Source organism: Anopheles cruzii, chromosome 3 (assembly GCF_943734635.1).
Source record: "Anopheles cruzii chromosome 3, idAnoCruzAS_RS32_06, whole genome shotgun sequence".
NCBI classification, from domain to species: Eukaryota; Metazoa; Arthropoda; class Insecta; order Diptera; family Culicidae; genus Anopheles; species Anopheles cruzii.
In genome coordinates, this window is record NC_069145.1 from 32,444,241 (window position 1) to 32,545,220 (window position 100,980).

General features: G+C 49.9%; 16 protein-coding genes across 19 annotated transcripts; 7 read left to right on the forward strand and 9 right to left on the reverse strand.

Annotated features, from left to right (window-relative positions):
- The first annotated feature begins 7,509 nt into the window (after nt 1-7,509).
- LOC128270240 (matrix metalloproteinase-2-like) lies at nt 7,510-11,446 on the forward strand. Its single transcript, XM_053007641.1, has 8 exons — nt 7,510-7,653; nt 7,726-7,878; nt 8,217-8,332; nt 9,622-9,783; nt 9,866-10,152; nt 10,219-10,818; nt 10,894-11,043; nt 11,179-11,446. Exons 1-8 carry the CDS (start codon nt 7,510-7,512, stop codon nt 11,289-11,291), a joined length of 1,725 nt encoding a protein of 574 aa, XP_052863601.1. The 3' UTR covers nt 11,292-11,446.
- Nucleotides 11,447-12,158: 712 nt separating this feature from the next.
- On the forward strand, nt 12,159-13,836 carry LOC128270241 (probable dolichyl pyrophosphate Glc1Man9GlcNAc2 alpha-1,3-glucosyltransferase). The gene is made up of 3 exons (XM_053007642.1): nt 12,159-12,217; nt 12,290-12,953; nt 13,045-13,836. The coding sequence occupies exons 1-3, from the start codon at nt 12,159-12,161 to the stop codon at nt 13,834-13,836; spliced, it is 1,515 nt and encodes a 504-aa protein (XP_052863602.1).
- Nucleotides 13,837-14,176: 340 nt separating this feature from the next.
- On the reverse strand, nt 14,177-14,918 carry LOC128273108 (probable insulin-like peptide 7). The gene has a single exon (XM_053011025.1). It carries the CDS (start codon nt 14,816-14,818, stop codon nt 14,321-14,323), a length of 498 nt encoding a protein of 165 aa, XP_052866985.1. The 5' UTR covers nt 14,819-14,918; the 3' UTR covers nt 14,177-14,320.
- A 1,066-nt stretch (nt 14,919-15,984) lies between these two features.
- On the reverse strand, nt 15,985-18,606 carry LOC128270242 (glutamyl aminopeptidase-like). The gene has a single exon (XM_053007643.1). The coding sequence runs from the start codon at nt 18,604-18,606 to the stop codon at nt 15,985-15,987; it is 2,622 nt and encodes an 873-aa protein (XP_052863603.1).
- Nucleotides 18,607-18,862: 256 nt separating this feature from the next.
- Nucleotides 18,863-21,552, reverse strand: LOC128270243 (probable serine/threonine-protein kinase kinX). Its single transcript, XM_053007645.1, has 5 exons — nt 21,443-21,552; nt 21,150-21,375; nt 20,442-21,087; nt 20,366-20,370; nt 18,863-19,684 (listed from the first exon to the last, which is right to left on the reverse strand). Exons 1-5 carry the CDS (start codon nt 21,550-21,552, stop codon nt 18,863-18,865), a joined length of 1,809 nt encoding a protein of 602 aa, XP_052863605.1.
- A 1,694-nt stretch (nt 21,553-23,246) lies between these two features.
- LOC128275744 (kinesin-like protein Klp98A) lies at nt 23,247-37,431 on the reverse strand. The gene is made up of 8 exons (XM_053014354.1): nt 37,385-37,431; nt 27,889-29,971; nt 27,572-27,694; nt 27,263-27,385; nt 27,017-27,195; nt 25,738-26,945; nt 25,493-25,665; nt 23,247-25,432 (listed from the first exon to the last, which is right to left on the reverse strand). The coding sequence occupies exons 1-8, from the start codon at nt 37,429-37,431 to the stop codon at nt 25,190-25,192; spliced, it is 4,179 nt and encodes a 1,392-aa protein (XP_052870314.1). The 3' UTR covers nt 23,247-25,189.
- Nucleotides 37,432-39,510: 2,079 nt separating this feature from the next.
- Nucleotides 39,511-40,321, forward strand: LOC128272522 (uncharacterized). The gene is made up of 3 exons (XM_053010347.1): nt 39,511-39,593; nt 39,676-39,868; nt 39,942-40,321. Exons 2-3 carry the CDS (start codon nt 39,706-39,708, stop codon nt 40,007-40,009), a joined length of 231 nt encoding a protein of 76 aa, XP_052866307.1. The 5' UTR covers nt 39,511-39,593; nt 39,676-39,705; the 3' UTR covers nt 40,010-40,321.
- Nucleotides 40,322-42,335: 2,014 nt separating this feature from the next.
- On the forward strand, nt 42,336-43,283 carry LOC128274776 (glutathione S-transferase 1-like). The gene is made up of 2 exons (XM_053013081.1): nt 42,336-42,530; nt 42,599-43,283. The coding sequence occupies exons 1-2, from the start codon at nt 42,399-42,401 to the stop codon at nt 43,097-43,099; spliced, it is 633 nt and encodes a 210-aa protein (XP_052869041.1). The 5' UTR covers nt 42,336-42,398; the 3' UTR covers nt 43,100-43,283.
- Nucleotides 43,284-43,880: 597 nt separating this feature from the next.
- Nucleotides 43,881-44,679, forward strand: LOC128272380 (glutathione S-transferase 1-like). Its single transcript, XM_053010180.1, has 2 exons — nt 43,881-44,012; nt 44,090-44,679. The coding sequence occupies exons 1-2, from the start codon at nt 43,881-43,883 to the stop codon at nt 44,636-44,638; spliced, it is 681 nt and encodes a 226-aa protein (XP_052866140.1). The 3' UTR covers nt 44,639-44,679.
- Nucleotides 44,680-45,105: 426 nt separating this feature from the next.
- LOC128270244 (glutathione S-transferase 1-like) lies at nt 45,106-45,962 on the reverse strand. The gene is made up of 2 exons (XM_053007646.1): nt 45,822-45,962; nt 45,106-45,750 (listed from the first exon to the last, which is right to left on the reverse strand). The coding sequence occupies exons 1-2, from the start codon at nt 45,960-45,962 to the stop codon at nt 45,106-45,108; spliced, it is 786 nt and encodes a 261-aa protein (XP_052863606.1).
- A 273-nt stretch (nt 45,963-46,235) lies between these two features.
- On the reverse strand, nt 46,236-47,258 carry LOC128275284 (glutathione S-transferase 1-1-like). The gene is made up of 3 exons (XM_053013736.1): nt 47,218-47,258; nt 46,846-47,118; nt 46,236-46,786 (listed from the first exon to the last, which is right to left on the reverse strand). Exons 2-3 carry the CDS (start codon nt 46,978-46,980, stop codon nt 46,277-46,279), a joined length of 645 nt encoding a protein of 214 aa, XP_052869696.1. The 5' UTR covers nt 46,981-47,118; nt 47,218-47,258; the 3' UTR covers nt 46,236-46,276.
- Nucleotides 47,259-47,415: 157 nt separating this feature from the next.
- LOC128274481 (uncharacterized) lies at nt 47,416-48,926 on the forward strand. The gene is made up of 2 exons (XM_053012698.1): nt 47,416-47,897; nt 47,964-48,926. Exons 1-2 carry the CDS (start codon nt 47,499-47,501, stop codon nt 48,795-48,797), a joined length of 1,233 nt encoding a protein of 410 aa, XP_052868658.1. The 5' UTR covers nt 47,416-47,498; the 3' UTR covers nt 48,798-48,926.
- A 3-nt stretch (nt 48,927-48,929) lies between these two features.
- Nucleotides 48,930-50,371, reverse strand: LOC128274480 (galactose mutarotase). Of its 3 annotated transcripts, none has more exons than XM_053012695.1 (3): nt 49,694-50,371; nt 49,301-49,636; nt 48,930-49,225 (listed from the first exon to the last, which is right to left on the reverse strand). In XM_053012695.1, the coding sequence occupies exons 1-3, from the start codon at nt 50,369-50,371 to the stop codon at nt 48,938-48,940; spliced, it is 1,302 nt and encodes a 433-aa protein (XP_052868655.1). In that variant the 3' UTR covers nt 48,930-48,937. The 3 variants fall into 3 exon arrangements, with proteins under 3 accessions (XP_052868655.1, XP_052868657.1, XP_052868656.1); XM_053012697.1 differs by having other exon boundaries at nt 48,930-49,140; nt 49,315-49,636; nt 49,694-50,316; XM_053012696.1 differs by having other exon boundaries at nt 48,930-49,144; nt 49,694-50,316.
- A 2,852-nt stretch (nt 50,372-53,223) lies between these two features.
- LOC128274478 (polypeptide N-acetylgalactosaminyltransferase 16-like) lies at nt 53,224-58,215 on the forward strand. The gene is made up of 4 exons (XM_053012693.1): nt 53,224-54,620; nt 56,582-56,862; nt 56,941-57,472; nt 57,554-58,215. The coding sequence occupies exons 1-4, from the start codon at nt 54,319-54,321 to the stop codon at nt 58,191-58,193; spliced, it is 1,755 nt and encodes a 584-aa protein (XP_052868653.1). The 5' UTR covers nt 53,224-54,318; the 3' UTR covers nt 58,194-58,215.
- A 121-nt stretch (nt 58,216-58,336) lies between these two features.
- On the reverse strand, nt 58,337-61,331 carry LOC128274479 (WD repeat-containing protein 37). Its single transcript, XM_053012694.1, has 3 exons — nt 60,950-61,331; nt 60,004-60,865; nt 58,337-59,858 (listed from the first exon to the last, which is right to left on the reverse strand). The coding sequence occupies exons 1-3, from the start codon at nt 61,329-61,331 to the stop codon at nt 59,483-59,485; spliced, it is 1,620 nt and encodes a 539-aa protein (XP_052868654.1). The 3' UTR covers nt 58,337-59,482.
- Nucleotides 61,332-64,485: 3,154 nt separating this feature from the next.
- On the reverse strand, nt 64,486-99,898 carry LOC128272229 (elongation of very long chain fatty acids protein AAEL008004). 2 transcript variants are annotated; one of them, XM_053009997.1, is made up of 11 exons: nt 99,385-99,898; nt 91,874-91,941; nt 77,578-77,786; nt 75,107-75,189; nt 72,803-72,910; nt 70,411-70,494; nt 69,633-69,689; nt 67,179-67,284; nt 66,909-67,045; nt 66,683-66,835; nt 64,486-65,925 (listed from the first exon to the last, which is right to left on the reverse strand). In XM_053009997.1, the coding sequence occupies exons 3-11, from the start codon at nt 77,633-77,635 to the stop codon at nt 65,674-65,676; spliced, it is 1,038 nt and encodes a 345-aa protein (XP_052865957.1). In that variant the 5' UTR covers nt 77,636-77,786; nt 91,874-91,941; nt 99,385-99,898; the 3' UTR covers nt 64,486-65,673. The 2 variants fall into 2 exon arrangements, with proteins under 2 accessions (XP_052865957.1, XP_052865958.1); XM_053009998.1 differs by lacking the exon at nt 70,411-70,494 and adding an exon at nt 71,801-71,881.
- Nucleotides 99,899-100,980: the final 1,082 nt, after the last annotated feature.

Sequence of the window (100,980 nt, forward strand, 5' to 3'; positions counted from 1 at the left end):
TCGGCATGCCGTGTCATTATCGGGTGCAGCGGAACGGAACGGCTGCCAATGGTTGCCCCGGGAACCGCGAAGTGGAGATGATACTGCTGCCTCGCCCGAACCCGAACGTTGTGCAAAGTAATGGGTGCTCCCCGCTGGCCCCGACAGGAGGCTTTTGAAGACTTCCGTCAGTCCAGTCCCGAGCGATGCTCTTCCGATGCACTCCGCTCAATAATTATCACACATACCAAGCAACCTGGGCACAATGGGCACACAACCCATCGAGGCGGCGTGGTTCTCGGTGTGGCACTTTACCCTTTCGGCGTCAGCACGCCGCGGCCGCGGTAATGGTACACGCATCGAAGATTCCCCCCGGCCCTGGCGGCGGCGGTGGCCACCGCCAAACGAGGCCAGACGTAGGGCGCGCGCGTATATCATCATCCATCGACATCGACTCGCCGGCCGGTCGGCCGGCCCGGTTCTGCGAATGGTACGGGCGCCATTATAACGTTCCGTGAGCAATTACCACCGACAGAACTTTCGAATTTCGAGGCTCACCAGACTGCTCCGCTTCGTCCGAAGTCCGAAGAACTGGGCCAGGCCGCGGAATGCAACACTGGTCAGTGGTACTTCCCGCTTCATCCGGGAAGTAACGTTGAGTAAGACCGCCGAAAACTACGCCGAAATGCTGCAATTCGCTGCCGCCAGGCATCTGGTTCGTTGGTAAACATATTAATTATACTTCATTTATTTACTGGCCTGTGACCGGTTTTTATGGTCCAAACGGTGCTGTGCCATTGTGGCCGGCTTATGATTCGGCGATCGCGATTGTACCGCAGGTGACAGTTTTTGTTGGCTTCTGGTTGACAACGGAAATAATTACGGTCGTCGCTGCTTTCGCACGAGCACGAGTGGCAGCTGCCGGTCTGCTCGAGATGTATTCGTAATTTTAATGGCTCGGAGGTAACTGGGAGCCAGCAGCTTGGACCTGAAGTGTCATAGCAAGTGGCAGTCCTTCCGGGTGATCGCTGCTACATTAAAGCCTGGCCCACTTCGGGCCAGGGAAAAGTTGTATGTCTTCTAACAACAGGTCGGAATTCAAATGTTTTGACAGCTATGTCTGTATATGCTGTGCTCCGCCGTTTCCGGTTCCGCAATACCGTAGACCGAAAGATTCAGAGTAGGTGTCGTAGTGGAACATACGGCCGGCAGCTGAACTGGAAGGTTTTGAGATCAATCAAGGCAAATATTGGACTTTCGGTTCGGGATATTGCACAAAAAATTGGTTCCAGAAGACGTACTGTCCAGAGGATCTGTGTACGAAGAGGCTTTTGTGCTTTCCTTGTATGTAGGCATCCAAACAGGACACTTAAGCAAAACATAGCCGCTAAAACCCGCGCTAGAAAGTTGTACGAGAAGGTTCTGACGAGGTAAAAAGGATGCTTGCTTATGGACGACGAAACATACATGAAAATGGATTTTGGACAGCTTGAATGACTACCGCTGCTAGTTAGACTTGACAATTTATCATAATTACGATACTTGTTAATTAATTTTAACTGTCGGTAAATGTTTGTGCATGTTATTGTTAGAGCTCGAGCTCGAGTTGAAGAACTGATCGTAATTAACGTAGTATTTCAACCCATTATTCGATCGACCTACCCCGACGTGTGATCAACCATTGTGATCAAACGGGCATTCGGCCGAGCTAATGGTATCAATGTGGCCAACATTCAGTCCGTTTGAATGCACTCCGAAGGATTAAATCATCAACTGGAAGCCCACGGAGCAGCACGGTGGGCGTAAAATTGGATCCGGCTGCCTTCGGAAGGGTTTATTACGTGATGACTGGCGCTCGGGCCGCTTTCGCTGATGGCAATCGCTCCCCAGAACGAATTTCGGCCCGACCACCGGGAGGAGGTCGGGAGGCGCAAATAGAATACTGGCCGACCCCATCTTGGCCGCCCTAACCGACCGACCACAAAGCAAGAAGACCCCATGAACCGTCAGAATGGGCCGGGACCCCGGGTAAGCCAGCCCGATCCCCGGCCAGCCCGGGCTTCAGCGTTCGTTCGCCGTAATGACCGGGCAGAATGTGGTCCACCGCAAGGCTCCGGGCCGCCTCGAAGTAATCCAATGCGAGGGGCGCTCGTGAGGTCGACCGGCCGGGCCCCGGCCCCCGAAGCATCTCGGTATCATCATCGGCATGTTACATGGTGAATTAAAAGGTAATTCATCTTAACATCCTGACATGCGGCCACGGCCACATACGAGTGGTCCTGCTGCGTGAGAAACGCTCCCTAGGTGCCTATCCGCACACCCCCACCCCCTTGGGCAGAACCGGTTCCTGGGGCTGCGTTGAAGAACTATTTCTTGGAATTCATTTAAATGGCTTCACCGGCTCCGACGGTGCTTGGGTTACGTTCTCGGCCGCGACCTGCCAAGAGGAGGATGGTCTAGCGAATGAAGAATGCGCCCGACGAGCCACTTCACGCTAATGAATTACACAAAAATTTAATACTTTTTCTCGTTGGCCCCTAGGCCAATCGGCTGGATGAGAGAGGCTGGCGGGCAGCCACTGGGCAGCCACGGGCGGATGTCGAAAAAGCGATTGAAAGCGCCTGAAACGATTTTCGTGTCCTGGCGTGGGCCGGGAATGCGCGAATGGTGCGTACCTAGAACCGCACGATGGACCTCCCGCTGTCCCGTCGGCTCCCCGCTGGAACTGCCCCCGCTGGGGACTGGAGAGTTCCTGACCCCCGCAAATCGTAATCGCCGCGCTGAGGGCTTTTAATCGATGGCCTAATCCTTTGATTGCGTTGACTCGGTCGGGCCCCGGCGTCGGTTGGGTCCGAAGAAAGCCAGCATGCTCCGCCTTTGAAGGCGTAATTTCCATTCTGCCGGGCCGCTTCAAATCCAGCCTTCAGCCGGCGTTCCGTTTGGCGGGCGGACGGAGAAATGATAATCTGTTCGGCCTTCGCTTGTTCCTGGAAATGTTTACAGGTTACCGGAGATCAGACGAAACACCCAGCCCAGCACAGCACGGGGCTTGCGTTCTTCACTCTCGAGAGCGCGTCCTCCATCGGCCGTTCAGTTCTTGGCGTAGAAATTGCAAATATTTCATAACCATAATTGGAAACAACGCAGCGGAGGGCACGACGTTTATTCGTTCTCTCGCGGACCAACACAAGGGCGAGTCATGCTCCGGCATTCCTATGTTGCGCCCGGTGCTCGCTGTTAGTTTTGTGGTTGTTTCTCGCTAAGCGGACATTACTCAGTATAACTTTATTTCGTTTCGGGAAACAAAGCAGAAAGTAAGAGATTCTCATTTCGTTTCGCAATTTGCAACCAAAGTTCCAACAGCAATATCTGGCGGTACGGGATTCAAAGTAGGCGGCTGATAGCAGGGATCTGCACACGTTTGTGGGTCGGACATAGTTTGCTATTTGGTATTTCTGTTGAATTTTTGATGTTTTTACTTGATTTCTGGTGATGATTGGAGTCTTACATAAGGAAGTATCTTCCAGGACTCAATCTTCGTTGGTTATGCTTTAAAAGCCATTTTATGTTCACCTTTTACACCTAATTAATCCATCCTTCAAATGAAAATGAATTCTAATGCAAGTGGCTTTTGTGAATATTGTTTCTTCTGCGTTTTATTGTTTATCCGTTGATCAATTTCCATCCATTTTTCATCTTGATCTCAGTGTTTTCCAAGCGCTCACCGTTTCCGTTCTGTAGTCGTAAATAGGCCGATACTTCACGTGGGTTTAGTTCTAAATTCTTCCTGTAAATAATCAATCTGCGATTCGGTCGATTACGAATTACGAATTTCTTTTTCCTATTGTGCCATAATGTCCCTACACTCTGGTTTCACAAGCAGCAGAGCTTTTGGGACACCGAACGGCAAACGATAACCGCAAAGGATTCGTTGCTTCGCAATGTTGCCGTTCGCTTTGCCGACATTAATCACGAACGAGCGCGTATTAACCAGGGCCAGGTAAAGTTTTACTGTGCCACGCTACCATTTCTTGGCACACCTTATCCCGTCGTCGGCAACACCGGGAGGTCGCACCTAAAGGGCACACCTTTGTGCCAGCCCCAGTTTTCCTGTTCCTTTTCTTGTTCTGTCGCGGCTGTTTCAAGCGAATAATTTTAATACGCACTCGCCAGCCGGGCGGAAAATGTAAATGTCAAAGCCATGGCCAAAGTACGAGCTAAGACCCGGAATGAATAAACTCTCTCCCGTTCGGAACTCCCACCAGCGGTGGGAGTGAGCAAAGTGAGCACACAACAAGGAGGGGGAGAAAATGGAGCCTTCCCAATGCCACGCACAGCGCCGGAGCCGGTTAAAGTTTGATGTGCGATTGGCGGCCCCAAAGTTGCAAAGTGCCTGTCGTCCCGGAACCGGAACACCGACCCACAAGCGTCCCAGTTGCGTGCTCCTTGGAAGAAGCGAAAAAACATCCGATTCCGAGGGACCAAATGGCACCCCCCGAAGGCCGGAGTAAGTTCCGTTCGGGGAGTTTGGCTGGAAATTGAATGCAAATGCGCGCGGTCGGTAGAGATGGCTCCGAGTATTTTCTTTTCACTTGCCGGTTGCTGTCTTCCTCCTTCCCCAAATGCCTTCTCCGTTGTAAGCAGGGTGCGCTAAACAACCGACGCCACGGCTCCATCCGCTGCGGCCTCCGGGAGGGCTCGGGTTGTAGTCCGTAGCCAGCCGCCGCCGCCGGCAGGAGCAATGAGAAAAGTTTTCGACTCAATTTCGAATTCCACTTGCGCACGCCGTCGTGGGCCCCGAAAAATTCGCCGGCCAGGATTCGTGCTAGGACGTGGGGAAAGGATTCCAGCCCGGGGCACCCCGGGCTGGAGGCAGTGATAGCGTTATTGCCGGGGTGCTGATTGGAAAGTAGCTCGGTGTCGCCCGGGGCCGTGTGAAGTCAGTAACTGGAGTCGGTTGCCTTTGTTGCCATTTTTCTTTGGTTTCGTTTTTTTTTCGCCTGTCGGGAAGTGCATTTTCTTTGCAATTGTGTTCCGCCGGCCGTCAATTGTGCTGTCGAAGTCGCGCATTGTGCGATGTGCCTGAGGTCCCCGAGGAACAATCGAGCTGTTTCTTCGAGCTTTACCCCTGAATGACTCACTCGGAAGGTGCATCATTTCGGAACACCGTTTTCGGGTGGGAAAAGAATAATTAAACGATGGAACAGTGTGTAGCTTCTCAAGGTATTACTGCTTGCCACTCGAAGGCCGGCAACCGGCGGTCGTTACCTAATCTCGAAGCGTTCTCACGACATGGCCACACGGCTTTCGTAACGATAGCCCCGCATCCGAAAGGCCAGGCCGAGCATTGCAAATTGAATGACCGGCTGGTCGGTCATCCCTAGGAACTACTAAAACATGCTTTTTTGGGGTCTTTTTTTGTGGTTCTGTCACACAACAAAAAAACGTCTTAATGCAGCAGCGATCTGTCGCGCGCGAAGCAGACGATTTCCACCGGCGAAACCGAAAGCGTGGAAAATCGTGCCCGACACTCGGCCCAATTGTTGTCCGACGGTCCGTGATTAGCTTGCGTATAATTTGGGGTTTCTCCGGACGAAAGTCGACAAAACAGACGCCGGGTCATCGCTTGTTTTTTGCCTTCCCTTTCGCGGCCTTGTTACATTCGTGGTGTTCGGTGTGCGTTCGAAAGATGGCAAGAAAACGAGCCCGTTTCCTCCCGAGCCGCCGGGAAACTCGTGGGAAATTGCGTCGGAAAGCTTTCCACCTTTTTTCCACCCGTTTTCTTTTTACTTTACTGCTGCTGCTGCTGCTGCTTGGCAACGGCTATTTGTCGGTCGGTCGGTTTGTTGGTAAATCTGTGTCGAATGTGGTAAACGTCGGCCAGCACGTCATCCGGGCCGGGAGAGCGAATTTAATGAAAAAGGCATGCCAGCGACAAGAATGTAAGAGTAATGAGACTACTGTATTACCACTACTCGGTTGCAACACCGTTTGAATGGTGGAAAGTGGCGTAGGTACAGTTAGGAACCGTTGAAAAACGTAGCACCTCAGTCGACTTTTTAAAAAGATATTGGACCAAAAATGATCCCTACTCTTTCTTTATGAAAATCTTATTACATTAAGGCTGCTAAGGCTGGGCGTAAGGGATTGGGTTCAGTTTTGAATACTTTTGTTTGATAAACCAACTCATGTTTAATAAATATTACATTAATCTGCCCAGCAACATGATTTCCTAACCCGTGTCTTGTAGTTGCCATGTGGTATATATAGTTGTCTTCCTTCCCAGTGGGCGATCCCAACGGTTGTTAAATTTGATTCCTCATTCGTTAAGGTTTAGATAGCACTTTCTTGGCTAAAATCGTTGGGTTTCACATCGTTTTTGCATAAGCACAAACATACCACATCGATTGTTTCAACTGTTTCAATCAAGTCCGTTAAATGTGGATTTTTCAAACACTTTCATAAGTATCCGCTCCATTCGGGGCGAAAACTATGGTCTAACAGCAGCAGTCTGTCCTCAACAAGCATTAACAGCTTGGTAACGGTGAGAAACTTTCGCTGAATTACTTTTTTCCCCTTTTATGATATCTAATCCAAAGTGTTCCTGAAGTTTTAGAAATCGTGTTTGTTTTTCTTTGAGAAAGTTATTTGTTTCCATCGTCATTTTCCTGCTCTCATTTTTTGCCTCTTTTTTAGATAAATTTTGTTTATTTCGAGTTTGTTTAAAAGAGTTTGGTTTACTTCGAGTTGATAGCTTTAAATTTATTTTGTCGTACGGGAACATCCACTGCCTGACGTAACACTCGGTCTTTCGGGGCTCGGAAAAGGAATGCCACAGCGAATTCGGCGAACCATTAGCCCCACAACAGATGACGGATAATATACATAACGGCATAATGACCATAAAGAAACGCATCAAAATGTGAGTTTCCCTTTCTTTTCTAATCGCTGACCAGACGCTGACTACGCATCAACCGCGAGCCGCGATCCTCGAGCGAATGGCGTCGCAATCTCCATCTAGCGACAAGACATTCGCAGACTGCCCGCCTTGACCTCGCCTCGTGGCGGAAACTTCGCATCGGGACGAGCGTTGGGCGGAGCTGCACGCATTAATTGTCCACACTAATTGGAACAAATCAAGGAACGATCGCTTAATGCAGGGCGGGAGCGAAGAGAAAAATTAAAACCCGCACCAAACCCCGGACGGTTCTGGCTGCGGATGACACTCTTCGGCGATCAGGCGGCGACGCACCAGCAGAACCACATCTCCGCTTCCAAGTGCTACACTTTCGATTGGCTTTCTCTCTCTTCCGGGGGGAGCGAGCGAGAGTTCCAGCATGTTTGATAATTAGCATTAACGCGGGCAGCCGCTGTCAGAGCCGCAGTCTAATTATGTGTCTCGCAAGAGGAGGATCACCCACCAGTGGTTGTCAGCTCGGTCCGCGTCGATCAACGGGAACCGGTCCACTCGTGATTTGCATGCGTGAGAGTGTGTGTGTGCCCTAAGCCAGTGATCGATCACCGTACAAAATGCTGGTAGGAACGGATTATGACGACCGCTGGACTCGTGGGGCGATTCCCACACTTTGCGTGTTTGCGGTTCCTTTTTGCCTTATCGCCTGCTCGATTATGCTGCCAGCCAACGGTGCGCCCGCGGTGCCGGCGAAAGAAATGGTCTGTGTGTGAAGTGACTAACACCGACGGCAATCGGATTCACTCACGGTCCCTTAAATCTTGGTGTTGTAGCTCGATTTTATGCGCCGCTTCGGGTATCTAGAGAAAGGGCCGACGCAAGCCGAAGCCCTGTACAGCGCAGAGGCGATCGTGGACGCCATCCGGCACGTGCAGAAGTTCGGGAACTTGCCCCAAACCGGCGTCCTGGATCGTCGCACTCTACAGGTAAGGGTTCTCAAGGAAGCGCCTTACCTGTGGTCATGGAGCACTAGTGAGCCCAAGCAATATGACTCAGGTAGGCAACTAGTACTCTAGAAATTGAAACGACACCTGCGACACCTCTCGAAGAAAGGTCCTTAGAAGAACGCGTGGAATGATCTCGATCATCCCTCGGAACAGGGGCCACACTGAATCGATTGAGTGATTGTGTAATGTTGGAATCAATAGTGATTGGTGGCTGAAAGTTCCACAGACTGATCCCGCTTCCCTTTCGAATTCGTTGGGCGATCGAAAACCCCGAAAGAAAAGCTTCCCCAAAACCCAACACATCTTCATCCTTTCAGCTAATGTCCGCGCCACGGTGCGGCGTGGTCGACGTGATGCAGCACGATCAATCATTGCGCCATCGGCGATACGTGATCGGTTCGGAGAGCTGGCGGAAGCGGCGCATAACGTACTTGTAAGTGGCCACTTTACCTTCCCCCCAAACGACACACCAGAGGTCGGGTATGTTTTATGTATGTTATGGGCTCCCTTACCTTTCCCCAAGTTCCCTCTCCGACGGTGAGGGAAGAAACGAGCGAAAGTAGACGGGCTCGACCAAACACAGCCCAATCGAACTTCCCCAATTGGACCTCCCCCGTCCTTTTATGGCGCAGCGCTATCGATGGGCAATTTTTTATTCGATCCCGCGCGGGGATTGGCGGCACCTGTCAGACTCCGGGCTTGCCGCTCCGCTCGATGCTGTACGGAACGATCGACGATAATCTATGATCGATCATCGAATAAACGAACCAGTTGACCGGCATTAACCCTTTCGGGACCAGCACGTCGGGTGTCGGTTTGCTTAACTTTTATTAAATTTAAACCCCGTTTAAGCACACGGGTCAAGCGCTCGGCAAAATTAGTAAACCACACCCAGTGCGATCGTAATTGTTTGCGGTCGCACCAAATGGTTCGTTGGGTCCTTCGGTGAAACATAAGGTAAAATTGCGCACTAATTATCAATTGCAGCGACCCTAAACGTCGGCCCGGCGGTGGCCGCCGCCGCATCCGAGGGTTGCGCACGAAAGGCCCCATTTTTTGCTGACGACAACCCAAACAGTCGATGAAAAAAAGTAATCCACGTCTCCACCTTCACGGCGGCCATTAGCTTTCGCTGCGATACCCATTTTCGTTTAATTGGTACGGCCATTCATTATCCAGCCAACGGGTGGGTCAACTTGCCCGTGGCCAGCATTAGCAACCAGAGATAGAAGGAGTGTGTGTCAGAGAGACCGAGAAAGAGAGAGAGAAAAAGAGAGGTAAAAAATACCACCCTGTAAATGGAAAGGAATAAACTTTCACTTTAATTGAAAACGATCATGAGTGCATAGGTGCGTGCGTGCGTGCATTCCGAGGCCTGTGTGCGCGCGTGTGTGTCTCGCTGCGAATGATTCGGGGCGGTCACCGTTCAACCATTCGGACAGGTGCCATTTAGACATTAGCATTTTCATCGATTTCCAGCCTACAACTGGAAAGGAATATTGAATTCCTCGCATTCACGGCGAGCGAGGGTCATTTGATTGGCAATTTGCAATTAACCGGCAATCACGGTTGGGTTGGCCAGAGATCCTCCCAGAACATGTACAACGTTATAACACTGACAAGCTGAACTTGGGCCACCGCTTCCGTAGACCTTCCGTCGGGGAATTCGGGTTTCACGTTGTCTTGCCACTTCTAATTTCGATCCGGAAACGGTTAAAACAGCATAGCGAATTGGTCGAGCAAGGTCGGCGAAGAGTCGGTGGCCAGGTTTATGGCCAAAGCGTTCGGCGAGTGGAGCAAGTACAGCAATCTGCGTTTCGTGCGAGTTTACGACCCATCGGCGGACATCATAGTCGGTTTTGGTAGCGGTCATCATGGCGACAAGTGAGTAGCGTGCTCGATCGTCCTAAAAGGTGTAACCAGAACTAAATCAATCTTGCCCAAAACCAATGCACACCAACAATAGTTACCCGTTCGATGGTCCGGGCAATATACTGGCCCACGCCTTCTATCCGTACGAGATGAACGCTTACGGCGGTGACATCCACTTTGACGAAGACGAGAATTGGAAGGAAAACTCGACGCACCTTAGTGAGGGGGTTGATTTCTACTCGGTGGCCATTCACGAGCTGGGTCATTCGCTGGGTCTTGCGCATTCGCCCGTCTACTCGTCGCTAATGTTCCCGTACTACAAAGGCATCACGCAAGGGACGCTCGACTATGACGACATTCTGGCCATGTACCAACTGTACAGTGAGTGGATTTGCCGTAAGGTTTTGCACCAGGACAGCCTTAATCGGTGAATCTTCGTCTTCGCAGTACAAAACCGACACATAACGGAGGATCCTGACTGGCTGTACACCACGGAAATGACTCCGGAGATCACGGAGGGAATCACTGTAACGCCTGCCCCTCGACTGCCAGATCTGGAGGTCGAGGCCGATGGACACGTCCCATCCAGTAGCACCACCGAGGTGTACAACGTTCCGATCACATACGTCGGGGACTACGAGACGGTTGACGATCACATTATTCGCCATCATTCGCCGCCACCGATTACGCAGGCACCGGAACCCCACCCGATTCCGGACATCTGTAGCGGCAGTTTCGATGCGATCGGTTTGTTGCGTGGAGAAGTGTTTATTTTCAAAGGACCATACCTGTGGCGGCTGACCGAAAAGTATCGCATAAAGGAAGGCTATCCGGTGCAGATTTGGCAAGTGTTCCGTGGTTTCCCCCAAACGGTCACTCACATTGACGCAGTGTACGAGCGCTTGGACGATAATGCGATCGTCCTGTTTTCCGGTCGCTATTACTGGGTGTTCGATGCACTGAACTATCTCCAGCCGGAAGTGCGTCCCATAACGGATTTTGGATTGCCGGAGGATCTCAAACGCCTCGATGCGGCCTTGGTCTGGTGTGCGTGTCTCGTGCCCCGGTCATGGTTTTGCCAACGACCTCTACTACCTCTATTTTGGTGTCTCTTTTTTGCAGCCAAAAATGACAAAACATACTTCTTCGCGGGTGATCAGTTCTGGCGGTACAATGATACGGCCGGCGAGATGGATGAAGGCTACCCGTTGTCGATGGATCGGTGGTTTGGCATTCCGAGCAATATTGACGGCGCGACTGCAGTTGCTAGTGGTGCGTATTGGTGCGCGCGATAGCCGGAAAGGCGGCAGACCGTGGAGGCCTGCTAATAACTATATTTTCTTCCATTGGACGTGTCCTTGGCGCTCGCCCTGTTATCGGTAAATGTGCGGATACGTCCCGTCCCAGGCAAAACTTACTTTTTCAAAGGCAACTTCTATTGGCTGTACAACGATCAACGAGTTCGCCCAGAACGCGGATACCCTCGAAGGACAGGACAGATTTGGCTTGGTTGTAGATAAACATCATGGCTGAATGGGCTGATGAATAAAAAGACAGATTAAATTAATTATTAGTAGCTATTGCATGCATTTGAAAATAGTTCTTAATTTTAACACCAAAGCAAACTGCCAGTATAAATAAGTTTTCAGTTTTCTATCAATTACTTTTAAATATAATCAAATACATAAAATAAAAAGAAAAAGAAAATCAATGCGAAAAAAAATGCTGATTGACGTTGATTATGTTACAGAATTCTTACACTTGGTGAAAATAAAAATATTCCAATACATCTCGAGGTCACTTTTGAGTCAACCTACTTTTCGCATCCACCGAAGTTCCCTTTTTTATTCTCCGTATCGATCAGCTGTTCATGGTGAAGCGTTGCAGCTGTCAGTGAAAAACGCTTCAATCTATTTTCTTTTAATGCATGTTTTGTGCACTATTTTCGTATGTTTAATATCATTGTTATTAAAAGAAAAAAATATTTACCTGCTGTTGCCTCACAGTGGAACATAGGAAACATTCAATGCTATGATTCTTTTAAATTCCCCAAAACGCTAAGGCATTTTTACCAATGTTTACGTTTTTGAAGCGAACGGTCCTTCACTTCCCTATGATCCAAGTCTGCTCCAGAGATGTTTTTACTTCAAATTATCACAAAATACGTTTGTAGCATGAAACAAATTTATTTTCTCGTAGATATTTTGTATTGAGTACTAACGCAGTTAGTTGAACTGCTGTTGGCAGAAGCACAGCCTTGCATTTTTGCTAGAAATATGCGTGGAGAAATGGAGCGCCCATAGTAAACGCTTCCTCAACACAGTGCAGTTTCCGTGGCAACAAACACGTAAGATTCAGTGGCAGTTGTTCCGAGCCGGTACATAGCGATGTTTTGGCATGTTTTTCTGTTAACTTCGGGTATTAAACTATTGTTTATTCCTGCATAGTACGTACAAGTCCTGCACAGTCGATAATCCGATAGTCTTGTTTAATACAATGGTTCCATTTCGTTTGACAGTCGCTCTACTGATTTCGAGGTACACCGTAACTGGCTTGCAATCACACACAGTTTACCGCTTTCCCGGTGGTACTACGAGAAAACCAGCGAATGGACACTGGACTACCCACCACTGTTTGCCTACTTCGAGTGGGCCCTCTCGCAGGTGGCCAAATCGTTCGACCCACGGATGCTGGAAGTGAAGAATCTCAACTATGCCTCCGAACAAACGGTTCTCTTCCAACGGTGCTCCGTGATTGTTGCGGACGTCATTTACGCACTTGGTGCCCGACGTTGCTTGCGGGCACTGGCTGGCGATGATGGGAACCCTTCTCGGTCTCGGCAGCTTATCGGCAGTGCTCTGCTTCTTGCCAACGCTGGCTTGCTCATGGTTGACCACATTCACTTCCAGTACAACGGGTTCCTGTTCGGTGTACTACTATTGAGCATCGGAGCGTTGCTGGAAAGCAAACCGCTACAATCGGCACTACTATTTGCGGTGCTGCTTAACCTGAAGCACATTTTCATCTACATCGCCCCAGTTTTTGCGGTTTATTTGCTTCGATTTTATTGCCTACGCGGCTCAAGTGGCGGACAAGCACTAATGAAATTAATCAAACTCGGCTCCATCACGCTGGCCGTCTGTTTGCTGTCGTTTGGCCCATTCCACAGCCACCTTCCGCAGGTATGTGTAATTTTGTGCCCTTTAATGGTTGTGTCCCGATACTAATTTGTATTTATGGCTCAATACGGTCGTTACGTTCTTCCTGTTTAAGGTGCTGTCGCGGTTGTTCCCCTTCAAGCGTGGCCTCACGCATGCCTACTGGGCACCGAACTTGTGGGCTCTCTACAACGCTGCCGATAAGGTGCTCGCCCTGGCATTGGGCCGCCGAGGGCTGCCCGTTGGAACTAGCAGTGGCTTGGTGCAAACATTTGAACATTCCGTCCTGCCGTCTGTCACGCCGGCGGTAACATTCGTTCTCACTGCCGTCGCCATGCTTCCGGTGACCATCAAACTGTGGTCGGTCGCTGGGAGAGAATCGACGGCGTACCTTGGCCACTGCTTTATCCGGGCCATCGTTTTGTCTGGCTGTACCTCGTTTCTCTTCGGTTGGCACGTCCACGAGAAAGCAATCCTTATGGTGCTCATTCCTTTGACGCTGCTGTCGATCGTCAACGCGAACGACGCACGTTGGACCGTTTTCTTGGGCATCGTGGCTCATTACTCACTGTTTCCGCTTCTCTTTAAACCGGAACTAACGATTGTTAAGATCAGTCTACATGTAGCTTACACCGCGGTCAGTGTAGCGGTTTTGAAACATTTGCATAATGGAAACTTTTTCCGCCTTCCGGAATTTCTCTATCTCGCCGGTTTTCCCATACTCTGTGTGTACGAAAACTTAGTTCACGATGCTATTGGTCTTCGGGAACGGTTACCGTTCGTGCCACTGCTGCTGACAAGTGTTTACTGTGCCGTCGGAGTGTTGTATTTCTGGATTTCCTATCAAATATCATTCTTGACTGCGAAAATTACCGATCCCAGTACGGATAGGAAGAAGAAAAAGTAACAAGGAAGAATTGCGAAACGTTATGATATTTATAAAATGTAAATTATTGTAATAAATGTTGCGTTTTGAAAAAAATATACGAATTTAGCCAGATTTATCTCGATACAAAAATGTGATGATTCTCTTGCCTTTTTCTGACATACTTTTAACATAAACCAGTGCCAGTTCCGTGCGGTTTCTCAATAGCTTCACCCCGACCAAACGCCCAAAAACCTGTTGCTCATGGCGGTTGGGTAGTGCGGTTACCTTTATTTCACAAATATTTCGAACGAAACACTAGAAACTCTACAACCTATGCTGTGTACGATGATCAAGAATACCGAGAAATCCTCCTCGTTCTACCCCTTTCAGGCATGTGTGGGCTTGCTTAGCGTCTGCTGGTCGTGGTCAGTACTTTTGAAGATAGTCCTTTACGAACCGCACCCGGGCGATGGTGCGGCGCATCACCACCAATCATGAAACAACCGCGGTTCCAAATCGGAGCTCATTTTCTGCGCCGATAGTGATTCAGCCGTTTGTTCGATGGACAGTACTCGGCGTACTCTTCCCATGTGCATCCGGTGCGATTGCAGCATTCGGCCGTTATGGAACCACCGGAACGGCGTTTACCCGTGCGTCGAGTACGCAGAAAGGCATGAGCTTCCTCGGGACGGATTGCCCACGGAAAGGCGACGTCGGTTCTGCCAACGATCTCTGGCCCATCCGGACCAAGTAAAGGGTCGCTTCGTTTTTCCTGTTCCATACTGGCGTCTCGATTACCACGCCTCGAAATCCGATAGATATCCTTCTCGCAGGCCCAGTACAGGTGTCTGATCAGTTTCTCGCGGCATCGCGAGTGACTCTCCTGGTGCCAAACCTTTTCCCAGTCGGCACGTGTTCGTTCGCTAAAGGTCACTTCCAGTGCATCGTCCAGACCACTCCCGGAGGCACTGACAATGTCGGCAAACTCCAGCAGAACACACAGTGCCAACGGTAGCCACATCCCGGACCCTTACGTCCCGGGACGGGAACACACACAAACACACAAGGTCTATAGGCACGGGCAGTTTCCGAGCAGAACGATCACTATTGCACCGTTCCGGGTACGACAGTCCCGGCAAACTTCATCCCGCAAAAAAAGGACACTCGGCGTGCTCTGCAGTCTACCGATGAATGAGACCTAGCGTGTTGCAGGTGGACACTATTTATACTGACCAATTGGTCCTGGGGGCCGCAAGCGAGTCACAACCCGAAATCATCGTTTCATGGAATCGAGTGATGACCACAGACACCTCTCCTGTACTCCAACACCCATAAGCCCTGGTGGACTGGTTCTATTGACTAATGTAATGATCGCTCGGGAAGCTGTAGGTGCGCACCAACCTGCTGGCAACCACCGATACGGGGCGAAAGAGCAAACAATCATAACGGCAACACCCACCCGATCCGTTCACAAGGTGGACACGACGGTGTGGAGCCAGGACGATGCGCAACACGCGCGAATAACACCACACATAAATTAGACATTAGAGCTGGAACGGGGACGCAACAAAGCACCCGACAGTGGTCGCCACGAAAGGATGCATTCTTTTCCGCATAAACTCCATGTATACAAACCAACGGTTTTATCTGAACAATTGCTTAAACTTTCAAAACTGAAATAATCGGAACCGTGAACGGAAAAGATAGAAATACAAGTAAACAGTACTGAAGTACTTGTTATAGAACTTACCTCCGTTTCTTTCTTACTAGTTTAACTCTTTGAAATTATGTTTACAGTTGTATATTATTATCACTTAAGTATCTTTCGAAAATAACTTCGATGCTTAGTTGGAAAAATATAGAAAAATGAACAATTTGCGACAAGATAAAAAATGGTGACAAACGAGTAAAATCCTGCGCCGATAGATTGCTACGAGCATCCTAGTCGAGTATCGGAACACTGTGCGAGTTCTGATGATGCGCCAAAGTTGTTACAGCTTGTGCATCTACGGGCCGATATGCCCTACGCGGAGTGACCAAATACATAGCTTCCTGAACCCGGACATCTTCATCTGAAGCAATCGAACGACCAGGGGGGGTCAACCAGAGCAAGGACATTTGATTAAAGCAATCGTTATTGGTGACAGTTTTTGTGTGCCGTTCGATATTCAGCCCCTAAACCGCTTTCTACGGCCGATAATTCGCAAAGTGGGCAATAAGTTGGTTCAGTTCCTGCGCATTCGCCGTACGCCAGCTGATGGTTGACGTCATAATGGTGTTGGCGTGTTGAAGAAAGCCACCCGGCAGCAGAGACTCGTTTCGGGCGATCAACTTCCGTACCAGCGCAATCTGCTCGCGGTTATTGACCTCGGTTACGATGTGGTTGAGTAATCGCTGCAACTCTGCAATCGCCATCGGATCCTGGGCGCCTCCATCGTGGGATGTGGTATTCGACAAAAACTGCAGAACCATTCCGAGGAATCGGGTCGCATCGGTGTTAATCAGTTTTTCGAGCAATTTGTATAGCTCGTCGATGGGCAGAAGCTTGTTTTTCGAAATGCGGTTCAGCACAGTAAGGAACAACGCGTCCCGTGCGTTCCGTTGACACTTGATGCGTGCAAATACCCGCAACTCGACCGATTCGTCCAGTGAGCTAAATTCTAAAACTAGTTCCCGTACCGTCAGCGGGGTGACCCTTACTGGGCAGCCTGTGTCAAAGCCGGGACCGAACTTGCGACGACCGGAGATTGTTGTTCCACCGAGCCTTTTCCACCAATCGTACGCCCGGTCGAGAGCCTCGGAATCGAATACCGTACTCCCGTTTGAGAAGAACTGGAACATTTCACCGGCCAATCCACGGACGATACGATCGAAGCGCACTGAGCGAAGATTGCGCTGCAAGAAGCCAACGTTTTCTTCCGCCATCGCCGTGAGCCATGGCAAAGGATCCCGTACACCGGGCAGCTGTTGAAGCAACCGGATGCACGCGTTGTATTCACCCAAACCAACCTTTGCCAGCACGAACGCATCGTCTATCAGTTTGACCTGTGTGGTCGGAGGAAACGTTCGGACGGAATCCACAATCCTTTGCCAGCCCTTTTCATCGTACTCTACACGGTAGAACCCAACCTGCCGCGGGTTCACAATTAGCACATCGGAACCGGTCATTTCTAGCTTAACAACCATTTCGCGATCGGTTTCACGCATCCAAAACGCCGGACGATACTCGTACCTTCCGCGAGAGCTATTGGTGTAGTAGGTAATGGGAATATGCCACCGAGATATGTGGTCAGGGGTTTCCTCTTGCAGTTGATATCGCTTCTGTCGCAATCGCACATACTGGGCGCTCAATCGCTCCACCGTCACCACCGGGTAGCCAGGTTTATCGGTCCAACTTCGAAACATTTGCTCCACCGATGGCCAGCCTGAGGTCGAGTTTGTAAAGCTGTTATACAAATCCGTCGGCCGCACCACAGCGTTTCGGTGTGTTTCAAGATATCGGCGAACACCGGCCTGGAACGCCGACTCCCCGATCGTGCAGTTGATCATTCGCAAAATGCAACCCGCCTTGCTGTACGTGAGCGTATCGAACAGTTCCTCGATCTGCACCGTGTCCGCGGGAAGAGGTTCCACCGTTAGGGCATGGCTAATGGGTAGAGCATCCGCATGCAAAGCTGGCCTCATGTGGCGCATGGCAAACGTTTCCTCCAGCGGTATCAGTTCCGGGTATTGTGCGTTGCCCAGTACAACCTCGAAGTACGTAGCAAAGCCTTCGCTCAGCCACAGGTACGACCACCAGGCGGGTCCGACCAGATTGCCAAACTGCTGATGCGACGTCTCGTGACCGATCGTCAGTACCGCCTGTATCCGTCGCAGGCGGTGCACCTTCTTGCCGGCCAACACCAGAAATTGCTCGTCGTACGACACTAGGCCCCAGTTTTCCATCGCATTCCCGAACCGTGGGATGGCCGCGTGTTCCAGCTTCGTCAGCCCCATCGGCTGGCCGGTGTAGCGTTCGAGGTGCGTCAGCAGTGAGGATGCCACTTCCAAGCTGAACTGAAGTGCCTTTTTATCCTTCGGCGGCGCCAAAACGCCCACTTGCACCCCCGAGGGACTGGTGGTGTGGATGGCCGCGTAGTTGGTCACCAGGAACGCCACCAGGTAGGTTTGCATCGGTGCGGTGCGCTCGAATTGGACCAGCTTACCTCCGCCCGATAGTGGGCTAACCTTCGCGATTGGTGTGTTGGACGCAACCAGGTGGCTACTGTTGCTGACGATAGTCAGCTGAAAGGTGGCCTTAAGGGCGGGTTCATCGAAGCACGGAAATGCGCGTCGAGCGTAGCAGGGTTGAAAGTGTGTCGCGGCCACCGTCACGGGAACACGCTTCGCTCCGCGATACTCGGTCCGGTAGAAACCCTTCTTCTCACGACCGAGCTGCCCTCTGAACGCTATCGTAAGCAAAACTTCGGCATCCTGTAAGCTGCTCAGTGGCCGATGGCTACGAATGTGCAAAAATTCACTTCCGGCACGATTCGGTTCCAGCTGATGGGGAATCACCTCTCCATCGGTGGTCGTCTGCAGCACGATCTCGTCGATGCTGTTGCCCACACTGTGCAACACCACACGGTCGGTATCACTTACGATCGCAATGCGGATCGACACTTTGCCGCGGTAACTGAAATCTTTCCCACCCAATCCTGAAGCCTCCAGGAAAAGGTCGTAATGGAGAGGTACGGTACTGTTCGGTAGACGATCCCAGCTACCGGCCCACACCGGAACCAGACACAAGCTCAGCACAATCCACCACATAACTAACCGAGAACCACCTCAAACCGCCGGGTCTTAAATGTGGAAACTGCATGCCCAGTCTCAAGCACTCTACAAACTATGTTGAAGTGTCCGATAACTGGACGGATTAAAAACTAAAGCACACATATCGCTGTCTGGCAAAGGCTATGTACGGTGTGAAAAAAAGGCGGTGCGATTTCCAAATTGAATGCCCCATGTGGCACTGGCACTGATTAACACTTTAGTTCGACTGCAGACTGCACTAATCGGGCGCTTATCACTGAGTGGAGAAATCAAAATCGCTCTCGTCGTTTACCGAACTCAACGTCGGCGTATCGGTAGCCGGTTGCGGGTCGTTTGTAGACGACGGGATTGTGTTTTTCGTTTCCACAGAAGGATCCTTCGCCGGGTCACTGACGGCGGTTGTATCCAATGAAGAATGGTCCACGGGTTTGGTTGCCTCGGGTTGATCTCGGCTTGGGTCCTCTACAGCGTCCGGTACTACAGCTGGTGCTTCACCGTCAGCCATTGCTGGAGCGTCCTGTGAGGTTGCTTGGTCTGGTCCATCGGATGGGTAGTACATTTGCTGTTGCTCCCCAGTGTACTGATCCGTTGCCAATTGCTGATGCTCTTCCTGGCCTTCGTACAGTTCCTGTTGCTGCTGCTGTTGTTGGACAGTATTGTCGACGTAGTACTGTTGTTGTTGTTGTTGTTGTTGCGCCTGTTGGTCAGTATTTTCACTATAGTACTGTCCTTCACCATAGTTCTGCTGCTGGTTATAGTATTGCGCGTTTTCATCATACTGATACTGTTGTTGACTGGGATCAAGATAGGTGCTAGACGTGTCGTAAGGATTTGTCTGGTCCGTTCCTTCTTGATATTGATATAGAGATTGATCCGTTGCAGCCCCTTCCACGTACTGGCCCTCTTGATACTGTCCCTCAACCGTTTGATACTGGTAGGCTTCAGTGACCGTTTGCTGGGTCTCGTTTCCGTAGCTAGTAGCGTCATACTGAGGTTCTTGATACATTACGTTTTCATCACGATGGTATCCGTCGGCAGATGATGACACTTGCTCCTGCTGTTCCGTAGTTACGACCTGGTTTTCAGGAGTCGTAATCGATTGAACAACGTTACGATCATGATATGTTACAGTTTGATCCGCACTTCCTGGCTGTGGTAGGATATCATTCGGATCTTCTTCTTGGTCAAGTGTCCCTACACCAGGTTCATAGACAAGGGCAGCAGCTGCTGGCACTTCAGGCTCTCGCGGTTTGGAGGATGCCACGGGAAAAGCTCTGGATTTCATCGCTTGCCGTGCCATACTCCAATGGGCATTTGTAGCCCGAGGCTGTTGAATTGAATGATCCTCAATAGGCGGCATAGCTGACTGTGGCATGAGTTGATTATATTCTTCACCATAGTATTGAGTAGTCAAAGTTTCGTTTTGAGGTGCGTTCGAGCTTTGCTCTTCATAGTGTGGAGTTTCATGTACTAACGGTCCATCAGTGTATCCCTGAGCATCAACATAATCCTGCTGCTGCTGTGTACCTTCTTCCGAAGCTTGCTCAACAACACTAGGTTCAGTTGTATTAATTTCCCCTTCTTCCGAAAGTTTATCATAAATAGGCTGAACTTGAGGCTCACATTGTTTTGTTGAATCTTCTACAATGTTTTCGGCAGACGTTGCTGAAAGTTGGTCATGCGGTTCATTGGCTTCATGGTCCAATTCTTTTGCTGTGCGCGATTTATTGTCTTCTATCAAATCTTGAAGACCTACTGCTTCTGTAACAAAACCAAGCAAATAATATAAAGCCAGTTAAATTTCAAGCCAGGTGGAACATTTAAAGGATTACCTTTACCGGTGTCTTCCATCTGTTGAGAATAGTCCTTATCTGCAACGTCAGCCCAGCTCAGCTCCTCCTTATTTCCAAGTGCCTTGGCGCTGTTTTCGACAATACTAAATTGATCCAATGTTTCGGACAGTCCATCCACCACCGGTGCTCGCTGTTCGTCCTCGCTTACGGTCACGTCCTCCAGGTAGGCTCCTTGGTTCTGCTTGGAGAGTTCCGGCGATGGAGCTACCACGTTTACGCTCGGAATCGGTTCCTTCAATACTTCACTGTCGATGTAGCGAATAAAGTCCTCGTTGGACATCTCGAAACGTTTCGCTTTCGTACCACCGACGGATGGAACCGTTGATATATCGTTCCGCATTGGAGCACTTGTTTCGTGCTTTCTCGTGAAGGAATCATCCGCCGTAGAAGCAAATGAAGGTAGTATTGGCATCGCTTTCTGCTGAGAAGCAAGATAGCTGCTTAGGGCAGTTGGTGGTGGTATCATGTTTAGGCTGGCCGTTTGTTGATGCGTTAGCTCGGAGAGGTAGTGCACGAATTCCGATTTTGGTGCCGGCGGTGGCGCCATGATCATCGCCGGTGCTGCCTGATACCCGGTGTGTTGAGTTGAAGACCAGGTACGCATTAGATACACTTCGTATTGAGTCTGCCGAGAGAAATAGCATTCGATAATGAACCAAAGTCGTTAGAGAAACTGAAGTCCCGTACCTTCAGCATTTTTAGTCGGTCTGTTTTGGCAGCCAGCGACGCCGCCTGTAGATCGATCTTGTTCAGCATCCTCAGGATGCTCTCGTTCCGTTCCGCGCGTTGACGGTCCGCTTCGATCTGCCGTTTATGGCGCTCTTTCATAACGCGGGCCGCAGTTCGCTCGCAATCAGCTCTTTCTCGCATCAGATCGGCAAACCGTCGCTCCAGTTCAGCTCGTTCCCGTTCGCTGGAAAAAGTTCCGCCAAAATCCTTGCCAATCTTCAATCGTTACAAACATCCCTTTGTGAGCTTACCATTTCCGAATGCGATTTTCCATCTCGTCAAATTCGCGCCGGTAGCTGGTCTTTGCTTCTAACATCTCGGACACTAGTCCCGTATCGGGGACGAAAGATGAGGCATACATTGGGGCGGTGCGGGGCTGAACGGCGCTGTTTACCAAGCTCCTCACACGAATGGCTCCAATCAATTCTAAACCATTGAAAGGATCCGAACAGCAGCGGACGCGACGGTCCTTGCGTGTTGTGTCCTGTTTTTCCGTGACCTTTCCTCAACTAAATCAGCCACTGCTTGGAGCAAACTGCACGTGTGGGGAAAAAATGTGACGAAAAAGCGAAACCGAAGAAGAAAATCAATAGTGGCCTGGTAAACAAAGTTATAAACAGGACAAAATCGTTTCGCCGCTTCCAGCACAGCAAGGAACAAAGGATGTATGGCAGGGTGGCGCAACATTAAATGCAAGAATTTATCCTTGAAAAATGATAATTCGAAAGCAGTCCCGAGAGCTACCACAAACGACCGCAACCGTACCTGCTGACGCCGTCTACGCTCGACGTCACGGAGCGACGGTTCCAGAAGTACACCGGGTGGCTAAAGTTATTGTGGGTTCCCCTTGCCAGTCGCACGCTTCGCTGCCGGCGTTTCCGTCGTCGTACGGGTCAGTCACGCAAACCATGACCCTTTTCCGTGTGTCCGCTAGGGGCACGATCTGGCCCTTTATGCGACTGCGACAATGACACACGAGAGGCGGCAAGGGAGTCTATTTTTGGCTAACAACATCTTGTGCTCGACCTATAATGGGTTCCATTTCGGTGATTCCGATCACCCATCATTGATTCCCACCGAATATATCCCCCGTACCGGTTCTGCATTACGCCTTTCTGCACTTTAGTTTTTCCGGGGGCTTTTTCATACATTGAATGCAAAAACATTTATTTTCTACCTTTTCGAACCAAATATGAATTTTTACCAATTTTGAGGATACCAGGGTTATTATTTTGGGCGAGCTAACTACCTTCAATCAAGTAATGAATAAGTCATGGACCCTTAGATGATATTACAGCGATAAACTAACTGATATTGATTCAATATTCCATAAATACATTTTCTTCTCCGTTATAAGATAAATATTGAAACGAAACCACATCCACTCTGAAAAAAAAAAACCTATATTTGGTCGATTTGGTTCCTCTGTACTAAATTCATTTCACTTCATTTACCACACTTATTTATTTACTTACATAATTTTTTTAAATTTTGTTTACCTACCTTTATTGGAATATGAAATTAATCACTGATTACTTTTTTCTTATATTCACGTGTAACACTTTATCAATGTGTTCAGCTGTGATAGTGACAATAGTTGCTGTGGCTTCTAATCATACGCTCCAAGCGCAACAGAACTGGGCCCTCAAAAGGGCAACGTTATTAACTGTTTCACAGCACTCCAATGAATGACCACCCTGCCGTAGTTCGTCGTTAGCATAGGCAGTACGAACCTTCGGCGTATCCTTTGGGTTGGGCCGACTCAACCGGAACATCGCCCAATGCATGTTTGTCTGCCGAACGATCCTTGCACCCGGCCCTACTGCACAGAACCGGTTACTAACGGCAACCACCAAACGAACTGTTTGTTAGATATTGAACAAGTAACCTGCTCGCCGGACGAACATGTCACCATCTGCTGAAGGATATTGGGACCTCTAAACTAGTCGAAGCGGGAATCGAACACCAGAATCGATTTTCACCAATCGTTTCGGATCTATTTATAAAGTACTTTTACCACGGTTACTAACGCACAGAAATATATTGGTGTTCTTTTTTATTTTTTTCCTTAGTATAATGTTCTACCATCCACTGCTCAGATTGCCACACTGAGATACTTTCGAAACATTATTGAGATTGATCGCTATGCTAAAAAATATCGATCCATTTTGAGACACTCGCTACCACACGGGAGTTAACTGTTTTTATTTCGTGCTAAACTTTTATACCCTCTCAAACACTGAATTGATTTTGAATATTTTTTGTTGTCTTTTACATCGCTTAACTTTTGTTTTAGATCTTAGTTTCGTCTGGCCAACTTGCATTACGTCTGCTTCAGTCAGGGTCTTGGGTTGGAGGCATTTTCTATAATAATTTGTTCTAATAGTTTCCTTCACTGCTGCTTGTTTGTTCAGCGATCGATAAAACACCTGCATTTTTTTACAATAGTTCACGTCATCGCATTTCTATTGACCAAATTTCATTTCAATTGGATTTACAATTTTCAAAACATTAAGGTCACATTGAATCGACAAATGGGGACTATAACCGTTTTGTTCTATCACCTCCAACCCGCAGTTCTTAAGCTCCGATGTTCTAGGTCTTGTTGCACCTTTTTGCTTTTGAGTTAATTTCTACTTCTGTTTCCCGTTCAACACCTGTAAAGGTACGCATGTAGGTAGGAATATAGGAACAGAACTCAGAAACACTATCTTTCGTCCTAGCTACAGAGGATAGCTCGGTCCGAGAGGACCGATATTGAATCGGATCGGATGTTGTAGTAATGCTAATGAGACGCTAAAGGGTTGGGTTCCTTATTCATCATCCTTTTTACAAAACAACATTATCACTAGCTTAAAATAATAATGCACACGTCATATATGTTTAATAAAATGGGTATAATGAAAGTGTGACACGGGAAGTGAACAGCTCAACAGCCAAGAAGCACTTCCTTTGCACACATTGCTTTCATCGCGTTTTCAACAAGAAACCTTTAAACGTTTGAAAACAAAAGTTAGCACTATCCAACGTGAAGTGGAAGAAAAAATCACATCTGTTCATGAACATTTTGCTACTCGGAACACACACAATGGTTTGCACGTTGTACTGACGTCTCGTTTGATATGATGCGAGTGATTATGATGATCGATCTGCCAGCAAAGAACGGCCTATGGGAGTTTGGTAATAGTTTAATTTTTGGGAAGGAAGAGAAAGGCATTACACTTCAATTCTCGGGACGTATCATGTCTCGGGCTATCTTTGGAAGTTGGTAGGGAAAGGAGCACAGCAGCGCATAGTACAATTCTCGCCGTGGTGATCCGTTTGATTCGTTCAATACAACACCACACAACGTGCCACACCTCGGTATGGGCCAAGGGAAGGCGGATTGCTTCAACCAATGATTACTTTATCCTGCTGTCGATAAAGTTGGTGAAAATTGCCATCTGTTGAACGTGGTTCGCGTTGTAGCGCCTGCCGAGAAACGCGTTCTGTGGGAAAACTGGATAGTGGATCGGGTTTATTACACCACGTTAGTATCTCGTTCAAATGGCGTTATTGTCACATTTCTTTTTTGTCATATACGCTTTGAGCTAAACTATTTTTATCATACTAGCCAATCTAACAGGTAAGACACCGTGGAATAATGAAAGGCCACTGAAACTGTACACAAAGAAAACAGTATGATGAATTTATACACACACAAAAACCCTCTCAGGCACTCTTTTTATCTTTTCACATGCACCACAACGCGTAAAACTCCATTTAGCAGATCATGAGCTTGCGCGCATTTTCTTTGCTTGCCTTTACGCTTCTTCTTGTGAAAGAAATTAAACAAATCGAAACAGAAAACGTCTTTCGAATTGGTTCTCTAACTACCCAGGGCTTCACTTAAGAACTAAAAACAGTTACTGGCTAGAAATCTAAAAGTCTTTCGCATCACAAATATAACACATTCTCGTCAACACCTGCTTCCTGGCCTGACCTACCCGACCTATGGTTCAACCCGTGCCATGCTTGCCCGTTTCAAAGAGACCCTTCTTGAAGAAGGAATGAAACTCGATGAGCGTTTGCTTGGTCAACCCAGGACGACCCTCGCCCTCGTAGATCGCACAGTGTGGTAGTTTGGCGCACACCACCAACAGTCTCCGGAGGTACGTTTCCAGCTGACGCCGTCTCGCCTTTGCAACCGTTTCCGTGTTGGAGGCAAACAGCTCTCGCCGGGGGAAAGGAATGGTGGCAATCTGTTGACGGTTGGAAATTAAGGTTTCGTTTCAAGGATCTCAGATTGCTGGTTGCCTTACCTTGTCACCGTATTGCTTTTTCATGGTCAGATGCAGTTCGCGAAAACGACTGTATCGCCGCAACAGTGTCCATCGTTCGTCCGGAAGATTGATTTTAACTTCGTACTCGTAATGCGTCTGCTTTCCAGCACCGCGTATAATGTACGTCGGGATGTTGATCAGATGGTCCGAACCTGTAGAAGGGCATCAAGCAACGATCACAAGTTTAATTTCATGCGTTCTCATATCCGTTCACAACAACTTACGATATGTTCCATCCATGGACGGCAGCGAACGCGTGACGCTAGGAGCGTAAATGCTGGTTTGTTCTCTGGACAGCAGGTACCCCGGATAGATGCACGAATTTCCAACCCGGCTGTCGTCGCTATCGGTAAAGCTGCCGGGAATGTCACGCATCGAGTCCAGTTGCTCACCGTCCGATAGGCAGCTCTTCTCCACGTCCTGTATCTTCAACTCGAGCTGCACGATACGCTTCTGTAGATCCTGCAGCTCGCCAATCTTGCCATCGAGCAGCCTCTTTTCGCCATTTGTTTCCAGAATTTTCATAATCTCTGCCTTTTTACTGGCGATGCTTTCGCGCAGGTGGTTCATCTCGCAAAGGATCAGATTGGCCGTTGACGAGGTAATGGAACTGTTGTCGATCGATGAACTGCGTGATCGGTGCCCCTCGTCCTCGTCCACTCCTATGTCTTCATCGTCGTGTTCCTCCTCGTCACGGCTGCGCGTGCTGCCACTCACGCTCATCCGCAGCGGATGTATCCCATGGCGGATGTCGAATATTTCGGTACGCAAGCTACTGCTCTTCCCATTGCTCTTGTTGGATGCCAAAATCTTCAAACGATTCAAACTTTCTGGCGTTTTGGTGTTGTTGTGGTTGTGAGAATTGCCATCATCCTCCGAATCGGTCGATTTACGATGCATTCGTAGCGATTGATTTACCTTTTCCACTCCGTTCTCACGATCGGTGACGATAACGGTGGCTGTCGCAGGGATTTTCTTCCCCTCATACTTGGAGGTCGGGGTCGAGGAAGTGGCAAGCAGTAGACAATGGTCGTCCGATTGGATCAGCAACTTCCCGTGACCATTCTCACCCGCGCCGACCGTCAGCAATGTTGCCCCGCCATCGTTTTGTTTGTTGGTTTCGAAACTTACTCCGCTGTCGCTCATACCGCCACCACCGAGCAACTCATGGCCTCCGTTCGAAGTAGCTTCCTCGTAGTCCCGGTCGGCGATATCCGATTCCGTGCTGCCGTCCTCCGTTGAGCTGGGTGTCGGGATGAGATGATTCAACGAGCCCAGTGCGGGTGTGTTGAGGGCCGATACGAACGAACAGTCCGAGTTGGCCGTATGAAAAGTATCACAGGTTTCTAGCGCACGGTTGGCCGTCGATTCATCTTCCGTTCCCTCTTCGCCAGTGTCACTTCCATTGGTGTGCGTAAGGTTGAGAGTCAATCTGCGAAATGGAAATGAGCGACCGATTAGCGGTATTCAACGATCGCGCCAGAACTGGTGTTTGTCGCTTACGAAAGCTTCTTTTGTTGAATTTGCTCCAGTTCTTGCTGTGTTCGCTGTTGTAGTAAGTCTCGGTTTTGCTGCTCTAGCTCATGAATTTTCACGTCCAACTCTGCGATCTTCTGTGTGCTTTCGGACAACAGATTTTCCTTTTCACTCAACTCATTCTCGTACTTGGTAATTTCATCGCGCTGAAACCGGCCAAATTCAATTAACAGAATTAACTACGAACAAAAGACCAATTGCTGCGAAACTTACGTTACGACGAATAAACTCCCGTATGTACTGCTGCGAGTAGGTGTCCAGCGACCGCGATATCTGAAGCAATATCTCCGAATAGTCTTCCGTTTGTGGCGCATTTCGTATCAGTTCCGTACTTGCCTGCGGAGCAAACAGTATACATCAGAAATTCATTCAACTTGATTTAGTACACAATTGTACTGTGCCAATCGTTCCGTTTTATTAGCAATTAACAACAAGATAACTGAATAAAAGCTAATCAAAACTAACAAAAATGATAACCCGAATAGCACGGTATTGAAATGAATAAAACTAGCGATGCTCTACCTCGTCCAACCGGCCGCAGTCCTGGAGCTCCTGTAGCTCTTTGGCTACATACTCATAGAAGTCTCGCTTCTTCGTGTCGAGCTGCGTCTGAAGGGCCGCCAATTGCCGCACTAAAATGTCTACCTGGCTCAGCGCAATTGTAGCGAAAACAACGTCAAACCATGAACAGAAAAGGGAAATGAAGAGGAAAATAATTAAAAAATTGTTGAACAGAGGAAAATAGATGAAATATAGCTGATAATAGACACAAATAAAATGTATAATAAAAACCAATACGTTTAGCCGCCAATGTAGTGTTAAAGTGAAATGCTACATACTTGCGTCTTCTCATTGCTCGTTTCCCACAGGACCATCTCCCGGCGAGCCATCAGCTCGCTGATGCGACTGTCCAATATTGTCAGTTTGTCCTGTCGTGTTCGCTCCAGCCGCTCCAGCTCCTCGGTGCACAGCTTAATCTTGCTCTTAAACTGTTCGTGCATCCGGTTGCGTTCCACGTTCAGCTGACGCAGGGCATTCTCGATGGTTTGCAGTATCTTTCGGTGCTCATCCTGCAGCTCCACATCATCCCGGCTCGGTGTGTACTGGCGGAATCGCAGGGACGAAACCTGGGGCGAGTTATAAGCAAGGCCAGCAAACACATTGCTCCCGCCACCGGACATTGGCGAACCGTCGTCATCGCTGACGAAGCTAGCGCAAAGGTTTTCCCGCGAAGCGGCTATAAGCGACAGCCGCGAAAGGTCGAGCCGCGAGGAGCGCTGTTGTTGGGAGCTCTCCTGTCGCAGTTTGGCCGCTTCCGCAGGGTTGTTGTAGCGAAACATGTTCGTACGGCCCAACAATAGTATGTCGCCCTGGCTGATCGCGGTCGGAACCTCGATGATGGACGCGTTCAGCAGACAGGTGGCGTTCGGGTTCGGGTAGATCGTGGCCGTTCCACTCGAAAGTACGATTCGACAGTGCTCTGGCGCAATGCCGATACCGTTTAGCATGATGTCCTGCGGGTACGGTGCTTCTTCGGTGCCGATCGACGTTTCGCCGTCCTTCAGACTGTAGAGCGTCACTCCGGTACTGATATCGTCGTGGATACCGATCAGATGAGGCATTTCCGAGTCGAGCACCACGCCGACGCCCGACTTGCGCAACCCGAGCGATTTCTGCTCGCGCAATATCGACTGTGCTTCGCGCCACTTTTCCGTCCACTCCTCGGTCAGCACCTTCTCCTGGGCTTCCTTCTTGTGCAAGTCCTCCAGCACCTTCAGCGATGGTTCCAGTTCGGCCGTGTCGCTCGAGATCATCAGCTTCAGCTTGTAGATTTCGTCGCGCAGTTCACGGATCAGTTTCACGTTCGGATCTTCGTTGATCGTCGGCTTGTTGATGATGTTCTTGGCACGATTCGCGTACCGCAGCGTGCTCAGCGTTTCGCTGTAGTTGACGTCTGCGGGCGAAATGGCCGCAATCATAATCGTTTTGCTGTTACCACCCAGACTGTCCTTCAACAGCCAGGTCAGGATGGAATCACGGTACGGTATGTACAGCACGCGCTTGTTGTTTGTCGGATTTGTCTGCTCCGCGAGCGCCGAAATGACGCTGCCGAGCGTCACCAGCGACTTGTTAATGTGGGCACCTTCTTTGAGCCGCTGGCCCGTAGCACCCGTGGCGTTGGCACGCTCGCTGCCAGCTAGATCGACCAGATGAATTTTGGAAACCGTTTCGCTCGGTAACCCGTTTAGGTAGCGTGCCTGGACGAACGTTATCGTGAAGATCGCGTGGCTCCGGCTGCTGGTGTCGTTCATGTTGGTGCTGGCCGTCGTCCGCTGGATGTTGCCCTGGATCATGCAGTTCTGAATTTCCGCGTAGTCCGACACCGGATGTTGGGACAGATTTTCGACGTACGGCCCAAGTGTTCGGTGTTCGCGCACCCGCAACCCGTGTCCGGCATTGCTCGGTCCGAGCAAATCCTTCACCCGCTCGTTGTAGATCTCTAAGTACGAGCACTGCGTCTTGAAGCCCGTCCCTTCCTCTTGGCCAAGCTTCATGCGCGAAAACAGTGAGCGACATATTCGCGGAATCAAGCCCTGCGCTTCGGCCGTACCCATCATGGTGAACGTTTTGCCACTGCCCGTTTGACCGTACGCAAAGACGCACGCATTGTAGCCCTGGAAGGCACAGTCGACGATCTCCGTGCCAAGATCGTCGAACACGGTCTCCTGGTGCGTAAAGTGGGCATCGTGTTCGTCCACGGACCAGTACGAGTGATCGAACGTGAAGTCATTAAACGGGTCCTGGGCCGCTCTCGTTGCCAGATCCACTCGGACGCCATTGCCTGTGCCATGTTTCGGTTTCAACAGCCGCGTCTTCTTGCCATCCATCTGCACAATGAGCTTTGCGCCAAGTTCATGCTCCCTGCGAACGAAACCAAGAAGTGGACCATTAAATTTTGAAAAGATTTTATGTTGGTCTCAAATTATGCTATACATATGCTACATACATATTTCAATCGGTAACAGATCTCTAATGATCCTATGCGGTAAATTTTTGAATCGTACACAAGTTTAATATCCCCAAAAATCCAAACAAAAACAAATCGGAAATTAACATTTTCCTATCAAAACTAGGTACAAAATTTGAGCGATCACATACAACAATACAGCGAAACATATCGAGGACATCTATATATATAAAAATAGTTGTTTGTCTGTCTGTCTGTACCGCATTTTCTCCAAAACTACTGAACCAATCCGTGTAAAATTTTGCACAGCGTAGTTTTGTGACACCGGATTGTGAATAGGAAAGTTTGACCCTCCCACACCTCCGGGGAGGGGAGGCTCCCATACAAACGTAACGTACCGTAACGTCCCATACGTTACGTCCAAACGTTTCAAACAAATCGAACCAAACTCGGAAGGCGGGAGTTTTGGGGAAGGGGAAATGTTCTGGTGGATGTTTGAAACCAAAGACCCCCTTTGTAAAGAGGGGAGGGGTTTAAAGGGAGAGGGGCATTAACCCATACAAAATCTGGGTTAATATCAGCAAAACTCGGATAATTTTCAAGCAATTTGAGCCAAACTCAGCTGGTGCGAGCTTTGACATGTATCCAACGGGAAGCGAAAAGGGAAACAGATACGTCACCGGGAAACGGAGGAGTAACGGGAGGCGGGAAGGGAAATTGAACGAATACGTCACCGGGAAGCCCGATCGTTTGAAAAGTAGGATTAACGGGAAGCGAAAAGGGAAGCTGATCGGATACGTCACCAAGAAGTCCTCTCCGCCTCCGCCTCCCAATCGCGAAATAAGGAAGAAATGAGGCGCAGCGACGCGCGCCGGGAACTGCTAGTATCAGTATAATTATCATAATTCGTATGAGCTCAGCGGCTTACAATAGTTCAGTTCATAAAACGCTAATGATAAAATCTAATGACCTAATGAACCTCACGCATGGTTGTGAGATAAGCAGTCAAACTACTTCCTGAAACCCCGGGAAAAGTGAAATCACCCGTACCGTGGCTGCAATAAGGTAGGTCAACGGTAACGGAAGCAACTTGCGATCGATTGTTTCCAACCTCATTCGGTGCGGAAAACGATTGGAACTAACACGGGAACGCAAACCCCTATGGGGTAAACATTGCAAAAAGGTTCCTCCTTGGCTTCAATTGAAAAACGAATACACTTTCGCCAAGTGGACGAACCCCCAGCGGCTCGGCTACGGTCAAAGGGCATACTTACCGGTCCGGTCCTACATTTACCGGCCGATGTTGGGCACAGGATCCGACGGCGGCCAAAATCCACACTCCGATCGCAGGATTGCAGACATCGCAGAGATTTAGCAACTATTTATGGCCCCCCTTATTTTGCTTTGTGTTTCGCACATCAATGAGCACCGATTTTCGCCTCCGATGGCCCAGACTTTACACTTTCTTTCAAAATTCACTCACAGCGCCTAATCACAATCATCATTTAGCGGTAACCACACCCGCGGCAACATGGTTCGTTAGCGGGTACGGCGGTATTTGGCGCTTCCTTCCTCCTTCATTACTTTTCATCATTGCTTCCTCCACTTTATCAGACGATCGGCATTCAAAATATGACCGAAAAACGCCCGGCTCGGGATCGGATCGTTCCGCGATGACGCGATGGGCGAGACCGATCAAGCGGTAATCTATCGTCTCGCTGCGGAACCGCGGACGGTTCAAGCGATCACGCGTAATCTATGTCCAATCGGTGCTGGCAGATGAGCGCAACGTTTTCGAAGGGCGGAAAAGCAAAAAAATCTTCCGGCATAATCAGTAAACAGCAAGCGGCGGCACTTCCCGGTGGAAAAAGTTTGGCATGATTTATGTGCCTCGGTAGTGTAGCTGACATATTTGTGCATTATCACAGGCACACCACCAGGAGCAAACCTGGTTAGCAAGAGCGCCCACAATAGGAAGCGTTTGGCTTGAAAGCTTTGGTCTGGGAAATGCTTGGAAACTATCTCTAAATCGTGCCGCGCGCGCATTAAGTTTAATTGTCATTTCGCCGCGCATTACGTCAACTCGACGGCAACGTAAGTCGCGGCGGGGTATTACTCATGGTCCGCAGGTCGATTGCATCACCATGTTTTGCGGTGTTTTGTTTGGGGCTGGGTTGTAGTGGGTCGCTCAATCATCGCTGGCGGTTTCTTTCCTTCGATCTAGCCGCACACAGCCGCGTAGCATAATAATCTGTTTTCGTGGGCTGACCCCTTTGCTAGACACACAAGACCCCACTATGCCTTGGGCCGCCGAAATTGAAATTGCTCTGCTGAGTAATTCCTTTTCGGTTTTCAGCTTTTGCAATTAATTTGGTTATCTTGGAGTATTTTTAAGGAGCTCCGTAGGCTTCTCAAACGTAATTCGTTAGCTTCGTAAACTTTCAAAAACCTTGATAAAATCAATCGCAGCGAAACGCAAGCAATAGTAATATTGCAAAATGGCAAAGTAGAATTGAAAGGGCAAACCAACAAAAAGGTCCGGGAAAGGCAACATACGGACAGCTGACCGACAAACCAAACGGACGGTGACCGATCGGAGGGACATCGAGCATAAGCCACAAGCAACAGGCTAACAGGGCTACAGAAACCGAACACCAATCTGTCATATCGGATGGATAGCTCTCCCACTCTTTGGCGCTTTGCGCGATACCATTCTCCATGTGGCCACCCCGGCCACAAGCCAATAAACTGAGCCCGGTGCGGACGTTCCGATACTGTTGCATTTCCGGATCATGGCAACTTGGGTTGGGTTGAGAAATCAGCGAACCAAACGAAACCGCAAGCTCAAGACTCAAGACCTCGCCCGGACGATGGTGCAACGGCGGCGAAAACACAGCACCGTTGGCGACTCACTTCACTGCCGGTTGCAACGGTTGCACCCGGGGCCTTACTCGCCAGACCGTACCGTCGTGTCCGGCAGAGGTTGAAATAAATATGAACAGTACACGGAACGCTCTTCAAGGGCGGAATGGTGCGGGTTTGCAGTGAAGGTAACTAACTTTAAGTGACCAATATATTTCGTTCACTATGTGTGTATACCTTTCGCATTCAGCTAGTCGAATTGAAATTCATTTTAATGTTGATCAACTGAGGACAACAGACTTTAATATCTTTATGCACAGTTTAGGCTTTCCCAATCATAGATCTTCTTAATGTTGCAGCTTATTGTACTTGGCTTTATTTCTTTCGATATTTTTTTAAATGTCTTATGATCGATATTATTAATTCGCAAGTTTCTCGCTACCTCGCCAACAATCACACCAACAACCATTCAGCGACCATTCGAGAAGCAAGACATTCACTTTCTAAATACCGTTGTTGGGTGGTCATCAGCAATCGGCTGCAAGTATGATATTTTGGTGCTCGTGAAAAGTGAAAATTACGATTCATCAAGTCAATTGCGTCTCCTTAATCCCTCACTAATCTTCTTCTTATGCTTCATTTTCAGTCATACGCCATTCTGCTGCTTCCCGCTGCCAGTGGCAGCGACTGAACAGCGATGGAATGTACTTTACGCAGGATAGTTGAAAATGGAAACCCAAAACACCCACTAATCCATGGGGGCGGGCACCCACCAATGTGGGAGAGCACAGTTTGTTGTGCGTTTTCCATCGCATCCGCTTCGAAAGTGACGGTGAAGTGTTTGCTTCCTCAAGAGTCGCTATCGCCAGAAATGTTCAACACTTGATAGATGGAGCATAGATAAAAGCGAAAGTTTACTTCGACCGGTCGATTTCGGTCACTAAGTATCGATTTGCATAAACACTTAGTCGGTTGAGTGTACGCAAACCACACATTTATCAGAACTTGCCCAATTAAACAGACCATCCCAAAAGTTGTATTCAAAATTTGTATTTCAAACATGGCACATTTCTATTACATACCTATTCTTGTTTACTTCTTAGCTAATATCCGTGATCTGCAATACTTCATTAACGTCGTTCTTTTCCTTACCAAAGGCTGATGCCATGTAGAAACATCGTTTGGGCATAAAATTACTGAACATCTTAAAGTATGCATTAATTTATTCCTCAACTATCCTCACCCAAAGTCGGATCAGAAAATCGAAAGTTCATACAGCGCTGGCCATAACCTTCGTGCCAGCCAGCCAATGGCAACAACGCTTGGCACAGTCAGCTGGCCACCGTGCGTGAAGAACCGTGCAGCTTCTTCGTCCGGTCGATCGAAACACACCTTGGACTCGCCGGGGCCGCCATGCCGCCGATGAAACCGTCATTACCTTGATAACAACGGTCCGTGACCGCGAACTTTGCCAGGCGATGAGCACAGAAAGTGTCCAACACTTGAATCCGGACGTGGAACGGTTGGTTTCACTTCCATCGACGGCGACAAAAGAAACACAACCGGTACAAGAAACTCATCGTACGTGGTTCCCCCGCGACCGTTTTGCACATTACGCGCTGAAGCTAAATTTCGTAAGAAAAAGCGTTTCGTACGGTGGTTCCACAAAACCGGTACTTCCGAGATCGCTGTTCGTTGTTCGAAATCAAATCAACGAGACGTGATTTCCACTGGATTTTCAACAACGACACGAAACGGTACTACACACCAATGGCTGGTAAGATATGAAACGCTTTTGGGGCAGAAGATTAAACCCACAAAAACCGTGGCAAAAAAGGTAGATACTTCCGTTCCGCCAATTGTTACGAATGCAGTTCGACGTTAAAGTCTATATGAGTTATAGCTGCCTTCCAGACTCCAAAAAACCATACGATAATCGTATATTTCTGCATCGCCAATGCACCAACGTCTTCAACTGAAGCAGAACGCGATGCGCCTGGCTAAAATGCACTCGAGTTCGTCTTTTCCTTATCAATACTCTCAAGTCGGCCGTCAGGCTCGGCATGGAAGGACACGTCCTTTGCTGCGGTTTGCGTGCATCATATCAACGCAGATGCAGATGCGCCATTCGCCACGAAACCCAACCCGACGTTTGCGGTTTAATGGAGTAACAAAACATCAAACGGATGCGGGGCTTTGATGTTTCGTTCTGACGTCCACCTGACCGAAAGGATAATGAGGTGAGACACGCCGGTAAAGCCAAAAGCGTGATGAGTGTCACGCGTCAAGTGCAACCCACTGGAGCATAAAATAGAACAGAATTCGTGTTCGTGTCGTGGTTTGCGAACAAATGGAAAAGCGAAAGCAGTTGCAGTACGTTCCCTACAAACAACAATGCCACGGTGATTGACGGAAGATGGGCAAGGAAAATGCATCCCCATTAGAACTAAGCGGCGAAGAAAGAGAAAGACAAAAACGGTAGAGGTCTGAGTTTTCCGAGAGCAATCATGTTGACGCTCAAAAATGGACGATGCTCTGAATAACCTGAAAAGAAATGCAGACACTTCTACATTCCTGTTGTGGTGGCACAAATGCCTCAAATTATAACCCGCTTGAGGTTCTCAACCAAGCGATAATACTCGTGATGCGCGTTGTGTCAATGGCCGGGTGTGACTCATCTCCCGGAACCTTCACTTCCTCTTTCGCTGTTGGTGTGTGTGTGTGTGTATATTAAGACCGATTTGTCGAGCTATTTGTAGAAGCTGCGCGAGAGAAGAACAAATTGACCGCGCCGGTCAGAAGTGGAATCTTCGTCGTTATCAAGCCCTGAAGCGGCCCGTTTTAAGAATGAAATAAGAAAATCGTTTACGACTTTTGGGACGAGGAGGACAGAACAAGTACATGACGCGGTCTTGGAGACATTTCCCTCAGCAGTCAGTATTGACTCATGCAATAGTCTGTGCCCTGAGGCACTACCAGACAGACAAATCAAACTCATAGCATGAATTACGCGTTGCGTAACTGGCCCTATGTACTAGCGGCGTAGACAGGAGTTATTGTTTGCCATGGCCGATGCCAGGAGCATAAGTTCTGTTGTAAAATGAAGGTCAGACTAATTGCATTACGTCGACCGGCTGGCAAAGTTAAGGGATTACCAATTCTCTACACGGTTTATTTTCTTGTAAATGTGCGGAAGCAGCAAACACGAGACAGAGACCACAGCAGCTACAGTCCAGCCGCTGCTTTCAATGCTGTCCTATGCCGGGTTGGACGCCGGTTGAGCCCTTGGGAACGGCGATTAGAAACATGAGCTGAAGATTTTACATGCTGATAACGGTCACGGTCACGATTTCGGTAGAAACAACATATTGATTAGCATTTTGAAGCATTGCAGTAGTAACCAAAGGAAGTTCCACCCACACTCATTTACAATTAGTTCCTAATGTATTAACATTAAATTTCAAACGCACACAAACAGTCAAATCACTTTAAAACGAGCGTTGCCTTGTGATTAGAAACAATTTTCTACGTCACTTTCCAGTGGTGTGTACACACCAATACACCAGTGCCATTGATAACGTACCGAATGCTATCAGTGCCTGATAATGTATGTAAACTCTTCAAGACGTTCTTGGTGTATCGGTTTAAATATAATCCAGACGCAACGACAGCACTTGCGGAAGGTCATGCCGTTCGCGCTCCTGAAATGCAACCCATTTGTTAGTCAAACTTGCAAAGCGTGGGAAAACAAAACGTCGGCTATGTGACGGCTATGTTTCTAATTTATCGCGTTAGAAAAAGGTTAGTTTTTCCCCATTGCGAGACCTATTTTGATAGAAACTTTCCATTGCAGAATTGCGCTAGGAATGCCGCGAATTAAAACGTTATAACCAGGCACATTCGATCGCAGCAAGCACGTGCCGGGTTGATGGTGTTAACGAGAAAGACGAACTGTACGCAAACGAATCATATCCTCAACAGAAACCCCGCCGTTGCCATGGCACTGAGATGATGATGATGATTTTCGTGACCTAGTAGTGGCGGTGCCAGCAACCAACGCTCGATTCGTGCCGTGTACCGCACGAAATGGCTTCTCGTTGAAATGCGACTGTAATTTCCATGGCGTCATTAGACGGGGCCCCCCATAATTGATGGAAAAACTTCCAAACCGCCACCACAGCTTTAAAGAGACCACCACGCGCGTCTCGAGTTTGTTCCGTTGCCTAAGAGGATGTGGAATAATTTACCCATTTCGAAGGATTGCATGAGGCTCGGTCAAGCCATGAAAAATCGGTAGTCCAAAAATGAGGCTACAGTGGCTCAAAGATTGCGACATCGATTTTAAAAACCGACCAGGCGGTTTGTTGTTCGAGAAAAGATGTCCAGGGTTTATTGTAGTTTCTAACGAAATAGTGTTTCAATCGACTTTTTAGACACGTAACCTTCAAGGGCGCATTGTAACGTGCGTATTACCTTGTCATTGTTTATTGTGAACCATCGCTTACCTTTGGTTGAAGGGCCGAACTCGAACTGCAACTTTCAATGACGCCATGGTGGGGTTTTTTGTAGCCTTCGCTTCGTTCAACACGCTAAAATTCCGATCCGGCTTTCTTCCGGTGCATCAGCAACATAGTCTTCCTCGCAATTGCTGTGCGAGGCCCAAAGGAAACCAGAAACAATCTTCTTTTGCAACACTTCAAGTCGCTCTAGCACATTCGAGGCCCGATTTCATGGGTACGATTGTCGACCCGTTCGTGATTTCAAATCTTGTTACAGCAAACCGGCCGCCCGATGGTTGACATCTTTCTGACAGATTCGACCTCTTCTCTCGCGATGATCACATGATTGAAGGGTTTGAGATTTACTTTTCTCTGGGCACAGCAACACAAAGTTTCCCTCATTCGGGATCATTCGCGCTGCGTTACGCGTGAATGGGGAACTTTGATTTTCCACCGAAGGTCACACATTGAACTTCTTGCATTACGGATCACGGACGTGAACACAAACACTTCACTTGTAGGTGCTAGAAGGAAAAGAAAAAGACGACCAAACGAAAATGAGCTCACGCACGTCGTAGTTAACATAACAACAGCAAACACTTGGGAAGCGCAACTAGCTATTGTGTGGTATCAGAGAGCTATCAGCAGCACTACCATTAGCATACATCGTATCACTCAAACAGCGTTAAATGGGTCACAATGATAACACACAAATTAACACTTCTTTTTCATCATTTCGTGGCGCGCTCACGTAACCTGATTCTAACGAGTTACCCTTCTTACCGCTAATAGTGCACACGAACGGACGGCGTCTGGGAGGAACTAGAAATCGTGAAGTAATGCAAAATAGCAGGAAGCAGACGCTGCTGAAGAAGAAAGCGACCGTGTCGTAAAGCCAAGCTCGAGCACCGCATAAATATGCGCTGCTTCCTAGAGTGTAGGCATTCGCTGTGTCCCCGGTACGGCTAGACGTGCAATGGAGGGCAATATTTTTTATTTTTACGAAAACAGGCCGCGAAAAAAAACGTATCCCACTCCACCGCTAAACTATCGCTAAAGCCGAGAAGTTACAGCTGCGAAGCTAAGGAGGCCACGGCAACAGGCACGCGCCCGCCTACTGTAGCACGAGAGCTGCGGTTGTTTTTATTACATTTCGCTCCGTTTTCTTCTTCGCGCGTTAAGTACCACCTCCTCACACAATGCACGGCAAAAAACAAACACTCGCACACCTCAATCCGTAGCGTTTGCTGTCAAAAGTTGTAAACCGAACGGTGAACCGCCGAGCGCGCAGCTGGTGCGGTGTTGCAATTTATTCGAGCCAGCGTGCGTGTAACGAATTCCACTGCCGATGCGCCCAATTACGATTCCCGTTCTCGGTTCGGGAGCATCGGCCAGTTCTCTTGGGCGCTGCTTGCGGATGACATTTACGCTTCTTTTAGGGAGAATTTAGAGCAGCGACATCAACATAGGTCACTGCACAAGACCGCGACCGACCAGCAGATAAACAAACACTCACGCACCATTGCAATGCCGTCGTTAGACGCATTAAAGATTTCGCTACAGGAGTACGCCCCACGATTGCTTGATTGTTGTAACTCTTCAACACTGAAACGATCAAACGCACAATGAAAGCACCCAAGCACAGGGCGATATCGCGTACTTAGGAAAATTACAATACCGCGCGCAGCACAATAAAGGCTAGAACCGAGTGAAAACCTAAACGTCCGCACGGCAGCGTCGCGTTTGTTGTTATAACTTTAGCTGTTGTCCGCCCCCCGAAATGCACCGATGCTTTGTTCCGCTGCGAATCACACTCACACAAAGACAGGGAACGGAACTTGCACAAACCTTCGGCTCTGTTTACTATGATTTTCTTCTGATCGCATAAAATCCTTGACCGATGAATATTTGTTATCCTTGTTTACGTGTGCTTCAGCGATGAGTTGAGCGACCAGAACGAGAGAAAGAAATCCGTAGAAGTACTCAAGGACCAGCACTGAGAGAGAAATTGTAGTAAAGGGTAAACCACTAAAACACCTCGTTCGAAACTGAATTTGCTGAATTCTGAATTCGGAATGCGTTCAGCGTTCATCCGATGACTTACGACGATATGTCAGAAAATATTCATGAAGCAACGATTTGACACACCCTGTACTTTTGACAACCGCCATAAACTTCATTGTCGTACCGATTTTGCTGAGTTTGCTGCTTGGAAGTAAGAACGTCTCTTCGCACAATTATATAATAACAAATTGAACTGATTTAGTTTGTTACACTTATTTGGTCCGCCCTTACAGCCCGCTTGTGAAAAACAACACCTGTGCAAAATGTCGGAACCCGTTGCCCGTCCGATGAAGTTTCCGTACACCTTCTCGGCAAAGATAGCGCAGTTCCCGATCCAGCACTACTTCAAGAACCAATGGATCTGGCGTTACTATTTCATCGCGTTCGGTCTTTCCATTCCCCTGTTCTACAAAATTCATAAGCTCGGTAAACATTTGTTCGCCTTTAGCCGGAACTGAACGGATGATTAACATATCTAATGCTTTACCGAACATTGCAGCCAACTCGCCAGCGAACCAAGCGAAATGGGCCGAATCGAAGAGGAAGGAGCATGAGGAACATCACTAGAGGACACAGCGAGAGGCATGCAAACCAGTTGTGTAGACCGCAAATTTCTTCGATTTGAACGGCCGGCAATGAAAGATCTGCCGATCCTTAGCATGCCTTCAGGATAATGTGTGGCCAATGTTGTGACATGATGAACGGCAAGAGAATTGACAGTTTTGTTGAATTTCTTTCCCATCATGTACGACAACCGAGCTAAGCAACATCCAAGAAGCATTATCGATTGTCGTCTTGAAGGCTAGATGTTCAAATATGTGTAGTGATCAGCTGATAATGTTCAAAAAATTGAAGAAACTGCGATTTATTCCGTAAAAATGTGTGTTAACGATATTGTTCTCCCAATACATTCGAAAGCTTGCTTTGTATCGTTGCTACACTAACAGTGTATTTTTTTTGGTTTTTTACAATTTGTGCTATTTTCTAGTAACACTTTTAATTTCATTTTTTTACAAACTTGACAATTCCTAAAATTTCTTGCATAAAAAACTGAAACTTTTAAACACGAAGTAGCTAGGAGCCCAAGCGACACTAATTATGTACAAGGTTTATCAAGGTTATGTTCATAACATGAACGCGCATAGTGTTGTGGTTGGTTTTGTTTTAACGAAATTCTTTTTGCCAGTATTGCTTGTTTTGGCAATAGAGTCCACCACGATAGGGCGTGCAGATGCCTTCCGCATCGTGTTCTGGTTTGCTGTAAGCGCGATCTTCGACACGATCTCCAAAGGGAACCTTAACTAGGGAGACAGGGAGTCGAACGTTAACCCTGCAAAGCCAAGCATCTGTGCCTTGGCAAAGCGGAATTGGGATCCCCCAATACGTGTATCCCAGATCCTGAACTTTACATGTGTTATGGTTACTACCTACAGATACGATGAGTTTCCTTGTAACAATGTCTTTTTTGCATGGGCATGTTAGGGTAACTCGAGCACGTTTTCTTCGTGTGTCTCATGTTTGAAAAAGTCCGAAATCACATGTTGACGATGGTTGTGCCACAACCAGCCAGCGCCAGCAGCCCAAGAAGGCCATCCTTTAAATTACTAGCATATGTAACAAAATGAAACTGCGGCCAACGGCGATCACAGTGTAGTACTGACCTTAAAAACACTAGCTACTTGGGACGTCCCTAAGTACTTGGGCCCTTTTTCTACAAACTATTGTATGGGGTGCGTCGGGGGCTCAACGGAGGTTCCCCCGTTGATTAAGTATTCAGTAACGCTCATCGTTATCTCGCAGCTAGCCTGGGTTCGACTCCCGAAACCGGCGTGACAGGTGCAGGCCAAGACCGCTCGGCGGTTGTAATTGCCGGACGAGAAGAAAAATCACTTATCACGGCAGAGGTGCCGAAAAACGTTTGTGGTTTTTGGCATAGATAATAACCTAGCGAATCGTCGCGCGTTAAGAGTAACAAGGCAGATACGAAATACGGCTGCCAAAACACTTCAACCGAAACATATCAACAACGAAATCGCGTACTTAAACGGTACTGGAAACTTCCAGAAACCACCACAGTAGGAAGCGCTTCTGACCGGAGTTTCAGGTAAATCATGGCAATGGTTTACCACTTGGCTTATTGGTCCTCAAACAAACTTTTTCGCTTTAAAAAAAACTTCAACCCAGCAAGCGATGAGGATAATAGCACCCATGTGTACATGTTTGTGAAGATTTTTTGGACATTATTTGTTTTCATTCTTTCGCACGATACCAAGGCCACGAATGGTCCAGCATCGTAGGATTCCGCGTGGTAGAGAAACTGTTTTCCTATAACTATCAACCACTAACGATTTGTTGAAAATTCAAATTTTTGTGTTACGCTTAACTGAACCAAAAAATACAGAACAAAGTTTCGTAATCATACAGAAACCCTCACAGTGAGCTTCATAGTTAACCGCTCCCAAAATACGTCTTCGTGTAGTTATGTTCGTTACACCATTCCATTTACATTGTTAGTCAGCTAACCCGTTTCCATGTGCTGTTTGCAATTGGAAGTTTTGAAGCAACGATAACAGGTCTACGTGTAGGTCTGTGCAATTGTGCAACTAAGATGTGAATCAGTGATGATAAAAAGGTAGAAAGGAAGCTCATCGTGATAATGCACAATTTATCCCAAATATGCAACAATCGCCAAGGTAAGAAGATGGGGAGCGGTACCCAAATTCATCATCATGTATCACACATTTTGTCTAGTCATGTTCGTCCCCAAAGTGATGTTACCGGCCAACGCACAGCACATGTGTTGGTGACCCGTTCCCACGATGCCGGCATACAATGTAGTTTGGTATTTGTTGTGGCTCCCTAATGTTGCGTCCCAATATAAAAACCTGCTACGGCCACTTGCGGCCATTCATTCAAACCCTATCGGCCAGAGTTAACTCACGCATTGTTCGCCAGCATGGATTTCTACTACAGCATTATTTCCCCGCCCTGCCAAAGCGTCTTGTTGGTCGCTCGCAAACTGGGAATAACCTTGAATCTGAAGAAAACGAACGTGCACGATCCGGCTGAAAAGGATGCTTTGACGAAGGTAGTGTGAAAGTGTGTTCTATCGTGGTGCGTCGTCGATTTAACATATCCGTTCAATTTCCCGTGCAGCTCAATCCTCAACATACGATCCCGACCCTTGTGGATAATGGACACGTCGTGTGGGAGTCGTACGCGATCGTGCTGTATCTCGTGGAAAAGTACGGCAAGGATGACAAGCTCTACCCGAAAGATCCGAAGGTGCGATCCGTCATCAACCAGCGTCTGTTCTTCGACATTGGTACGCTGTACAAGAACATCATTGCAGTCGTTGGACCTATAATGAGGAAGGAGCAACCCTCCGATGAACTGAAAGAGAAGCTGAAGCAAGCGATCGATCTGATGGAATTGTTTGTATCCAAACGCTCATACGCCGCTGCCGATCACCTCACGGTGGCCGATCTTTGCCTAGTGGGTTCGGTAAACGCACTGAGCTGGATGAAGTTCGATCTGGAAGGGTATCCTGGCATCAAAGCCTGGATGGCCAGAGTGGCAGCCGAAGTTCCACACTATGCCGAGGTCCGGAAGGAGGCTGATGAAGCTACCAAAGAGTATATGGCCACCCGTAAGTGAGTCCTACCGGATAGTGGTAATCATATTATCGTTTTTAAACATCGCTTACAATGCTTAATGAAGAACGGAAGCCCTAGCGAATAGCTGGTGCATGTACGGACGCACGCGTGTAGCCTTGGTCGTTAATAGAGGTCACTATTTTTATTCATCGATCGATAAATGAACGTTCAGAAAATTGTGTCGATATGCGTAAATAAATAATTACTTGTCGTACAGATTGTAACCAAAGATTTGAACTCGTTTTAGTGTATTGATTTATTGAAATCATATTCGGTGCCACGCACTAGGCGTGTGTTCTCCATCAACTTGCCATGACTTATGAATATTTCATGGAGTCAAATATACTTTTGATGACCGAACATTAATAGATATAATTCATGCAAACATAAATCGTGAAAAAACCAAACTGTTTGGTTTTGATGTATTTGTTTCAGAGTAATTGCACGAACGTTTTTTCTTATTGTGCTAAAAAAAATCACGTTTAGTTCTAGAACATCGCGAAACGCTTCCGAAAAGCTGAGATTAGATAAGGGTGTTACAGCAAGACAAATGTATTTCCAAGTGCCCCAGCAAGTGGCGAGCGTCCTCGTGGCCATGCGCTACCAGCTTGCTGTATTTCAAATGGCGTAACAATGATAAGAGGCTCATTATTGATAACGAACCCACAATCAGGGGTGTGTCTGCCATTTTACTTACGTCAAGATACTTTAAAAAATATTTCGGGGATTCGCCGTCCACGATAGATTAGGGTGCGCCAGTATCGTTCTGGACAGTGCGCGCAATGGATCTCTACTACCACATCCGGTCACCGCCGTGTCAATCGGTTGTGTTTCTCGCCAAACACATGGGTCTCGAGTTAAACTACAAAACTATCAACGTGTACGATGCAAACGATTTGGAGACACTTAAGAAGGTTGGGCTTCACATCTTTAGGCCTGCAGCTGGTAACGCATGTGATACTTTGATAACCAAAGCCGATTCGTCTATTAGATTAACCCACAGCACAAAATTCCCTCGTTGGTTGATAATGGGCACTTGGTCTGGGAATCGTATGCGATACTGATCTACTTAGTCGAGAAATACGCCGTGGATGATAGCCTCTATCCACTTGATCCAACCGAGCGTTCGGTGGTCAATCAACGGCTTTTCTTCGACATCGGTACACTCCACGACAGCATGATGTCCTTCCTTTGGTTCTACATCCGAAAACAGCCGGCCACGGACGAAGTTGTGACTAAATTGAAGCGCGCCCTCGACCTACTGAATACGTTTCTACAGGATCATCCGTACGTGGCCGGGCAAAAGCTAACGATCGCCGATTTTCCTTTATTCGTTAGTGTTTCTTCACTGAGTTGGGGTCAGTACGATTTTACTCCCTATCCTAGAATAGAAAGCTGGGCAGCCAAGATGTCGAAGCACATTCCCGAGCTAGAGACGATGCGTAAAAAAGCAGACGAGGGAATTAAAGCGTTGATAGCATCGAGAGCTGGTCAAAGCACAAAACAAAAGGACAGTACTGCTATAAGTACCATAAACTAATACCTATTCCAAATAAGTTTACGCTAGTGAAGTTCAGATACTTGTGGGACTCTGAATAAAAAAATCCAATGTGTGCAGTAGGTATCACTTCCGAAAGAGCATGTTAGCAAAGTTGTTAAAATTTTTCTGCTTTAAAGTGCACTCTAGCGTCCGGATGGCTGGCTCGTGGTCGATGGTTTATGATGACTTGCAGAACGGAAAAAGCGCATTGTAGTGATAAGATAAGCAAAACAAAGTTGCCCAATAGGACATGTACAAAAACAAATCACCCTCGCATCAGCGTGGGGGTTTCGCACCCTCTAAAGACCGATAAGTTTATCCCACAGTGCTCTGACCATTTTATTGAGCTCACGTACGCAACTTCCCGGGGTGACTCGTTAACAATCAAGCACGGGTTGGCTCGAGCGATAACCATTCTGCTAGCTGTGAGGTCTCGTGCCACTGTTTCTTGCGAATAGACCGTTTGATCATTGGCCATTGCTTTGTTCATTAGCTACAGTCAGTGAGCTGCTAGCATCCTGTTGGCTGTTAGTTGTGCTTGGGAGTGGTTTCTGCTTCGTTTGAAGCTCTGTAAAGTGCTGTTGTTGCTGCTGTTCAGCGGCACGCATGGTCCGGAATCGATCCAAAAAGCCCTGCGTCCTTTGGGCGGCCTCTTTCGTTATTTCCGTGTAGCCTACCAGCTCCTGTTTGCACTGTTCGTACCATCGGACCACATTGGGATACATGGTGAGATCGAAGTTAAGCGTGCCGTCCAATGCCGCCACCGTAACGGCTGTGGTAAAATCGGCCACGGTAATGTGCTCCCCAGCCAGCCAGCGACTTTCCTGCAGGAAGCGCTCTAGTACCGCCACCGCGTCCTGTACTTTTTTGAGATCCTCGGCTCTGCCCTCCCCTCCGATCAGTATTGGCTGATAGTAGATGTGAATGCTCTTCAAAAGTGTCCCCATGTCGTAGAATAGGCGCTGATTAACTTTTGCCCGCTGTGCAATATCCTTCGGGTAGAGAGTGTCGTCCTTGCCGTACTTTTCGGCCAGATAAATAACGATCGCACCGGACTCCCAAACTACGATGTCCCCATCGACAAGGGTCGGGATGCAGTGTTGAGGGTTAAGCTGTGATCGGAATGTACAGCGACCGAATGAAAGTGTGTGCTTGGCTGCGGAATCGTTGACTTCATCCATACCTTGACGAATTCTGGTTTATAATGATCACGCTTCAGTATATCCATCTCGATGAGATTCACATCGAGCTTTAACCACTTCGCAAACAACAACACCACTCTACATGGCGGGGCGATGATATTGTAGTACAGATCGAGAGGCATCCTTCAGGGAACTGCTTTCGCTTTCAGGTGCGATACAGCAACAACTGATAAATTAACGACCCGCGGTGGGTCTCGATACGTAACTCGCTGACGCATTGTTTGTTCACCGATGGTTCATCCGTATCTTATCACAATCGCTACCTTATCAACCCCAGCATAGCGCGGCACCAACATTGCTGTATATTGTCATCTGTTGCTGGTGCATAGGAAAAGATTAAACGAGAAATTTTCAACCGTTTGTCAAACGAATACTATCAAGGAAGTTCTGGCAGAACTAAGTCTCCTTGAAGGGCACATTTTTATTTGAAAATTTGTTATTTTTTCTTGTAATTGAAATGCTCGCCGAACTTAACGGCCCCATCGTAGCATATTTCCTGATAACCACTAACGGACTTCTTCACCTGCTCGTACCATCGCTGAATGTGTTGATACTTGCTCAGATCGTGGCCAACCGTGACGTCGATCGTGGTAATACTTGCCAGCACGCACATATCGGCAATGGTGAGATTATCACCGGCCACGAAGCTCGTCTTTTCGAGAAATACCTCGAGGAACTCGAGTGCTTCGTCAAGTTTCGTAACCAGCTCAGGATCTACCTCCTCACCGCGCATTATCGCCGGATAGAAAGCTTGTGAAAACCGCTGGTACAGCGTTCCCATATCGAAGAACAGGCGTTGATTCACCACCGCACGTTTCTTGGCATCTCGCGGATAGTACTTATCATTTTTACCATATTTTTCGCACAAATACGTAACGATCGCACGTGATTCCCACAGGACCACATCGTTGTCCACCAAGGTGGGGATTGTATGTTGCGGATTTAGCTGAAGTAATTGGAATAAACGATTAAAGATAGTAAGTGTTCACAAACCGAGAAACGTACCTTCAAAAACTCGGGCTTCAAATGTTCACCGGCGAAAAGATCCAACTCCTTCAAATTCAACTGAATATTTAGCGCCTTTGCCACCAGCATAACCGACTGGCACGGAGCCGATAGGGCAAGATAATACAGGTCCATTTCGAAGGTTCACAAACTGAGCTCCGCTGCAGCCAAAGAACAACTATGCAATGTTAACGCGATCAAACTAACGGTGGGGCTAACTCCTAAATCGTTATCAGCTCAAGGCAGTATCTGCTGATTGTGCTATGATTCACCCTTTACATTCAATACACGAGAAGTTAAAAATTAAAAATGTAACGAAACTGTAAAAAGCAAGAACGCCACTTCAGTCGTGGATAAAACGGAAATACTTACTCCAAAGGACATTGAATTGCTTACAAAAAGCAAAAACAAACAAATCAGCAACAGTACGAATCGAGCAGTCGGGTGGTGGCTGCTCGAATGAATTGTCACTGTGCCACCCTGTGCGCGAAATGCTTTCAAGAGCAAACGTCAATGAGTCGGTACGCGGATTTGGCGTTGTTTTGTGTTGTGCTGAACCAAACACAGCAATTAAAGTTAAGGGCATCAATTGCAAACCGGAGCAAAGGACGTCCACGATTGATTTTGGGAACAATTTTTACTTGTGTCCAGTGATGGGTGGCTGTCGGTGTTCCTTTCGCGAGTGCGTGAATGCTACCTCCTGCCGGAAAGAGATGCATTTCTTTCGCTATCCCACCAAGGATCCAGAGCGTTTGCGGAAGTGGGTACAAAATGCCAATCGAATAGAGTTTCTAGATCTGCCGAAGGACAAACTGATGAATAAAGTGGTTTGTCAAGAACACTTTGAGACGAGCATGTTCATGAATTTCTTGCGCGAACGGATAACGAAGCTCGCCGTACCACGGTTGATGCCGTTGGACGGCGGAAGGATGCTGAACGTGGAAACGGATGAATTCTTAGACACGGATTCGATGGAAGAGTGGCGTGTGGGGGAAGTGGCAAGATCAGATGCTGCACCGACGTATAGCGCCAAACAGTCCCCAAATTCATCGGTATACCTAGCCGAACAATTGTTTTTACTTTCTGTGTTCAACTAATTTTTGGAATTTCTTTTCCAGCTTAAAGCCGTGAACAGCCTGGAAGATGAATCGTATACACCGACGTTGAAGAAAGTAAAAATTCTCAATTCTCAAGCAGTGATCCTAAACAAAATCAAAAGTGAACTTCCCGCCACCGTATTGCGTATTAAAACCACGAAGAACTGCAAAGTCGCCCCAAGACAAGCGTCGAGTATGAGCGTGGAAAAGGTTTCTGAGATTCCCGATCCCACTGCTACTATCACGATAGAACCCGTTGACAGCTCATCGCAAAACGAAGCTGATATTCTGGTTCACACGATAGAGGACGAAACCGAAGAAAATGAACAAGAGCAGTGCGTGGACCAAAAGCCTGCGTTTCACTTGAATTCCCGCCGAGAAGTGGTCAGTCCGATGGAAGTTCGTGACACCGAAACGACCGGCGTGCCGACAGTGGACCCCAATCTTTCGGAAACTCTTGAACGAAACAATCGTGAGATAGCGGATCTAAAGAAGCTCGTCGAGCAGCTATTGAATCGTCCTACACCGCAACCAAGCATTACTAGCCCTCCTGTTGTACCGGTGCCAACGATGAAAATGGAACAAGGTCCCCAGCTCACCAAGGCGCAGCTGTTTAATGGTATCAAGCGATATCTTAACCCGTCGATGGTAACGCTGCTGCGGATGGAGCTGTTTGCGGGAGCCGCTAATCGTGTGTGGAAAACGGACGAAAAATCGCTGGCAGTCGACCTGCTCAACATTGGTGAGCAAGTTTACGATCACTTCACGGAAGAGTTTCGCTTTCGGTTACCATCGAAGAGCGACGCGCGCGTTTGGAAAGATTCCGGGGAAATTGATGCCGATGATGCTTGTTAGAAGAGGTTTTGCGACATTTAGCAAAACTGCACTGCATCGAGCACACGAACGCGAACTACAAACTATCGATTAATATTGTTCTCTATAGGGGCGTACAGATCTTTACACCGGACTCATTTTTTTGACAATAAACTTTTATTTTACTCTGATTTTGAAACTGCAACCTCTACATGGTCCTCGTTCTTAGTAAGAAACTTGTACTGCACCTCGTGCACGTATTCGGCCCCCGGGTTCAGCACGGACGTTGGGAAGTTGGCGTGATTGATTGCGTCGGGGAAGTTTTGCGTTTCGAAGCAGAATGCACCGTGCTTGAAATACTTCGCTCCCGCTTTACCCCGTATCGGTGGCTCAGCGGCCCCGTCTTTGACGATGGGTTCCAGCGTTGTCAGTTCGTAAAAATTGACCGTGTTCATCGACCGTGGGCGTATCTGCAAGAAGCATCAAACAATGATATCATCACACCGACTCCAAGCGTCCCCGTTTGTTGTAACTCATAGTTTTACATTATTGTTTGGATCCGGCATAGAATTACTGGTGTAGAGCTGAACACCCGGCTGGTCGCTGTACACCTCCATCACTCGTCCACTGTGCGGATGGAGCGCACGGGCCACGAACGTAAGACCCTGTTCGGTGCCCTTCGTAATGCAGAAATTGTCATCGAACCCTCCACTCATCGTTTTCGACATAGCCGGCCCGAGCTCGCGAGGGATGCGCAAATCGTAAGGCGTGCCACCGACGCAGATAAACTTCCCAGTCGGTATCGAATCTTCATCCGTGTCGGTAATCTTATCCGCGTTCACGCTTAAAATGTGGCGATAGATTTCTTCGTGCCCGGTGCTCTGTGTGGAATTTAAATATTAGAAATATGCATCCAATAGTGCGTGTTAGCCTCTTACATGTCCGGCCAGATTGAAGTACGAATGGTTGGTTAGGTTGATGGGCGTCGGTTGGGTAGACACGGCACGAAACTGCGCCACGAGCCGGTTGTCGTCCGTCAGCTCGTACCTTACGCTCACCATGACGGCACCCGGATATCCTTCGTCCCCATCCGGGGAGGTGTGCGTCAGTGTTACCACCGATCCGTCAACATGCGAGTCCCAGTTGTACTTGTCGAACCCAATGGCTCCACCATGCAGCTGGTGGCGGTTTTCAAAATTTTTAGTAACCTCATAAACCTGACCGTTCAGCGTGAAACGGCCACCACCAACGCGGTTCGCAATGCGCCCAATTGTGGCCCCGAAGTAAGGATTATTCGGTGCCAGGTACCCCGGAATGTCGTCGAACCCAAGCACCACATCATCGAACCGGCCATTTCTGTCGGGCACACTAACCGACGTGATAATGGCACCGTACGAGATGACCTGCACTGTAACGCCGGCCTTATTACGCCAGGTGAACCGCTTCACCGTCTCTATGGCACCGGTTTTCGGATGCGCGACCGTGCCAAAGCCATCGACCGTCACTTTCACCGGAGCACTACATTTCGCACTGTCCATCTCATAGCTTTCGATCGTAGAACCACGGTTTTCCGCACCGTCAATCGGCTGGATCGTTACTGAAATAGTCTCCGCCATGTGTCCGAAGTTTTCACGCTGCGACGGGCGTTATCTACCCGATACCGAGATTCTGAATTTTGCACGCGAAACAAAACACTGCTGTATTTACCTTACAGATAAACCAACATCCGCGTTCGAATGATTGACAATTCGCCGCCTGCTGGGGAGGCTTTTATCTCGATTGCTACTTCGACCGACTGTACAACTCGTGCAGATACTAGACGCACACATTCGAAACCTCCTACATAAGACCGGCCGCCGCATTGTGTTCAACCTGTTTCCGCGTAGAGGGCTGCGTGTGGCGCGCGAATGGTGCTCCGCCAGAATATGCTCTTATCAGCAGGTTGTGGTCTAATTGTGAACCAGTGTTTGTGTGCGGTTGATGATACTTAGAGCTGGTGGATGATGGTCCAGGCGTCGTCGAACTAAGGTCAGAGTTCGTCCTGCGGTTCGGTCAAAAGAGGCTGCGCACAATGAACTTAATTGAACTCCACTTCATGTGCGCAAAAATAAATAAAGGAATACCGTTTTTTTGCCGCCTAGAAATGTTGCTCCTTCAGTTTTAACCACCATATTTTATTGAAGACGGTTTCGATTTGCCATCTTAGTTATGATAACTTATAATTGCAATTTAAATTATAATTTTTAAAATAAATAAAAATAAATTTAAAGTTGTCTCAACTCGGTCGGTTGGTCAATTTAAACTGTATAAATATATTGAAGCAAATTGAGAAGTTTCTTCGCGAGCTACTAAAATTTTAATGTTTTTTGGGTTCTCTTTTGAGCTCTCGAAAATCCCAAATAACTGTGTTTGCAAATAACTTACAAAAATTATGAAGTTAATTGCAATAGCATTAAACCCTACGGGCCAGATAGTAGTTCATCGACATCCTTCATATTTTTGGATGCTGCCAATTCCTTATGCGAACTAAATTGAGGTGGAGTGACTCTGCGTGACGAATATCAGCATATGCGGCATCAACAGGTTAATCTTTCGCTTTGTTGGGCCGGGAGACACATGATCACTTAAGACTAATCAAAGCCAAAAATTCAAATGAAAAAACGGATTTTAAACTCAACGTTAACTCAAACTGAACCAAGACAAATTACTATCAATTGTTTTGCTACGCATTGTCCTGCATGCTAATTTGAGTTTAAATCGCGTGGATGGAAGGAAACATGCACCTCTATCGGTGGTAGACTAGCGTGGTCGATCATTTCCCAACCAAATTTTTACTCCATTACTCCGGCAATAAGGCATTTCCGCAGAGAACCACGGGATAAAAGGAGCTCGTAAAAGTCACATGCAAGCTAGAAATGTTTCAAACTCATCACGATCATGTTTGATGCATGATCGCACTAACCAGTTCGAAGCGTAAACATCAACGAACCATCACCACGTGCACCATGCATAAACAATCGGCGAGCATTGTTGAGAAGACGGCCACGACCAAACGTCGACATCCATCCGAGGCGCAACATGAGTCTTGCAAAAGTGCCTTCTCTCCCCTAGTGCCCCAGAGGAATCATTTCTTCTAACGAAACTGTAGCTCTACGAAAATAAATGACCATGACCCATCAATCAAGGAAGCCCACCATCCACAAGGCGACTCCAGCTTGGCGTAAAACTTAAAATTCTCATTCTCAACACTCATTAAAGCACGCACATCCACGTCACCATTTTGGCTGCCATAGAACAACAAAAAACAAGCCAATGCCATGGTCGAAATTAAAATCGACAAAAACTCACCATTAAAATGCGCCACTTAACGATGCGACGGATGGTGTAGTTGCGCAACAATCCTCCACGTACAGCGCCCGTCTGAAAGCGAAATCCATAAACAAATGGAGTAATCGACAAATAAGGTACGATTTTTTTTCTGTTTATTTTTCGGAAGGCTCAAGTGTTATGCAAATTTATGTTCCCCTTCGTTGGAAAGAGACACAAACTAAAACATGAAACGGAACGATCGCGCTGCGTTCCCCAAACTGCAAAAAGGCAAAATGGTCGACAAGCTGGGTTCGATGGGACGAAATTAGTTTCCAATCTATGCCCACAGCCACCAACCACGGTTTGTTGATCCTGGTGGTTAGCGATTAGAAGGACGTTGAAGCGTCGATCGGGCGCGCAACACGTGAGTTTCGATGGGAGGTTGTGCTCGGGAGCGCGATAGTGTCGATAGCGATGTACAGAGCGAACGGAGATTATTCGTTTGCCGCGCGGGCAGCTTATCGGCCTTTGGCCTCCTGTAGTAATCGGTTGCATAAGGGCACTCGAGATGAAAGCGAGATGAACGTAGGTAGTTTCTACGGCTGAAGGCTGGCGCGAAACGCCGGCCATCATGAAATACGATCACCAGGGCGGTCACGGTACAGCCTCACGATTCTTCTTACGGGCTCGCTGTCCCTAGCTAGGCAATTACCGGCTGGCCCAGATGTGATGAGATGCGCACCTCGGTCATCGCGCACACCATCTATTGGCTCGTGATGGTTGTAGAAGAGAAGACGATAGTTCGAGGTGCTGCCTGGCTTAACTCCGGCAGCCGGTTGCACGGTTATTAGCATGAAGGCAAATCAGTCGAGGCCGCCGATCGGTCACGATTGGTCACCCCTCGGGCAGCCTCCCCACGGCGGTCATCTGATTTTCACCGTGCTCCTAGAGCATCTTCTGCAACACGGCTAACCCGTGGATTTGCCAAACCAAAGACTTTAGTGAGAGAAGGAGCGAAACACTGAGTTTTTGTGAGAGAGCCGGCGAGAGAGCATGTGCGCCGCGGGCCACTGGGATTCCCGCGGCTCGCTTTGGAGTCGCGGCCTCTGCCTCTGGAGCGGCCAGTTACGTACTAGCCGGCAAACGCGTTGGTCGGCCGCGAATCGGACGGGTTGTCTCTTGTGTCCCTGGGACGGGAAAGTGGACGCTGGCGCCACAGAGCCTCCCCGGAAGTGGGCCCTCGGTGGTGGCAGGCGACGGAAGGAATAACAATTGAAACCGCCCCGTGACACCGTCGATCGATCGATTGCACTGGCGGGGGATTAAGTCGCTGTCTGTTACGTGATTAAAGTTTTGTTTAAGTGGTGCAGAACGGTGTGCGGCGCACAGGAAGAAGAACCCATTTGCCGGGTGCGGCGTGCTCATAACACACGTGGCCAGTTCCCGGGGTAATCGTTGTTATTGCAGTCTACTTCCGGTACTTCCTTCCGTTCTCGGTCTAACCATACCTCGTAATGGTAATTGCCGCGGGTTTGTAGTGCTCCAACACGAATACTTGTGTCGATCGATCCGCGCGACATTCGATTACGCATTCGTTGGGTTTGCGCCCATTACCCGTCTTATCGGTCCGCGGCGCCGCATATGGTCTCGCGTTGTGCGCGTCAGCGAAGTAAGCCGTTGTGTGCTTGTTGATAAAATAATCAATACGTATGTTTTTTGTGTATTTCTATTAGAACTGAGTAGAGTGATGGTTCTATCTATTCGAGTGTTTACACATTGACCGTGTTAGTGCCAGGCTCTGTGCCGGGGACAAATAATAAATGAGTAATAAGAAGAGAAAGCCCCGTTAGAGAGGCCGCAACGAGCTGTAAAGTGCAAATAATTTCTTGTGCTCTTTTCTTCACCGATCGTACTGTGGCCGGCGCTTTGTTAATTGTGAAAAATCTGCGGCCCGGCGTGGTACCGTTTCGTCTATTCTTTGCCCGCCCGCCGAAGATCTCTAGCGAACCAATAAGACCTCGACGACGACGACGGCAGAGGTCTCGGTGCAAATTAGTCTAAATTGATGTGCCCACAGCAAAACGGGTTCCGATTGGGGCGTCGCTTCACAACTGGAGCACTTACGGGCCGGACCACCGTGTCCAGCGCGAGATAGGATCGCGCGCCTGGCCGCCAGACGCATTCCAGTTCCCCAGCTTGCCGGATAGTCGCCCCCGGGAAAGACGATGCCCACACGCTACCGGCGGTCCCCACGATGAAGGTACCGCGCAAGAAGGCGTTCGGGTTTCTGCTGATCGTCGCGTTCGGTGCCCTGCTGGTGTTGTGGAACAACGTGTACCTGTTGCACCTGCCACCCCCCGGGCGCCGTAAGGTGGTGGGTACGATCGCGGAGATGAATCTCACCGTTAGTCTGGCCCTGGTTTACGAGCGCTGGAACCGGGTGGCGACCGAGGCGGCAACCAACCTTCCGGTGCCCTTCACCCTTCATCACTTCAACGTCACGGCAAGCGATCACATCGGGATCGATCGCACCATTCCCGACACACGCCATCCCAAGTGAGAATCATGCTGGGCTTCGTTTCAACACGATCACTTCGCCGCAGGACAACACACCCGAAATGCAGCTGGCGGGCCAAGAACGAACTGTCGGAACTCCCCAAGACCGTTCGATGATGAAATCGCGGCGCGCCGCCAAAAGAAATAAACTAACAAGAGTTATTTCTGCGCGACTTGCGTTTCGCACTTCGGCGCACTGTTTAGTTGGTAAAAAAACAGTGCCGCCACTTGTTGGCCCAGACGTTTGGCGATGGTTTAGCTGAGTGGGGTACAGGAAACCCTAAAAAAAAAAATCTCCATTTCAGCAGGAACGCTCTATGTGGTGATTTTTCTTCCCCGTGGGTGTTACTGACCCTCCGTCGATCGGGCCGGCCGCTCAGGAAGTTACGAGACTCGGGTACCCGTGAAAACATCTAGTGTTTGCGATTCATCAAAATTGATTGACGATGGATTTAACCCTCCGTGCTTGACCTAGACGAGGAACGGAGCTCGACAACAAGAAATTCGCAAGAAAGCGGATTTCGTGAGTGACCGAACTAAATAGCCAACCATTAACCGCTATTCGGCGCAATTTTAGAATTCAGCTAGCACCACTTGAACTTGAAAAAATGACGGACGGAAATGGCGCCCCGCAGCTGGTTGGTTGAAAATATGAAATTGGCTAAGCGTAATGAAGCGTTCGTTAAAGCGATACGAATGGCACGTTCGTGTCCAATAGTAAACGTTTTGTTCAGATTATACTCTTTCTTGACACCATTTGCGCCAATGAAACGACTTGAATAAATCCGTCGCATCGTAAATACGCTCGTAAATATGTTTTCGAATGGCGCCAGCATTCCGCTACGGTCCTAGCGGAAAAGAAACCATTGAAATGTTCTCGATTCTTGTTGATTCGCGTGATTGAAGTGCAGCACGTTGATCCGGCACTTAAACCATGGTTTTATTGAGCAATTATCGACCAAAACAAATCATTACTCTATGCGAACGTTTGAAGAAACTCAGTTCGATCAAACATGGACAGCCAATAGTGTGAAAACCCGGAGGTGATCTATTTAATTAAAATGTAATTGTCATAAACATAAAGTTGAACTTCCTTTTAGTGGAACGTCTTAAATTACCTGGTGAGCATAGCTTTCGTTGTTGAGATTTGGATAGGCATGTGCCAACTGTGGATGTGGAACATATTTGTCGCAATAAGTAAATGAATATATTCAATTCGGAATATCCTTTCGAACAAACATCAAAGGTGCGCTTCAGTTTGATCATTACTTTAAAATCCTATAATATTTCGTATGCGACCGATTTTCATTGGTTCAAAATCACCATTTGAAAGACACAGAAACTTGTTGTGACAATGGAATGGACATCTTGACCTGAAGTGATAATGATGTAAATATGTATGTAGCCTAGTCCGGTTTCGTGTGGACATGCTAACCAATGCATAAACATAAATCCAGAGTGCGCTGTCCAAAGTCATGGCAGCGATCTGGCGGAAGAATGTGAATCGCTCTAAAATTCAAATGTTTGCTTAAATCGCTTCAAGCACTTTCGTTTTTTGACGCGCCACAGGCGAATTTTCCGATATGCGCGTTAGACTGATGCACGTGCGGTATACATTGAGCATTTAATTTATTGAATCTCAAGGATTGGTGGCTGATTCGTCATGTTTTATTCATACTATGGACTATGAACTAAAATTTAACTAATGTGACTATAATTAAACAAACTGATCGCTGATAGTTATGTTGCCCATAAGAATCTGTTCATAATGAATTAGAAAAACCTGTTCCATGGCCGATTTCAAAGTATCAGCAACCCATTAGTTCAGCAATCAATCGGGTAAAATTATTCGCTCCGTGTGTGTGCATTTGGGTGTCCGGTTGGCCGCGCTTTGAAGACAAACCATAAAACTGTTAATTGCTGTTTTATCTAATGTTTGCACTTTTCACTCGCCCTTTCAGCTGCCAAGAGCGCAGCTACCTCACGACACCTGGCCGCACCACATCTGTGATAATAACGTTCCACAACGAAGCCACTTCAACGCTGCTGCGCACCATCGTGAGCATACTGCGGCGAACACCCCACGATCTGTTACGAGAAATTATCCTCATCGACGATTGCAGTGATAACGGCATGACGGCGTCCACTACCCCAGGAGTCGAAGATGATGACCGCCTTGGCCGCTACGAGCTATTCACCCAAATACCGCTAGTGCGATACTACCGAAATTCCATTCGACAAGGTACGGTCGCTAACTAAAGAAGTTGATGCACATTCTCATGTTTATTCCTTCGTCCTGGCCGTTCCGTTTGTTGCGCAGGTTTAATAAGGTCACGTAACATTGGCGCAACGTATGCGAGCGGAAGTTACCTGCTGTTCCTCGACAGTCACTGCGAGGTGAACCGCGGATGGTTGGAGCCGTTGCACGATCGCTTGGCGATCGATCCGACGGCTCTGCTTAGTCCCGTGATCGACATTATCGATGCACAGACATTCGATTATCGTCCAAACAGTGCACGGTTGCGTGGTGGATTCGACTGGAGTTTGCACTTCCGCTGGCTACCCATCGCCGAGGAGGAACTTGAGCATCGGCGGCACGATGAATCGCAACCGTTCTACAGTCCCGCTATTTCCGGCGGTATCTTCATCGTGGCGAAAAGTCTGTTCGAGCAGCTCGGTGGTTTCGATTCGGGGATGGACGTTTGGGGCGGCGAATCACTGGAAATGTCCCTGAAGGCATGGCTGTGTGGAGCACACATCGAGGTGGTTCCCTGTTCACGCATTGGGCATGTCTTTCGCCGGAAACATCCGTTCAATTTCCCACCGGACGGCAGCCATCTTACGTATCTACGGTACAGAACCGACCATCAATCGGCGAGTTTCGCCAAAGACGCGATTCATTAATTGTTTCTTTTCTTTCGGCATCATTGCAGCAACACGAAGCGTGTGGCACTCGTGTGGATGGATGAATTTAAGAATTTTTTCTACGATGCCCGCCCGGAAGCGATACCGATTGAGGTTGGGTCCATACGGGCGCAACAGGAGCTCCGGCGGAAGTTAAGCTGCCGAAAGTTCAGTTGGTACCTGCAGAACGTGTTCCTCGACCTGAAACTGCCGAACGAAAATAGCGTCGCGTTCGGGCAGCTACGCCATGGCGAACGGTGTCTCGGTGTAATGATGGGGTCAGCAACGAAGACGCACCGAAAACGCTCTAATGGTGGTGCTCCGAAGACACACGGTAACGATGCAACGCTGATGGAATGCACCCATGAGGCCGCGGACAGCGACGGATCGATGCAGTGGGCGTTACACAAAACTACTGGCCAGTTACGCACCGAGATGGGCATCTGCTTAACGGTGCGAAATGGACTGGTGATAACGGAACGGTGCCACAGTGGAGCCACCGTGAACGTGGCCCAACGCTGGCAACGTCAGGGTGGAACGCTCGTGCACCGACAGAGTGGCATGTGCCTGGAAAGCCTGATTAAGGCTGACGTCGGTGCGTCCAAGTGTCGCCGCGGTGCTCCGTCTCAGCTTTGGAGCTTTTCTGTCGAAGTGCAGCAGCTCGTGTAGCGACCAGAAGCCAAAAAATAAACCTAAAACCTTACATGATAAGTTGCTCCACCGGGTGTGGCCCATTTCTTTCTCGTACAATGAAACACAGTTGTGACGTCGTGTTTCACCATTCGCACAGTCCTTTCTTCCCATTACACCGCTTTACATCACAAGAGTATCAACAGAAACTATGCCCCTTTCTTACATAGATTTGGTACTGCTGTGCTTATCCTTCTCGTCACATTTCGTTTCGTCACCGGACAACAAGCGCCACCGGATGCTGAATTTTTACAACCTTATGTTGTACAAGAAACGTATATGACTTTCAAGAAAAGGCTCGTCCATCGGCTGGCAAATGACTGACTGACGGTGATCGGTATCGATCACCGTTAGTCTGTGATCGAACCAGAAAACAACGATCGATCTCATCGGTTCTCTATTTAACATATTTCTTCTTTCGTGCGTTTCCTGATCGCATCGTTTCTAACGCTTCCTTGTAACCTCAACTAAGTTCCTGAATTCTGACTAAAGCACAGTATCCGTACCCGTCTGCGATCGTTAAATAAATATCCTTAATCGTTCGACCTGAACATTCGTCGCTTCCGACCAGTGTGTTTGCACCGATCATCGCCTTACCTTCACCACCAATGCCGTCTAATAATGGTGACCGAGTGTAAAACTAGGTTGGTATTGCAAAGTGAAGGCATCGTTTTATCCACTTCCGTAGCATGTTGTAAAGTGCAGTGATGTTTGAAGTACCCTGGTGCCAGTCGGTGCTTACTACTCAACTAGACGGCATTGGTTTGCGCAGGACAACAACAATAATAAATTATAAACATATATACAGGTAGAAAACAAAATAACATTCGGGATGTGTTTGAGATTCCCAGAAACCTCCGATACTAACGCGTTATCCTAACAGATGCCACGGACCGCTGTAAACACTGAGAACTGTAAGCTTGGTGGAATTAATCGGGAAATATCTTCGTTACGGTATAAAAGTAACTTGCTTACGTATTCCTTTTGACTTAGAGGGCCATGAGCAGATCACCACCTATAGACAAACCTAGAAATGCTTACGAGATTAAATGACCCGAAAACACAACCCCATGTGGGCTAGGCTAGACTAGAACCGCACTGGAGCCTAAATCAGTGTTTTTTTTGTAAAAAAAATCCCATCCAAAGATAACAACATCACTAGAGGACAACCACACACCGAAAACAGCAACCAACGATATCGCGCCCTCGGGCAAGCTGTCAAAGTAAAACACTGAGAATAAAGCAGATTGTTTCGGCGATCTGATGCTTCAGTTGTCTTTCGGAGGCAAACAGACACCCCAACCTAGGACACGACGATCGAAACCACTCGAGAAGAGATTGCAGTTTGACGTAATGTCTTCGGTCCAGGCCACCGATGACACCATGCGGCGGTGTCCCTGGCGACTGGTGCGTGGCAACCGCGCAATGCGCTGTCCATTCAGATCGAACAACCGTATATGGCGGTTGTCGTGCGGAATGGCGATCACACCACTAGCCGAAACGGCAACCCGATTGACGGCCGAATCCGATCGAATGGTAGTCAGCGCCGAGCGCATGTTACGCAGCTCCCATACCTTTACGGAGCGATCATCCGAACCGGACACGAGCTTGTCGTCGCGAGTAAATACTGTTGAAGTTACATTTCTGGAATGAAAGCACAGACGGAAGAGGAGAGTTAAAGGACGGTATGAGATCCATATTACATTATTTAATCTAGTAACCACAATCCTGGTGAATTTGGACTTTTTCATTCAATTTCGTTGCCTAGCGACATAACCAGAACACTTACTCGGTATGGCCTTGGAAAACGGAAACGGCCGGTATTTGATCGCGAAAATCCCATAGCCTGAAGGTTGAGTCTCGCGCCGTCGTAACCACCAGTCGGTGGTTGGTGTGGGCAGAAGCATTCGTCAGCTCGTCATCGTGGCCAGTTAGTGTGTGCAGTGGTTCACGAGTTTCAACGTCCCACAAAATGGCCGTTCGATCCCAGCTGGCAGTGATGATCTGGTCGCTACCGGGCAACCAATCCGCTGCTACCACCACCATCGAATGGCCACCGGGTCCGGAAAACTCACACAGTGGCGTGCGCAGCAGATCCGTCCGTTCTCGCTCTTCGTACGGTTCATCTTCGTCGTCCAATTCTTCTTCGGAGGAGTGTCCCTTGCGTGCCGGAACTTCCCAATTCACTGCCGCCTGCCATATCTGAGCCGTCGTATCGCCGCTCCCGGTTAGCACGATGTCTCGGGTCGGGTGGAACTTAATCGAATTGACGGAGCCACTGTGCCCTTGGTACTGCAATAGACACCGCCCGGAATCGATGCTCCAGATGCACGCACTGTGGTCGGCCGAGGCCGTACCGATAATCGGTTGACCTACTTTGGTGCTCACTTGCCACACACCGTCCTTGTGGCCACAAAACTCACGCACCAGCGAACTAACGACCGACTGTGCCTTGAAACTCGATACGATGCGGCTCGTCTGGGCTCGCAGCTTATGGCCGGCCTTCACTTTACTACCGGCGCTACCGAGCTTCGATTTGAAGCTTTTATTGACGGATCCATCCACCTCGAACGTATCCTGCAATGGCATCCTTTCACCAACCGTGGAGTCACGTGGAGTCAGTCCAGCGACAGCATCCAGCTTTTCACGTACTGAAAAAAGTGATTGAAGCCAAATAAATGAAAGCGAATCGAGTAGGGCACAACATAGAAGGCGACGACTTCGGCTGTACTTACGGTTCACGTTTTCAATGTACATTAGTTCGAATTCTTTTTCGATTTGCGAAAACAGATGATGCAACCGGGCGCGGAACGGAGCCTCGTCGCTGACCACACCCGGGGGCACAATATCCTCCGCCAGGCTGGAAAGCTTCAGCGAACGCTTGGCGTTCATTTGTTTGCCCAGCGCTGACGAACTACCAGCACTGGCGCTGGCTGAGCCAACAACCCCGGTTACTAGTGAACCAGCGCCGGAAGTGTGTCCACCAGCGCTCGTACCGCTGCTACCACTTCCACCACCACTGCCAGCAATTCCGGAGCCAACCGAGGACGGTGTAACTGGCGGTTGCTTTGACGACCCGTCCAGTGGCATTTTGCGGCCGAGCAAATCCAACGCCATCGATTTGAAATCCCTACCGTAAGCTGTCTTAATCCGTTCCCGGGCACCACCGCAGCTGCTGCTCTCCGGGAGCGCCGTTGTTATGCAAGTCGCCTTCAGTGGTGGGGTGTCGCTGCCGCTATGCCTCTCGCTGGACCCGCGTGAGATGGACACCGTGGTTGCTGAAGGTATTCCGACGCAAAATATCACCCCCTGCCAACGATTTTAGCTACAGCAAATCAACCGACGGAAGATTTCGCTATTTCACGACCCGTTCTCCAGACTACGTGCGTATATGATCAAGGATAAGTGGGAGAAACTGAACCGGAATCATTTCTTTCACTGCGGCACGCTAACGACACGATTCTCGGGATTGCTTCTATAACGCGCTGTGAAAGTTGGCTTCCAATCTCAATTTGCAGTGGCAAGTGCATCAAATCCAAGGCAAAACATGCGAATACAAGAATGTCGCAAACTTTTCACTTTTTACTCTCTCCTTCACTGCACCAGTGACAGCTGATGCATCAAGCACCAGCAAAGTGCCTAGCGGTGCTGGCACGTTATGACCAACCCTGCGGTCTGTTTATATGCCATGATGGAACTCTCCAAAATCAGATTTAAATTTGAAATCTGTATTCAAGGGAAACCGACAACCTTCATTCGGGTCAAAATTGCTAAGATAAAAACATGCAAAATTATCAGACTATGATAAGATAATCCAAACGGGTGCATAGTGTGAGAAAAATTGAGAAAAATAATAATTAAATATACGTATCTTTATTTTTTAATATATCCTAGTTTTCACACATAAGTTATTTTGATTCACAGTTATTCCGCGGTTCGTTTAGGGTGCACTATAGTCATAACGAGTTGAATTGGGTTTTCTGCTGTATCGAACTGGGTTGTCTGCTGAAGCTGTATTGGGCGGGATGTTGTACGCGCAACGTTAACCTTTGGTGTACTAGTCCACACACTAGACTTTATATCCCGAAAATCGTCCTGCAACTCCTTCATGAGATATTCGAAGCGTTCCATTCGGTCCATGCACACCTGAAAGGCTCGTCGTTCATCTTGATCTGATACCCGCTCCATGGCTTCGTTTCGGTTCTTCAGCTTCTTAAACTCTGCGAGCAAACGATTGTACTGGTCTCTGGTCACGTAGGGATCCTGATCGTCATTTCGACCGATTGCCGGAGGGACGATCGTCTCCGGAGTTTGACTTTCTTCGACACTGTAACCGTCCATTTCTGGCCGATTTCGTACCGAGCGGTTGTCACTTAAATAAATTTCGGCACAATAGCGGGCTAATCTTTCGATTCGACCGTAAACAATTATCAAACCATTACTTTGGTTATCAGCGACCGATTGCTGCCACACAATAGGTGCAACAGCTCAATGGCGTGTGTTTGGTGCCGAACGTAAATGATACGTGAGACAGAAAATGTTTACGACTGATACTGATACAATCTAATTTTAAACGTTCCCTTCGTGGTGCCATCCAAAACAGCAACTGGTTTCGTGCGGTTTTTAATCTTCCATAAACAGGTGATAATTTGATTACGCCAGTCTATTTGAGCCAATGCCTCATGATCATGATGATCATCGTTAGAGTGTTCGCATCAACATATAAAAGATCCAGCTGGATAAAGAAATAATAGAAAAAAAACAACAGTTTACACACATTATTTCTAGTGACCGAGCACGTTCGGTCCATTTATTTGACACTATTTTACTAGTTCGTTAAATTTGTTAAAGAACTTTTACCGTTAGCGCCAAAAGTAATCGATACGTACATAAAACAAGCCTTAGTATTCTATTATCTTATTTCTTAGTATTGATCAACAATGTTAAAAATACGATTTATATTATCTTTAATGCTGACGATTGCTATTGCTGTTCAGTTGCAGAATGGGATGTAAGTTGATAATGTTATTTCTGTTTACAGCAATGTTGTTGAGGAAAGACAATTTGTTTCGACAGCAGCGCTGAGTTATCTACAGTGAGTTAATGGGCTTTGCTTTGGGTTGTACACAGCTTCATGATATAGTTTTAAGCATGTGGATCTTCTGCCAGCAGAAACATAATCCGTAAAGGCTGAATGGTTCGTTGTGCGACCATTGTTTGTAACGAGACCATGTTGGATTCGCATGATTAGTAGTAGTGTCCTTTGTTTAAGTTAATAAATCATTTGAATATTTTTAACATACGATATGAATAGCTGCGGTACAAATACTACAGCATTATAAATTCCATTACTTAAAGATCGTGGAACGGGATTCCAACGTTGAGTGTATAGTAACATTCTTCATTTCTCTAATGCTACGCTTCTATTGCCATCGGCGGGAGATTGAAAGTTGTCATAAAATAGTACAACATCTGCAAGAAGTGTAACTTTTGGACTTTGATTTAAACTTTCAAAGTACACAACATTGAAACCGGTTTGTTATGCTGGCTGTTGGTAATAAAAATTCGTATCAATATGCTTTGCATCCGTACTACATTTTATCGAAAAAAAACATATTTACCGGCTGCTTAGCAAACTTTAAGTTTGTTTTTTAATTCAATAACCACAAGTTGTTTGCCCTTTAAAAAATTCTTATTCGTTTTTTCTCATCACAAGTAGGAGCATATTTAACAAAGCGACACCAATTCACCTGGTAAGATGCATTTCAGCTTACTTACTGCACATACTTGCACTGATTTGTAATCTAATGATATCGAATTATTTGGATCTTTGAGATGGTTTCTGTTTTTTGTTAATTTAACACTGCAATAGGGACATCCTTGTATCCTTGTACCAAACAGTACAGCACATAGAAGCCCAGAATGGTTCTCACATTAGCACAGTTTTTTTTACATATAAAACAGTTCCATCGAATCTCATTTTTTCGATTAGTCTGTTAGCATGTTCAGCGCTATTAGAAAATATATTCAGTTCTGGTTTAGTGTTCATTAATATTACACATGCATTTCGGCAAATTGTAAGTTATTTTAAATACCGCTATCACTACTTTTCACCATCACCATTACTAATACGGAAGGTTGTTCGAGTAGTGTAAATCTGTGCAAGAATTTTGTATGCTCAGGGAGGACACAACAATGAAAACAATATACTAAGCTTTCTTTCATTTTCAAGCGACACAGATTTAACGTAAGATGGCAGCGTGTCGTTGTGTAAAGTTATTGTTTTTTCTCTTTTTATTGCCTTCCAAAGAAAAAAACTCATTCCTTAGACATACGGTGAAAAATAAATTGGCGTTTCGCTTATATGTAATCTAGGACCCCACACATTTCTTTAAAGCACAGCTGCCTTTTAGGTGACAAACCTCCCCAGCGGCACGGGAGGGACCCCAAAGGAGGTTTTAAGGATCGTGAGAAGGAAGGAAAATGGAAGGATGAAGGACTTGTGGAAGGGAGACACTCAAGACACTGCGAAAAACGGTTCCGTAACCGTTAGTGCCGTTTCCGTTCCCTTTTACTATAGTTTGCTTAGTTTATTGTTTTGTTTCTTTATCGGACAGTTTTGAATCCGCCTCCGAGTAGCTCAAGTACACCAAACTATCACCCAGCACCAGCTCCACCAGTGCACGCCTGGGAATCCGGGCCGCACTTGGGACTCTATCCTCCTACAACTTATAGGCGCTGGCATTAAACAAATGTATACACTCACACAGGTCTATGTTTTGTATGATCTTACTAATTACTAATTCCCTTTTGTATTACTTTAGCTCATTCGCACTAGTACACCCCTCTATCCGTTCCTGATAGTTTTCTTTTCCGTTTGTTTTCTGCCTCCGATTTGCCTTTCGCGTTTTACTCCGCGTCCACATTTTCTTCTTTTCTGTACACTCTGTTTTGTCTTCATGTTTTTTTCTGTTTCATTTTCTTTTATATCAAAATATCATCACTATGTAAACACCGACTAAGCGTTTCTTTTACTCACTTTAAAAAGGACCAGTAGGTAAAAAGAATCGAACAGCTATCTATTATATCCGAAAACATACTGGAACTAAGCGAAACCAGCAGAACAGATGCACCATTGATTTTTGTTTCTAGGTTATTTGTGTGTGTGTGTGTGTTTTTTTTTGTTTACCGGGGGATGGTGCCGAGTGACTAAACCCGGTCACAGTGCGCACCGTCCACCGTCGTGTGGATGGTGCGGGAAGCCGGGAGCACGCAGCTCGCACACAGTTTGCAGCAAAGGAATGGGATGGGTGATCGATGGCGATCGTCCATTGCGTAGCACTCGCCGTCGCCGTTGATGGTGGTGGTGGTGTTGGCCGCAGGATCAGGGGACCTCACATCGGGAGTTTTACAATAAATTAATCTTTAATTATAACAACAGAACGCTTGTTATCCGCTATTATTGAACAGTGCGCGTAGTTGTGGTGGACCGCTGCGTCAGCTCGATTTCGGCCGGCACATCGCCTCGCACGTAGTAGTCCGCCGCCTTATTGCCTGTTCCGTTGCCCACCAGTGTCGTGCCATTGCTGACGGTTCCATTGCCACTGGTGATGCTGCCATTGGTGGTACCGTTGGCTGCGAGATGGCCTCCTCCGTTCTGCTTCTGCAGAAGTAGCTCTGCCGCCCGCTTTCTGGCCGCGTCTCGCTTCAGCTACATGTCGAGAAAGACAGAATGTGTGTTCGTTAGAAAGAGTGAAAAAATATACGTTAGATACTTGAAAACGGGGAAGCGATAAGGATGTGATTCGCGTTGCCCAAAACGGTGCGTCTCACCAAATGTTACCAAACAATTTTTATGACGCCTTTTTCCTTTTGCTAAGGTGTTTGTTTCGACAGTAAAGTAAAGTTAGCACCCTAATGGCGAAATTGCCAAACGCAGTCCGCGCAAAAAAAAGATGCTGCAGCAAACTGTGGCCGGCAGGGAGAGCAACACACCCCGTCAAGAAACGAAATTCGAAGACAGACGTATGAAAACTGGTTTCGCCACACCGCCACTTGGCCAGTGTTTTCTGGCCCAGCCCCATCCAAACGAGCGAATGCATCACATTCGCCAACGGCGGATCTAATTCCCTGTGGGTCGATTGATCCGGCAGGCTTTTTGTTCAGCGCTGTGCTGTCGGTACCGAAAATTCGGCGGTGATGGTGAATTAGTGAAAGTGATTACCGGTGCTGAATATACCGATTATACAACGATTCGGAGCGACAGCGATCCACACATGTGCTGCCCTACTGGTTAGCACCAATGTAATAGTTTGTGAAAAGAGCCTCCGTTCGATCACGACCAAGGCAAACGATCACGATCATCTTGAATTATTCCATAAGCGTTATGTTTGGAAGGTTAATAGGGCTTAGGTTGCTCCTATGTCGATCAGTTCCCCCACTACCCACTCGATGGTCGCACTACGTACCTTCTGGGCTTTGTATGTGCTCTGGTAGAATTCGTTGAATAGGAAGAAGAACATCACAGCGTGCATACCGATCCACCAGACGAAAGCTTTCGGATAGTTGCAATCGATGAACAACAGTTGGAAAGCGTGTACCATGATCAGAACGAATTGAACCTGCAAAAAGGTGGTACGTTAGTAAATTGTCGCCTAGAGCGTAAGTCGTCGCCGGCCACCTCAGCCAACCTACCATCTGAAGGGCGGTAAGGTACTTCTTCCACCACAGGTACTTCTGGAATTGCGGTCCGAGGGCAGTAAACAAGTAGTAAGTATACATAACTATGTGTACGAACGTGTTCAAAAGGCCGAAGAATGTGCTGTGACCACCTGTAGAGGGGGAAAAAAGGAATAAAAACAATAAACAATGGCGAATGCGCATCGGAATGCATCGATTAGAGGCGAAGGTCCCTTCGGGTGATAATATGTCGCCGTGGCCGTCATCATGCGCCCCCCTTCTTACCTGGAGTGAACTTAACACCGAACCACACCGACATTGGCATACATCCGTGGTGAATGACGTGCAATGTAGACACTTGACTACTCTTTTTGCGCAGCACAAAGAAGAACTGTGGAAGAAACAAAATGTCACCCAAGATCAGTAACGCAACGATGGTCCAACCACAACCGGGTCCTGGGGAACCCTCTAAAAGGTACATTGCACTCGACACAGCGGGGCGCCGTGTGAACTCTAACCCCATTTACTTGTCAGCCCCGTTCAAGTGCACCAACGTCAAATTCGAATCGGTCGCCCCGCGATCCTCGATGGTTCTCGGTCCCGTATCGGCTGGTTGGCAGCCTTCGAGCTACCGCTGTGATTTTCTAGAACGCGTGTCACCACTTGTCGTGCACCCCTGCGACACGGGCAACGAGTCGAAGCGACCGAAAAACAACGTAGAAGGGAAACACGTTATGAACGACATTCCATGGCAGACGAGTTCGACGCCGATGTTTCACGGCCACCGCACGGTTCGGTGTCTGTACGGCTACAACATAGCAGAGCGGGCCGTTTAATCGGACTCGGACTCCGTGATTTCGAGTGCATGGCACGCATGACGAGACTCGTTGCTGTTGCAAATGCGTTACTTGGTTCTCGATTAACGCTGATAGCCAAGCTGCATCACCACAACTCGGATCACAACGTCCATTTGTAGATGGAGCACGATCGTCAAGCACGATCAAGAGGCGTTTGTTCAACAAATAAAATGTTTGTTTTCAAGTCCGGAACTTGGACAAACTTTGGACTCAAATCCACTCCCAGACCACCGGGGCCCGAATGACCTTTGCCGGGAAGCATGTTCACGGTCCCAACAGATTCGTCGCACTTGTCGTTAACTTTATCGTTAACGGATCGCATAAAACTCTTGTCGTATGGGTTTTCCTTATTCAACCCCAAATCTTCGCGGCTCTCTAACGGAACAGAGCACCGATTGGCTTTCTGTGCCTACACTATAAAGAGAGCCAAAAAGTGAGGATTCACACAGACTGCACACACACGGATGATCATCGCGTTTCATGAACGACCCGGAGAGCCGGATCTAAATTATTTGCGTTCCGGTGATGATTTCTTGTTCAAACTGGTTCCGTTGGGCGTACGCCGCGCGGGGCCAACGGTCGAGAGACACCACGGCGAGGAGAGAGGTTCGAGAGATGAACTTTCTTTGCATACGATGATTTGGGTCGCAGCTGTTGCCAACCGCACGTCGCGATCGTGATCCTTCTGTTCCAGAGCCCGACCGCCCGGTGACACGCAACGGCGGATACAGGTATTTCCCGTTCCGCTTCCTCGGACTACGCCAGGTGTGCCATTTATCGATTGAGAAAGCAACAAGAACGTGGGCGCTGGTATTGCATCACCATCGGGTTGACCCATCGAGGTAGGATATTTGGGGGCGAAGAGAGAATATTCTGTTTTTACCCTTTAGGCATCCCCGCCGGGTCAGGTGATCATCGCTTGTTGTTTGTTCGCATGAAGCATCGAAACAAATTACGCCTCACGGATGACAAGGCACCGAGAATAGGTTCATTGATCTTGTTCGTTAGAGTCTTCTCAAACTTTGGACTTTGGACCTAGCCTCACATTGGAAGAGCAGCATCATCATCACGCAGCACGCAGGCTTCGGGTAGCTTCCAGAACAGGAAGTGGCGCACGGAGCACAAAAGTTTATTTGAAAGTCAAACACTATCCGCAAATTTGTAGTACGTCAAATAGAACCTGCACTGCACCAACCGGAGGCACCTCTCTTGAGTGTCCCATCCCGCGCTTCGGTACTTCGGTAGGTAGGCTCAAAGCTTTCATCTCGAGTCACGATGATTGTTCAAATCTTCGCCAATCTGTGCGCGCCTCTCTCGAGAGGCCTCGACTGAGGGGGGACTCGACTGTTGGTTTTGCCGGACGGACCTTCGAAGTTTGTTTTTCTACTGGTCAATTAGAAACAACAAATTACTCCAAAAGAGGACTTCCCACTAAACAAGCCAATCATTGTGTCCACCGCCGCGTGTGTCTGTGTGGATTCGATGCGGTGGCACAAGCAAATTAGTAGAAAAAAAGCCAATTTATTGCTTCGGCTTCTCATCATCTCAGGTTCAAGTTTGCAGAGCGTGTGTCCGGACTGAACACTGGGCTCGGGAGCGATTAAAAGAGCGAAGAACATCGACACACTGAAGCAGGAACAGAATGATGCCGATTGTCGTCAATGTTTGAGTTTTTTTTTCGACTGGCGGGTTGGGCTCGTAAACAGGGATTTTAATGTCTTCGTTGGGAGTTTATTATGGCAAACGGAGCCGCAATACGTCTCTTGAGCTTTTAACCGATTCGATTGAGCTGAATACCGTCGAGGTCGAGGTCGGGGAGCTGTGATTCAATTCGTTGGTGCCTGAAATGTAGAGACCAGAGAAACCCATAAAATTGACTTACCGTGTCAAAGAACTCGGTGAACTTAGAGAAGTAATACCACCAGCAGGCATGCACCATCTACGCACGCAAGGTGATCGATTTCCCAGTTGTACGCCAATCCGGTTCCGAAACGGTCGCATAAAGACGGGAGAAAACAGTGGATTAGCGAACGGTCGGGCTTTCGGCGGCACGGACATGCACATACAGAAGGATACACGGGTGCTTCAGGTTAAGAGAGGAGATCGAATTTGGCACCAAACGCGATACATATCGAAACGAAGGCTAACGCAGGGGATGATTTGTGAATGCTTTGGGATGGATACGAATGGGGGAGCCGCTGTGGGAGCTCATGCAAGACTGGAAGACTGGATTCCAGTTGGCTTACGGGTGGTAGCGGATGCCAGAAAAGGTATTAAGAACATGTAGGGGCCGCGGGATCGTGATAGAGGGCGACGAACATGCAGCGAGATGAGTTGTCTACGAAAGGGCTGAATCGAAGTGATGGAGGACACGGATTTGGTTAAAACTAACGAACCTGATCAAGGGGTTTCAATATATAATAATGATGAAATGTGTGATAAAATGTACCATTGTACGTTACGCCTAATAGTTAGTGTGGGGAAAAGGAACTGAAGCGTGTTTTAGTGACACCGTGTTAGTTTACAGTACAAGGTTAGTATACGAGGGGTGCGATAACTGTTTTTCCCCGACAAGCGACCAAGTGCGTGTTATGCGAATCGAATCAACTGGGAGCAGCACGGCCGAGTCTCGGGCGTTGTTGCCGTGTTGCGAAACCTACCCTCAGCGTTTTGGGGTGGTTACTATAGTCGACTGGCTGACATCGGAAGTTATAATGTCCCGTCAGCCAACCCGATACACCAATCTGTAAAATTATAAAAGGGTCCACCGGTTAGTTGGTTCCGTATGCCGGAGTGCTGCCGATGGGCGGCACCGTTTGCACTCTTCTGTGTACGTTCGATGTGTTGTGGATTCGTCTCTTGTGTTCGTGTGTCTTGCACTTTCTGCCCGTGTTGCGGCAAAGCAAAGTGGTTCAGTCTGTCGGTTGCTAATCCTAGCACACTCGTAAATCAGTCAATCAGTTCAGAAGTGTTCGATAGAAGTGTCGTTAATATCCTTCAGATTATTGGCTTAGCTTCGGTGGATGTTGCCTCTTGTTTGAGGGGTTTTTCTCCACCGCCATTCTCCAGCTTAATCTAGGTTCTCGCATCTGCAGACCATAGAATCGCGTTTATAACACACACTCAGCACACACACACACACAACAACAACAAAACGGCACGCGGCACACACCAGGCACTGCACAAGACCATCCCAAAGCTTTCCCAACGCCGGAAATCGTCCTGGAATTCCCTTTCGGAGAAAGCTTCGGAGGTGTCTAAACAAGGCAGAGAGAAGCTTACATTTGACAAAATTAAGAAAACAACCTTCCTCGTTCTAGCCGTTGTCGTCCGTGCTCACATACAAACCTTCGTTGCCACACAGGGCCTAAGGTATTGGCCGCTGGCAATAAACGTTCCTGTTACTTCTTATCGTATAACCCATCTGCCCACTTTCGTCCGCCAAAGGGCTAGCTTTTTGCTAGGATTCACACTTGGCGGCGTGCACTACGATACGTCCGCTGCGCGTCGCGTTGCGTGGATGATCGTCCGGGATAACCCGGGGCGTGAGAGTTCCGTCGGTAAGGAACTTTGTTACGGAGAACGGATTGTGTACAGTGAGTGTATACGGTAGCGGCGGCACCGAGGGCCACGGGTCCACTCGAGTCATACGTTTGAGTGGATGTGCCATCCCGCTACGGATGGCACTACGGTATGGCTTACCCCGTCCACCAGCGGCAGAGCTTTGCATTAGAACTGATGAGCTAGGCTTTCTCCGTTTGTACAACTCGCTTAGAACGCGCGGAACAAGTGTCAAGATGGATGCAATGGGGAAAACACTGAATGTCGAATTTCGGGGTGCAAGAGGGGTGGCGACACGCGAACCGGAGCTTGGAGGGCGAAGGGCACTTGACCGGTTAGAGGTTCTCTACAAGTGACGAAAGGGAGAGTCGATCGACAGAAACCGATGGAGTCAACGTGCCGGAGCGGATTGCTGCGGGATTGCCAGGGTTATCATTTTTTTTTCTTCTTTTCGGACGGGCATTCGGGACAGGAAGGGAAAGCACTTACTCTCATCGCTTGTCCGGTAGTGCCGTGATCCACTGGCTGACAACGGAAACTGTACGAGCCCCACCATCCGCCCATTAAACACTGAACCCGGAACCCGGAGGTTTGGCGCGCGATGAAAGTGGCGCGAAGTCACGGAAGAAAGAACAGAACGAAAAACAAAAAAAACAAAGGTTTGAATTAAAGCAACATGCAGTGGTGCAGGTGGCGGCGGCGTGAGGCCATGAGTGGGATCGCGTCCTTCGCGGGTTCCTTTCACTTTTCGGCCCCTTCCCGGACGCGGAAGAGGGTTCGTTGGCTCCGATCGCCGTTTCTGGATCCGTTTGGCAGCTTCTTGAAGAGGACGTCGGTGGGAGCAAGGTCACAGTAAAGTATATTTAGTAGCAGTGAAAGGACGGGGACGTCCAAAGCCGCGGGTCATTACCCGCTGTGGCGGTCACTTCCTCTCCCGCGCGTCAGGAAATGGTAAGCGTCCGAATTAAGTCTCATTTAGATAGCGGTTTATGACCTCTACAATGCGTTCCTGGCACGGCCTGGCAAGGAAGTGGCCAACATAAGCCGATAAGCAGCGGAAGGAAAATGGCCGCCAACAACGAAGTGTCCTGCGTGGGGCGAAGTAAGGAAGTTCAAGGTGGGCATGTGCACCGCTCCGCATCGGCGGCCCTGTTTCCGGTTTCGGGGCCAATGACACGCATCGCATGAAGTGCAGCGGACGAGGCCGGCCCCGTGCTAACGGAAACGGAAGGCTACGTCGAAAATTGTTCTAGAGCGCTAGAGAGGGTCGTTCGCAAAGCAGAAAGCGAATCGGCCAAACAGCGGAAAGAGGTTCGTTGCTTGTCTTGGGTGTGTGCAGTCTTTCGTTTTTTTTCCCGTGCGTGAGTCTGAATGCTTTTCAGCATTTTTGGGTCCGGTCATAATGCTTCCCATCGGTTCGTTCGTTCGTTCGTTCGTTTTTTTCTTTTTTGTCTTGGAAGGGACGAAGCGTCGGTCCACGGTTAACTGTACCTCATAGAACAGCCAGGCACTGAATACCACTTGAACGAAGTTGTACACTATAAGGGTGTTTTTGAGCTGGAAAGGTTTGCGATTTTCCATGAGCCTTGGGCCGAGGACCTGAAACGTAGAAGAAAAACAAACGGAATCATTATCATTATTATTCACACGCACACACATGTCAGAGCGAGTTCATGGCACTCAGATGCTGGGTCGTTTCAAGAAGCAGTAATATGAGGGCGCTTGCCACGCACTGCCTGATGTTTAGTGAGATCATTATTAACCGATCGTACTCGTGATAGGGCCCGCTTAATCTGCTACGGTTTAGAGTGCCAAGTGTCAAGAGTGCCGCCCCTCAATCCGTACAATCATTAAAACATATTGCACCTGCCCCGCCGCCGCCCGATGCTGGCCCGGATTGGATGCAATTAAATAGTAATTACCAGTGGCAACCGTTAAACCGCGGGTTCTAGCTGCACCCTGTGCCACCCCGCCGCACGGACAATGGTGGTTGTTGCGATCAAGCAACTCGACCGGCCCAAAACATTCCCACCGATCGCCAACGCTGCGATACCACCACCTTGCGCCGCTGCGATAGCACACGATCCACCGTCGGCTGTCACCCTGGCCAAAGAAACGGCAGCCGCACCAGCAGCAGCAGCAGAAAATCCGGTCCGGTTAAGGTCAGGTGGTGTTAGATAATCTAACCTTAACCGAGTTTGTGTTTTACCGTGCTTTCGCCACCGAGTCGAGCCCCGCTGCGGCTGCCGGAGAGGGGGCCCAACCATAACTAAACGGACCGTCGGAGTGCTGTGGTGCCAGCCAGCATACCGTTGGTCGGCCTTTAGCGTTTCACTTTCAAATGCACGGCCGCAAAGCGAGCCGTAGTGTGCTTTTTTGTTTTACGCCTTATCACTCACATATGTGCGCCGGGTGCTGCCAGGCGGCCCCCGAACTGACCGACCCAAGCCCGGGGGGGAGGGCCACCACGGCCGGCAAGTAGGCCGCGGCACGCGTGAAGGTCGAATTTTCATTCGCGCAACGCGGCGCGCGTCTCGCTGGCCATTTCAATGAGTCCGACGGTGAAATTCCACCCCGAAATTGCCGGCTACACTTGACGAATTATGCATTCGTACCCCCGCGCCCCCCGGGTGTTACGCAACCACCGATTGGTACCACATTTTCGGTCGGTCCGAATTTTCTTCGCGGCCCCCCCCGGGGCGAAAGTGAAGACGAGTTCGGAGAAAAATCGACCCCATTACGCGATCGTAACAACCAAACAAAAAAATTCGCTCTCTTCATCAATTGAGCCACAGCTGGCTACCGGGGGTTTCAGCAACTCCCGGCCCCGGCTCGTCGCTGGGTTGGTACATTGCCTCATTACCGGCAGTGCTGCGCTGCCACCGATCGATGGAGGATCGACCACTTTCGACAGACTGCGCGAGAGCCTGTGACCTGCCGCCCATCACAGGCAGGCCACAAATCAGTAGTGGCCTACTCGTCGTCGCTGCCAGCCATCACTGAATGGTGCCGAAGAGCCCATCTCCGATCGGTCGGTCGGTCGGTTTCGTTATTGGGGTGATATTTTTATTTCCATTTTTTCCATGCTGCCGTTATGCGTCTTCGCAGCGATTTTCCATTTCGAAAAGACCACCATTAGCCCCGTGCGTGAGTGAGGCACTGGTTGAGAAACAGACGCGATGCGCCCGAAGATGCAAAGTTGGCGGTCAGCAGCCGCAGCTGCAGGGTTACACAGGGTTTAGAAATGGAAACGATCAACAACAACGGACAAAAAAAACACGAACCGATTCGACACAAACCTGTTATTAGTGCTCCCGGGCAGAGCGAGAGAGGGGTGACCGCCTGGCGGTCGGTTGGGTGGAGATGGTTGTCGGTTGCCTTGAAATTTATCAAATACCATAGAAGAAGAAGGAAAAAAAAACAACTCTATCGACAACCTTACGAACTAAAACAAAAACCGCCGCTCCGTGTGTGGTGACAAAAAAAAATGGAAACGAAATCCAAATCACACACACACCTCGCACGCGTGACACGCAATGTCGCCTTCGCTGGTGTTAAAAAGACCAATAAGAAAAAAACACAAACCCACTCCGGCTGGCCGCCAGCCGTTTGAATGTGGCTCTCAATGTGTGGAAATCGGAAACGCTGGCGAAACGACACAGATTCCGTGGCTCACTAATTAAGAGCCCGCACCCAGAAGGATACCCGGACGGATACGTGGTTGGTGTTCCTGGCAAGGTTGAAGCGGAGAGAGACTCTAGCGTCCCAACTGTTGCAGCGCGACGTACTACTCACTTTGACTAAGTACACGTATCCTAAACATAGCGCTAGCGTGGGGAGCGGTGACGACATCAGGGGCCAATCTTTCGTCCGGCTATCTGTAATGGTATCGGGAGAGAAAGGGGGAAATGTAAATTAATCAACGGGCAAAAACGGGCACAAAACAGAGAATCAGTACTAATTGTTGCGTTATGTTAATACCACAAATCCGATGCTAATTGGACACGGATGAGTAACGGATAATTTAATTGAAGCACTTTGTGCTCTAATATTTTGTCCAATTACCGCCTGGTTTTCACAATAAAATATGAACCAAGTTCTGATGGTCCGCAGCACCTGTACTCAGATCGATTGGTAAACAACGGCGGACACGGAACCGCGATTGTTTTCCATCCTCCAGCCCGGGGGTAGTAATTTATAGCACTTTTGCGTCACCCGTCACTCCGCCATCGACGTCCTTCGCGTGTAGTGTAATTAGGAGCGGAACAAATTGACAGTCAATTATTGTGGACCGTGGACAACACTCTTGACGAGCCACCGGGCCAGCAGCACGCGTGAAGGATGCGTGCGTAATGAGCGGTCTGGCGTGGGAAACGGGCGTAATGATGTTAGGATACTTCGGGTTCGTTCGAGGAGTGGCCAAAGTCCGTACCGGTTGTGGTGCGCGACACACGGCAGAAGCAAGCGGAAACACAGTGACACAGTGTTGTGCTGGCCGAAAAAAGAGAAAATGAGGTGCTAAATGGAAGCATAAACATGGATGATGAATGCGACCGAATGCGCGTTGGTTTCGCCCGGTTCATTATTCAATAGACGTCTCCCGGACGGAACGGAACACCTTCACCAGGTTGATAAGCTGTTGCGTGAAGAGAGCTCTTTGGGCATCATCGGGTTGACACAGCGGGCGGTTTAGTTTCGCAGACGATGCTCGATGCTGTCACCGACTCATGTTTATGTCAGGTCACTGCTGCTACCAATCCAGCTATGCTTTCGTGGGATCCGTATGTCTCACGTATGATCACCAGTTTTTGCGCACAAACACATTGATAAGATTCATTTAATGTTTCTATTAACACTGCGCTGCTACCGCCTTCCAAACCCAACCACACGAGCGCGGTCAGGGCCCGTCAACACGCCTTGGTGGGTATCATTGAGGAAATAAATTCCATCGTCAATCGTGCGTCAATGCGAGATGCTGATCGAGGTAATGGAAGCCGAGTCATTACTTGGCAGCGACGTACCAGCGAGATGTGCATAATCTGAGGCCGCGGAATGCTGGTTCGCGCGGCGATCGACACCATCACCGCCTAGACTGCAATGTCACGCGGTACTTTTCCACTTCACTGCCCCTCCGGTTGGCCTGACGACGCCAATCCGAGACGCGTTGATGCGGTGGAACTTGTTGTTATTCCGCTAAATAGGCGCACGATATTAACAAGGAAAAAAACCGCCACAACCCACTAACAAGCTAGGTCGTGTGATTCACGGTCCGTGCTGACGTCGGCTACCATGCGCCTCCATCGCCCACAGCCAGCCAGCCGCGACTAACCTCGATCGTAGTACATTCAAATTCCGCTCCAAAATGGCGCAAGTGTGTTGTTTGGCCTCGGGGCCATACAACCCCGTTACGGGCTACTCGAACACCTTCCAATTAACCGATGGCACCACGCCCGGGGGTCCGTTATAATCGGTGCTGTTCGGGGTTCCGACTTGACTAGAGGTTACCAAGGTTAATGCACCGCATCGCGGCGACGGTAATCGGTCGGCTACCGATCGGGGTGACCCGATATGGAAAACGGGTTGCACACTGGCCGGGCTCGAAACCGGAAGCTGCTTAGACACGCCGCTGCTCGGGGTGCCGGTTCGTGTGCCGGTTTGTGTTCCGCTTCCACAAGAACACTTCTGCGGCCGGTCGGTGGCACAGGAATTAAAATACGCAACGCATCTGCAATTGCACCGCGTCAATGCATATTCAACCGAACCGGTTCCGTTCCGTCGGGGGCGACACTTTATCGCACCGTTTCGCAGAACGCGCACCGAATGTCGGCGGCGGCGGCATTAATATTCTGAGCCAATCAGCGCGCCCAGTTGCAGTCGCGAAAGTGGAATGACCAGCGGTGACCGTTCCCGAGGCAAAAAAGTAAAAATATTCCACCATCAACAGGTTGACAAAGCTTTCTCGCAATCGGCTGTAAACTGGGGCCTATACCGTGGCTAATCATATTCGTGGTCATTCGTGGTCAAAGGTGCAACTAATCAATGGCGCCCTGATTCTGGTTCTCACTCTTAGCCCTCATATCAATATGGAATGAATATTTCGTCCGCAGGAGGATCTGAAGCGTTCTGCAACCTGCGTTCTGCTGTGGTGTCTGCGCACCTTTAACGTGTCTGTGCTAATTACACTAATAACGTGGCGTGTGGCGAGACCTCATTCTTAAACGAAGAGCATAATCAGTTATGTCGTTCTGGCGGCGGCCGACGCTTACCTCCGAATTTTTCCATGTAGTGATGCATACTGTCAATGTATTTCATAATTAAGGCCATTCTGTGCGGTGGTAGCGGTGTGTGCGGTACGATGTGTCACGATAGACGCGGTTGCGACGCTCGCTGGTGGGTGACCGGCCGCCGGCAGTGGTGTTGCTCGGGTTGCGCAGGGTTGGGGACGGCCGCTTGGCTGTTAAATTGCAAGCTGATGCTGAAACGAAACCGAAAACCAAACATTCATTAAAATTGTGATAATTTGATTATCGAATGTAATCGAAAGCCACTATCCACAAGGGCACTATCGATGACAGGCGATTGGCGAGGATGTGGACACGGAGTCAATTTACCGCACCGCCCGAGAGAGCGTGCCGAGCAACATTGATGCTCATGTCCGACTCGAAAGCGAGCACACAGACACACACCCGGGACGTGTAATTCGATCGAAGCACGGGGCCACACGCGACCAATGACCAACATGAGCGGGCCATCAGGCACGGCACGGACGAGTTCGTCACTGCATCGATTATTAATCGAAAGTCCGCCCTTTTCACACACAGCTCCGCCCGTGTGGCCTCGAACGAGGCACCGAGTCCCTGCGCCACAGGGAACAGGGACGAATGGACGATTTTCACAGTCGCTTCGGTCTCCTGCGTGCGTTTCCATTACTTCCTACATCGAAAGCGTGCTGGGAGCTACGACGACCACAGCCGACCACGGCCAAATGGTCCGTGAAAATGTCAGCAATCATCGCCGCACACCATACCACACCGCACACCCCATTATGGTTCAAATGATCAAAACAGTGCCAATACGGTCGGACGGTCAGATGGTCGCCTCGTTCGCCCCTTACATCGGGAACACTGGGTCGTCCTGTGAGCCGTCCGCCGCTTCTCTATCGATTCCGGGGTGTTCTAGCCCCGAACGCAATACAAACGAGGCACTCGGCGAACCAAAAGGGAAGTGGAAGGCAGTCTGTGGTTCCACCGGGTAAAAAGCTGTTGCTGGCTGGCTGACACACTTTTTACACGCAGCCGCAGGCCTCCCCTCGCTTATCAATTAGGCCACATCGCACCCTCGGAAAACTCGGAATTTCAACATCGCCCGCCGGAAAACGTTCTAGGCTGTGGTGGTGTACCCACCCGGGGGAAGTAACCAATCGAGCGCGCCCCCGTCGTAGTCGGACGGCGCCAGCAAGTCCAGTCCAGAATCTCGGGAGCCGGGCGCCTCTCCCCGGGGCACCCGGGGGGTGTGTATCGTGTTTCACATTATGAGTCGGGCGGGCCCGACGTGCGAAGACACAACTTGAAACACCTCAAAAACACCCATTCTTGGGTTGGGTGTTGTCGTACCCTCAGGCCCCGGGCGGGCTGCCGTTGAAACTCGTTCTGGCACGTGATCTACGATCGGCCACTCGCGTTCCGCTCGTTCGCAATGTTTCGTTGGCCGCCTCCGGCGAAGATCAATCAGCGGGGCTGGCTCTCTTCGACGGCGCTGTACGATCTCGCGGGGTCAGATAAGCGAAAACAGCTGAGTCGAGTCGCTGCCGTCGCCGCTGCAGCCGAGGGCGAACGTATGACATCATCGGCAGAAATCAAGTGCGGCCGCACGTGCACACACTACGGAGCGTTGGGTGCGCCAACACTGGCAGGGTCATCTCCGACGGAATGCTGTAACCGATTGACCTCGGCGGCCTCGGGCGACACTCGGCATACTTCAAATGCTTCAAACACGTTCAACTTGTGTCCGATCGCTTCGCATCTGGCCGGCCCCGGTGCAAAGTGCAGCAATCTGGCCCAAACAGTCTCGACACTGTCACTTGGACTGTGTCCAAGGTTTCGTGAGCGAAATCTTTTTCGTCAACCCCGAAAAAAGCAAACCGTGACGATTCTATATTTATAGTCACACGATTTGCTGCTACGAGCGTACGTTCGTGCGTGCGTGCGTCATCACCATGCCAGGTGACACTCTGAGGGGAGGTCGCTGACATGACAGGGGGCGCCAAGAAACGGTGACGAACATCATCATCACCAGAGGATCGTGACAAACTTTATGCGGAAGACAGTCGGACGGTGTTTCATTGACGACCAACGAGATGACGGCGTGCCAATGGACTCGGCACGAAGAACGCCGAGGTTCATGAATTTGCTGGCCCCGAATGTGCCCTGTTTCGCATGCGAATTGCCTTTGGAAGCTCCGTCCAGGAGCGATGGACGTGCTTCGTGCGCTAAGCACCACATCGGGGAATGGACGCCCAGATTCAGAGAAGTCAAGGTCCGACTCGTGTCCGTTATGTAAAACTGGGGCTGGAGAGATCTCACCCCTAGAGGGACCTTTCGCCAAACCCCGAAACGGACAACGCTACCGGATAATGGATGGATGGTCGAGAGGCAAAGTGCCCGCCCGTGAGGCCCTTTCTAATCATAAGCAACAAGTCCGCTCGACGGGCGCTGCTCTGGTAACACGTGTCTGCCCCTAGATTATCCCGCACCGCTTATCTGCCGCCACTCAGAGTCACACGGCGCCCCCGTAAAATCTGGGGCGTTCATCCCCACGGCCGACAGGTTTATCATATTCGGCACCAAACTTTTCGACCGTACTTTTAGGCGCACCACGGGCCGTATCTGGCAAACATTGCAACACCAAAGCCTTTTATCGTGCCTCCGCCTTCGGTGCAAAGGTAACCGACATACGGAAGCATCATGAACCCCGCAACTGATCAACCGGTGGCCGGGGTTACGCCATGAATCAGCCGAACTGTGGCGAACTGGGAAGCAGAGTCCAGTGATATCGGGGTCCGATATCGGGGTCGGATAACGGCAGCGAAGTGTGTCGAAACCGGCCGAATCCTCCGGGACCCCGGGATGGCTGAATCACACGCCGCCCCGATCGGCCCGCGGTTCTTATCGGTGGTATCTCTAAGCGCGCGCGCGCCGACACACACATTGGCGGCCGTGTCAGTGGGACAGGCCCACCGATCCCGTGGCCTACATCTAGATTCCACCGCGAAGGGGAATCAGGAGCGAGGCGGTCCAACCGGCGTGATAACCAAAAAGCGACCAGTCACCTGGCGGTGACGGTGGGTTACGCGCTTTTAATCTACCCCTCACAAAACCGGGTCCGCGGTAGGGATGGAACCGGAAATCGCAACGTCCCTCCCGGCCAATTATCGTCCCAACGCATGACGGAATCCGAAATCCATCGCGCATTATCGCATGCGGGCCTAAAAAAGAAGAAAAAGGAACCGTAACTGTCCACACTGTGCTGTGTGTCAACCGCGCAGATAAAGCGCCGACACCCACTCGCACCCACTTCTGGCCAGCAACCCCCCGAACCGTTCGATCCGCGCCGGATCGGTATGTGGGGCGCCGTTTCGGGTTTGGCCTTTGGCCACACATTTTTGGATCCCCATTTGGACGTCCATGAGACGGTGCGCCGGGAGGCGATCGGTGCGCGCGCGCGCATGCGGTTGTGTAACCGCCGTGCGGCTGTTAGCACCGGTACGCCCGTCCCCGCTCCCCTCTTCCCGTCCGTCCGTCCGGCGGTTCGCGCACGACGTGTGTGTTCACTCACTAAGTTTCACTTTGATTTGGTTATCGGTTCGGTTTCGGTTTTTTTCTGACAGCTGTCACCCTGTCCGTCGAAAAACGCTCCGATCGCGAGAGCAACATGTGATAATCGAACCGGTGCGAAGGTGCGAATTGGATCAAAGCAGCCCAGACAGCAGCACCACCGGCCTCCTCGTCAGCGAACACGGTTCCGGAACGCACCAAGGACCTCCGTCGGAGGCGAAAATCAACAACAACAACAAGTGACAACAAACAACAAGAGCGGCCCCATTCACAGTTTGTTCGGTTTAATTGAGCCACACACACACACACACGCACGCACAATCAGGCACTTTCGGGCGACTGTGATTCGTGAAGGAACAGTGATTCGTAATCCACACACCGGGGGGATTCGTATCCAGTCACGCGATGCACACACACAGTCACACACGGCGGGGGGAATCTCGAGGGAATGGCATCATACCGCGTGACGCATGATCGATCGCCGGGGCACTCCCGTCAAAAAAGTGCCACACACACACACAACACACACTCCGCTGGGCCGCTCTGTCAGAACGGGAAAAGAACGGGAGCCGCACTCCAACAAACTCACCACGTTCTACGTGATCCTCTGCCGTGGTTCCCAAAGCGAAAGAGAGGGGGGGTTGGGGGGTCACTCCGCTGGGTGGCGCGAGTTTCCGCGTCCGAAACTCTGACAGCGGCGAAGCGTTTGGCGCGCGAACTCGAGAAACCGTGCGCGATGACAATCGACCAACTACTAAAACGCTATTTTCAGGCAAACGGTCCGACCAACCGCCGCGCGCCCCGAGTAAATGTGCGAGAGTGGGGCGCCCGATACACGAGCCCGAGTGCCCCGTCTCGCTCTCGTCCCGCACGAAGCGTGTGTATTTCGGGACACGAGTATTAGGAAACGACTTCGGCGTCGGCGTCGGTGCTAGCGAGCGAAAGAGAGAGAGCGACTGACACACACACGCACACGGAACGGGGATGTCCGTCCGGCCGTAGGTTGATGATGGACCGTGCGGTTTCTGGTGACAGTGCATAACGACGACGACGCACCGCTTCAAAACGCACCTAGAGGGGTTAACCTTTACAGCCGGTGGCCGTCAACCCCGCGCGGTGCGTGCCCGATTAGGTGTCATCGGGCGAACGCAGGACGAAAAAGCATCCGTCGATCGCAAAGCGGGTGATCCGGGACGCGATACTCTGCAGGTGTGACCCGTGGAGCTTTCGAAACACGCTGTCATGCGGGGGGTGGTTCGGCACCGTCTTCTTGGATGGAATTCGATTAACGCTGCAACCGGAGGACTGATTAGCAACCGAAGCTTCGAAACTCTTCCCGGAGATCGCAAGGACATCGGTGTCAGGAGCCAACATCCTGCCTGCGTGGTCCATATCCAGGCTTCTTTTCGATGGGCCAATGGACTACAGGATGGCGGCGTCTTCTGATTATCCCAAAGCTAAACGTTCTTAATGAAATTCCTTATTTTTATTTTGATCGAGATAAGTATGTTTCACGTCACACGTCTAGTCGCCTCAAGCGAGAAAATGTTCAATGACTACTAGTCGAAGGAGCGTCGTTTGCTCGACCGTTCTGCTAGTCTCGAATTCCAGTTCGCGGACTCTTACAAAAAATGTCCGTTACTGGTGAGGTCGCTGTCATCTCATTGATAGGGCATTCTTTCATCTTTCTTGGTCATCGGGAAGGAAAATGGCTTCATTCACGGAGCAACTTATTAGCCCGCCATTGATTGATGCTGTCGAGATAGGCTCGATCTCTCGAGGGGGTTGTGAAGAAGCTCCAACCGCGACCCACCCAAGGCGCACAACAACATTGGGCAACACACGACCGTGCCGATGCCGATGACGACGCCGACATTCCACAACCTTCACCACCGCCGCCGGAGTGACCATTTCAGTGTCGTTTGTATGAAAATTTCACGTCTTCAGCGCTCGAAACCCACCCCGTCTTGAGGTCGATTCGGTTGGCCAGGTCGGGTCGGCTTTTGCTACCGCGTGGGGGGTGGTGGGGTCGTGTCTAGTGTTTTGTTTTATTTTGGGGTGATTGAGCAAGTATCCACCTCCAATCCACAGAGGACTCATCAAACGGAGCGCGCGGTGGTGATCGGTTTACGCCGCGCAGCTAAACTTGACTCCCCGGTGGCCACTGGGCCGCGATAGTGCGGCGCGCTATTGGTTGTCCTACTTCCCTGCCCACCTTCTCCGCGACCGCGAACCGGAGGCGGCCAATCAAATAATACAGCAAACCGGCCGAAGTCGAAGCCGAAAGCCTGCGAGAAAGCCACCACCGGGGGCCGACTACTACTGCTACTACTACTACTACTACTACTGGTAGCGGGTCGCGGGTCGAAATGCGGCAAAACTTAACTTGAATAATAAAATAAAATGACATTACACAACGTGGCGTGGCGGACAGAGCGGCAGCAGCACACTCCAGCTCAAGGTCACGACATGGCGACGACCAAAGCAGGTATGTTGCTGCTGCTGGTGCTGCGGCGGCCGCTACTCGCACCACTGCAGGTCGCGCCCACTTGCGCGGACGAGAGAATTGGGTGATTAATGCTGAACGCACCCAAAGCGCTCCAACGAACCCCACCAAAACACACCAGCTTCGGCCTCGCGGGCCGTTGTCCGTCATATCGCTGGGCGCTGCACCCGATGCCTCTTGGCCGTCCAGAAAGGGTCTCTGCCGCAAAGGGAGCATCAGACACGGGTACTGACTTCCTGACCCAGCACTGAAGGGTGCGCATCCCTGTCAGCTGTTTGCACAGTTGACTGGCCCAACCAGTCCCCAGTGTGGTCTCCTGCGGTACCAAAAACCGATCGCGTAACATAAGTCCCCCTTGTACTGGGAGGCTCCCAGTATTTACCTAGCCTACGGCCGAAGGCTGAGCAGAGAGAGAGGGGACAGCTAAAATCGGTGATACACATTTGGGGCCACATCGACCCCCCCTCGATCGATTGGACCGAGCCTGTCCGAAACCCCCGAAAACCCTGGCCGAACTCTAACTTGTTATGTTGCAGATAGCCGACCCCGCCACCGAAATCTATCGTACGCTTCATCTCTCTCTCTCTCTGCTTGGTACTAAAAATCGAAAGCAACACGACCGGGAAGCACTGACCCAAGTGAAGATAAAAAAAACAGGCACACACATACGAACGCCAGGTCCATCGTTCAACACCCCACCAGACGAGCGAGAGAGAGAGAGAGAGAGAGTGTGGCCACCCCGCGATGGTAACGACGTGGGACGCGCGCGCGAAGAAGTCGCGTACTTTTACTTTCATTAACGCGGTTAGTAGGTCTCGGCGTCGACGGCGCCGTCGCCGTCGCCGACGGTGCTGTCCGAAATCTGATCTTCGAATTTTCGGGTCGCCCCGACGTATGGGGAAAGAAAACTTCGACTACTACGCCATCGTTTCCACAGAAGACGCAGGCCGAGTTACTATACTACCAGAGCAGAGCAGAGCACGAGGCACAACATAAGATGGAGGATGACACGAAAGACGAAACTGGATTACGGAGAGCGCCCCACGAGATGAGGTCCACTTCGGGTCCCATAGTTCGGGAACAAGGTTCACCGCGTGTTTCTTCATACAGTTCGATGTGCCAACGCTACACACTTGATGCCGAGCGCAGGACTAGGCCCAGCCTTCGCCAGATCTAGGCGTGCTAGGTGGTGGTGACCCAATGTGTCGTCGCTTCGCCACCCCTATTGACGGTCTCGACGGTTCAAGGTGTGCCTCCCCAGTCGCGTGCTGCCCCAATACCCATCCTTATCTATCTCCAAACACGCACACAAACACACAGAGGCCCGACGACAATCGGGAATCGATGATTTCCATAGGCAGCCACCAGACGCGGCCAGGAATTGCGTGCCAACTGTTGGCGGCATGAACTGTTTGATATGCGTTACCGGTCTTCGTCACGGCTTTCGTCACACGGTACGGTTCCACCAGGTGGGGGGGGGCCCGGGGAGTAGTGCCCCCTCAGGAGCACTCGCAATTGGTATGCACCATCATCCAGGGGCAGACATTCCTTGGCGCAGCCGCCGCCTCGTAGCACGGGTTTTCAGTGACTACAATCGATCGATCGAAGACAACACAAACTTGCCGCCGTGTCTAGGATTCCATCTCGTCGTCCTGTGGAACGCTGCTTCCGGGACGCTGCTTGGCATCCGATGACACATTCTTCGTGTCTTCACTACGGTGGCTCACATTATTATGATTATTAAAAACCGAACCCTCCGTGGAGTGGGTTTTGCGGATCCGTTCGAGGCATGTAGCCCCGCAAAAACCGGAAAGTCTGCCCACGGCTCCTATTTTTCGCATTCGCAACAAGCCAAATCTTCTCACGCTGAAGGCATCTGAAGTGCCGAAGTCATGCCGAAGTCTTCTTCAATTCCACCGGTTAGGCTCGGCAGATGTCTTCTTGGCAAAGGAACCTCGGCCGGACAAACGAAGCAACCGAGCAACAGAGACAATATTAACCTCTGTTGCTCTCTGTAACGTTGTGTTTCGACGGGCGAGGTTGTTGGCCGGCTGCGTCGAGTGTTGCCGAGTGCTCTATCAAGCTCTAGCAACCCAAAATTTGGGGATTAGGCAGATAAAATTGAGCAGAATAGATAACACAGCCATCGCGCGGAATCCCAGTGGCCAGTCGCGGAACGCGCGGCCCAAAAGAAAACTAGTTTTGCAAACGCGAAACCAGCGGCTCATTATGCTCGACAACATGTCACCGGTTCGTGCGGGGCCCCGCATGCTCTCGGACCCGCCCATCATCCAGTAAATCTGGTTTGCTCCCCGCCCAGCCGTTTTAGTGGCCAGGTCAGCGGGTCTAGGGTCTTTTGGCGAACGAAGTTCCCCGCCCCACAGTTCGAAGCTTCTAATCTTGACCACAACCGAAGCCAGATCGCGAAAGATCGATAAGCGGCGATCGTTGGCGCGAAACGGGCTGCCTCTGCTCGCCGTCTCCGTCACTCCGACACTGGTGGTTCTGTGTTTACATTCCTGCCAAGGTTAGGCGCGTCAAGTTTGCTCGCCAGGCGGGCGCCCCGAATCGCTGCCGGTTATCCAGCCGGAGGGCCAGCCGGACCGAAGTTTATTGCACGCGATCACCCGCGAACAAGGCCCCCCTTCGGTGGACCGGGCCCGCGCCATGGTCACGCGTCCGCCTCGTAGCGCGTCATTCGTCAAGAAGCCACGAATCGTGGCGAAGGTCGAACGGAAGTTGCGAAAATGGCGCCGCGCGACGGATGGAGAAAAAGTAAAGCCAAAGTTATGGAACTAATTGTTTTAGTACCAGCAACCGCGGCCCCGGCCGCGGCAGAGGTCGCAGCTCGTAAGTTGTGTCCGATCCGGCCTCAGAGGAAAACTGGTGCTCCGTGGCTCATTGAACTGGGGCGGCTCGAGGATCGGTCTCGACGCCTGGCTCGGTTGGTATTTAGAGCGGTGCGCTTCTAGCGCGGCACGCCAACCAGGCGGCCGGATGTACGAAAAGTGTTAACAGAACCGCCATTGGAAGCATTGCCGTGACCGACCGACGGAAGACGGTCACGAGTTTCACGATACTATAAATATGGATGCCATGGTCACCGACGCGAACTGGAGCTTACTAATCTGGCCCACCGGGCCAAGATGTAGAGTCCAACACAAAAGCCACCCGTCCATCGCCACGCAAGGTGCTCGACGCGAATAACGGACCCAATCCGGAGTCCAATGCACCGAAAGGCTTAGGTAACGGTACCGGCGGCAAGGAGAAGGTCCTTCGGTACGCACACGGGCGCGCAAGAATCATCCGGCCGCAGGTTCAACTTTCACTTCGTGACGGACCCGCCGCACATAAGTAAGTGTCGGGCCACAGACACCGCGGAAGACCTTGGAGGTCTCGCTGAGGGCGCTGGGCCTACGAGCGCCCGTACTATCACTTCTCTGCCGCAACGGGCTCGTTGCGTCGCGCGATCCGATCTCGGCCTGAGCACACAGTCTCTTTTACGGCGAGCGTCCTGTGGCCGGCCCGGTCACGGTTGGAATCTCGCTTCCATTTCGTGTGGCCTTGAGCGTACACCGAGCGTAGTCCTTTTGTGTTTTTCCGCCCGTGAGTCAGGTGATCGGGCCGAAATTAGTGACGCGCGGAACCTCGCATCGGTCAGCCAGCAGTCGCAGGCATTACGCCACATTACCACAACCGACGGGGATTCGTTGCCCATTTTCCCACGATCGACGGCAGTGCGGATGTCAACACGGAGGCGGCGGCGACGGTGACCCTCTTTTGCTCGGAAGAAAGTAACGGCCTCATAGGAAGCAACTTGGCCGGCTGGCCTCATAGGCCGCCGGCGGAAGTTGCGGAAGCACGCTGCTGTAACGCTGGCTGGCTGCTGGTCACAAATTCGAAAGGGCAAAGGCGCCTGACAGCCACACCGTTATCGATTGGGCCATCGAATGTGCTTTCGACTTTTGACGACCCGACACGGCACTTGCCGCGTTCGTTGCCCAATTACTTAGGTGGACGCGTTGATGTTGCGGCAATAAGCGCCGCGTTCGGTAACTTCCTTGTTGTTTTTTTCGTCTTGACACTGGATTTAAAGCTCAAGATAGCGATTTCCAATGGGTCGCTAAAAGTATTTTGATGTGACGCGACACCATTAGGGGCCGAACCGGGGCCGAGATGTCCTGCCCGGGTCGGGTGTTGCCATTAGGCGATCAAGTCGGACCATGACTGGACAACAACCTGCTGAGCACTGGTACCGGCGCCGGCGGGTTCTGGGCGATGTGATTCTCGGCCACTGACTACAACAAAGAATGTGCGGCGTGCGACTCGGGTTCGAATCGATAAATTGCATTCGGACTGTTGGCTCATGCATCATGCATTAGTGCACAAGCACACGCGCAAGTATCGTCGGGGCCGCTGGGCCACCTTCCTTCGCGTGCTGGGCGATGTGTCAAACGCAAATAAACAAATCACTTCTCACGCGCCTCCCGTGCGGACACTAAGTTGGTCGGCAGGCAGCAACAGTCTGCCACCGGGGGTCTGTCCGGATGTCCGTGAATGAGTGTTTCTTGTTGTTCACGTATTCTAATAAATCATTGTCCGCAACAGCGGCACGTCAGGTGGGCCCTTTTTGGCCATCGTTAGGCCATTAAGTCTGAGTTTTCTGATTAACATTAAATTTTCCCAAATGCCCGTTCTAAAGGGTGTTAGGGGTCAAAATTTGGTCAACTTCAACTTGACGCATTATTTTTCATAGTGCATCAAAAAATCCTGTACACCTCTCATTTTAAAGATGTGTACGTGTAGTATCACACATATTGTTCGATTTTGACATTTGCCCTTCATTTGTGGGAATGGACTCGAAATAAGAGGAGCATTCTCTCAAAGCTTTGCACTTTGCAGAACTACTCGCTTGTCAAGTTGACGAAATTGTAGAATGTGCCCAAATCAACCGTCACCAATATACTAAAAGTGTTCGGAGAACGTTCGACGACAGTCAGAAAGACTGGATCAGGTGGAAGCCGAAACCAGGAGACCATAAAAACGACGAAACGGGTGATCAGTTGTTTCAAGCGGAATCCTCAACTCTCCGTCCGAGATGTCGCAAGTAAACTGGAAGTAACGTCTTCAACCGTAAATCGAGCTATGAAACTGCTTTTCTGGCAATCTACAAGAAAGTAGTGACTTCAAATCTTGACGACAAACAAAACAACAAAACAAACAAACTGTACAGAAGAATGATGGCAGAGATTTGCAAGAATATAAAGCTTGCGATCGGGATCATCAACCAGGAAATTTATGTCCGAGAGTGCCTAAACAAACGTCTTTTGCCTTTGCTAAAAATGTACAAAGGTTCTTTTCTGTTTTGGCTGGATTTAGCATCTTGTAATTATGGGAAAAAGCCATGGAGTGGTATGCCGCAAACAGGGTCCAGGTAGTGCCCAAAGACATGAACCCTCCCAACACGTCAGAGCTCCGCCCAATCGAAAAATATTAGGCCATCATCAGCCGGAACCTCAAGAAGAATCGTAAAACAGTTGTCGTTGAGATGAAATTCAAAGAAAACTGGCGTTCTGCAGCAAAGAAAGCGACCAAGAGAACGGTGCAAGAGTTGATGAAAGGAGTAAAACGAAAGGTCCGGCAATTCGCATTCGCTAAGAAGGACGGTTGAGTGATATTGGTTTCCCTTATTCTGTATAAAATGAGCTTTCAAAAGAAATATTACTTGATTTTTTAATCAAATGTTTGACTGATTTACACATTGTTTGATTTGACCATTTTTCGACAGTAACACCCTTAACAACCACTGCGAGTGCGTTCGGCTGCTTACATCACCGATTCCAACCGATTGCAAACATTAGATGTCGAGCCCCGTTTACCACCGGTAATGCAATCGAACGGGTTAACTACGCACCGGGAACACCGATCGTCCGGATGTGATAAAGACCCGGTGCATCATAATTTTGCAGTGTCCGAGAACGAGAACTTTACCGAGCGTACCCAAGATGTCGGAGGAGGGTGGCTAATCTGAACTGTGCGTGCTACCGTTGCGTAACTCGTGTGGGTCGCAAAAGGTACAACACGCTCGCGCCACGATAAGGTGCATCAGGTGCATGCTAAACAAACCAAAAAAAAAAAACAGGTTTATTGTTATTCCGAGTCCTATTCCCAGGCGCGGTGGGTGCATATGCTTGGCCGGCTCTTAATGACACTCATTGTTGCAAAACTCAAGTCCGGCGCAGCATGCAACTATGATATTGTTGTGCGCGCGTTTCGTTTCCCATAATCGGTCAATGTTAATGGCGGATGAGACGCGAAATGAGATGTAATCTATCTGCGCCTTTTTCTGGAACCTGCTCTTCGAACCGGCTTAGAAGTACTAAAAAGGTTGGTTGGTTCGATCGTTCGAGCGACAGGACCGCGGGTTTGCCAAATCGCCCACATAATAGCCTCTTTGGGTTGGCAGATGGGGTGAACATTCCTTCCCCACCTTAGAGCATCGTGGCCCGCGCTGTCTGCTGTTTGCTGCCGGATGATGTCAGCGGCGAAGAAACGGATCTTCGGTGTTCGCGCGCGAACTATCAATCGCTGACGATAATGGGCGCGGGTTGCCCCGCGGTGGGTGATGCTAATTGTGTTTACAACCGCCGAGCACAACGAGAATCAACAACCTTAGGTGTTTAGGTGTTTACCGAGAAAAAGTGCGCAGAATTGGGAACTTTAGAGACCACCAGCCAACCAGACAACAAATTGCAGTGCGAACGATAGCTGGCATCTGCAGCACTTGAGTCGGTGGCCTCGGGGGGGCCAGAACGGGGTGGTCCAGCGTGCACCCTGTTGCAATGAGCCGCAATGAGCGTCTCTTGTCTGACGACACGAGGTGCCAAATTGAAAATGTCACACCGCGCGACGGCGACGGGACCCAAACGAGCCAGTTCCGTGTAACGAGCAAATGACCGGACCACCGGACCGAGATCTAGCCGCCGTCCGGACGTGCGCATTTCTCGAGTGGAGTGGAGTGGCTAGCTCCGCCGGCGCCGGCCACCCGATCCGGACGTCATGCTTCGAACGAGAATGTTCTCCAACCGTCAGTCGGAGTCGGTGGACATAAAATTGCAATAAATAACAGGTTTTTTGCATAACGACTCGGCAGCGCAGCGCGCGATCGTCTCTCGTGTGTGGCGGCCGCTTCCCCGCCCCATGCGCCGCCCCAACCTTGCCTACCGACAAATGTCACGAAAGCGAAGTAGTGTAGTGTCTTGCCAATCATCGCGCAACGAGGTGACGAGGCGACGTTCTACCGATCCGCATGCCGCGCCATGCGCAGAGGAATTAGATTCCCCGGTCCGGACCGAAAACCCCCGCGCCGCGCACGTTCTACCACCCGTCGCCACGCGGCGCGATAATTACCTTTAATAACCGTTTGCGTTCTCGAACCGTCACCGGGCCACCGCGGGGCAGCAGGGAAACGGACGATACGGTACTTCCCCTCCACAATGGTGTGCGGCCGGAGGCACGGAGATTTTATGCAACGGCTTGGGGGCAGGATTTTCAACATAAAGACGATCCGTCAGACGCGGTATGACGTAAAGCGTTGCCACATACGGCCTAGTACTTGGCAAGCACACACTCTGGAGGTGGTTTGACTATCAGAAAAAAGTTCCCAAACGCTGTTCAGAATCCTACGAATGTTGTCCCGAAAAGGACCCTTCAACTCCAGGTCCACCAGCTCAATCTACAAAAGGAACTTTGTTTAGCGTGTCATTGTTTCTATCTGTCTTCCTGATTTGACGCACTTCCCGAACCAAGACCATTACCCGTTCGTTCCCAGTCGTCCTCCGGCGATTTACTGCGGATTGCCCACCGTGACCTTGTTCTGCTGCTGCTGGTCTGGTCCCGGTCGATTTGGAACGGTCCCCGGCTCGCCGTGCAGTGTGTGTGCGCGCTATTTTTGAACCACCGAACCTTTGGATCCAACGGCACCCTCCCGAGGCGGTACTACCGGACCAGGTAGAGGTACCGACTAGGTCGCGGACCGTGGACCTGGCACATTAAGCAATATATTTAGCACTTACGTGCTCCGTGCTCTTTAGCTGCCGCCTTTAGTAGCCGCCAAATACTATTTTTAATCGCGAAGCCACTAAAACCCGACGACTCCATCGATCGGACTCTCGGGGCCCGAGATGATGATAAATCGGATCGGAAGGCGGCAAGACCACATACCTTTGGGTACCCCGGTGGAAGGTTATCACGATGCTGCTGCGCTGCTCCGGCGCTTGAAACTGACGGCGCTGTGCGGAAGAGAGACAGAGAGAGAGAGAGAGAGAGAGAGAGAGAGAGGGTAAATAAAACATGTTACTAAAAGGCGACAGATTAGAAACTTGATTGACATTGAGAACCGTGTGTCTGAGGGGGGCTGGAAAATGGATGAGGTGTCAGGCCGGGCCATCGAAGGCTACGGGGTGTTGCGTTCGGTCTTCGAGGTCGCCCAGTGTGTGGAAGACTTGGAAGTATTTGGCTCATTTCTTGCCGCGTCGGAATCCACCTTCCATCCATGGGCGACTCTGATGGGTCGTAAATTCGTAAATGAATGCACCTATTGCTTATGCTCTCGAGAGTGAAATCTGAGCCAGCGGACCATTCAGACACTCTGCGGAACAGTTTTCGGAAGTCCGCCATGAGAAGGAACGCATGGCTGTGCAGGGACATGGACACACACACTTTCTACTAACGTCGAAGAACGACCTGAGCGCACCGAACCGTTACCGTCTTGTGGCGTCCCAGAGCACTACGATCGTTGCACAACTTCATCGCCACACTCTGGGGGCCGTCTGGAGGCCACACCGCCTGCAACAGGTTTTTGGCAAACAGAATGGCGGTCCATAAACACATGCCAAATTTTTCCATCGCCTCCAGACCGAACTCAGACGATCATTGCACTCGCAGAATCGCACAGAAAACATGAACCGCCAGCTTATGGTCGAAGGAACCATTTTTGCTGCTACAAATCCGCCTAAGCGTCTGTGTAAACAGTGTCAGGAGTTGCGAGCTACGTCTGGACTTGGGCGTAGAACGAACGTTGTTTGGGTTTACAACGTCCAACGTCTGTCAGTTCATCTGTCTTGAGTGCGACTCTTCAGGCTGGTGATCCTGATCCTGCTCTGTCCATTCTGATATGAAGAATAGGTAAAATAAAATATAACCATCGACGTCACAGTCCATTTGGCCGAGGTCGAGACACATTCCCCCGCATTCTTCATTCACGCTGACCCACACTGGGTGTGCCACAGGAAGCTTCCGTCAGTGAGCTTGCAGCCCACCGGCCTTAGTCAGCAGGTTCAGACCAGTAGTCGTCGTGCAAGCACCCCGGCCGGCCCGCCGTCGCATAGCTCTCCCTCGGAAAAGTGGTGACGCAATGCAAAACAAACGCCAAAAAAGCCGACCCCCGTTAAGCCCGCTGGTCCAGCTGGTTGGCCCGGGGCTGGCTGGCGTTGACGAATTTGTGCTGACATTTACGGACGGGCGTCCCAGCGGCAGGTTCGGCATTCGTGCGAAGAATTGTTGTTGATTGTCGCTGGTCACGGGTGCGCGCTTTGTTTGCGTTGACGTTTGCGTTTGCGCGTTTTCCTGCCTGCCTGCAACCAGCAACCCACAACACCGAGGGTAAATGCCGAGAAAAAAAAACATCAACACAACGGGCCGGGCCGGACCGGCGACCAGTCGGGGAACTCGTCCTGATGTCCTCCTGGTCCCGCTGGTGGGGTAGGCATAAATAGGGAGGCCAACCGCAGCCGCAGGAAGATGGCCGCCCGGCCGCGGACCGGTCATCTAACGACGACTCTGCCGCCACCGCTCCGTTTTGGGGCCACCATTAACCTTCACCTGATTCGAAAGTGAAAACCCCCCCGCGCCCGGGCCCCGTTTTGGGTGTCCCCGCGCCGAGAAGGTGTCAACGAATTCGGTTACGGGCTCGGTTTGCGTGGTCGCGCGTTGGACTTTTGGAATGGTTTTTCGGCGGATCATAACAATCCGGTAAAACCGGGCCCGCAGCGGGCGGGTGGGTGGCGCGCGGGCGGTTCGGGCGCACACATATCGAGGCCAGCGGGGCAACATAAGTAGGGGCCGCCACCACCACGCACGCACACACACGCGCGCGCCGTGCGTGCGTGCTCTATCCCGCGCCGATGATGAAACGTGCTGCGATTGCGTATGCGGCGAGAGGCGGATGCGGGTGCCGCCGGGGTCACTGCTTCCATCCCCTCGCTCTCGCGCGCTCGCTCGCTGATCCTGTCAGCGTGCGGGCGCGCTTCCGGTTGACCGTGAGCCGGTCAGCAACCCTACCCAGAAGTTGACGACCTGCGATCAGCGTTGCCGCTAATATGGCCGACCAGCCGACCGACTTCCTGTTCTCGGAAATAAGGATATTCCGACAAGGCACCTGTGCCTCTCATGTACGGCAAAGGAGTAGGACCTTTGCTGGGTACGGCCATTGCGCAGGTATCGCCGCAGCGCATCGTGCTCAGGAGGTGCGAAAAGAGTGTGGCCGAAAAAAACCTGGGAGGCTCAGGGGTGCGTTCGTTCGGAGATAAAAGAAGCTCCATCTGCCCGCGTCCAGTCCCTTATCTAACAAACAACGAGTAAACAATAGAAATAAACAAAATCCGTACAAATCCGCGCTCCGCGGAGCAGTTTTATTTGTCTTCGGCGTCTTTCGGGGCGGCCCGCGCGGCCTGCCTCGTTTGCATAATAGCCCCGAACCCGCGATGATCACAGTTAGATCATATCGCCCCCTGGTACCGTCGCCGTCCGTCCGTCCGGCGCGATCGATCCCGGATCGGGAGGCCACCACACCACTTAGCAAACGCAGGCACGACGCGGCGCGTGACCAATGTGTGGCCATCGACTTTACTTTATGTCACACGTTTTCCCCGCGTCCCATTTCTCCGCCACAGCAACTCCCACCCAGGCCCGGGGGTTTGGTCGTTTTTTTTCTTCGGTTCCCTTCGATTCCTTTTGCCTTTTGGCATCCCCTATTTTGGGCCGCCCAGTTCAAGTGCCCTCTGGGGTGGTGGTTTGCCTAAGCCAACTTCTCCCGTTTCCAAAATTGTCCACCACACACACACCCCGCTGCTTGTGTAGGTGCGTGCGTGCGTGCGTGACAGTGACACACAATCTCTGGCTCTAGCGCTGGTCGCTTCGCAATGGGCGCCGTTTTCTTGCAAACCAAACACACAGACACACAGGGGCCAGCACCTCAAAAACCTGAACAAATCATTTTCCATTTTGTTGCGGTTGCTTTTTTTTGAAGCTGTTTCGTTTTCGATCGTCTTCGGACAAACTGTGAACTGTGTGGCGGTGGTTACGGTGACGACGACGGCGATGCACCGTGCATCGCGGCGCGTTACGTACGTGCGTGGCCTAAATGGGCCTGGCCTGGCCGGGCGGGGGCCGTTTCGTAGCGCTGGCACAACTGTGTCAAGATTAGGATCAAGGATCCGCACGCATCGGGCCCGAATCGCGCCTTGAGCAAATTGGCCGGCGCTTCGCTGAAGTGGTTTCCAACCGCTTGCGGCACTTGCGGTGGTGGGCTAGAATAGGAGAACTAGGAGGTAGAGCGGGTTTCGGTGGCAACGCGTTTTGCTTCCCAAGGCCCCTTTCCTTGCGACAACTTTCCGGCGACAATGCTGGCTGCTAATCTATCAATTTGTTTAGTTTTACACCAAAAAAAACGGGTAATTACCATTAGGCTCAAACCTGTCTTTTTCTTGTTTGAATTCATTAAGCGACTCGAACCGCCATGCCGACTGGAGCCTTGAGAGCCTTAATGAATTCCATTCAAAACTTTAACTGAGTGAGTAAATACTGTTTTCCTAAAAAAACTAATCAATCCGACCGCCGTGTGGCTCCCGACCCAAACGTGCCCAAAAAAGGGACGCGGAAGTTATCGGCGACAAATTGGAAGTTAATTCTAAGCATATTAATCACGCACAGTGCGCAGCGCGGGTTGTCTTCACATCGGTTCGACGTCCGGTCCGGGCCCCAGGTACGCAGGGTTTCATTAGAACTTGGCTGAGACAAGCGCGTACTGCTGACTGCTGCTGTATGGCTCCCGCGCGCCACTTGTCTTGCAATGTAAAAATGTAATTGTTTTCGATGACGCAGTGAGTAAGAGCGAGAGCAGCCAGCCCACCACGACGGGGAACCCGAAACCGGCGCGCACCAAACCGATTGCGGGGTTGATTGCATTAGAATGCATCTCTCTATCGCCGCCATGTTCATTAGCAGCAGCCCCGTCGCCCCGTGCAGATCATTAGTGGGACCATTAAAAAATCCGACAAATCGTTCCATCTCGACCGGCGCTCGCGCACTGCCAGACGCGGTGCGGTGGCCGTCGTCGTCGTCGACGGTGGCAGTCAATCTCTGAGGCTGATGTGGGTGCTCATTATGTTAAAAGCTTATGTGAACGGTGGCCTGCAATTAGTGGTGGCATAATTGGACATTTAACAACCGAATCATTGCTGGCCCGGGCCAGGCGGTGCCGGCGGTCGGTGCCGAAACCGCCCGACACTGGATGATGGATTGAGACGCCACTCGCCAGAATCGCAGATTGTTGTTGCGGCGGCGGCGGCGGCGGCGGCGTGTTCTCAGCCTCGGCCAATTTTCATATTTTCCGTTGTTTTTTTTTTTCTTCCTTCTCCACGTGGCAAACCGAAGGGCGTAAGGCGCGCTTGATTGTTGACTTTGCCGCGACTCAATTTCGCGACGGCGTTCCGATACCGCGCGGTTTCTACCGAGAAATCAAGGCATAGAAGGGGCGCCATGGACGAATTCTCGGTTCGAATAGCAACCCCATAATGAGAGCCCATTGATGAGCCCACCAGTTGAGGCCGGGCCGCGCCGAATCCCACCTGCCTCAGCTGATGATAAATTATCGATTAATAATTCAGCCAAACGTTTTCTATTCGGGCGGGCACAATCATAAACCGACGGCACGCACTTAATTTATTCTAACCCCTTCCGACTGCGTTCCCGGCGGTCGCGGAGAACTGGTATTTGGAAGCAGCCAATCGTAGCACCCGTCGGTGCCAAACCAGAAACCGACCGAAAGATCCGGCTCCGAAAGCTCTTCGCGAACCGCACACACCACACGCGTGGAACTGGCGTGAAAGTTGCAGTTCCGCCGGTCGAAAAAGGCTCATCATTTTCGCTCTCAAACCGGGCCGAATGTCCCGAACAAGGGGATCTATTCCGTGAAACAGTATCGGCGGTATAGGTGTTAAACGATTGCGTCAACCCCAGCCACCAACATGTCGTCTTTTGTCATTAACTTTCTAACGGTCCTAAAATTTGCATGTTTCTGTTCGCTGGTCAGAATTCATTAATCTGTGTGGCCTGTGACTTTCGAAAAAAGAAAGCAGCGGATCTGCGTCAGAACACGGCCGAGAGGCTGTGGACACATGGTCGCCGAGCCGAGCGAGAGATTCGACACAAGATTCGAACCTCGGTCGATCCAGGACACCTTGATTGGGGTTGGCAAACATTGGACGGATAATTTTTTGGGTGGTTTGGCAGTTACGTAGCGCAGGTACGTAAGGTTGGCCACACACTACAAATGACCGTTGGCACGTGTGTGGAAAGACGCAAGTCTGCGCGATGCTGAGACCACGCCAAAAACCGAAACACTCCACGGCTTTATATATTACTTTTACTCAAGCGCGGCCCCGGTCGTGGCCAGGTCGGCCCCACGAGAGGTTCAGTTGCCGCCCGGCCGCCCTGTGCCGTAGGTGTGTGCGTAACTGGTGTAACGTAAACACAATTGCATAATTACAAGGTCGTCGGACGGAATGCGAAGCGAGTGAGCCCCCGGACTACGCAACCGGTGGACCGGGGAAGATGGGGAGTAAGAGAGTAAGAAGCATGAAAACAGCATCGCGATGATGACAATCGCACGGCGGTGGCCACAGTTCAATGCGGAGGAGCGATTCCGCTAGTCCGGCAGGCCGGCTTCCTTTTGGTTTCCTATTTTTACTTGTCTGTGGACAGACACCGGCTCCGGTTTTGGCCGGGCCCCTTTTTGAGCGTTTCCGTCCACAGCACGGCACGGCACGGCATGGTGTCGCTTTGTTTCCTTCGCTTTTCCACCGCCCCAAACAACCGTTTGTTTTCCCGCCGAAGATCGAAACCGACCGAACCGACGTGATGGTCCAATCGGTTCACGTCCGGTGACGACCGGCCGGTCGTTGGTTCACTCACGATGCACATTCTTTCGCGTGTTTCGGTGTCCTATCGTAAATCACAAGAAAATGATGTTGATGTCGAGAAGCTTCAGTTCAGTTACGAGAACGTTGATCATTCGCAATCGAAACCGTTGCTCCACTGGACGGCGCGGGAAAACAAGTGCAACGTCAGTGGGCGAACGGAGGACATTCACCGGCTTTGGTCGGCTACCGGCTGGTCCGGAGGTCGGCTTGGTAAACAAGCAACGCGACAACGATAACGCCGGTGACCACCACTACCAATACGAAAGCAATCCAGCCACCAATGCCAACTGCATCTTGCATGCTGCACACGGTACGTCCCGAAAGGTCACCGGCGGAAAGCTGGCCCCAAAACCCTGTCAACAGTTGGAGCGGGACTCCCGCACGCGGGATAATTGTTTTTCGGTCGTTTCTGTCAAAAAAGGGGCAGCCAACGAATCTCCGTTGTCATCCGTTGTCTAACGTCCGAGACCCGTGTTGTCTGTTGTGTTTGCTTTGATCAAACAGAAAGCGTTTAATTTACTGTAGCGTCCAACCGATAAAACTGGAGCAAACGCTTCACACTTCACGCTCACTCTCATCTCTCACCTCTCACGCCGGGTGACCTCGCGGGTATCATCTCACGCGCGCGCGCGCTTTTTGGGCCACGGGTCGGCTTACGAGTGATAGGAAGAAGTGCGATAAAAACATCACCAATACACGCACAACTCTCCACCCCGTTCCATTGCAACACCCCCACACAACTGAGTAGAACAGGCGAAAAAAAAATAATAAAACGCCAGAACAGCCGCCCGTGAGATAGAACGGCGCTCAGCGAGCGGCCCCGGAATGCTCTTATGTAATTCGGTTTTCGCGGTCCCATCGCTGCTCCCGTTTCGCGAGGTGAAAGTAACCAAGAAGACGACGGAAAACAGGGAACTTCCGTTCGCGCCCAGGATGCTGCGCGACCTTTTGCGAACGAATCTTCGTCGTCCGCCTTTAACCGAACATAACTTTTGCTAACGGGTTGTACCATTTTTTGTTCTCTCTATCCCGCTCACACGCACTTTCTCTCGCTCTCTTTCTTGTCCCAGTTTCCCACGGGCATTTAAAAATTGATGAAGTTTTGCTCTACGATTCGTTATCTCATTTACGCATAATTAACTTCTCGACCTACTAGACGTTCGCCCCGTCTTACTCTCACTCTGTCGCTCGCTCGCTTCTTTTCTGTCGTTCCTTTTGCCTCGTGTTCGTTGCTAACGACACAACGGGTGTCTAGCACGGCACGCACTTTTGTGGGGGGGCCCCAAGAATTCTTATCGCAGGTTGCATTTTTGCGCGCCTTGCACCTGAACCGGGACAGGTTGAGATGAGAATGAGGTATCCCGCCCCGTGGCCACCCCGCAGGGAATCGACGGGAACTGGTGGCTGGTGAGATGAGCCTTTTTTTTGTTGTTGCTCTATGTTTTAGTTCACTCACTCGACAGGTTGCCTTACTTGTTGCCTCTCTACGATGCTGCTGCTACTGCTGCTACTGTTTTGTGAAGCTGCCTTTCTTTGCGTTCCTGTATCCTGTATTCCACTTGGTGCACTTTACAGTCCGTGTCCCCAAAAAGGATTCGTGGGAACTGAAACAAAACTCCAACACTGGCTGGCACCGATTGTCACAGATTGTCACTAAAAGTCCAGAAACACGCACTCCCCCTCACACACACACACACGCACACGGCACGAGGTGCGCGCGCGAAAGTTAGAACCGTAATCGGTAACACAAATTTGTTCCGGCGATGGGTGTTCTCTCCGTATCCGGAGCGATCTGGAGCGAAACGCGTCTTCAAGACTTCCAGGAACGTGCCAGAGAGCGGTAACGACGGGACTGTGCCCGAACCCGGCGAGATATCCGTTCAAATACGAGCTCACGACACACGGCACGGCACGGCGCACGGAATGGGCACTTCGTCCCGCGGTGTTTATTAAATCTCTGTTTCGCTGGCTCGATGATGATCGGGTGAAGCGAGCGAACTCTCGGATCTGTGTGAAGCTTCCGCCGTCTTTTGTCGGCGGTTTTAGCAAGTTCTCCCACCACCCGGGCCTATGCATGTGTGCGTATGCATATTGGCACAGTTGTGCTCCCGGCCGGACCCGAATTGTGCCAAGCACAAGCAACAGTACGCACTCCGCTGTACGCGAAAAGCAGCGAAAGAGAGAGAGAGAGAGCGCGCGACAGAACCAGGGAGAGTGAACGGAGAAGAGCACAGAAAAACCACGTGCCAGAGACGAGCGGGAGAGCGAGCGAGAGAGCGATTCCGCGAACGATCATATGGACTCGTTAACACGCAAACCCTGCTATTATGAAACTCGAACTCGAAACTCGAGCGTTAGAGTGAATACAGTAAGAGAGAAGGCAGAATACAGCAAGAGAGAAGGCAGAAAGAGAAAGCTATAGCAAAATGAAATCAAATGAACGTTCGAGTGATCTTTTTGTTCGAGTTCGAGTTCGGTAATAGGCGGGACATACGCAACCGCGGATTGCCGGCACTTCACGCACACAATGGGAAGCTGGGGACCAGCTTGCTTCGAGCTGAGGCCCCAACTCGGCTTCGCCAACTTCGATGGTTTTCACTGTTTCTTGTTCCTCTCGTTCTGACTCGGTGCTAAAACGAGGATTTTTCCATCTTGTACCTCTCATCGAGTCAGACGTCCATCGGAAAACATCCGTCTGGAGGCTGTTCTAGTCTTCTGGCAAATTAACTTTAAATTAACTCCTCAGTCTTTGCCGGTAAACGTCATGCGAACAGCTCACACGCACACAGCTTGCATTTTGGTTTTCTCGCTGACGCCTTTTTCGAGCTGTTGCTACTGCCCCTCGGTGGTTCGAGCAGATGAACTACGCACGCACGGCGCGAGTGCCCGTGAGCGGTGCTTCATCGGCTGGCCGAGGTCAATTCATTAGGATAATTACAGGAAGTCGGGCGGTGAACGAAGGACACGTGCGTGCGTTGATTGATCGCAGACGAATGGATCGTAATCGAACGTAGCTTTAAAAAGTTTCGAAAAAATGCGTGCATAATCCGACGGGACAGATATTTAATT

What these genes read in the sequence shown, in the direction of transcription:
- LOC128273108 (XM_053011025.1), bottom strand. Translation starts at nt 14,818, where the DNA reads ATGTGGCTACCGTTGGCACTGTGTGTTCTGCTGGAGTTTGCCGACATT.
- LOC128274478 (XM_053012693.1), top strand. Translation starts at nt 54,319, where the DNA reads ATGAAGGTACCGCGCAAGAAGGCGTTCGGGTTTCTGCTGATCGTCGCG. An exon ending in CCCGACACACGCCATCCCAA is followed by an intron (nt 54,621 to 56,581) that starts GTGAGAATCATG and finishes TCGCCCTTTCAG; the next exon opens with CTGCCAAGAGCGCAGCTACC. An exon ending in CCGAAATTCCATTCGACAAG is followed by an intron (nt 56,863 to 56,940) that starts GTACGGTCGCTA and finishes TTTGTTGCGCAG; the next exon opens with GTTTAATAAGGTCACGTAAC.
- LOC128274481 (XM_053012698.1), top strand. Translation starts at nt 47,499, where the DNA reads ATGGGTGGCTGTCGGTGTTCCTTTCGCGAGTGCGTGAATGCTACCTCC. An exon ending in AACAGTCCCCAAATTCATCG is followed by an intron (nt 47,898 to 47,963) that starts GTATACCTAGCC and finishes TTTCTTTTCCAG; the next exon opens with CTTAAAGCCGTGAACAGCCT.
- LOC128270240 (XM_053007641.1), top strand. Translation starts at nt 7,510, where the DNA reads ATGCTGGTAGGAACGGATTATGACGACCGCTGGACTCGTGGGGCGATT. An exon ending in GGCCATGTACCAACTGTACA is followed by an intron (nt 10,153 to 10,218) that starts GTGAGTGGATTT and finishes TCGTCTTCGCAG; the next exon opens with TACAAAACCGACACATAACG. An exon ending in CGATGCGGCCTTGGTCTGGT is followed by an intron (nt 10,819 to 10,893) that starts GTGCGTGTCTCG and finishes TCTTTTTTGCAG; the next exon opens with CCAAAAATGACAAAACATAC.
- LOC128270242 (XM_053007643.1), bottom strand. Translation starts at nt 18,606, where the DNA reads ATGTGGTGGATTGTGCTGAGCTTGTGTCTGGTTCCGGTGTGGGCCGGT.
- LOC128274480 (XM_053012695.1), bottom strand. Translation starts at nt 50,371, where the DNA reads ATGGCGGAGACTATTTCAGTAACGATCCAGCCGATTGACGGTGCGGAA. An exon ending in ACTTCAATCTGGCCGGACAT is followed by an intron (nt 49,637 to 49,693) that starts GTAAGAGGCTAA and finishes AATTCCACACAG; the next exon opens with AGCACCGGGCACGAAGAAAT. An exon ending in TGCCGGATCCAAACAATAAT is followed by an intron (nt 49,226 to 49,300) that starts GTAAAACTATGA and finishes TGCTTCTTGCAG; the next exon opens with ATACGCCCACGGTCGATGAA.
- LOC128275744 (XM_053014354.1), bottom strand. Translation starts at nt 37,431, where the DNA reads ATGGCGTCATTGAAAGTTGCAGTTCGAGTTCGGCCCTTCAACCAAAG. An exon ending in ACTGCGGCCGGTTGGACGAG is followed by an intron (nt 27,386 to 27,571) that starts GTAGAGCATCGC and finishes TTTGCTCCGCAG; the next exon opens with GCAAGTACGGAACTGATACG. An exon ending in ATTCAACAAAAGAAGCTTTC is followed by an intron (nt 26,946 to 27,016) that starts GTAAGCGACAAA and finishes TCCATTTCGCAG; the next exon opens with ATTGACTCTCAACCTTACGC.
- LOC128272380 (XM_053010180.1), top strand. Translation starts at nt 43,881, where the DNA reads ATGGATCTCTACTACCACATCCGGTCACCGCCGTGTCAATCGGTTGTG. An exon ending in ATTTGGAGACACTTAAGAAG is followed by an intron (nt 44,013 to 44,089) that starts GTTGGGCTTCAC and finishes TTCGTCTATTAG; the next exon opens with ATTAACCCACAGCACAAAAT.
- LOC128270241 (XM_053007642.1), top strand. Translation starts at nt 12,159, where the DNA reads ATGTTTTGGCATGTTTTTCTGTTAACTTCGGGTATTAAACTATTGTTT. An exon ending in CTATTGTTTATTCCTGCATA is followed by an intron (nt 12,218 to 12,289) that starts GTACGTACAAGT and finishes TTCGTTTGACAG; the next exon opens with TCGCTCTACTGATTTCGAGG. An exon ending in TCCACAGCCACCTTCCGCAG is followed by an intron (nt 12,954 to 13,044) that starts GTATGTGTAATT and finishes TTCCTGTTTAAG; the next exon opens with GTGCTGTCGCGGTTGTTCCC.
- LOC128274776 (XM_053013081.1), top strand. Translation starts at nt 42,399, where the DNA reads ATGGATTTCTACTACAGCATTATTTCCCCGCCCTGCCAAAGCGTCTTG. An exon ending in AAAAGGATGCTTTGACGAAG is followed by an intron (nt 42,531 to 42,598) that starts GTAGTGTGAAAG and finishes TTTCCCGTGCAG; the next exon opens with CTCAATCCTCAACATACGAT.
- LOC128270243 (XM_053007645.1), bottom strand. Translation starts at nt 21,552, where the DNA reads ATGTATGCCTCATCTTTCGTCCCCGATACGGGACTAGTGTCCGAGATG. An exon ending in GAAAATCGCATTCGGAAATG is followed by an intron (nt 21,376 to 21,442) that starts GTAAGCTCACAA and finishes AACTTTTTCCAG; the next exon opens with CGAACGGGAACGAGCTGAAC. An exon ending in ACCGACTAAAAATGCTGAAG is followed by an intron (nt 21,088 to 21,149) that starts GTACGGGACTTC and finishes TTCTCTCGGCAG; the next exon opens with ACTCAATACGAAGTGTATCT.
- LOC128272522 (XM_053010347.1), top strand. Translation starts at nt 39,706, where the DNA reads ATGTCGGAACCCGTTGCCCGTCCGATGAAGTTTCCGTACACCTTCTCG. An exon ending in CTACAAAATTCATAAGCTCG is followed by an intron (nt 39,869 to 39,941) that starts GTAAACATTTGT and finishes CGAACATTGCAG; the next exon opens with CCAACTCGCCAGCGAACCAA.
- LOC128272229 (XM_053009997.1), bottom strand. Translation starts at nt 77,635, where the DNA reads ATGGCCTTAATTATGAAATACATTGACAGTATGCATCACTACATGGAA. An exon ending in ACCTTACCGCCCTTCAGATG is followed by an intron (nt 66,836 to 66,908) that starts GTAGGTTGGCTG and finishes ACCTTTTTGCAG; the next exon opens with GTTCAATTCGTTCTGATCAT. An exon ending in GCACATACAAAGCCCAGAAG is followed by an intron (nt 65,926 to 66,682) that starts GTACGTAGTGCG and finishes CTCGACATGTAG; the next exon opens with CTGAAGCGAGACGCGGCCAG.
- LOC128275284 (XM_053013736.1), bottom strand. Translation starts at nt 46,980, where the DNA reads ATGGACCTGTATTATCTTGCCCTATCGGCTCCGTGCCAGTCGGTTATG. An exon ending in TGAAGCCCGAGTTTTTGAAG is followed by an intron (nt 46,787 to 46,845) that starts GTACGTTTCTCG and finishes CAATTACTTCAG; the next exon opens with CTAAATCCGCAACATACAAT.
- LOC128274479 (XM_053012694.1), bottom strand. Translation starts at nt 61,331, where the DNA reads ATGGCGTTGGATTTGCTCGGCCGCAAAATGCCACTGGACGGGTCGTCA. An exon ending in GTACATTGAAAACGTGAACC is followed by an intron (nt 60,866 to 60,949) that starts GTAAGTACAGCC and finishes CACTTTTTTCAG; the next exon opens with TACGTGAAAAGCTGGATGCT. An exon ending in GTTTTCCAAGGCCATACCGA is followed by an intron (nt 59,859 to 60,003) that starts GTAAGTGTTCTG and finishes CTTTCATTCCAG; the next exon opens with AAATGTAACTTCAACAGTAT.
- LOC128270244 (XM_053007646.1), bottom strand. Translation starts at nt 45,962, where the DNA reads ATGCCTCTCGATCTGTACTACAATATCATCGCCCCGCCATGTAGAGTG. An exon ending in ATAAACCAGAATTCGTCAAG is followed by an intron (nt 45,751 to 45,821) that starts GTATGGATGAAG and finishes TTCCGATCACAG; the next exon opens with CTTAACCCTCAACACTGCAT.